The sequence below is a fragment of the Lottia gigantea genome (genome assembly GCF_000327385.1).
Source record: "Lottia gigantea unplaced genomic scaffold LOTGIsca_20, whole genome shotgun sequence".
NCBI lineage: Eukaryota > Metazoa > Mollusca > Gastropoda > Lottiidae > Lottia > Lottia gigantea.
In genome coordinates, this window is record NW_008708401.1 from 1303524 (window position 1) to 1414372 (window position 110849).

The window sequence follows — 110849 nt, forward strand, 5'->3', positions numbered from 1 at the left end:
AACTTGATTGTATTTTGGTAGGTTGGTGTATATTTGTAGCATTAATCAAAGGGTATGATATAACGTCTTCTTGAAGGATGGGTCTATATTCCATTCCTACGACTTTCTACCATGTAACCTTTCCAACTGAGAAAACAATTCGGCATTTTCTAGACAGATGATAATTTATGATCTATTCTATTTTTGAAAAAAATCATGTACTCTTTCATGAAGTTGAATTATTTCTCGAAAAACTATGTTCATATTTTACATGAAACGTAGAGTTTTTGAGATTATTCAATAATATCCGTCCATCTACAATTCCAAAACTTATGTATATCGGATTCAAAGACCCTTATTTAATTAAGATAGGAAATCTGTGGGTTCTTTGTATTTTAAAAATTTATGTGCAGGGCGAAGTATGGAAAACTGAAGAAGACGACTTAAAGATTACAATATTTGCAGAATTCGACAAGATAGTGACGTCACACTTCTTAACATTTAGTTATTATAAACCGTTAACTTATATCTACATAAACCAAAATGAACATCAATTGAAAGAAACAAGGCGAAGGTTAATCAGTAAAGTATTTCTAGGATTACCAATCTTACCAAACACATGGTTTAATTATTACCAAGCCAAAACAATTTAACATGAAATATTTCAAACACGTGGTTCAAGGTTATCTAGATGACTAAATTAGTACAGTTCTATCCAAGACGTGGACGCTTGTTAAATGTGATCATTGATGATTAAATCAGTTATGTTCTATTCGAGCCGGAAAATCAGTTTTAGGCTATGTTGTTGATTTTAAGTTTTAATAATTGCAAACCATTCAGTTATCATATGATCTCTTCGTTACACGCTACCTGATGGTAGCCTACTCGTCAGTGGTTATAACCGAGGTCGGCCAGGCTTCGTCTCCCTACCTTGCCTCTGGTCCTTTCAATAGATTTGTCTTTCTTTTAGGTAATGTCAAAATAGTTTCATCTTTTAAAGAGTCCACGTTAATTAAGTGACATTCAAATTGATCTAGGTGCTCGTATAAATTACGTACTTTCTGATCAGATGTGGTCCTGTATGTACTGTTCTAAAACAATGACCTACCATGACCCTATCGCCATTAACCACCAAATGTTTCAGATTTCTGGACACTTTTTGTCTTCTTTACCGCCACCTGATTCAATAGAGTCAAAGAAAACACCTAACATACTTTCTTTATCTCCCAACACTAAAGAATTCCATTTCCAGTTTTCTCTTCAGGCAATTACTCGAGATTCTATTGACACTTTGTACTGTGGCATTCTCACCTGTTATATATATTTTGCAAAGGTTTGCCAAACACAACTATCAAAAGTTCAATAATACAAACCTCTCGAAAAGAGGATGACTCTTTTATGTGACTCTGTGGTCATTTTCAAAGCGTTTTTATTGGCTTTTTTTTATCTTTACCTGGAAAATAGCATTCAAGTGTTCCCTTTGTCTTTGTGTTCTTTATCGCATGTCTTGTCAATAAAATTCGATTTTTGATGGGATTTTAAAGATTTTAGTTTTAGAGGAACCACAAACTTTCGACTGACAATTTGAATGATTGAAATAGATTCTATCAGTGCATCAAATGCACAAAAGTTTTGAATCCCTTTCATTCAAACTTACTTACAATACCACTGACCATATTTCTGAAACATAATCTCTTTATTCAGAAGAATCTCAACACCACTTTCTCATATTTATCATTGTGTTGACAATTCACCAATCTCATGGCGAGTTAATTGACAATTAATGTATTTATTGTTTGTTACCTGGGCATTGTTCTATAGTTTGAGGTATACTTGGTATTGCTGACTCAGTGTTTGTTGTCTAGAACACTGGTTCAAGGCAGTTAGCCTATTGGTTCGATATCCTACTAAGAAGAGCTAAAAGTTCAAAAGTTAGGCATTATCAGTTAAAGATGTGATGCACATTCTTACCATGTTAAATATGACGTCATATGGCCCACATTTTGAATATGTTCATCATTATTGTACTTGTCTATCAGTAAATGGTTCCCTCGTGCGTCTTATACCACATATAAAATACACTCTGCTGTTAATCTGGGATTATACTGTGGTTAGTCCATTAACATTCTCAAGTTTTGAAGACATAATTTTGGTAAGAGCTGTGGCAGAGTTTTTTTTACTGTATTTTACAATTAAAAGTAGCAAAGCTTTCCTTTACCGTACTTTCTGTCACTGTCAAATGAAATTAGATGTAATGGAGTTTTACATCCAACGTTTCTGTTTCTTTTTTAAAATCGGTATTACCCCATTTTTTCTTTTATGTCCAGCCGACCAAGAATGTTTTAATGATCTCGGTTTAATGTCCCGACCTGTATGACTGATGGGTTGAAAAATCCGAAGCTTGACCAATACCGGAATCGAAGACCGAACTTATGGAACAATTTATTAAAGCTGCTGTTTTCGATAGGTCTAATGCCCAGTCAAATTGTCAGTTGTAATTTACCTATTCCGCCAACAGTTGCAATTAACTTGTTCCATCTCAATAAGGATGTATCTCCAATATTAACACGCGGCCTTTCCAACCGCTTCAGGTATCTTGAATTCTAGGCCAAGATGTATTTCAAATTTGTGTAATCTTAGCCTGAAGGAATCAGGTAAATTTATTTGGTTAAAACAGTTATCGATACCAAACATCTGTTTGCCGCGATATTAGTTTCAATGACGTCATTAAAGTAATAAGATTACAGGCCCGCAGATGTAAGATCTGACGAATATTATTGGCTATTAATAGTTGAGATTTGGTGAATGTCTATAAGTTGATCAAGATAACCTCAATATATCAGTTGATGCTATAAGATGGTATTTTTTATATCAAGACGTTCAGATGGTATATTGGTTAGTACTCACTCAGTGTCTATGTAACTGCAGATGTTAAACGCGGAGACTATCAATTAATCTCACAAAATACATTTGTTGATAGGTCTTTGGTTCTGCCAATATCAGACCTACTCCTGTACCTTTTGCATTAGAAATTAGAATGTCCACATTCTTAGGTCTCTAAAGAGCATTTTGGTTATGTGAAAGGCCGCCATTTAAACTATCATTTTTGATCAAAATTTTGTGGTAATCGGACATCTGAGGGCAATGTTTTAAACTTTGATAGACCATTGCGCACTTTGAATTAGGCCTACTTGATGTACGGCATAATTTTAAAAAAATAAACAACCTTTACATACTTTACAATAATAAAAAAAAGACCTCTAGGATTTGTTTTGATTATGAACCTACTTGTTAAATTAAGTGCTGGTTCTCTACATAATAAACAAATTCAGATCCATTTTCAATATTTATACAGTTTTTTATAATTTCAATTAAGCTGGGGTACAAGTTGTTTTCTAACATTTTATAACCCCAACAGACTCTCCCGACAAACAAAAAAGACAAGATGGAAACACAAATGTAAGCTATACATTATGTAAAACGTATAAAATGGTATCTTAGTTTTTTCGGAGCAATGGAATTTTTTAATCGGAACGGAACGTTGATATGTACAGCCTTTGTCCTAGAAGGTTTTCATCGACTTTTAGACATTCAACTTTATCTAGACAACAAGGACTACATTAATAACAAAGAGTGGTAGTCTGCCAAAAGACACTCATCCTTGAAATAGTCATAGATTTATGACCTGATTTTAAATATCAATTAGAAAATGGGCTGGGTTCACGATGTGTCAGAAGAATTCTTTGAAATTTCTTTGCATCTGATAAGAGAAATGAAGAACATTTTTGTATGAACAGTGGTATTTCGTATCGTAATTTGTAGCCACTGAGTTAATCGTGCTTCAAAAATTCACATAACCAAATATTTGGTATGTGCTTTGATGAAAATTTCCGGTCTTTGTCAGTCACATTCGACATCGGTATCGGACGTATTGGTTTGAATAAAACAAATGCAGATCAGTTTCACCTATTTGGGACGAAAGTCACTGCTGAACCAGAAAAACTCTTTGTACATGTAAATACACAGATCGTAGGTAAATAGAGCAAGTGTCTAGTTCTGGTTTACTGCCATCGATCATTGGAAGCAGTAGTTTTAATGAGTAGTTTGCTATAAGATATTTGAGACTGAAATAAGTTGAAAGTTTCCACCCAATATCTGAACTGATTCATTACCAGATAATGTATGAATGGTTCTGTATACATCATAGTCTAAAAATAACTTCAGAACATAAATACCTATCATCTTATCATTATGAACATAGGTTGTAAACGAAAACTGATAACTTTTAAACTTTATTCTCCGGTTATTAGGTTGAAATGATTTTAAAAAGCTAAATTTAGATTTTTCTGTCAGCTTTATTGAATCTCCACTTGAGGTACAACAAGTATAATCACCAACGGTGCTTTCTATTTTTAAGAGGGTATATGGCCGCACATTGATTACAAGAACAGCCAGGCATTATTCCGAAGCCATTATTACCAAAGAAAAGCGTCATGACTTAATTTCTTCTGTGGGTGCCATTTTAAATATTATACATAATATATTCGTGTGTTATATAAGAATGTGTTGAATACTTACAAGACAAGTGTGTTATGTCATTAGTATTGCATGGCATTGTATATTTACAATTATAATTTATTATTATTGAATATTCAGTTAGTTAATTGTGTTATTGTATATAATGTATGTTATTGTATATTTGTTTGTCGTTGTGTAAAGTATTGTATATTTATATGTATTGCTTACTGTTAATGTACATTCACTCCTGTTAGTATTTTATTATTGTATATTGATGTATTTTTTGTATATTTTCAGGTATAGAAGAAGATTAGAAAGAGAAAGATATTATACACAGGGCATAGATCTCACTGGCATGGCGACTACAACAGCCGGAAGTAAACTCGCCCAGGAGATCAACGAAGAATTTCTGACATGCAAGATATGCCTGGAGCCTTTTAAATCGCCAAAATGTCTAGATTGTCTGCACACATTCTGCGAGTTGTGTATCGACAATCACGTGATGTCAGAATGTACCTATAAGAAGTATAGTGATTATCGTGAGTTTACCTGTCCTCTCTGCCGGAAGCGCACTCAACTACCGATAGGTGGCGTCAAGAAACTTCCGGATAATTTCCTTGTTTCCAGTCTTTCAGAGGTTGTCCTCCGACAAAAACCGTCCAAATTTCCATTCTGCGATATTTGTAAATTGGTAAATCGCAAGCATCGAGAAGCCTCATCCAAGTGTTTGGACTGTAATAAATTATTGTGTAAGCAGTGCGTCGATCTTCATAAAGAAACAAAAGTCACAAAATCCCACAGTTTGTTCGACGTTGAGATAGAGAAGGATATAGAATGTAAAGAACACGCAGAAGAAGTTGTGAGATTTTATTGTGAACCTTGTGAAATGTGTATATGTGTACTCTGCACATTTAACGAACACAAGGATCACGAAATTACCCAATTCAACGAAGCTGTTTTGAAATATAAAGAGGCCATACAGACTTTGTTATCGAATTGCAAGGATCGCATTGACCTTTACGATTCTCAACTGGCCCATCTGAAAAAATGTGAAACTCTCATCAAGGCAGCTGAGCAGAAGATCAGGGATGTAGCCATCCAATTCATCTCGGATATCCGTAACAGAGAAAAATCATTGATTGACGAGCTTCATGAGATTTATGGAGAACAGGTGATGGATTATGTTGCACGACGTGGAGATATGCAAGTTAACCTAGATAGTTTAAAAAGCACGTGCAATTTAACCGAGCTGGTATTAAAGGGTAAAGATATTGAGTTATTGCTGTTGAAGAAGCAAGTCCAAGAGAAGCTATCCTGTCTGTCTCAAATTGAGCTGGAGGAGCTACCAGACTCCGTCCATAAAGAGGTAACGTTTAGTCCAGGGTGTTTAGAGCTCGGATATATCGACGATCCAGAAGTTCCCACGAGGAAAAGTCCAAGATTCAAGCCTCGTGGAAGTAACCTCCATATTCGCACAATAGAAACACAAACGGATCCAGATAGTCGTTTTGAGAAGCCGAAGCAGTGTAATCGAGCTCTTCAAGCTAACTCTTATGATATTGAGAACGAGACTGCGAGCCAGAATGATACTCCCGTGGATGATAAGAACATTTCGACTGATATTACTATTGAATTAGATGGATTCGATCAGAATAAGGAAGAAGAATCGAACACTACCAATACTAATTCTGCTCCCGATTCGAACTCATCACCTGCACCAAGACGTCAACGCCGACGCCGTGAACGACCTAAACCAGTTGAGGTATCTGTCCGTCCTACAACTTATAGCCCTGCTGTTGCGGAATGGAAACCGCGGCCCTATCGCCCCTTTCATTCTTTCGATAACGATTCCGATACAGCTTACGGTTGATGAACTTGACTATTAGTATTTTCAGTACATTTGGTAGGTTAGCACACTATTAAAGATTAATAAATATCCAATATAGGTATGAAATATACAAATAGAATGTTGAAATGGTAATACATGTAATATATTTTAACTGAAACGTGGTTGGATCTCCAATGTAACTTATGCCAAAGTGATAGATTGGAAAGAGTGCTCAGGTGTAAATATTTATAACTAATTTATAAATCAAACCATAGACCAAACTGTTAATTTATATTATGATAGATATTCAAAGTAGTCATTCCTGAATTTAGAATTAAAGACTTTAGGGCTTTTGTCATTAGAAATTCCTTTTCAGTAACTCCCGCCGATAGCTCTTTATTTTCCTTGGACAATGCGCCTGACCTAGTAACGACTATCAGATCACGAACGTACTTCAGAGCCATGTATTAAACCAAACTACTGTTCTAAAATGGAAACACGTGACGTTCCGACCAAGTGAAACAAAATTGCGTCTCAAATTCTTTCTTACAGTTAAATCGAAAGAATGTTGATTTTGTCAGGCTTAGTAATTTCAATGTCGAATAACTATGTTTGCGTGTGGTTTTTTATAAAATGTATTTCATGTTAAAATAGTTAAAAATAGCACTAAGATTATCGTTGTGATAACTGTGTCCTGGTAGATATCACGTTCCCTTGTGTTTTTTTTTTATTTCTGTATCAGAAACGGAAATGCGCTTCACTTGTTCTTGATTTTCAACTCTGACACCACACCGCTGAATTTGCACGCTTTTGTCGAAAAGTGTTTGGACGATATCTGTAACCGTGATATTTTACCCTGACAAACTAACCTAGACTTGAGTGCAAAATATTATAATCGTAATGTATTTTGTGAAAGAACTGAACTTCTTATAGAGCATCAGCAGAGCATACAGGATCAGTGTTGGCAAAGGATAAAACTGTATCGGCAACAGCGGCTTTATGATCTGTCCATTGCACTAACGTTAGCAGCAGACGGTTCTTAACTGTCTATAATTTGTATATATGGTAACTTCGATAGGGTAAAGTGATTTGATTAATTTTTTCTGTATTTTTAGAGTCATTTCGTGTTTTATGTTGGTGGTAAACAGAACTAGGTGCGCATTATATGTTTCGGTATTGTTGGTGTACTTACTTTTTGTACCTTCCACATTCGCTCTTTAAATAACAGTATCAGTTTTAATGTAAATTTCCAATCTTTTACCTCAAACTTGTACTATTCTTGACTGATTTTAACTTTTAACCTAATTCTTGTTACCCGCAATATGTCTTTATCATGTATCTCTCAGATTTAACTGTTGTTTGAAATATGTATGCAAGCATATAACAGCTCTCGCTCGTGTTGGGCTTGCAATTTATCTCCATCGTGGATTTCAGCAGTTGTTTTTAACTGAGTATGCGTGCTTTTAACAGTCTTTTTCTCAACTAAAGCCTCCGTTGAGTTCGTTCGGCTTGCTACCTTTTAGTCTCATGGTTTTTGAATCGTTGTTCTAACCCGTTATATAATGATAAAAACAGTCTTATCATCAACTCAAGCTTTCGTTGGAATCTTTTTAAGAAAGGTGGCCAGAGAACCGTGGTTTCTTTTTCAAATTAAACATGTTGCTTAAAATGTTACATATGCTTTTTTCTGCAGCAAATTCGTTTTTGATAGCATTTATAGTCGAAAAGAATCAAAGCATGGAAACTGCAAACTATGGATCTGAAAATATGAAATATTATTTTTATAAAAGCATGAATTTAATTTGCATAAAATATATTCTTATGATTTAGGTATAGAAGAAACAAAATTATAAATTTCTAACAGCAAGGGACATTACTCTTGGTTTTTCAAAGAGGAAATTGTGCATTTTAGTTTAGTTTGCAGTTTTTAGATAAAAGCCATATAGAAAAAAACATATGGCTTATAACAATGACGTCATACAATACAATTATTATTATTTTATATAAATATCTTATGTTCTGTTTATATTGTAAGTTAACATCTTTTGCATGGTTCTATGTAGCTCTTATTTTCGCCATTTCGCAACGTACGCTAGCTCACCAGCTGCATTTAGCGCGAATTCTTGTGCACAGCCTCGTTTTGCTTTCATTCTTTCGTCTATTTTCTTCTTTTCAATTTTAATTTTCTTCTGACCTGTGGTTGCTATGGAAACTCTCAGAATTAAACTGTATGCTAATAATACTGTTAAGTGTTGGTTCAATTTTTTGGAATATTGTTACTAACGGCAACTAAATTCAAATATTATTTTCTTTCTCCTTTAGGAATGTCATTGAGATTAGGAGAACCTAGTGAGTACTCCAATATTCCTAGTCCAATAAGTTCCAAAATACATTCTTAACCATGTTCGTTGTCAACCATAGAGTTCCATAAGCGACCACAGTATGACCATCTTGCCTGTTGGCGGCTGGGATATCTGAGAATGACGTCATGCTTTGCACGTACTGATTATTCCTTAAAACTTATCTTCTTAAACACTCTCGTAGATGAACATAATACTCTTTTATAGTAGAATACAAACTATATATAGTGTCTATCTTAGACTAGATCTAAATCTAATATTGTGATATACTCTGCCTTGACACAATTTATACAGATTGCGCCTCGGTTTACAGGAAGATGACAACATTGTGCGAACTGGCCGCATACCAGTCTTCAACAGAGATAAACCGGAAGTCAAGGACATCCCAGTAGCTAAGGTTGCTCCCGAGAAACCACGGGAACTGACAGAGAAAGACAGAATGGTACTTGAGAAACAGAAAGAGTTGGAGCGAGAAAGAAGTAAACAACGTCAGAGAGAGCAGGAGATGGAACAGACTCGCTCTAGAGAGAAAGAGAGAAGAGCATCCGTCACATCAACATCTACCATTGATCGCGAGAAGAGTGCTAGAGCCCACAGAATCGAACAAAAACGTGCTGAGTTGTCCCAACAATCCGCCTCGAGGCCGGCTGCGCCCCAACAACCCACCTCGAAACCGGCTGTGTCCCAACAATCCACCGCAAAACCGGCTGGTGATAAAAAAGATTGTGTCGTGGCCTAACCTAATGTATGAAATGGTATTCACAATTCAATAATCTACTAGTTGTTGTTTTTATATTTTTATACCGCATATTATTTGAGTAGCTTTTAGATTATTTTATAGTTCTATTATTACTACTTATAGAGGAGAATATAACGGCGTATGTTATTATGAAATTATTATAAGCGTTCATAAACATCATTTTGTATTGTATGATGTCATTGGTTCAAACCATCCTCCAGTTTGATAGGAAGGTTTTCATTGGATGAAATATGTTATTTTTAAGGCATAAGTGCAATAGTTTTGAAATATTGTTGTATATTGGTTTTGATTATATTTTTTACGATTTTGTAACAAATTATGTGCAATATTTAAGAAATGTGATAGTAAATGGTAAACATATTTAACTGCTCTTATGATCATGCATTATCAACACCGCTAATGCGCTTTTCGAAGATGTCAAAGCAGAAAAATGGCCACTTCCAGTCACAAGCAATATTAAATGTTTGGTAATGTTTCTATTAGTGTCATAAGAAATGGCTTATTTTCGAAATTTCGGTCTTTTGTTTTTGTTGCTTTTCGGTAATGCCAATTACAGACTTCAATTACAAATATCATTTTCATTCGTTATCCTTAGTTTTAATCTTTATTATCCATATTTATTACTTATATATTGGTTCATTTATTTATTCTGTAGTAAGCTACTAAATTAACTATATTTACTATTTATTATAATTTTTGTCTCAGATATTATTTTCGCTTAGTCGATTCATTTATGCTATCTCTAAACTCATTTTGCTATGCCAGAAACGTCCTTACCCGAGATGAACTATATCATTCTCGATTCCTGGTTGGTTTTAACAACGACTACAGATTTCTTGACCAATATGACTAATTTTATTTTCAACTTTTTAACCAATGTTGGTGTGGTTTGGTTTTGTGATAGCAGTTGAAAGTGCCTTTGTCGATTATCTCACAATCCGTCAACTGATCGTAGTAAAGTATACATGTATGTATTCGGATGTTCGAAATATTCCTTTGCAACTTGTGGTAGTAAGATGGTCGAACCGATATCGCATAGAAAAAATCCATGAGCGGTATATGGAAAGGAAATAACAAAATAACAACGTCACTCTCCAAAATGGATATCGAGTTCGCAAATCCAACGTAATTGCATAGATGTAATCTATGAGCGGTATATAAATAAAAATAACAATCTCACTCTCCGAGAGTGCCACCATGTGTTAGGCTAAGAGTGCAGATGTAGGACTGACTAACTGTACAGAGTGGTACAGATGAATAGAGATAAGAGTTGGTAGTGTGATATAATTCTGTTTAATCAATAAATTATATATAAAGATATTATATTGTATCAGTGATGAGATCATAATCAGTAATATAATCCTTATAATATTCTAATCAACTCTGGTTTTGTTTCTTAGTGAGTTATGGCCCTTGATGGCTCATCTTGATTTCAGGTACTGAACCTTGGATAATAAAATAAATCAACCAACTGGGATCCATAGCAACTGGAAATTTTTCAGATTCACTCATTCCATCGATGTCTAACAGTCGTAAAATATCCAGTAGATTCTATCGATAGTTAGGTCGACCAAATCTCTCTTTTCAGGATCGGGGATTTGTCACACACTCGTTCTTTACAATCTAACCACCCCCTCTCCCTTCCTCCCAACACATTTAGATGTCGGTGCTACACTGTCGTGCATATCATGTAGACCTTGTTATCTACCTCCCCTTCATCCAAGATTTGGAGTGGAACAAGTTTTGTACATAAATCTCAAAAAATTATTCTAAAAATAAATTTATTCATAAATATATATAGCAACATTGTAAAAAATATAATATATTTTCAACATCTTAAATTCATAAATTATATATAACATATTTAAACAAACAACAAGAGATTCAACAACAGGACAAACATTCCCTTGGCAGACAACAAAATATTAATTGACTCACAAGCACATTAAAGCATCCTAATTTAAATAAACCTACAAATGTTCCGTTTCGTATTTTTGGTTTTTTATTACTTAGCTACTAAGTAGAACCGTACAAAAAATGTCCCCAAATACTTTATCGCAGAAATAAAGAGAAAAGATAACTTGAATCTGTATTTTCATCAGATTGCTAGGTTTACAACATGATATAATATTAACACAGCTACAGACAACAATATATCCTATACAACATCGTTTGATGGAGTTATCTCCCTTACCACAATCTTTAGGTATCCAGCTCACCATTTTAAGCATGTAAGTATTAACAATGAAATGAAAGGCAAAACTGATTGACTAACCGAAGCAGTTTAAGTGTACAATGGTAAACTATAAACAAAATAACTTGTGATGCACAGATTTACCACATTGAAAGTATATTAAAATGCTCTAATTATAAAATAATGCCCCTAATAATGGATTATAGGTATTTACCCAATATGTAACGATGATAATCTAACCTATAAAATTCTAATCTAAAGCGTAATGAGCCATTATTCCTCCATTATGATAATGATTTTCCAAAATAAAGTATATCCTATCACCAAAGCAGAGAGATGAATCCTCGTGCAACAGGAACGTCTGGGGGGTCGCGTTAGATACATTCACAGTCTTCCTTGATAAATTATAAAATTCAACGTTCAGTAAGTCTGAAATTCAAATCCAACAAACGGTATGGAATTCTATCTTTCCTCACCCATTTATCGTCTTAAAACAGAATCATTGTCAATTGCGTATATTTCCATCAACCAATCAAATCACCAGTTTGACAAAAACATGGCGGCGATTCACAAATACAAAATGGATTCTGGACGTTATGATTTTTCTCTTTTAAAGCTTCTATGACTGCTTGCTGTAGTCTGTCTATTAAAGTGTTGTGACCTGAAAATACAAAGATGGAAATTGTCATAATTTCTGTTGACAGGAGATCACCAATGGATTCAACTAGCCCACTAACATAGAAATAGACAGGAAAAGGGCAAGATTTACGACCCATATTTTCTTCGCCTTATATGGACCTACAGGACTTAAGGGATGCAATCACTTATACGCAAATAATTCGAAGTAACTAATACAAATTATTGTTCGGGGTTTTTTCATAGAATAAGTTGTGAAAACAGAGCCGTTTATACGAATAATTAGAAGATTACATCACTTTAAGATGACACTTTAATCAACTAAAGATAACATTGATATTCTTTACTTGGTACTCGATGACATTGACCTTGCGCACGTTATAGATAAAAAAAAACATGAGATAACGTGAAACTTTACACGTCTTTCACTGCATAATCATAGAAAAAACCAGTTTTACAAGGGAAACCCCATTGATATACTTGGAAATGATTGGCTGATACCATTTTGTCCTCACATTTACGTTTTAGCGCAAATAAACCCAGTGCACAGACGCAAGTGTATTCTGTCTAAAAGTTTGCAGTACAGATATTTTTTGTGCTTTTATTTTAGTTTTAGACGATCACTACTGATTTAGAAAGGCGACAATATTATACCGTTTGCAAAATCGTTTTATGCAATGTATATACGTGAACCGCACACGCGTACATGGGCATTAGAGAAGCGGAGTTTCTATGTATGGTTCTGCAGAAGGCTACCTGAAATTAAGATATATTTTCGAAGCCATATATAGTAATACATAATTGTCCCCAAACTCAAAAATTTTCGAATGCGCATAATCTATGATTATATTTTTTCAAAAGAAAACTAATTAACATACCTAAAGGTAAAGCTGAACAGTAAACTGCCATAACTACAGTTACAAATATAACAATTGCTATCTTATTCATGATTTTAATATACTTCTCAATAAACAATATATTGGAATATCTGAAAAATAAAATGGCTGGCATAAAGAATTGTTACACAGACAAAAACTCTTCAAAATTCATCAACTTTAAAGTAAAGAGTAAGAAAAAAAATTTATACGAACAAATGTTAAAACAATTGAAATTTTAATGGATTTTATCGTGTGTTTGCTCAGTTTGTTTTAAAGCACTACATTATTTTAATATAAGCTTACCTTTTTTTTATTTCACCTTCAATACTCCAAGTATCAAAATATCAATATATCAGTGGTTTAGAATATGTTTTTATCTTATAAGTTTGTTACTCTGTAAAGTTTTTAAAATTGTAAGCATTTTGCACCGGGACCCTATTTTATAGTATACGATATGACGTCAAATCTAAAGATAGCATTTTTTGATAACCAGTGGCCACATGGCCAGAATGTATTGCGTAAGACACCGTCAATATTCTCAACTATTCGAACATTTTAAAGGATTGTTCTCTGCTAACTTGACAGTAGGTTGTCAATGTAAATAAGAATCAAGTCTGGTATAAAGGCGACGTGTTTGGTCAAGATTAGGGGAGTGTCCATTGTTGACCGTATTAGATACTGGTCACTAAATGTGAGATATGTAACATCTTAACCGATTCACTAGCTTCACCTCACAATTAAATACAGGCCTTTACATATTCACGACTTTCATACAGGTACACCGGAAGTGCCTAATCGGTTTCTCGAGCAACTTATGTGTTAAAGCGGTTCATCTGTCTGAACAATCAAAGATCATGGAAAGCGTTAAAGCGGCCTCACGTTAGATCTGTCTTACCCTTAACACTTGAGATATTAAATACTAAACCAGCCACGAGAGCCACAAAGGTAGATATAGGTAACCTACATCGAAATTAACAGTAGATAGCACTTCTGCTAAGGAGGACTAGAGTGTTTATAAGGCTTTAAAGAAGCTGTGTCGACAGAAACATAATGGAAGAAATAATAAATAGGAAGTTAATTTGTACCAGCCATGACCTCAATAACTTCCGATGAATTTTACTTGATAGTTTGCATAAATCTGAAAGATGTTCGGGTTGTACATATTGAGAAATTTGCAATTGATGAGAAGGAGTGAAGGGAACCTATCATTTGTACCATTCTGATTTCCCAACCGAAGTCTGTGGTTCCTCTCATTGCATGAACTGTTAACCGTCTTGCACATTTCTATGACTATCTGCACGAAACTTCGATCTGGTGTCAATGAGTACAAGTTGCAACATTATAATTAACCTGCCACACAACGGACAGAATCAGCGCGAACCCCATTGTGACTTTAAAGTAATATATATTGCCCAATTTTCGAGCCTGTCACTATGCCTGCAACTAAACCCTGTTCAATTTGACAACCGATTCGCTAGAGGATGAATAAGCTAAAATGTACGCCCAGGTTTAATATATTAACATGAATGATGTAATAAAGTCGAAAAAGGTTTAAGAGTGGAAACTGAACATCTGTGATCAGGATTTCTGTTATTTTCGTCACAATTACATCACGAACAATAAGAGACGTGCTGTGTGCAGTGTGGTTTTATTTCTGTCCTTTATCGTTATAGTCACATGACAGTTTCTTCCCACGGTCAATTCTTATTTCATTCATAAATTCTCACTGAATGGATATAGAATTGTTTACTCTGGAGATAAGATACGGTCGTATCACATTCATTTTACTTTCGATAGCAGGTGCGGTTGTATTACAAAGCAACAAACTGGAAACAGCGCAGTTGAACCGTTACCCAGGTCCTCAATTCTAGCCCACACGAAACTGGGCATTATTTCCGAAGTCGTATTCTGTGGAAAATTGTGAAAACAATTAGATAGGGTAGATGTAAATATACACGACTTAAAATTTTCAATTTTCTAACCAGTTGACCAGATGTCTGTAGTTCTTGCAATTCCTCTAAAACTAAACCATTCCATTCCTTCATTGATCGTATCGTAACAGAGTAGCTTTGAAGGAAAAGAGAAAAAATTTCCAGATATTGCAATTCAATACGTCAATACCTACAAAATCATTTTGGAAAGATTACTTCGTTTTCCATGTTGTTGGTAGTGCTAATTTGCAGGTTTGTAAACCTTTCCCACCACTATCAACCTCTTGACTTGGCTACCAGGTTTACTGGTTGTGAAATTTTGTAATGATAAGAGTCTTAAGGAAACAATCTCTTATATTTCTTAATGAAAATAGTCGTATTAGGAGTAATAGTAAATTGTCCCTCGAAAACTGTCTGGTGGTTAATGCTGGCTTTTGATCTAGATGAAATTAATCAGATTTGATTGGTTCAGTTTGTATTCATGTCTTTCTGATGCATGTCTTATTCAGATCACAGTAAAGTATCTAACAATAGGACTATACATGTTATAGGTCTAATCCTCAATTGAATCGGGTGTATATTTGACATTTTGATTTTACTAAAAAAAAAAAAACTACCAACATTACATTTCCGAGGTTGTACGGTGCTTTTCCGTAGAACACTGTGAACGTTAATTTCAAGCGAGGTCATGACGTCACGAATTAATTGGCTGTAGCCGACACAGGACATTTGGTTCCTGGTAAATGATATATGATTGGTTTCTTTGAATTTTACGAAACAATGACTGACGGACGGAACTACTTTCGGGTCCTTTGGCGTTTGATCTATTAGAATTACCATGATGGGGAAAAAGCGCTACATGTACATGTATTACGTTATTGCAACAAGTTTCCGGAAATCATTGCATAGTACTTGATAAAGCCACGTTCAAACAAGGGAGTTTTTCATGATTGACAACGTAAATATAGAAGTGATATGCAACAGCTCGGGTGGCAATCCCGTAATTTAGCCTACCTCAAAATCGTATATTACAGACGCATGTTGAAGGGTGTGTATCACGGATTGAACAAATGTTTGTTTTTCGAAATTTTGTGAGGGGAATTGACGTTTGTATGACGTTGAATGAAGACCCAGAATTCTAAGATCTCTGACAGAATGCACGCATGGACTGGGTGTTTATTTTAAATTCTTATAGGTGTAATTGTATTTTTAATAGGCTAATATCGTATAGGGAAGACATGTTACTGGACCAAGACATTTATTCTACGTTGTTATTTAACGTAATTTTCCAAAGCTTTCCTGTAAATGAAATTAACGATTTCAATCCATTTATCCTGGTGCCGAAATTAAAAACGTGAAACAGAAACACTAGGATAGGCCAACTATAAATATTTTGTAACCTCCAAAAATTATGGTAGTTTCTTCAGATTATCCTTTGTGTCTCCTGAAGCGAGGTTCCCGGAAGTCAAGATGGCAATTGTTCTTGATGTTTATATATGTAGAATTTCATGCCAGATCTGGACGATCCCTCTCACACCGCTCCCAGTTCCTTGAGCTAATAAACACCCTCGAGTCATTTATCCAATATACAACAGTGTAAATAGACCTAATGGAAAATCCTCGCAACTCAGTTCAGTAGCTCTGGCTCATCGAACCAATATGTTTTCTATGGTCATCCACCTACACAATTTTCTCATCAGATTGATTTAATTATATTTTTCCACGAATTCGGTAGACGCATTTTAAAAAACCCAAAATAATTGAGATTTCCTTCAATTTAAAAAACGTATGGCCCCTGACCCATCATGACTTTCGAACCGAGGGTAGTCCGACCAATGGCCAAAAATGTAAAAATGTGATACTCTTTCAAGTTGCACAAAATAATATGATATTAACCTTAAATTTCAAGCCCATGCACGGCCCTCTCACCAGATGTTTCCTAGAAACGCCACGTTTATAGACAACCTTCCTTTTCAACCAAGACAAACAGACCCATAACAATATCTTTAATTAAATACTGAGCTCGTTATATAAAACCTTATCGTGAGATCAAATCTTAATCTGAAATCATTCAGACAACTGGAATGCAGCAAAACAGGTTACTTTAAGACTGATTAAGAATAGTAAATGATTCAAGGACCTTCAGTAAGGTCAAACAGGTACGGGAGAGGCTGCAAAACTTTTGACACTGCACGCATATGTATATAATTGCATTATACATAAATGCGACAGACAACACTCCTTTTTCTTGAGCCTTTGTAGTGGCAGCTGCTAAAGTCCGTCTTTCAATCCGTTGCGTCACTGTTTTATGACCAAAGATTGTAATTCAGGTTGTTGCGAGGTGCCATAATAAATTCGGATCGGAAGATTTCACACAATGGTCATTCTGCCCGATAGGCTCACCGAGTGGATCACTTGTAACAAGAAGTGTTTAAGATGGGTTCATTTATTTTCATTTATAAAAGTGAAAATGCTAATACTTATATGAATAGAAAGTAGAGGTATTCTTATGACTTTGAAAAATACCAGCTTATCTCAGGTCGATAATTTATTCATAATTAGCTAAATTAGAAGAGAATTACCAGCAGAATTCCAATGAGTGACCGATGAATAAAGGTCAAACAGTCTTTTTATGTTTATCCAGGCTGTACATACATGAGCATTTATGATTGGTTAAAACTCTTAATTATATGCAATCAGAACATAAAGATATATGATTAAGAATACCTGATGATTCATTAAAAGCACCAATTTGTCAAATAGTTTGCTTAATTGGACATTGAAAATATAAGGAAACCCATCTTGAAATCAAAATGTTCTGCAAAGCAGTGTTCAATAACCGCAGAAAGTGGTCTCCTAATTATGCCATATAAAAATTGTACCTTCTATTCAGAAATGTTTCAGTAATTTATTTAAGACTCTATGCCGATATTATCCAAATAATAAGTAATTAATTTGTTTTAATACGCTTTCCACCTGTATCGTTTAGTAGCCTACATAACGAGAAGATAATTATGTCCTCATGGGGTCAAAGTTGAATTTACATGTTTCAAAGGGTCAAGGGTTGGTAACAATGATATATGGATTAAGAACACAAAAATAGAACAATAAATATTTGAGATTGAAGAGTCTAGTGGTACGTGACGAGATACTGGCCCGGTTATTCACCCAGAATATGATCTGATGATGTGTAACTTGTAATAAAATCTAACGTTTAAGATTTACAATATACATTGCTGTACCATAAACGCTTCAGTTTCAATGTAGGCTATTATTATGCACAAGATCTACTCGCCATTTACTGTGAGTTGGTTAAAACACAAATAGACCATCAATTTAAAAACAATGTTGATAGAGATTAGGAACTGACTCATCTTATATGCGAATAGGGTTCTGGTTAAAAAATGAATTTATTTTCAAAGAGCTACTTAAGGGTTATTTCCCTTACATTACAAATGAAATGAATGGAGTTTTAAGTCCTACTTTTCTCTGCACCATGTGACCAAATGAAGACGGACAACGCCATGAAGGGTGCTATGAGGGAAATTTTACCAGGGCAGTAGCATAATCCTGCTCTTTTTTAGATTTTCAACTGTCGAGGGATCTTTAACGTGCACAGCCTGTAGCACACAGGGCCTCGGTTTATTGTCCCATACGAACCTTGGACCTTCAGGTTTAGCATGCAAGCGCCTAACTCACTGAGCCACCCCCCCTTTAATTAAATACCAAAAAAAAGAAAGAAAAAAAAAACACGTAAAGGCTTTAGTTTTCCAAGAATCTATATAGTGGATGACATGGGTGTGAGCTACATTGTCTGGCAAATATCCTTTAAAGTAGTTTTGCAAAAAAGTAAAGATAGCTTGCCAGGCAAGGTAACATACGCCCACTACCAGCTGTCAGAAATGACAACAAAGTCTGTAGTGGTTTAATATGTGAAACCAATCATCCGATTTTTTAATAATTCCAAGCTTTACTGATATCTCATACCAAGTTTCATCAAGATCGTATAAAAAGTATAGTCTCTATAAGGCCTACAAGCCTAATTAGATGCATAGATTTAATTCAAGGGCAATAACTCCAAAACCTTGATCTTGTCCATATATACATGCATTCCAAGTTTCATTGAGATCAGATAAAACTGCACCCTGTTTCATGAGTACAAGTCAAATTTGTAGGGTTTTTACTAAATCAAGGCCAATAACCCTGAAATCGTTCATCCAATTATTACTAACTTCAAACTTGACCGAAATCTCATCAATATATACATATCATATACTAAGTTTCATCAAGGTGGGATCAAAATTGTAGCCTTTATCGTGCATACAAGCCAAATTTAACGCGTTTTAACTAAGTCAAGGGCAATAACTCTGAAACCCTTCGTCCGATTATTACCAATTTTGAAATTGACCGAGATCTCATCAATATATACATGCATACTAAGTCTCATCAAGATCAGATAAAAACTGTAGCCTCTATCGTGCATACCACAAATGTGGACGAACGGACAGGGGCGACGACAATATACGTCCTCATTTTCATGTGGGCGTTTAAAAATGAAATGCAATCAAAGTTTAGGCCTACATGTCAAGGGCATTAACTGCACTGCGAGTCTTCATACACATATTTTGTCGTCCAGTATAGAATTTCGAGCTCATCATTCCTCTGTCTAGCGTTAATTGTTACAGACTGGTAGAGACAAAGATAATGTTTATCGTTAGACTTATAAGCTTATTAAGGTGTTGAGATGTACTAGTCTTATGATAATAAACTGATATATCATAAGATATTCACACGGAGGTAAGATAAACTCTCTATCAGTAGATTTACATGTAATCACCTATCAGGTGTGGGGGTGTTCATATCATGTGCTTTTTTGATTTACATTCATATAAGAAATTCCTCGTGATGGTGAATTTTAAATATTACATGTGCTAAGTACAACACTCTCGTATGATAGTACTATCCATCCATGATCTAACAAATTGTTATGCAACAGAGATTCGAGGCCATTAATGCATTTAACCAATCAAATGCGCTTTCAACTTGTAAAAACTGTTTTTGATTCGTATTCCTACAGAACTTTGCCTAATACGTTGGTATATATCGACCTCTACGATACCGTGTCTCGTCTTGCGAAAGATACTGGGAGAAGTGCAAGATAAAGGTACCATTTCGCCGATTTCAAACATCTGAAAGGATGTGCACATATTGGTAATCATGCCATAAATGATCGAAACTTGTTTTTTATGCATCCTCTTTTTGTCAAGGTACGAATGGCACATTTCAGCTCATAACAATAAAAAAAAGATGCGATAACCAGGTTAAAAACAGGGGCTACCTTTATTATTTCATCCCAGACATTTAGTTAGCGCCGATAGACGCACAACTGGCTATAAGGTATCCTTCTTACCGTAATATAACCCATGCTCTCAAAGTATTTTCCGCAAACAACGAACTTCCAACCAATGTTATGCATATCCCATAGAGCCTTAGTCAGATAATTATAGTCGACAATGCTTAAATATTCATAGTGCATCACGACCAGACTCCCTTAGCTCTTTTCGATTAACCAATGGAAAATCAAAATTATAGTTGTCTTTGCATAGAATTAAGCGTCTTGTAAAAGTTTTGGTTGACTTACAAGACATTTTGAAGTTTTTATTCTTAATACAACAATTTTTATTAACCTTTTGAATTCTTGTAATAGTACAAGACATGTTTGTATCTGTCTTCATTTACAAGCTGATTACACTCTCTTCAATTTACTATACCATCAACTCAATAAGATGAACCGTTGACAATTCAATCTATTGGTGGCCATTTTGATTTGAGATCATAATGGGCTGCTTCTGGTAACCAACTGCAGTATTCTTCATATAAATCTAACAAAATTAGAACACAGGGTGTTAAACAGCAAACGTTGCTAAATAAATGTGTTAAATTAAAACTGGAATAGAATGATGTAACAAAATTTTCCATCCACGTTTATTATGTTTTGTTTGTGTGTGTGTGGTAATATGGTGTTCTCTCTTAATGATATAAGAACCGCCTATTTTTGCTTAGTCATCTTCTATGATTACTTTCATGTACTTCCAGATATTTCATCAGCCAAATGACTCAGCAGTTTCTGTTTTTTTGTTGGCCTTGTTTCAACCATTCAAAGTGTGATCATGACCTTCTGAATGAGGTTTTAGGTAATAGAAGATGGTGATACAGGAATAAATGTCAGAAACACTGGCTATCATGAAATATATGCTGTCTAAAACAAAACATTTCTGAATAGCAGACAATAATCCATACTCTTACAGTGACACAATCGTTTTTTCGTGCAATGGAAGAAATTCCAAGTGACCAAGTATATCTTATTTATAGGCCAGATTGCTGTACAGGAAGATTAATTCTAAAACTATACTTACATGTTGGTTGAGTTGTCCAGATCTCTAATAATCTATTTCTATTAGTTGTATTTTTACCTATTAAAGCTTGTAATAATATCTCTGTTCGAGGCTGTAGTCTGAAAAGTTATTAATAATTGTTTGAAATATATTGCATAATGTTTGGTAGCATTAAAACTTAATAGAAGTCAGTTGAGCTGTTAAATGAACCATAAAGAAAAAAGAAAAACACATTTTTTATAAGGATAACATAGGTTCAAGCAAGAGGATGTTCTCTACCAGCTGATCCTTGGCCAAACCTCTTGGCATTAATCTTTCTAGGATTATCAGTATCAATTTACAGATGGGTAGACTGGAATAATGAGGAAAGATGGGGTTTCAATGTTTTTCTCTGAAAGTCCATTCCTGATACCCACGATTCAGACCTGCCTGAAACTTCATCCTGTTTTCACTATAATTTATAAACTTACTTGGCCCATGATTTGATCATGGTAGCTGGTGTTGATAATAAAATATTAACAAATTCTTTTAATTTTTTACAAACTTGACCTTCTAATAAAAACCTGGCAAACCATCTGAATTTATCAATATTATGAGGATATTCCATTGGGACTGCTTTAATTTCCCAATTACATCTACCTGTTATAGAAAATGAAAAAGGATTCAGCTATGACAGCTTAAGACATTTCAATGCAAGAAAAGGATTTAAGCACAAAATTGCTTCTTTGTCCATTTCCATATAACCATAACAAAACAATCTTTACAATCTAATGAAATTAATTTTTACACAAAACTTTTTTGCTTATGACTGGGCTAACATTAGCCTTCTCCTTTTGAATTTCAAACTTTTGAATGAGGCATGAGAAATCTAAATTACAAAAATCTTATGATACTATCGTAACCTATGCTCAGAATCCAACCCAAGGACTCCACTGTTTAAAATGAAGAATGCATTGTGAATATATTCAAATAATTGAAGTCTATAACCTACCATAAGAACTAGATCTATAACACATGACTTCACCACTTAGATTATCATAATAAGGTTGTGGATCTTCTAATGGTTGTGAGAGGTTACAATGATATTCACCAAATAATGGCAACCATTCAGCTTCGATACCTACTATACCTACAAAATACGATATGTTATATTACACACAATAGACACAAGCGATTGTATAGCAAATCTACGGCCTCTATTGCAGTTCCAAAGCCAATGGGAGACGGATTGACCAACAGAGGAAATAGCAATATACATCCATGTGAGTGTATAAAAATCTATTAGCAATTGATGATAGAATTTGAAATTTTACTATGGGGACAAATGGCCTTTTCTTTTAGCAGAATCAGATACATTAGTCTCTGTTAGAGACCAACCATATGGTTACTCTGATCACCATCCAAAATTAACAGAATTACAGAGATAATTCATGTACATATGGTTCATCATCTTATAAAAATAATCAGAATTAGGGTATTTGGGATATGACCAAAAATTCTTCTTCAATGCTGCCAAATTATTTTCACAAAACAATTTCACAATATCTTTCGGATCTTTCACTAAATACCAAGAACCTGTCTGTTTTACAATCTGATAAAGCAACATCAACAGTGAAAGGTAATCAAATAATATTTTTAATGTCTGACATTTACCAGGTTTTCAGGTGTGGGCAGACTGACTGTTGCATCAGATAACCTTTAACTAGAGTTACCTACCTTTCATATACAGTTTAGATGTTTCTGTTATATTTTGATAAACAATAAAATCACATTTCTCTTTAAATAGAACAGATGATGGATGAATAAATACTGGTTCTTCTAATTCCATACACTGTAATAAGAAATTGCTGAATTACCATTACATATCACTATTCACTTAGGTTTTGGGAGACTGCTTTCTGTACAAATTGTGGTGTTGCTTATATTCATTAACCCATAATATGTCAAAAATTAACCTATCTTATATTATTTCTTATTTGCTCCTTTAATATTTAACTACTGAATTTCTTTTCATTTTACATCTTTAAATCTAAGTGCTATGCCAAATGCATGACTGTTTTTATATCCATATTTTCCATTTCAAAACAAATGTAATTGGAAATTACTGGCAATTCACATATTATATTTTACATATATATACCTGATAAGAATGTTTCAATCTTCTGACTTCATCACTAGCACCAGGTGGAGGATCTGCATTTCTCCTGTAATATAATTCAGAACATTTTAATATTACTAGTAGTTACAGGAGAGTCTTTCAGGGGTCATTATAAGCGAAATACTTCCTACTGCTCACTAATAAATCTTCACTAACAAGATTTAGCATTTCATCTAGGATTCGCAAATCAAATTCCATTCAACCATATTAGGACATTGAAATATGAAATTAAGAATATTATATATACAAAATCTATAAAATAAAATGCAAGATGTTTTTACCTTGCTACATGATCAGCTAAACCAGCCAATACAATCTGCCGTAACATTTTACACTGTATATCACTAGGGGGAGATAACTTAGGATCTATACATAAATTAGCATCTGGTATAACCATATTTACTGAAATAGACAAGAATGGAATTGTAATAGTTAAGTAATACCTCCAGATTGAACAATTAGCACTGCTGTGCAGTGTGCAATGAAGGAAAGTCATGCACTTCAAATGAAACGATTTTCCAACATACATTATATTACACCATGTATTTGTAAAATTCCATGATTTTCATGTCTGTCTGAATTTGGTGAAAATACCATCAGGGCCTACCTGTATTTGTCAGTTGAGCTCGTAGTTTTCTAATTTCTTTCATAGCTTTAAATCTTATACCAAATTTATGACAGAAATCAGTTGTAAAGCCCTGATATTCACAGGCTCCTACTGCTTTCAGTAATACCATTAAATCTCCTAGTAATAGTGATTCACCCTACAATAAAAACATAGTCATATTGTTGTCTGTTTTATTTCATAAATTAACTAAAGTTATTTCCCTTGGGTAAATAATGTCAACATACAGGACATATATAGAGCTTTGAAACAGAGCCAGGTTTAAATTTCATTTATTAGCAGTTTTGTAACCTAATTAAAATATCTTACCCCTCCTGCCCACAGTTTTCTTATCTGTGAATTTCTGATTTGTTTATGCTTTGATTCATCCAGCTGAAAAAAAAACTCAAAAAATGACCATCAAATGTATGCCTGCATATATCAAACTCCAAAAGTAAAGATCAGATTTCTTGATGATACAATCGTTTCCTTTTGTTATTAGGTTTTGTTATTTGTTATCATTTTGGATGCAAATCATGTAAACAAGGTACCATTCTAAAATATGCAATTTTCAGAATAGTTTTGCAACAGTCATTTAATGATTTTAATGTCATGAAGAAAAAATATCTTTAGATATGAACTTTGTAAAAACTTTCTCAAATCAAGCATTTAAAAAATAGAGGGCTACCTGATCAGACTGTTGATAAGACTGTATAAATAATTCATCTACAGATAAAGCTGATACTATAGCTATAACATAAGGTAATAAATCATGTTGATGCCCAAGAGCTAGTATTCTAGCATAACGTGGTGAAACAGGAAACCTTGCCATACCTCGACCTAATGGTGTTATCTTTGTACAATCTGAAATAGGAAGACCAGTTAATGACCTGCTTTAAAATGCAATGATCTAATTCATGTGTGTTTATTTCCATCGAAAAAAATAAAAGCTTGGTAAAGCTGTCATTGCACAACGCATGGTTGTACATTCAACTTCAAATTCAATTTCTGGAAAGCCAGGCAAATGTGAAAGTTCAAAGTAAATGCTCTGAATCAAATGGAACAAGATTCATTCATATTCAGTATATTTTGTAAATCAAGATGGTGGACCTACCTTTATCTTTACTACCCTTTTTACGTTTATGAGTTTTTTGTGGAGGGTATGATAAGGCTCCAAGTGAGATTAATAACTGTTCAGCTGCCTACAAAGAAATTATACATACATTCTTATTTGTTTATCAGACATAACACAATAGTCTATTTTACTTTCTTAGAAAATGAGAACACAATATCTTCAACCAAAAAAAAATATTAAGCAAATAGAATTTTGAAAAATATTTATTGCGTGAAAAGAAATGAATTTTAAGAATACCTTTAATTGGTCTAAATCAGGTGGTGTTGGGTAGGGAAAATTCTGTACTTTATCTATGTTCATTTCCTATAAATAATTAATAAAACAATAACAACTTAATTGATCATTATGAAGTCTACAGGTTCTGCTTTTTTAATATGTATACTACATTGTATAGTCAAATTGAGTTTTATATCCTTTGGTTGTCAAACTCTCAGTGAAGAAAGATGAATGGTGAAAAGCACATGGAGTCTGGGTTTATTGTGCGATCTGCTTTCCATAACTGAATTTGAATTTTTCTTTCTTGTGCTTATCATATTGTTTACCTTCATTTGTAAGAGAAGGTCATCTACAGGTCTTCTACTAATTTCTGGTGGTGAAAATTTCTCAAAATCATCATTAAATACAGCTGATGAAAATAATCTGAAATAAACACAAGATGAGTTTATACCAACATTCTTTCATTTTAAGAAAGTTAAACCATACAAGGATCTCATCAAATACATAAGCAATCACCTTTTCATCAGAATCTGACCAAAACTAGCTAATATTCCACAGGCAAAACATCTCATCTTCATACATCAAAATTTCATAAAAATCTCATCCATATATTAACAAAATTTCATCAAAATCCCATTAGCCTGTGGAGTGGACATATAAAAACCAGTGATACTGACCTATAACAATGACCAGGTGAAATACGACCAGCTCTACCAGCACGTTGATTAGCAGCAGCTTGTGATGTCCACGTTATTTTAAATGTCGATACACCAGTAACTTTATCATAGAACTTAGTCTTCACCTATAATATATGACAAATCTTTCAGATACATACTGACGGCCATTTCTAATAACATCAATACCAAAATAATAGCATTGTGAACTCTGTACATGGAACACATAACTTATAGATTATTAAACTAAGTCTTTCATTTAACAAAGACAACTGTTAAGGATATTAAAAGTACTAAAATAACAGCAATGTGGACTCTTCTAATAGAATGAAGAGTTGACAAACCCAGTTGCAGAATGACATTAACAACTTACATACTAACATGTACATGCATCAATGTTCTAATCAACAACGGTTGTTCTTCATAATTGATTTAATTTGATAAAAATATTTACTCAACTTTCAATAAATTGTGATTGATACCCACCTTCCCTGTATCAACAACATATTTAATATTTGGTATAGTTAATGACGTTTCAGCTACATTGGTTGATATTACACATAATCTACACCCTGCTGGTACAGGCTCAAATACTCTCACTTGTTTATGACTGGGTAACAGAGAGTACAGTGGTAGAACATAGAGTGGACTTTCACTTCCAGTCTCTTCTTCTAGCTATAAAGACATTAAAGGTTACCACATAATAATAATATTCTAGATTCCCTACAAGTCAGTCACAAACCAAGAATCTGTACAAGATTACTGATGCTACAAATTTATATATATAAATGTATTCTCTATCTTAAAATCCACATTACAATAGGCTAAAAAAAATTAAAAAATCAATAGTATATTTTAAAAACTATTTCTAGGAATCAGAAAGCTACACTCTTAATGGTCAGACACTCTAGGCCAACCCAGTACCTCATATATGATATACAGATATATCACAAGCTTATATCACGTGGATTAGCGTGTGGGACCAGAGTTTTTGAGCTGGTCAGAAATGTAAGGAAAACATGAAGCATACAGACCTCTTCTTTGTTCTTTTCACCTTCAGATTCTGAATCAGACATTAGGTCAAGGTCAGAATCATCACCAAGGACATCAAGTTCACCCTCTTCATCAATTGGTTTAATAGAATAACTGTAACAAACATATAGTTGAAGTTAGACACATTTTTATTAGTTTGAACTCACTGACAGGAGAAAACAAGGATATTTGAACAATATAATTCCTAAATAGGGCAAGATAATCCAGCCCTAATACTTTAATGCTGGCTCACTGGATTGTAGGCATTGAATATCATTAAATTTATTAATAGTCCTTACTTGTTCAAATCTACTTTAGGAAGTTCAATTTTAGGTTTAGAAATTATTTTCTTTTCTTTCTTTTTTTCTTTTTTCCTTTTTCTTTCTTTCTTTCTCTCTTCCTTCTTATCAGGAATAACTGAAATAAAATATTGTATTTAAATTGCAAGGAACAGGCCATAATGTCAATCTTCTATGGAATACAACACTTTTTCTCTAACCTGAAGATCCAGGGTTTAATCCTAGCATAGTTCAAGATAATAAATTTTGATTTTTTAACCAGGTGATATAGTTTGGAGGGGCTGTCATGGAAATCATAAAAGGAAGGCTAATGCAGCTGTTCAGGCAAAAATGTCCTCACACAATGCATGGTGGCTCATCTTCATTATCATTGAAATTAGGTTCAAGATATTTCAAAACTTGTAGTTGCCCACCCACTATAATTTTTAAAATTAAAGAATAAATTACCTTTATTGGGATTAAATGGGAACATCTGACGTAATTTATGAGATAAAGTATTAACTTCTTGTTGTCCTGTTACAAATATTAATATACCACCATCTGGTAACATACGATGTATCTTACAAACCTATATAACATTATAATATAATATTTGATAAAATTACTCCTGAATAATTATAGAACTGCTAACTGAATAAGCCCACATTTGGTAACTATTCTGAACCAATACTCTTCTAAGAGACCACTAAAGGCACTGATTTGGATTACTTCCTTGAGTGGTCTTTTAATAGAGTTTCTACTGTACATGAAATATCTTTGAAACATACTAGGATATCTTAACATACCAAGTTCAAGGATAGCTAGATTGATGTCACAAATATTTGATCACATTTCAAAAAAATCGTCAGAAATGGATTATTCTGTATAGTCAGAAATGGATTATGTAGCAGGCCAAATATTTGAATGGAATTATAAACAGTTGGAATTGAAAATAACAAAATTACCTTTTTAAATGCTTCAGCTAAGTAATCATCAGTAGGTGTTCGTTTATTAAAATGTATAGTAACAGGAAACTGTCTAGAGTTAACTTTTAATACTGGTGGTGAAACTTTAAATAACTGTTTATTTTCTGTGAAATCTTCTACTCTTAATGTAGCTGACATAATTATCATCTTTAATGGTTTACCTTTCTGAAAGGAAAGAAAAATTGTATTGACAATTAATAATGATAGACTTTTCACTCTAGTTCATTCTGTCCCTTAACTTTGCTCACAAACATTCTAAATTGAAAAATTGACCATGTGTCTGCAGAGTAAGATGAGCTCTGAGATAATACAAGGTTACTTACTTTGTTTCTAAGTGGTACAATTCGAGATAATAACCCAATAAGTATATCAGTATAAACACTTCTCTCATGAGCTTCATCAATAATAATCACACTGTATTTATTCAACATAAAATCCTGAAAAAATTAACATAAAATTAAACAGAACTGTGATCACTATGTATGCTTTAGCACCAGACTCATCAACAGATATAAATAAACTGTCAAAAATAGAATTTAATCATAGGTCTACAGTCTAATGTGTTATGTATGAACAGTCATACATATTCAGGTGGATCCTTTAATCAACGACCAGGATTGCTTTAAAATATAACCAAACAGTCTGGCCCTTTATGAAGCAATTTTAAGTATTCGAATATTATACAAATTAAATACAGTTAGAACTCATTTTTGTAGTGATGTTTGTCACAAGTTTTGTTTATGCAAATGAAATTTAAGAGACATACATATTCTATAATAGATAACTTATTACCTGTTGAACTTCTTTTAGTAACACACCATCAGTCATAAACTTTATTCTGGTTTTAGGTGTAACATTTCCTTCATAACGAATTTGATAAGATACTTCCCTATAAAAAGCAAGAAATTACTAAATACAAAACACACTTGTTATTGTATTGTAAGCTTGCTTTATTCTTGTGTTTTATCATTTATAATCTTTCAACAATTAATATTGTCATCAACAGGCAAAATGAGGAAATAAAAATGTTATGGATTAAGAAAATATTGTAATATCAGAGATAATATACTTAAATGAGAAAAACTTACTCTGTAGATAAATTCATCTCCATAGCAACACGCTGTGACATACTAATAGCAGCAACTCTTCTAGGTTCAGTCACACCTATTATACCTCCACAACTGAAAACACAAAAACATCAGATGTGTAAAATAATCATTTTCCTTTTAAATTCATTTTCAAGTTTCTTTTATTTCAGAGGATCAAATAGATAACATCATCTTGAATCTCAACCCTGCGAAAACATATGAGAGATTCATGAAATGACATGACACTTCTTTGCACCTTTTTGGGCAACACCGTCAGTGTGCGGTTTAATGAAATTTTGCTACCACAGCAGCATTAGCCAACTCAAATTTTATAAAGCTGTCATTTAACCATTAATTGATTTCTTACTTACTGAGCATAACCTGCCTCATACAGAAACTGTGGTACTTGAGTAGTTTTACCAGAACCTGTTTCACCACATATAATAGACACAGGATTATCATTGATTGTTTCCATGACAACCTGCTCTTCCGAGAATATTGGTAACTTTTCTCTACTTGCCTACAAAAATAATTAAGAATCAAAAAGTATCTTAAACAATCATTTCTTTTTGCATTTTAAAGTCTTAGTCTGCTTCTATTAGGTCTCAGAAATATCAATTTAAAAAAAAAAAATTGTGCTAAAGTGCTGACTAAGCAGGAAATGAGAATTATCAATGGCTAAGCAAAGAGAAAAGGACTCAAGTGAGTGAAGTGACTATGAATATCTTCTGTTCCCTGCTATATAAAAGAACATTACCTCAACTTCAGCTGTTCTTAAAACAGGAACATTAGTCACTTCTCTATTAACAACAACCTTCGTAGGCACAGTTAATTGGTCTTCTTCATTTGGTTTAGAACATTCCTTATCTCTTTTATTAGTATTGATGGTAGATTTTTCAAGTGATTCTGTTGATTCTTCTTCATCACCATTTTCTTCTGCAACATCGCCATTTTCTTCATCTTGATCAACCTCAATTTCCTTTTCATCTTCCTTCTCTTCCTCTTCATCAGTAGAAATATCAGAAGTATCAATGGAACCATCAGACTCTGGTTCCAATTCAGGTTTCTTTCCTTTCTTTTTATTTACACCTTTCACAGTCTTTAGTTTCACTTCTCCATCATTTGTTACTTCTGCTTGAACGTTACTGAAGAATGTTAAAAAGCCATTGAATATTCTTAACTTTGTAAGAGATGTGACACTTCTATGATTCAAAACAGATCATTAAAAGGAAACTTGATAGGTCCAAGTCTTTGGAGAAGAACCATTACAATTGAACAAAACCACAGTCAATTTAGAAATAAAATTAATCTGCAATAAAAGTTCCTGTTTCAACACAAAATCTATAGTTCAGATTTGTCGTAAGTATGATATTTCTCAATGTGACACTCCACACTTTCAAAAAATTCTTTTATTTTTGAGGACATGGTTCTTGAATTGTATCTCATGGAAGATGAAAGTCTATAATTCTTTTTTAAAAATTTGCAAGAATGAATCATCAACTTACGATTTAAATCTTTGACTGTAAACTTCTGATATACTGGTTAATAACTGTAGTTCATTTTGTGATGCCTGAACTTTACTAAGTGATTCTAATATAGAGGCTCTCTATAGAAAAAAAAAATATTTATAATATGATTTCATATTTTGATAGTTCTTGTACTAACTATACCCAAAACAAACAAGATTTATCTTTCATTTATCATAGGACTGAAAAAAGCCTATATTTAGAGGATTGGTCAGCGGCAGGCTTTTCTCATGTTTAGGGTGCAGATCTCTTTTTGTGAATAGTATTTTGATAAATGCACTCCTTCATTATAACAATCACAAGGCCTGTATAACATATGATATCAAAACAAGAATATTTACATTTGTTTTCTTCTCTTTCTTTTCTATGACTTTCTCTAACTGCTTCCGTTCTTTCCTAGTCAGTTTCTTAGTCTTCTTTGGTTTTTCTTCCAACTTTGTTGTTTTTCGTTTTTTAGATGGTAAAACTAATAAATTACTATCATCCAAATCTTCTTCAGCTGTATCATTTTTTAGAGCTGATACATCAAGCTTTATCTAAAAATATAACGCAATAAGATGATATTTTTTTTAATTCTTTTTGAATTTATTTCATTCATAATATATGTATGATCTTGATCCTATTATAGCTAGGTGACTAGATGAGACAGACATGTAGTCAAATGCAAAAGGGGTGTAATTACAGAATCATAACATAACTGGTGTAATTTCATTCAGTAGGCCCTACACAACTACATTGGTTTGACTTGAGGTCCAAGCACAAAATCTAGGAATTCAGGATCAATAGAAACCAGAAAGTACTTAGGGTGGAATAAGGAGTATAACTAAATAAGCACAGACAGAGTGTCAGACTCTTGTCCAAGAGTTTAAGGTTCAACTTCCAATAGTTCCAAATTCAATTCCAAGTGTGACTGTGAAGATTGAATACAAAATATTTATTTCAAATTATCATTATGAGCACCTTTTTCTCATCTGTCCTGTCAACTTCAACAGGAATTTGTTGCCTGCCTTTCCAATTGTACCCACGCTTTAATCTTCCCATTGTTTATGTCTAAATATGTGATCAGAAGCATCAAATTCTTAAATATTGTTTTGATTTCTCTGTGCTGTAAAAACGTAAACAAACTACACGTGCGGACCTAGCAACATCTACCGGACATTAAGGTTCCAATGAAATAGGTCGTCCTAAACTAAGATCTTATTGAAATATACAGAGGTTATCAGTTCCTGAAACTTTACGTATAGTTAGAATCATTCAAATGTAATGTAATGAAACCCAAACTATATTTCTAAAAGCTTAAAAGATAAAATCAATAACAATATATTCTTGCGCCAAATTCGTCTGTATTCAAGATGGCGACTGCCGATGAAGATGAATTTGGAGATGAAGAACAATTTTCAGAATTGTTATCATTTTCACCCGAGGTTCAAGATGCCATCGATCAGGTATAAAGACTGAAATGTCTATGATTGACTCTATGCATATATGGTTGTATGAATGTGTGCTATTTAATTGCTGAGAAGGATTTTGCCTAAATATAAATTTGGTGTCTGTGATTTACAAACCAAAACTAAACTAACAAATTCTTCCTTGCTGACAATAACATTAAGATGGTTCCTTTTCTTGTAAACTAACTAGAAAATGGAATAAATTAAAATTAATGAAACCTAAAAGTAAAACTCATAGCTCAAGCAAGGTCTACCTGAGTCAGAATACTTCAGTCATTACGTGTTTATTCATTTTTGTCAAATTTCAGGTCTTACCAACCAGTGATCCATTAGATAGATCAGATTTCAATCCAGTTGATTATATTAATACATTATTTCCTACTGAACAATCATTGGCTAATATTGACGATGTGGTTGGGAAAATAAGACATAAAATCAGGTAAGATTTCTGGTCATCAAATGAAGATATCAAAAACCATTTATGATACAGAACTGTCTCAATTAGCATAATGTGATATATTACTAGTCAATACTAGTATCCCATTTGCAGTAAAGGTATTCTTTTTTCTACCATCTTTTATGTTTTAGAACTAATATCATCAACTTATTATGTTTTCAGGCGTTTAGATGATGAAGTACGGCATGTTGTTAGAGGTCAGACTAATGTGGGAGAAGAAGGAAGACAAGCCCTAGAAGAGGCTCAGAAAGCTATTCAAGATTTATTCTCTAAAATTAAAGATATAAAAGACAAAGCTGAGAAATCAGAGGCTATGGTAATAATAAATAGTTTTAAATGTTACAAACAGAATGTAGAAACAGTTATTATCATTGCCCCAAAATTCATACAGTAATGTCCACTGCTACTGGTGATAAAAAGCTCTAAGTTTAATCATTAGGGTTGAGCTAGTGCCATCTCCAAACATATCAAAGATTCATAATAAAATTTATGTGTATTTTTCAGGTCAAAGAAATAACAAGAGATATCAAACAATTAGATCATGCTAAAAGACATCTCACATCCTCTATTACAACCTTGAATCATCTACATATGTTAGTAGGCGGGGTAGACTCACTGTCTAATCTAACTAGGCGTAGACAGTATGGGGAAGTAGCTAATTTATTACAAGGTGTATTAAATGTGTTGGATCATTTTGAGAAATATATGTCTATACCACAGATCAAACAATTGGCTGACAGGTAAGATGGTTTTCATTTTATTTCATTTGTTATCAGGAGTGCTCACACAGCATCATTTGATTTGCACTCAAATATGTGATTTTAATTGACACATTGCATTAAAAATTGGCAATTCACAATTTTCTTATGTGCAATACAGAGTTGCTTTTATTTACAACTTATATATTGGATATTTGTTGCCATACCAGTTACCTCTCTAAGGTTGATAAAGCTCTGAAACAATACATTATTAAATCAAATCATCTCTTGTTGAACAAAATCTTGGAACAATCTGACAATGATTAGAATTCAATTATTCTCTTTGCTACAGGGTAAAAGAAATCCAAGGAGAATTAGGAAATCAAATTATCGCTGATTTTGAGGAAGCTTTTCAAGGTGCTGGTGCTAAATATGGACCTGGAAATCAACAACAGTTACGTGAAGCATGTTATGTGGTAGATGTTTTAGATCCTAAAGTTAAACGTGATTTATTATCATGGTTTGTTAAACTCCAGCTATCAGAATATCTTGTCTTATTCTCAGAAGATCAGGAAGTAGCTTGGTAAGTTGAATGTTGTAATTGTTAATGGAGGTAGTTCTACAAACAATTTTGAGTAAGATTGTCTTCTGTGGATCAAAAAAAATTCTCTCACTAAAATTTCCAATTTAAGGCCAAGTATTTTCATCAAAACACATAGATTGTGGAAAAATAACATTATATATTATTATAAAATTACATTTTTCTTTATTACAACATAAGGTAATTCAAAAAACGATTGCTGGATTTCTCTTTATTCAGTTAGTTGCAACTTAATAGTGATATTTTAGTACTTTATCAATGAGAAACAAATTTGATCTGATATTTTAGGTTAGATAAGATAGATAGACGATATGCTTGGATTAAAAGAACACTGGTAGATTTTGAAGAGAAGTTTGGTCATCTGTTCCCAGCAGAGTGGGAAGTCAGTGAGAGAATCTGTATAGAGTTCTGTCAGATTACTAGGAAAGCTTTACCACAGATAATGTCTAAACGAGCAGCTGAAATAGATGTTAAATTATTACTGTTTGCTATACAAAGAACCACTAATTTTGAAACATTAATTGCTAAACGGTTCACTGGGGTCACAATGCAGGATACTCAGGTAAATGCTGAAATTATTTTTTTATCCCTATAATTTGCTTGTTAGTCTTTGTAAATAGTTGTTTATATTATTTGCATGTAAACCTTATTTAGTTTAAATTATAGAAATGTAATAAATTTTCAAAAATCTTCCTCCATTCTTTGAAATCCTGGAAATCAATTTGTATGGAAATTATTTAACCATGACAAATCCTTTGAAAAGCAAACAACATTTTATTGTTGTACCTAACCATTCTGAACCTAACATGGCTGTATCTGCTTTGTAGTTAAAACCTGCTCATACCCCAGCTACTGTCCCTACCCCACCTGTTTCAACTAATCCATTTGAAGAAAATGAAGCTAGAGAAGTAAATACTAATCCTTTTGAACAAGATACACCAGCTAGTGAACATAAACCAGTAGTAGAGGAATCTAAGGTTATTTATCTTCTTTTATACTGTCAGCTTGACTAATTACTTATGACACGAGATTTGCATAGTTTCGGTTTTCTCCTTATTATTTTTATTCTTGGGAGACATTAGTTGGCTTTTAAGGTCTTAAGCTCCCATCTCCTATCCAGATACATGTACTCTACTATTTGAATGGATTTTTTTCAGCTAAAGAAAGAAGGTGCTACACCATTCAGTGGAATAATTTCTTCTTGTTTTGAAGCCTATTTGAATATTTATATAGAGTCTCAAGATAGGTTAGTTTCATGTATGAAATTTGAAAATGGCCCAGGTTACGAATGCAATGGACATTATAATTTTTCTTGGCTTCCTTGGGATTGAACAGCATCTATTTGCAGGATGCCAAACCAAATCCCCACTTGTTAGTCAATCCGATTGCTCTATTCTTTTTGTAAAAGATTGAAAATGTTAATAGCTTGATATAATAGGGCTAGAAAAAAAAAACACCCTAATCTTATAATTGAGGTCTTCCAACTTACAGGTATAGTTTCATGTTAATGGAAAGTCAAATGGATAACTTGCACACTATACCATATTCAGCCTTGATTTTGCATTTTCTTTATTTTTTCAGGAATTTAGCAGAATTAATCAACCGATTCCTAGAAGATTTACGCCAACATGGAACACCTAGAATGGAGACAGAGGAAGGGAGTAATGTTCTACCTAGTTGTGCCGACCTGTTTGTATTCTATAAGAAATGTATGGTACAATGTTCACAGTTGAGCACTGGACAGCCCATGATAGACCTTACTAGAACATTCCAGAAATATCTTAAAGAATATGCTACAAGAGTTCTTTTGAATAGTTTACCAAAGTAAGTGTGACTTCAGAGACAAAAACATTTTTTAAATTATTCTCCTTGTTTTTTCCTGTATTAATGTGCCATATGATTTTTATTACATTAACATATTCATTTTTATAAACAAAAAAACACCCCACATTTTGAGAATGAGCTCTTCTACTAGTATTGATAAAAAGTATGCATGAGTGGAAGAGTTCAATAGAAAGTTAAGGGGTGTCAAATGGGTGACTGGCACACAATATCAAGCCTTGCATATATATAGTATATTTTGTATATAGCCTTTCATTGTGTTCATCACACCACAAAGTAAAGAAGACTGTTGTGCCCTGACTTTGTACATATTTATCTGTCTTTGACTATAAAAAATCTTTCATTCCAGGTTGAGTAATCAAAACACAAATATCAGTTCTGCTACTGGTTTGATACAGAGTATACTGAAAGAAGGAGAGATAACAAAACTAACAGAAGAAGAACAGTGTCGTATCTGTAGTATATTGTGTACTGCTGAATACTGTATGGAAACTACTCAACAATTAGAAGAAAAATTAAAAGAGAAAGTTGATGAAAGTTTAGTTAAGAATATTGATTTAGGGAATCAACTTGATATCTTTCATAAGTAAGTTTGAGAATTCTCTATTCCTCTTTTGTCTTGAATGTTGATTGGTGATGATGCTTTTTTACATGTTTGATGAGATTTTCGAATTGAAAATTCTCACTGACATATGCAACAAATATAGGCTCAATATCTTTTCTGTATTTTTATGCTGGCTAAGAAAGATTATTGTATATTGTGAATGTCCCAACTCAAGATAGCTTCCTGCAATTATTCTTAACACTATCAATTTTTTTATGTATTTATTTATGTTTTATTTTAGTGTAATATCTAACTGTATACATCTATTGGTACAAGATCTAGAAACAGCATGTGAACCAGCTCTCTCAGCTATGACTAAAGTAGGTGTCAGTTTCTCATTCTATACACTTACAATACGAAACAAACCAAAAAGATGTTATTTTACACATGATTTCAAACGATTTTTTTTGAGAAAAAGTAATTGTATGATGAAAAGATGTAATAGAAAAAGTAGATTGACACCTCTCAGTATCCAAAAAACACAGACATGTGACTGAAAATTGGAATAGTTCAGAATGTGTTCCTAAAAGAAACCTGTTTACAATCCTAATATGGGAACCCACCAACCATGTATAAAAGATTTATAATAAAACTCATTCTTTATTCTATGTTCCTAGATGCCATGGTCTACTATAGAAGCTGTTGGTGATCAGAGTGGTTATATTACAGCTATAACATCACACCTAAAACAGAATATACCAATAATACGTGATAACCTAGCAGCTTCACGCAAATATTTCACTCAATTCTCTCTCAAATTTGCCAAGTAAGTATAAAACATCTGAAAGGTTTTGCATTTTGTCAAAATTTGCAAGTGTAGAAGGTGTCTTGAATTTCTATTAAACTATTGATATGCATATTTAAAGTGTAAAACATTAATTTTGCATGAAAGATTATATACATTTCCCAAATAGTTTTGACAAGTTGGATGTGAAAGATAACATTTCTGAATACTTTAACATCTGATATGATTATGATTTCAGTTCCTTTATACCGAAGTTTATTAACACCCTATATAGATGTAGAACTAATAGTACTGTAGCAGCAGAACAGGTTAGCATTTAACCTTTTACATTAAATAAAAAACAAATTGTTTAAAATACACTTGTATTTGATTTTTGTACTAAATGATTTACTATAAACATCCTATTTATTGTAGTTATTATTAGATACCCATAGTTTAAAAACAGTATTACTAGATTTACCAGCTCTAGGATCTCAAGTCAGTCGTAAAGCTCCTGCAAGGTTAGTTACTTTTCTTTATATTTCATTCATCCATACACATATGAAAAGCAAAAATTGAAGAACTAATTTGAAATATTAATTGAAAGATCTCTTTTTGACTTGATTTAAACAGTAGTTCTGTAATTGATGCATTTTGTTCTTTTTAGTTACACTAAAATTGTAGTAAAAGGCATGACAAAAGCTGAAATGGTTTTGAAGGTAATTTGATTAAATGTTTCAAGAATATGTGCAAGTTATCTAATAGCTGTGACAGATTTGCTTCTATATCTATGTATAAAATCAATACATATTTGTTATTGAGTCTGATGTTTATGTCTCTAGATATTTTCTGTTATTTCCAGGTTGTAATGTCACCACATGAACCACCACAAGGTTATGTTGATAATTATATTAGACTGCTCAATGATTCTGATGTTAATGAATTCCAGAAAGTTCTTGAAATGAAGGTTAGTAGGATGTTCTCTTAAAAATTGTCATATCAAATCAGATACATTGCATTTTGATACAGTAATTAATGTATTTGTGCATCAACATCATGATGAATCAGATGTGTTGTGTTTTATTTCTTTGTCAGGTACTAGTCTTTTTTTAAGGGTAAAAATTACACTATGTCATGCATTATGGCAAAATGGGATGATTAAATCAAAGTTAAAACATCAGCATAATATAGTAATACTGAATTTGCTAAGGGTGTCTAGCCTATGATATGTATGGTCATAAAGAATTTTTGAATCTAGAGAAATTTGAGTGAGTGTGGTGAAGTAGGCAGAAAGCAATGATACTTTCCATGGACACCTGTCTTTTGTCATTTTCATCTTCAGTGTCTCACTTTAATGTATTCACTACCATGTATGTTTTTTGTAGGGATTACGTCGTAATGATCAGAGTATATTGATGGAGATGTATAGAAATAGAATACCAATGTCAGCTCTAACAGGGGAGACAACTAGTTCATTAAATAATGTCAATTCACCTGAACCAGAATCTAGTCGTATTAGAAAACTAGAAAAACTCATTAAGAAAAGATTATAGAGGATTTTAATACATGGCTATTTATATAAAAATATATTCGGGAAAACCTGTGACAGGGCATATCAAGGCAAAGTCAATTTCTCCATCATTCCTTATCTATCAATGAATTTTTTATTTTTCAAAAGGCCTAATAGAAAATAGTTGATTAGAATTTAGCTAGCTGAACAGTGTAAATTCATATAGTTAATGAATAATACATGTAGTAGGATAATGTCTTTTAAATTAACATAATTTTTATTATTTTTTTTATGGAAAATGCAGCCAACTAAATTTCTTTTTGTGTTATTTTCAAGTTTTCTATGCAGAAGAATCAGGTTGTTAATAGTGTAGATGTAAATTGCATTGGACTATTTGAGGTGTGAAATGAACTGTACTATATATATATATATCAATATTTTACCATGTGTATAAATTGTATACCTATCTGATGTTATTAATGTATAGTTTATTAAATGTTATCTGTATGTAAATATTGTATTTTGGGCTATAATTTATATATAAATAATAAAATAAATGAAAAGTGATTTTAAGATTATTTCAGTTTTTTTGTCCTACTTTTGATTTAATCTACACCTGGTTGGTTTCTGTCAAAATCCCTGTCATGGAATACACAATCCTCATCAGGGCAGTTCTGAAAATGAGGGCTCAATGAGTCACATTGAAATGGCAAAATTAATTTTTACCTTTAAGGACTACACAAAATTGATAATTAAAAAATTCTGCTCTTACCTAATTTGAACTTCTTATAGTGTTTAGCCTTCTTCAAAGTACCCTTTTTTCTTTCATGGCAACTAGAAGTGAACCCTGGGACATTATGCTGCCTGAATGAAACCAGAGAGGTTTACACTTCTGTTGTCAACTCCTGAATTCTATTCAAACCCAGGCTAGATCCTTTCTTCACAATAGTTAGTTTTAAAACAAAAGACTGACAATAGAGTGAACACTTTTCATCCCTTGATCAAGGATTAAAGTTTTAATTGTTATCAACTAATATTGAACTGACTCAACTAGAATAATGACAACCAAGTAACAAAATTGTTTATGAATCTTGCACATACAATTTATAAAATCTTCTAGTGGGACAGAGACATTAAATAGAATTAGTCTAGTAAACACATTCTTTACTAACAGCTTTTTCTCTATCATTTTAAGTATGGTACTTAGAATGGCCTGATACTAGCTAACCTTAATTGCCCCATTTGAAGCCAACAAATTTGTGCTGAGAAGATGCACAACGAAGTGCTCTTTCATTTCATATGCGGAAATATCTTTGAACAAGGAAAACCCTTCCTTGGCTGACTCTGGTTTGCAGTTTTGAAAAAAAAGTTAACCCTAGCTTTTCGAGAGACTATTTTTCAGCTTTCTCATCTGGGAAACATGTTTCATTCAAGAACTCTGAATCTATACTTTCTGTGCCAAACCTCACTGAATCTTGACATAAATTTACATTATTACAAATAACAATAAGCTTTTAACATCAATTTATTACTCAGTGATATACATTTATATATAGATAACAAAAAAACATTCATACAAGTCTTAAAGACAATCACCTCTTCCCCATATATACTCCTTAACATTGATACATAATAGATGAAAAGATACACAAATGATACACATTTACAAAATAGTCAAATATACATTAACACATATTAATATTATAGTTTACATCGTCAAATATGATATACCGTGAGATACCATGAAAACATTTAAACTTCTGTGTACTAAATTTCATAGATCTGTCATCAGTATGTACATCAATAGATTTTATTTTCTTCCTATAAAGTACTTTTTGTGGACAAAATTTATTCACAGAAAAAAAATCACAGAAATCAGCCCCCACAAATAATATCTTTATCATTGAATGTCCCCAACAAACAGACAATATTATTCTGACAGAAAACATATCTCTCAGAGGCATTTCAATTCAGAATGTTTTAATAAGAAAAACATTTAAAACAATTACCAAACAAGTTTAAACAACATTAAGTAGCAATAGGCCTTAAACATGACATGACTTCAAAAAATAAATATTCATCTAGTTCGTTGGTTCTTACAGTTTGATGCTTCTCTAAAACCTCTCCTCACTATTTTATTCAAAAAAAATGATTAATGAAATATTTGATCATCTCTATCTTAATCTTAGACATAAAGAAGGCTATTGACTTTTAAATTCCCCCAAAATTATGGAGTAACTGATGAATATCTAATCCTTTCACTCATATATCTTAAGATCTTGAGATTGAGCTCTACTGTTCTTCCACTCGCACAATTTAATCAAAGACCATTAGCATTCAATTTGTTTATTGTATTAAATAAGCAAAGATATTTGTGTACATTCAGTGACGAAAAAAAAACATGGATAGTCTATTTTGTTTTGAGGTGAAATTAATAGTAATTGAAACTTTTTAAGACACATATCAAAATTAATTACTACTTACTCCTGATAAAACACATTGATGTGTCTGAGGTCACACAGATGTGCACTAATATCTTAGCTGGACTATTTTTGAAATGAAATTATGAAGTCAACTGATCATGAACATTCAATGTATATTTTATACTCTTTGAGTTCTATAACAAGATCAGATCATAAACTCATATCATCATCTAAATCAAATATACTATCTACTTCCATGTCATTACCATTAGATGTTATATCTTGACCTGTCAATAATGGTTGGCTGAAATAAAGAGTTACCAAAAATGTCATGTTATTGGACCAATTGGTAATGAATAGCAAGGAAAAAGAATTTGATAACTGTACATGCAATTAAAATTTAAGGCATGAAAAGGTCCTCAAGTATTAAACAATGCATAAAATAACAATGAATTCTGCATCAAGCAGTGTAAAAATAATTTCTTAATATCAAACTATCAAAATAAAGCCTCAATCAATCTTAATATTTTTAAAAATTTTTCTATTCACTTTGGTGTGACATTCTGTGAAAAACTTAACATCATGAATATGAACAAAAGGACATAATTGATAGACTAGTGGATTGATCCTGAAATCAACTTCTCTGTATCTTTAAGATGTACAGTTGAATGTAGAAATACTTACTTAATTGATGATTCATCTTGCATACTAGTCATATCTAGATCACTATCAGTTTCTAATGATTTATTTCCCTTATCTGTTTCTTCTTTTTTAACTTTATTAATAATTTCACTGACAACTCCTTCAGGTGGTTTCCATAATACAACTTCTAATGAGGGTTTATGTCTAGAAATATACAAATTATACTGTAGATACATGACTCTTTTAGACCCAGGAAGGATAATGCAATACATTATGTTCCTGTTGAATACATATTAAATACACTTGCTTATTAATTTAAGTGTTTGACGGCGTATCCCAGTGTTGAATTAGTCAAATCTCTTGACAGGCATAGAATGCTACTTAATGTCCATTCTATATGAGCTGACTTGCAGACCATTTTATGAAAATATAGCCAGGTTCCCTTTTCCACGTCCTCACATAATATTGGCACTCAAGAGTACTTGATTTATTCATTAGAAACATCAATTAATCAAATACTATGCATGATTTGACCAAGAAAAATAAGCAAAGGCCACTTAAAAGTTTTAACCCTGTTTAAAAGAACTGACAATATACCATGTTGGTTTCATCAAACAAAAACATCGCAACAGCTCAAATGGTCTTACAAAAATACCTAAATATGTAATCAACCATTTGAAGAATCTAACATCATATATATGTAAAGTAATAAATTTGAAAGGAAAAACATTGACAACTTACAATCTATTGAGAACTTTTGCAGGTAAAATAGAATCTCGTTTCAATATAGAATCTTTAAAATCTTCATTAATTCTAATCGTTGATGAATTCAACTCAGGACTAGATTCTTCTATTTCTTCATCTTTTAATCTATAAATAAATAATATCATTGACATATAGATAAACTATAGAAATCTTACCTCAGATCTTTAGAATGTATATTGTTAATATGTAGATCATTAAACCTAACCTTGCCATTATTGTGAATAATTATGAATAACAGTACTTTATATCTATTATGTTTTCATTGAATCCTGGACTAACAGAACCAAGACGGTTCAACTTTTAATATGCCAAAAAACATGACTCACTGCCATCCTTTTTTTGACAATCTGTGCCCTATCCAATAAACCAAGTACGGTACAGCACTTTTAAGAAACTAGAAATGATGATAATTTGATTTACCTCTCTTCTAAATCTAAGAATTTATCCCAGCCATCACCTACAGTATTTTGTTGATTATCAACACTACCAATACATAAATTCTGCAACCTGGCAGCCATCTTATCTGCTGATATAAACTGTTTTCTGGGTGGACACCTGCAATATCACAATAATAAATTAAAATTGTATTTACAATGGGGTAAAATCAGCTCTGATCCAAATTAATCTTAGTTCAACTACACTTTAAATCATTACCATATAAGGCCAGGGGCTACATGGAGTTCCAAAAGAGTTTAAACTAGTCACTTGTTTCTTTCTTGTCCCTAAATGATGCCACCATTGGTGTTAAGATAGTAGCAATACAATGCCTGGGTGCACTTAGTTTAAATCTCTTTCCAACCCCATAAGTTAATTACAACATATATTAATTTCTATTCTTTATGTCCAATAAACACTTGAATAGGAATGAAAAACTGAAGAATATAAAAATATAAAAAAAGATTGCTAACTTACCCATCATTTGTTGAACTAAGATGATGACGTTTTGTTCGTAGGTGGATGGGTTTAGTGATGGGCTCACCAGGTGATGACCTGAAATAATCAAAAAATAGAAATTAATGACAACCTATCTCAAATATTAATCATAATGACTTCAGCCTCAGACATCAAGCTGTATTATCTAACACAATAAGATATTTTCAAAACAACTAATAAAATTAGAAGTGATTCACATGATAATAACACAAACCAGTATATATAGAAAAGTACACTGTGAATACACCAAGGTTGAAAGAATAAAAAAAGCTAGATTTTGTACCTGGGAACTGGCTGCGATACAGATGTAGTATGTGGAGAAGTAAACTGGATAACTGTCGAAGGTTCTGACCAAGGCATCTGTTTTGGAACAGTATGTTGCCATGACACTCCTAAACCTGGTGCAATCATCCTATTAACATTAATACCACGAGCTGTATTATATTGTTGTTGTGATGACGTTATTATAGGAGACTGAGTTGGTGAACCAAACGTAAATGGACTGTTACTCTGTAAATACAGATTATTATTCAGACCCATATTGGATCCTGGAGGTACCAGCCCAGATTGAGAAGGGAAATAACTGGAATTAAATCTGCTGTTTCCAGGAAACATCATGACATCTTATAGATTTTTTGTTTGACTTAAAATTCTGCTATGCCTATCTGAAAAATATAACAGAACAGAAGTTTGATGATCAATCATTCCATTTTACTTTATACAATTAAAGTATGTACAGATATATTTAAGAAGTCTGATGTTATAAGAGACTAGTGTAGTTGTGTAGATCATATAACATTTTATCTAACTCTATTTTACACCCAGAAGGCCAATCACTGTTATATCACTTCAGCATCTTTTTAATAGGACTTGACTATATTCTTAGTCATTGGAAATCAGCTTGATAACAAAATGACCAGCATTAGCCTATGTTCTGTCGTCAGGCTGTGGATCTTTTTTTCTCTTCTTCACTTTTGGGCTTGAATTTCAAAGCAAAATTATCAGCAGGTGATCTGTTTGAACCTTTCTAATACAAGATAAGGATTTTTTATACTCACTGAGATAGGACTGTGTTGATAACTTCTTCAATCTTTTATACAGAAATGGTTTAAAACTGTAACAGCTGATCGAGAAAATTCCTGACAATTCTACTCTATTTTACTTGGTCGTAAACAAGTCTAATGTCGTAAACAAGAAAGCTGATTGGTGGTGGTGACTATTTGACCCTCCGCAAACCTCGATGCTACCAACAAGAATAGTATTTTTATCTTTCATTATGAATCTTGCAAATTAGACTTCGATATTGGCATCAAATAGTCACATTGCACTTTCTTGTTTCTGTGACTTGGCACTCTCTGATTCAGAACATGTAGGCTTGCGGCTTGGTCTGATTTTTAGTTACACCATAAAGGGAAGTAACCCTTTTTCGGGATACTCGCCTCAAGCAAACAACAATGGCTGATATTTTGGAAGATTTTAAAAAAGACGGAATTTATAAGAAAATTCTGTACCCTGGAGAAGGAGAGGTCAAACTATATGAAGATGGGTGTAAGGTATAAATCTTGCCTTTGTTTTGGAGAAAAAAAATATTAAAAGGCATCTTCTTTGGTCAATTTAGGAAATAATAATGATTGCCTTTTTTTATTTGATAACATGGATGATAATAATAATGAAAACAATAATAACGATGATGAAAATGATACAAAAGGGTAAAGGCATTATGATCAGATCCTCTGTTTCCATCAATAAGTCAGTCTACCATTTTGCCATTTTTGGCTTTGGAAAGTAATAGAAATATTGCCATAGCAGTGCATTCCAGATAATGATAATGTATGCAGGCTAGTAACATCTCATCTACCTTCCCTGCTAAACTTTCAGTCTATTAATACTATAGTGAGGTGATATTTAAGATAGGCTAAGCACCCAACTTACAAGCATACACTCACAGGAGGCTTAATAAATTTATAATTATGATTTAAAGTTTTGTTTACTCTTTAATGTTTTCATTTGATACGCTTCAGCTGTATTTTCATTATAAAACTACCAAAGCCGATGAAGAAAAGACTGTTATTGATGACAGTAGAAAAGATGGAAAACCAATGGAGTTAATTCTTGGCAAAAAGTTTAAGTTAGAGATTTGGGAAAGATGTTTAAGGACTATGTTACAAAAAGAAGTGGCTGAGTTTTTGTGTGAAAGAAAGGTAGATTTCATTGTAAAATTCCAAACACTTATACAGTGGTGTAACCTATTTTCGTGGATATAAGGATTCAACACCGAATTTCGTCAAAGTTAAAAAAACGAAAAAAAAAATTTATGTCTTAGATGTTTCCTCAGATATTCTACAAAATAATAGAAATTGGTTTATTTCGATTTTATTAATGAATCCTTCACTTTGACCCATATTTCATGAGCAACCAACTCGGGAACGGCTGCAGAATGCGTCACCTATTTTCGTGTACAATGTTTTATCTATAAATAAGTAAAAACACGTTGTATGGATACCGGGTGATATAATTAACTTCTCTTAGTATTTATCTTTAATATCAATTCATTATAACTAGTGACAATTCCTTGAAAGAACCACGATTTAAAAAAAAAAATAGTGACTGACAAAATAAGATACGTAGCATGATTTATTGCTAAAAGTCACTGAAACAACATAAGAATATGGTCCACTTTGTGTTCCATAGAAATTTTCTGCTGACACGGAATCCGCTAGTTGATCACGTGACTTCATTCGTTGGACTACATTCTAGCAGATGACATTTTGAATTCCGATTACCGCTTGGGATTATAAGGAAATTCGGCCCAAATATAATGGTGACGTTTGGTGAAAGTGAATTCCGCCATTTTGTATTTGTCAAAGTATACATTAATACATTTTACCTTGCTTGAAACTACTGGATTCATTCTACTAGCTGATATTGTAGAGAAAACCCATGTTTATCAAAACAAACTAATGCGGAGGACGCACAAGGTCGCTCATGTAAATTATTAATCCTTTCCAGAAATCCACGAATAATAGGTTTCCATGAAATAAGGTTACTCGACTGTACTAATCAATAAGGTTTGTCAGCTAATATGCCTTAAGGATGTAGCTGGGATATGGAATATGGTTAGGAAATATTTTTTTTTTTTGCTGTTGGTTTTAGTAAGGTATGTATATTTACCTTGCCGATGGCCTACATTATCCTACCTTGTTAAAACTTCTGTCATTGTGAACAGCATTATACTTGCACAGAATCAGACTAAAATACATTTGATTTTATTGTTTACAGCATACAGCTACATACCCACTTGTTTCAAAAAGTTTACGTTCAATTCGAGATCCTCATCACAATCACAAACATGAACCAGAGAAGAAACATTGTTGTGGTATGATGTCATTAGCTGATCAAGGCACTGGACATTCTGATTTAGATGAACTGATTAAAGATCCACAACCCTTGATATTTACTCTAGGTAAGTATATTTATTAGCTCAATAAGATGCAAGACCCCATTTCATTTCATTATCTAAAGACCTCCAACTCAGATATGAGTAAAACCAGGTTAAAATTCAAACCAAAGAACAAGGGGAAGTTCATTTAGCTAGACACCGGCCAGATGGTATTAGGTGTCACTAGTAAGCGTATAGGTGCAATGTCCTAATTATTTTATAAAAATTTGTATAATAGAATTAGTGAAGGTGGAGCACGCTGGTGAATATGAAAAAGAAACATGGATTATGACCGAAGAAGAAAGAATAGCTTCATTACCTCGACTAAAAGATGAAGGCAATGAATTATATAAACAGAAAAAATATACAGACGCTGCACAGAAATACTTTACAGCCTTAGGAATACTGGAAAATTTAGTATTAAAGTAAGTATACCATTAAAATTACTTGAGCCCATCTGACATTTTTTGATTCACACTCCTCATAAAGACAGCCAGCTTTGAAAATGGGAGACAACTTTCCTAAATTGAACTTGTGAATTCACTATACAGTATGAAGACCTTCAGCTCATATCTAATTTATTAGGGTGGCACTCTATTGATGAGTTATGGTTCTGTCTGTTTCAATTCTGGCCTCAAACAAACAATCAAATTCTAAATTTTCACTTGTCTTCCTTTCTCCTCCTGTTTTGTGTTATTTTAAAGTTAAAGGACTTATTGTTGAGAATTGTTCACATTAACATTTTTTACATACCTTCTATTTTCTTTTTGACTCTATTCAGTAAATCAAAATATTGAATTTGATTTTGTAGAGAAAAACCCGGAACTCAGGAATGGGAAGATTTAGAAGATCAGAAAATAGTCTATTTATTGAATTATTCTCAATGTAAATTGATAGAGGGTGACTTTTACCCAGTTATACAACATACAACTACAGTATTAGACAGACACCCAGGTTTGTCCTCTTAAATTGTATCTTATACTTCAATTAGGAAATGAAGTTGAGTTTAAGTGAGCAAAAGTCTTACTCACCATGGCCCCAAGTTTAGAGAGAAGCTTATGCAAGGGCCTTTTGTGACCAGGCCTTGGACTAATTTCACTTTAGGGAACTATTGATGTTTTGAAGGGTTTTGAGTTATTTTTCTGTCTACTTAGATTCAGCAAACTATTCTCTTGAGGCTACATCTCTCAAAAATGTTAGCTCCATAAATGAGAAAAAAATGAAACAAAATGATTCATTGGAATTCTCTTATAAACACAGTGTAGGAAAGTACTTATTTACTTCTTTCATTACAGATAATGTAAAAGCGTTATTTAGACGAGCCAAAGCTCATGTTGGTGCATGGAATCCCGAAGATGCCAGAAAAGATTTTCTCAAAGCTAAAGAATTAGACTCCTCTCTTACAAAATCTGTGACTAAAGAACTTGCAGCTTTAGATAAACTTTTAAAGATAAAAGAAGCAGAAGAAAAGTCTAAGTTAAAAGGAATGTTTGAATCCTGAAGAATTTTTAAATTGATTGTCAAGAAAACAGATCTTCTCCAATTCTCAAAGAATCTTTAAGCTAATCTGCCAATTTACGATTGTGTTTGTTATTTTTACATCCCTTTCAAACAGTCTACAGAACCTATATTGTTATACTGCTTGGTATATATATTTATCTACTTGTGAAAGTGATCATGCAATGGTTTTGCAGATGCATTTTTGTATTTCAACAAAGACATTGCTTTTATCTATAGATATTCTTTTTTGGCAATGCAATCTGTTGTTGGCGTATTTCACTTAAAAAGCTCATAGTGTAACATATTCTAATATGAAACAGGTATAATCTAAGATTCATGTGTTATTGTAAAATAAGTTATTTTGTGTCACCTCTGAGTAAATAATTTCTTCAACCAGCAAGATACAGGTACAGAACATTTGGACTCAAGATTCATATTACATGAGCTATTCCCACCACCCTTTTCAGTATTCACTTACAACTTACAAGAGCTCTATGTTGACTATTTGTATTATTATTGTATGAGTATGTGATTTTTTACATGTTGTAAATTTTATATTACTGTTAATAAGTATTGTTTCTTAATGCTCAAACTGAACTTTTTCTGTACAAATCAAAACATAATGACTCACTTTATTTACTACCCCAGTATCCTTTTTATCCAACAGAATTTATGCTTCAACAGCCTACAATTTTAATATTGAACATCATTCAATTTCCACATATTTAAAAGAGAGTAATTAGCGGACATTTCTCAAATATATTTAATATAACAGAATATACAATTAAAATAACAGGATGAAAACATACAATTCTTACAATATCATGACACATTTCTGAACACCTGCAGAGATCCAAATTATTTTTCAAAAATTGATCATTTTGTGGTTTCTTAAAAAATTTGTATCACTTTATGAGATTTTAGTCTATTCAACATTGTGTATGGCTTTTGATTGAAGTGTAATATCTTAAAAGAAATTACCATCAGAAGACTGTTACAAAAGAACAGTGGTAGGGGAAATTTTCACATTAATTAATCCTTGGTATAAAACTAAAGAGAAATTGAGAGTATCGACTGTGATTTTGTGTTGTTATATAAACTTGTTAAAATATATGATTTAAGTTACATAATGATCAATGGTCATAAATAATATAACATGATAAACAATGATCATAAAATAATACATGAACACACATAATCCCTTTCTCCACAAAACAGAAATATCACTAACATGTTTATAGTTCACACTAATACACATGTATATATTGGTATTTACATCAGATTTCTAAAGCATCATTTTCATTTTTATATTTGAACATATTGTAAAGAAAACCACTGAGCAATTCTAGAGATTTTTACCAATATATATATATTTATAATTTAATTATGTAGCTCGTAAAGCAGCCACTAGTTTTTAAAGAGCTAGATAACAAAACAAAAAAGAATTTTGAAGCTAAACACATGAGTAATATTTCACATTATAAAATTTCAATTCACTATCATACTTGTACACCAGAATATCAAAATCTTGTTAAACAGATCAGAATAAATATATTATAATGTCCTCAAGTTAAAACTATCTAGTTTCAAATAATACTTCTTGAAAGTGGATGGTGCCAATCCAAAAAACAAATTCATGCTTTCTGTTATTACAGTGTCTTAAAGTCCCCAATGAATAATAGTGATCTAAAATGTTTTCGGGTCAGTTTATTTCTTCCTCTTGTATATTTTCATAGCAAAAGCTATAAACATTTGTTTAGGTAAATTTCCACTAGATTTTTCTATTAAATTCATTAACTCTTGATAACTTTTTTCTTCATAATCTTGATAAACTTGCGATAAATTTAAATCGCGATATAGTTTTTTCACTTTTTCTATTTTTTCTTCATTATCTCGAGCATAATTTTCCTATAAGAAAGAAAAAAATATACATATATAAACAATAGGACAAGGCAAATGATGAAAGTAGAGTTTGAAAGGAAAAAACAACATTTCATTACAAGCTTTGGGTGTATGAGGATCTTTTCTACAAGCTGGTCATTGGCCAAACCTCTTAGCATTGAACTGGTCACAGATACATTGGTAAATGAGCTTGAATAGCCATTATTATCTCCTTTCACACTGTGTATGGGATGCCATTGTGCCTGATTTGTTTAAACTGTGAAGTCCCTTAACTTCTTACAAGTTAAAACCAGATCAATTTTCAAACACTTACACTAACAACTTTGCTTCGGGATAAATAACCATTTCAATTCAAGCTTAAAGAATGTCAAATATTATCTTAAAGAAAAATAATTCCTAATTTACCTCCAATATCTGCCTTTGTTCTGGAGTAACTCTATTTAAAGCTTGTATGACTAACCAACCACATTTATTATCTTGTATATCAGTACCTATTTTACCTATAACTTCTGGTGCACCATAACAATCCAGGTAGTCATCCTGAAAAACAAAAAAGATAGGAAATTAATTTAACATTATAATCTAAATTGGAAAGTGTGTAGGTGAAGTGAACCAAGTCTTTAATCTGTAAATTCTTTTTTCACATTACAAATATCCAGAATACATGTACTATACTTCTTTAAATCTTGATTTTATCTGAATTCAGTTTTATAGATTCAGGCCCCTGTATATCACGTCTGACAAGCTGCCTAGAGCCAGATTTGTTGTTCCATATCAGAAGCAGAAATGAAGGACACTAAGGTCCATTTCATTTTTGATTTTGCAAAAGTTATCCTCTTCAGAAATACAAGCAGTATGTTATATCAGTAAATTCAGAAGTACAATCAACACAATATGTTTCTAATATTAAAATTTGATTTTACCTGTACTTGAAAGAAGTGTCCCATCTGTAGTAAAATACGCTTAGCATTAGTATGTGCTTCACTATCATCTATACCAGCCTACAATAAATACATCAGTTGAATAAAACTAATAATTCAATGTCAATAGGTGTATAATGCTCAGCAATTTCTAATGAAGAACCATGAAAATGATTCTCAAAATGCTGTTGTAAAAACTATCACTGAATGGCAACACTCATAAACCAAAAATCAAACTCACCATATACATTGCTATGGCAACAGGTAAATAAAAAGAATAAAAAGCTGTTTTCCACTTGACAATAGCAGCATGTCTATCTAGAGTATAATTAGTAAAATCAACACCATCACTGGGAGTAGAGGTTATTAAATCTAAACATTGGCCTATCACAGTCTGTAAAGTTGTCTACAATAATTCATTAAAGATAGATTGTCAGGCAAGGTAACATATGCCCACTGACAGCTTTGTTTGAATAAGAACATTTGGCAGAATGGTAACCATCACGTATATTATATCTTGAATCATACACTTCTTACAAACTCTTTTAGTTAGTAATTGGGATATTCCTTAAAGAGCTTGTATAGGATTTTCTTAACTTTTTATGTAAGCTTATATTGGGAACACTGGTAGAGGTACCTTACTTTAAGGTAACATATTGCTACACTCTAGATTATTATCTTACAGATGACACCCATCTAAATTCAATGCTTTGATAAAGTTAAAGTGACTGATAATAGCAGAATCACTTACTTCATGGAAGAGTTCCATTAAATGAACATAATAAGGTTGATCACGGCAGTATTTTTTTAGTAAAACATAAATAGCTGATTCTAGGTAGAAGGAATCATTGATAGCAATAGTTCCAACTTTATTCTGTAATATAAGATCACATAGCATGATATTCTGAGTAACAACATGATTCAAGTTCTGTTAAAAAATTTCTATTTCACTCTAATATTGATGTACCGGTATTTAGAACTATTTTAACAGTGAAAATACTTTATTATTGAATTATATATTGTATTATAAATTTTGTATAACAGAACACAGTCTTTTTTTTCTTGTCATATATACAATGAAATTTATATAGAGCGTAATGACTTTGAGATACGAATACAGAGATATGGTCTGTTTTTAAATACAACAACTTTAAATCACTAAAACTACTTACAAGTTTATACCAACATGGTTGACCTCTTCTAGTGATTGATGAATCCATGATGTCATCAGCTACCAGGAAAAATGCTTGCAGCTGAAAGATAACATAGACAATCAAGTACCGGGTATACAAAATTGCTTTTGTCATGAATTCAAAATCTTAACTGTTTATATAACACCAATTGGAATAGCTCAGTCGGTACCAAGTTGGATTATCATGTGCTAGGCAAATTAGTGCTGTGGGTTTGAATCATCCTCAAGGTAAAAACAATTCTGATGCCTGTGCGAATTGTTCCGACACCACCTCCTTCATTGTCAAGAAACATTGTCCAGGACTAACATCAAGGGTAAATTAATGTATTAGTACTATGTTACTTACTAATTCCACACACCATCCCAGAACTCTGGCTCGGGTTAAATTTTCTTCTGTAGGATCTTGTACCAATTGACAGTATGATGTTACTACTGATATTCCACGATTCTTTTTACCAAATGGAACATTATATTCTAATACCTAAAATAATTCATTATCAGTAACGATAAAAAAAAAAGTAAACTTATTATACTTATTACCTAAGTGATCAACATGTCCCAACATAATAATTGTCCGGTCAATTCTGCTTTTGACCATTTTAGATTCTGTACCTATCTGCCAAAATTCAATGACAAAACTACATTCTCCATTGTATGCAGCTGATGTAAATTTGAACATATAGCAATTTCTTTTTGTACTCAAGGTTTTAGTAAACAGATCACCAAGAATAGTGTTAGCTGCCTAGGAATCCTTAGAAGTCACATATAATAGACCTACCTCTTTAAACCAAGTTATGGCATCTGAAATTTCAGAATCTTTTAAACCATTTTGGGTTAAATTTTCCACAAGAACTGGAAATATGGCATCAAATTCTTCCAACTCTGAGGTTGATTTTACTTTTTTATTTGAATTGGTTCCATTAGTACCATTGATGTGTGCCATTTTTCTATTTCTGCAAAATTATGAGATGTATGCTTAAATACAAAGTAGGTCCACAAGCTGATGCCTTTCGCTTTGGATAATAAATTGTGGTGGTCTGTGGGTCTGTGTTTAATTGGATCATTAATTCAAATTAATGACAATTTAATCACCTAATTATAATCATATTGAAATAATCCTAATCAGGCAATGCTGGCTGAATTTCAATTATAATAAGCAACAAGCTGTCAAATAATTTGCATTATCCACAATATCTACCTGCTACCACCAATCTGATTAAAATGCAAAGCTGGGTGTTTCATAGATGACCAGTGTAGAAACCCACAGAAAAAAAACATGCCAACAAACATCCTGATATGCATTTTAATCTGATTAATACAAGACCCAGTGACTTTTAAAATGGTCCTTCTTTTAGCAAGAACAACTATTATGGATATACTACTCCTTTAATTTAATTTTTGCAAAGTTTCAATTCACTTACAGGAATCTTTATCAAGCATAACAATTGGTCCTTCTTTTAGTTGTTTTTGTTTCGGATTTGGTGTATAAAATGCATTTACACTAGTCAAGCCACTCAAAAGCTCTTCTTAATCTTAATCTTAGTCTTTCTTTGTTCCTTGTCTTTGACACTTTGAACGTCTGAGATGGCAAGTTGCTTTGACATGGGGAATTTAAAAGATCTCTGATCAAAAGCATCAAAACCCATTATCTTTCAATTTCAGTTGAATTTCATTGCAAAAGAGAAATAGGCACTAACAAAGTGACTGATGATGCTGAACTCTGGGCCTACTTTCCATTTAGCATTTTACTCATTAGTATAGTGAAAGGGGGAAATATGTTATTTACGTGTTCACCTTAGATTTAGTAGAGAACTTTTCTACCTACCTTATCAGTCAACGGGAAGGATATGAATGCACCACAAGATAAATCTCAATACTGGGATTAAATAAATGAATCAATTAATGAAAGCAAAGTTTGTCACCAGCTTTTCAGAATGGCTTCTGTATCAGGTGAAAAATCTCTCCCCGTTCATTGGTCAGTTATCTCGAAAGATGTTACTTAATTTAGAAAATCAGTCACGTGGGTTCAAAATCCACAACACATTTTAACTTTTGACCCGACTACAGACCACAACTTATTCATTTAGGGTGGATGAGGTTTAGCCCATTCCCATGAGGACAAGCCCATAAATAATAATTGACTCACTACTTTGGTATTGAACCAACACTTTTCATAGGCTTAATAAAAAGCCAAAAGGGATATACTGGCTCAAGAGGAACAATGGAAAATCAGGATTTGAAATCAGGTGTTTTGAAAGGGTAAGCATGTGCATTAAGTATAGGCCTATTTGGGGGAATAGATATTTTCGCATCTTTCTATGTATCAAAAACACCTGAGTAACTTTTCATGGGGAATTTTTCTGCATATATGACCTTTGGCATGTGCATTACGATTCCCCCCACCCCAGAAATGTGACTGAGACCATTATATGTATCTTTCAAAAAGATAAATTTCCCACCCATGAAGGTAATTGATGAGATATAAGCCAGCCAAGAGGAATGTACATACTTTATTGATTATATGAGTAAGATTATTAGGCTATAAACCATAGATATTATATTATGAAGTCAAAGCTTTACATTTATTATTGCAATGATGGACACAAATTGAAAACAGAAGACTTTATTCCAGAATTTCCCTTTACCATAAGAGTTTTTTTTTTATGAGTATCAATGTCAATATGATTGTCAGATCTCCATGGTTCCTGTAAATATAGAGATACTTAAATGTATCTTAGGTTAAAAGCAGGTTGTAATTAACATCTAAGGCCTTTGTGATGGCGAGGTCATAGTATAATTAATCGAAGTGTAAGACCCACATGCCTCTGACAGAAACTGCAAAGGGTGCAGATATAGTGTAGGGGATACACATAGAAAACCTTTTAACAATCTCTTGAATTGTGATCAAAATTCAACCATGCCAAAGAATAATATGTAAGAGATATGAAGAAGAAATTTCGTAATTTTTTTAACCTTATAACATTAAACAAATCTGTAGCCCAAACAACAAAATTGTACACAATAAATAATATTATAAATATAATATGAATAATTGAGGCTGAAAATGTAACTACTCACTCTATCAACCTTAGAGGTTCATGGATTCAATGATGGAACTCAATTTCAGCTACCTATTATCATTTTTCAGAATAAAAACTGGACAATTCTACAAATCCGGCCAGATTTCAGTAGAGGAACAGATATTGACACATGTAAATAGCACATACAGAACAGTATCATTCTAACAAAGCTTTCTACATTTGATGTAAAAAAAAAATTTATGTTTTGAATGATCCCCAGAAGTGCTTTAGTATCTTTGCTTAACTTTGACTAGTCTTTTATTTTCATTCACTTCAATGGTTCAAATTGAAAACTTAAATATCATCCAGTCCATTATCTGACCAGGCTACGCTAGCCTCTTTCATACATTCCAGAGTCAAATGATGCCTTATGTTTCATCAAGCAAACAATAGAACAATAGATTAGAACTAGGTGTCAGATGATGACAACAGTATAATTATTGATGGATGGATAAATAATGTCATGATGTCTCTGTATTCTATACTCGGAACTAACTGATATTCTCTCTAGGAAATGTTTCAATGATAATAGTGAAAAGTGGTATGACATACAGCTCAAGCAAATAAAAACATTCATACTTTTTGACAAACAGTGATTATATAATTCTCATTATTATACATGTAGTCAGCTATATATAAATATTGCATTGATAGAAATAAACAGTTTAAGATAGAGTTTTTAAATAAGATTATCAGACAGAAGTACAAAAAAAACATTATAGATATAGTCAAGTTTTCTGATTTCATCAAGGGAGTCAAACACAATCTAGCTCTTGATCCACCAGGATAATTTTGACAATTTGATCATAAAAACTCTGTCAATTAACGGCAAAAAAACAGAGGCTTGTAGGCAGAAACATCTTACAGATACTTAATCCAGATTTGATCCTGTAATTATTTGTAATATTTCAATTCTAGGCAAGCAATCTCAGTCACTTTCAGAATGAAAATATGACGTTAGATTTGTCTGTGATTAGATAAACCTCCAGCCATAAACTATGTTTTATCAGACATTTTGCCTTGATTTATACCAGTTTAAGGACATCAATAGCTTAAACAATAATTTTATAAAACCCTATCATAAAACTTGTGGAGACTGACATCAGTGGTTACTTCTTCCTCTTGTATATTTTCATAGCAAAAGCTATAAACATTTGTTTAGGTAAATTTCCACTAGATTTTTCTATTAAATTCATTAATTCTTGATAACTTTTTTCTTCATAATCCTGATAAACTTGTGATAAATTTAAATCACGATATAGTTTTTTCACTTTTTCTATTTTTTCTTCATCATTTTGAGCATAATTTTCCTGAAAAAAAAAAACGAGAAAACACGAGCTTATTCATTGCCTGTTTTATCAGCCTGTGTCATTGTCTCAAAGACTGTCATTCTCTGAGTGAAATTGATCTCTTCTCAAACAAATAGTCATGGTGTTGTCATCCAGGTTTCCTTGAGAAAACAATATGGTAGTACTGATCTTAACTGCTCTCAATAAAAGGGACAGAACTTGTTAACACTGTCTACTTCATCGAAGTAGAATGGCCAAACAACACAGCCACAATACAGCTAATGACTTGCCATATATTCAAGTATGATAGGCTAAGATGTTCTTAGTCTGGATATAAGGGATATCAGTCACCTTGTTCAAATGATGCAAATCCTAATATTGCAATTCACCCCTCAACAAATTTGTTGCATTGCTGAAAATTTTATATCCAAAACACTGTATGGAAAATAATATGTCAATACCTGTAAAACTTGTCTTTGTTCTGGAGTGACTCTTTGTAATGCTTGAACGACCAGCCAGCTACATTTATTATCTTGTATATCAGTACCTATTTTACCTATAACTTCTGGTGCACCAAAACAATCCAGGTAGTCATCCTGAAAAACATAAGAAATGGAACCAACTTGTCATAATTTGTGCAATCTTTCACCTCAACTGATCTAATCTGGTTTGTGTAAATATTAACTTTACAAGCTCAATTTTTATACGCCAACATGTCCGTCCATCCACAACTGCTCGTAAACACTCTACAAGGCACAAATCTTGACTAATTTTGACGAAACTTGGAATGGTTGTTTGTAATCACCCAAGGATTGAAAATCAGAAAAATCGAGAAAAATATTTAGTATGAGTTATTGCCCTTGTTTTTAAAACACTCGTTAGAATTAAAATCTAATGTCTGTAGTAGACACACAACATATTTAAGGTAAAAAATATCATCAGTATTGTTTCATAATATATTAATAATTACCTGTACTTGAAAGAAATGGCCCATTTTTAATAAAATACTTTTGGCAGTGTTGTGTGATTCATCATCGGATATTCCAGCCTGCAGAGAAAATTATTTTATGACAATGAATAATGTTTACGCATGGCAAGGAAATTCATTTCTCAGGGGCCATGGCCTGATGCTATGCTAATGAAGGCCAATAAAACTGAGAGGGGAATTTAATTCAAGTCAAATTGATCATTATGACTAGTTGTTGGTGTCCGACTAGAAAAATAATGTATCTAGATAGATCAAAATACTCTTACCATATACATTGCCATGGCAACTGGTAAATAAAAGGAATAATAAGCTGTTTTCCATTTAACTATAGTATTATACCTATCTATGGTAAAATTAGTAAAATCTATTTTACTTTCTGGTCTGGATGTTATTAAATCTAAACATTCTCCAGTCACAGTTAATTGAGTAATCTGAAATATAATTTTATAATAAAAATCTTAACTTTCACATTTTCCGTCAATGAGTACACACAAGAGCTTGACTAAACAACACAGTTTCCATCCAAAAACATAAAAACAACAATTGTATTCAAGAAAAATAACTTTAGTTCAACAGTAGTACTAAGAGCAAAATAACCTACTCAAGTATTTTGGCAATAGTTGAACCTCATAAGATAAAGATATTCAAAGACAAACAGTATGACTAGTATTTTGAAGCTGATGTTCCATTTCTTATCAAAAAAATTAATTAAGAAATATTCTGTATAAAAATCAAAAACACTTACATCATGAAATAATTCTAATAAATGAACATAATATGGTTGATCTCGGAAGTGTTTTTTAAGAAGAAAGTACATGGCAGATTCTAGAAAGTAGGAATCATTGATAGCTAGTAGCCCTACATTCTCCTGAAAATAGAAACGAAATACATCAAGCACATCATGAATACTATTTACTATACAGACAATTTTGAAACTAAAATATAATTGAGTATAACTCTAAAATTAACAAATATTTTCAGTGAGAAATAAATCTAAATCTTTTAAATAAAACAAATCCCAAAATCCAAAATTACACATGGCTGGTGAGTACTAAAAAGGATGCAAATTAAATAAGGCAACTTGTTTTTCAGTGGGCTAATGTTGGTTATTAACATTTGTTGAATGTTATGAGCACTGTCGTATATTTTAGGATCTGAGAACAATAAGAGAAAGCTTACCCTTTTATACCAACAAGGTTTACATCGTCTAGTAATAGAAGAATCTAACATATCATCTACCATTAGGGAAAATGCCTGAAACTAAAGTTTACGACGACTTTAACTCAGCATGCCAACATATGTGAATCTGATAAAAAAATCCTCATCAGGACAGCTTTCCATGTCAGTCCTTCCGATCTGCATCACTGACATGAAAACTCTGAAGTAACAGGATTGGAACCTGGACCTTAAGGTAGAGAGAAAGTCCCACAGCTACCATTGTAAAAATATAGTTAAAACTAAAACAGAAACTTACAAACTCAATACACCAGCCTAGAATTCTAGCTCTCCTGATATCATCATCTGTAGGATTCTGAGCTAGTTGATAGAATGATAATACCACTGCCATTCCCCTATTTTTCTTACCAAATGGTACATTATACTCGATCACCTAGAATAGAAACATTATTTATAACATTTTATAAACTAAGCCTTTTATCATTGTACATAAAATGTACATAAAATTTGAAACTACAATATATTACTGAAATTAATACACAAAATCTCATTTTTTTTAGTTGTCTGTCATTAACTTAACTAGATTTAATGTCAAGGGCTGTGACAAAGCCAAAAGAAAACTAAACAACTAAACCCTTAAACTATGTCAGCCCTGCAAGCCTATCCCTGTCATAGATAGCAGACTGAGTGTCCGTTGTTACAACCCATAGTAAGGTCAGATTAGAAGAACTTGGTAAAACATTAGTCAATTACCACATACCTCTTGCATTTTATCCATAACCAAAGCAACATGAGCATCTTTCATTCCGATATTCTTAATATCTTCAACTAGACTGGGGAATAGAGCATCAAATTTTTCAAGTTCTATAACACTTCTGGATTTCTTAGTTTCTTCATTTGTTCCATTAACAGCCATCCTTCTAATTTGTATATAGACCCTATTCAAAGATTTATTGTATGAAAAAGAGAAATATATAACATAACATACATTCATTTGCTTAATAGGAATCAGTGAGCCCCTCCCCTCCACTCAACAAATAAAATTACAGCTGGTGATAGCATCAGAGTTTCTAAGACAATAACGAGTCAACAACTACATCCCTGTCCTCACTGCCAGTTGCTCAATATTATCAATAAAAACATAGCATCTTGTAACAGAAACCAATGGTAATCACCTCTCCTTCTCTTTCTCAGAATCCTCAGTTCTCTGTGATTTTCTTGCCTCTCTCAGTCTCCGTCTCTTCCTCTATTGCGTAAATTCTTTGCGTCTTAGTTTATCGTTCCCAGTATTCAGGCACCGTTATTTTGTATACGTCTGAATCAGTTACGATATTTAACCTATTGGTCTTATTTCATCAACATAACATGTCAATATTCATATTCATAGGAAGAATTGTAGACAAAAATAAATTGATTGTCATGTTTTGGTGAGTAATTATATTTGATTGTCCAGACGTACAATGATGTTGATATTTCCACGTTGGAGGAAACGCCTACAAAAGACTGGTAAAATAGAAAATCGATGAGACGATTCGACCATATTAAGAATCGTGTAGGCAAAATCGGGTAAATTAAATGGGGCGATTTGCCACAAATTACTTAGAGTGAAAACCAATTGCTTATACCGATTATAAGTGTGTGTTTCAAAGTGTTTGTGTCTTCACAACTGTCATTAAAGCTATCATGGCTTTATAAACGTAAGACACAATAATCCATTTAAAAAAAAGAGGTAATGCCACTGACTCTCTGAATTGATATCTCACAGTTTATTTGAGGTACTAGGTAAATGGATAAGTCTAAGAAGGTATATGTGAAACATTTGAACTCTAACTTGATAGATGAACAGGCATAGAGCTGCTTATTCTGTTTCAAATAATGGGGTTACCTCCGAAGGGCTAGGTGGGCAGTCCATAAATTATTTTTGTTTTTACTTTATAAACCTGTTTAGGATCTTAATAACAACAAGACAACTTTAAAATGAAAGTTCATAGCCTTTATTATATAACTCTTTGTCTAGTACAGTAATAGTTTGGGCATCAAAGACTGAGCTCACACTTAATACTATTTTAATAAGGAATAATATTCTTAAATCTTCTTCAATGCAGCAATATGTATATTTATAAGATATCCATTTAGCAATACTAGGGACTCAATCTTTACTTGGGACTGTTCTCTGATAACTTTGCTCTCTGAAGTGAATCCTGTTTTTAAAAAAAAGTAAACTTATGTGAAAAAGTAAATTTAATAGGTAAAACATAATTTACAATAATGGACGGCTCAATAAAATACAAGATAAACAGGAATGTATTGGTTAAAGCATTGAAGTACAATTTGCTGTTTTTCATCAAATATGGGTGGTAAGAAAAGAAGTAGAAATAAAATCACAATCAATATGAAGCTTCAGCTTTATAAATACACTTGTACCACCAGCCATGTTAACTATCTTGAAAAGGTAACAAAAACTTGTTGAATTGTTTGTGGAAACATTTGGTATTCTCTTAACGTTTCACAGTAACTGTTCATTGGTATAGACTACATTAGAAACTTAAAAAGTTCTGAAAAAAATGTTCAGCCCTTTTGGTGAAGATCAACAAAAGGACCTAGTGTAGCTCTATGATCAATTAAAATCTGATGTATTTTAAACAAGTTTACAATAATAAATTAACAAAGACATATTATACAATGAAAATTCTGGTCTATCTCTGATTAATAATACTCAATTCTTCTTGTTCACGTTTATCAGACAAGGCTGTTAGTAATGTTGATAAATACTTATTAAAAGATTGTCGTACACTATCAGCATCCTCCTCCAGGTTAGTCTGTACAGTCGTTATTTTTCTTAAATTATGTGCTGAAACAAAGTAATTAAATCACTAAATAACATAATTATTAGCTACGTCAGAAGAGCTTAGTTGATATATATAGTACTTGGTATCTAAGTGTTTATGTGAAGATGCCATACTTAATATAAGACTACTCTTTATTACCCTTTCAGGAATTCTTGATGATATTCACAAAACAATGAGTAAGAGATTGATGAGCAATAGAAATGTATTATAGTCTGATATCAAAACATATAAAAAAAAATCTAACAAATTTTGGGTATAAAAATGATGGTTTCCACTGGTATATTTAATAGCGCTTCTTTTTTAAATGAATTTTGTTCCAAGTTTTTGGACTTGGACTTGAGTAATCTATTGTTTACCTGGTTCCTCTTCAGCTGCATTAAAAATAAAAATATTCGTATGTTAATTGTTTGCTTTAAAACAACAATTTGTGTATGCATTGTGATTCAAATACTTACGTAACTCTATTTCTCTAGGGCTACTATTTTTCTGTGTAGAATGTGCAAAAACATAACATTGGGTATCTTTTAATCCACCTTGATCCACAAAATATGAATACCTAGATAACATAGGATTAAGTGCAAATAAACAATGACAACATAAAAGATTTCTTGAAGAAAAGACATGAATCTATTGTTCAAGAGATTGTAAAGAGGTTTTCTCAAGTTTATATGTGTTTCAAGGATACTAACAGCATTGATTTGCATCTTCTCTTCTTCAAGAAATCAGTGCTTAATTTTATTGTGCTTAGTTTAACATTTCTTTAATATATTTGCCAGGTCTTTGATATTTAACTTCATATTAAAAACAGTTCCCTTATTAGGTAATAAAGTAGAATAAACACATTTAAGCATATTTTTATTTAAATTATCATGTATTAGAGCCAGCCGTTTTGTTCATAATATCAAAAATCTACACCTGACACGGCTAATGTAGAAGGTTGAACTGTCAAAGACCCAGAGATATATGATATTTAATACATCACATACATTTAAACATACAAACAAAAAAAGAAACATAATATGGTGACACATCAAATATAAATATTATATCCTTTATGAAGTGAGATAAACAAACAACATAATAGTGCTATATACTTGTGGAACACTGAGTGAGACAACACCTAGTTTTTATCACCATACTTACTAGGTCTAGATCTAAGCCTATCAGCATTAGGTTTAGCATGGGAGAAAATCACACATTGATCTTGTCTCACACCGGCTGTAGTAAAATAATTTATCCTAAATTGGAAAGTAACAATTTTTTAAGGATTTATTTAAGCCTTTTATCCACTAATCCAAAAAATTCTTTATTTATTTAGTACTACCCAGAACAACTAGTTCTTAAAAATAAGAAATTAAGAGAGAGACCAATTTGTTTTACAAGGATAACAACTTAGGTTCATGAGGATCCTTTCTACCAACTGCTAAACCCTTTGCATGGTATTGATTATCCATAGCTATTTTAAGCTGGATTGATTGTAATAATGCTGACCAAGATCAGAACATTATCATGAAGATGTAAATTTCTGAGGACATATACTTTTCATAACATAAAGTTAGTATGGTATTAGATAAACCTTCCTAGTAGACATGATGTTCTGTAAGATAACTGAACTCTTACCAATTTTCTAATTCTTTATCATGATTTTGTTGATCTGGATTATATACAAAGACAACACCATTTGTATCTCTGGCTATTGCAGGCCAACATGCTTCAAATCTACAATTTCAAATATAAAGCCAATTAATGGGAGAGAATCGTGGATTTTGATTCAAGAGTTTTGAATCAAATTAACACTTTCTGTTCTGGGATATACAGATCTAACAATGCAAATCTTGAAAGTGATAATTTTAAGATGTTGTTATTGTTTTTGTTGAAATGGTGCAAAAATATCACTGCATCATATCAGAATCAAATATTCTTAATAACTCACTTAAGTTCAACTTCATCATAAATAAACATACAAAGGCAGAATACGGCCACCTTTTGGAACACCTCATGGCAATCTACCACTCTGGTAGTAACATTCAATTTTTGGTTTCATTGTTCAACTTGACCCCCCTATAAACAAAGTGTGAATCACTTACTTCTTGTCTCCACTAACATCCCATAATTCAACTTCCATTCCTGCTTTTGCCTTGATTTCTGATGCTGACACTTCAAATTCTAAAATACTTTTAATGTAATAAATATTTTAGACATCTTTGCTAAATCATAGGCTGTTTGCATAGCCCATTTACCACTGGGTTGTTGGAATAATGAGAAAAGATGATAATTTTGTTTCTTAATTCACCTATTCAGCATTCCAGCTCAAATTTAGCTTCCTGTATGCATTTTACCACTGATAAAAATAATTGTCAGGAAAGATCAATTCAACTGTCAACACTTTCAGATAGCAGTTTGTATTCATTCCATTGTAGACAAAATGAATGTTAGCTCTATATAAAAAATGAAAAAAACTCACCGGAGACCTTGGGTAGGTTGATAATCTCCTAATGATGTATCTGTTGAATCACTCAAAAAATTCGATAATACTGTTTTACCACTCTGAAAAATAGTTAAAATCAAGTAAGAAATGTAACAGGCTTCAATTGTTTGTTGAATCCCCTTGATGAAACTCAACAACATTATCTTTCCAAAAGTGTATGTCTACTCAAGTAATTACTATTTCTTAAATTAGTAAAATCAACTTTTTATGAGACAATAAAATAGACTTAGATTTGACAAACTAACCTGCAACAAGTGCTGGAGTTTTAAGACCTTTAAAGGCTTTATAAATTTATAACCCAGTAGTGTACCGGTACAGTCAATTTTCAGCAATTTCAAATAAAATGGATAGAAGCTACTGTCAACTAGCCTACAGTGTGGTGCTAATCTCCTAGCATCAGTGTAAGGACATGGTATGGGCCCACAGTTGTCAATAGACCTAACTACAAACCGCAACCCCACCCCCTCCCCTCCTTTTCTGAGAAAATATATCAACCCTTTATTTCAGTTTACACATGATCTTTCACAGAAATTTGTTTACCTGGCATGGCCCCAGCATTAATATCTTCGCCTTCAGCATTATTAAGTTAGACAAAGTTGAAATAGTTCACTAATTAAAAGAAATTAACAACTTGAAGTAAAAGGAGAAATTGTTTGTTTTGGAATCTTGGTACAGCGCCCCTATAATTCAATGGAAGACAACTCCTAATATTGAGTAGGACAGTTCGCCCTTAAGGCCATTCGACCATAATTCATACACGGTAGGTCAGTAACGCCCCCAAAATGGAATTTATTAAATATTTTCAAGCACGACGGGCGACGTCCATTGGCATATTTAATCATAGGACCAAAACATAATTGGAGAAAATCCATATCAGACTCTCGAATTTCAAATATCTTATTCCATTATGTGAGCTCCTCTTCATCTTGACAAATCTGTAATGCGTGGACTTTGGTAGAAACGCCAATGGGCATATTTACGCTGGATTCGTCTGAAGAAATCTAGAAGCCATTTCTAGGTAAATTGACATAAGAAAATGCATTGTTTTTGTTTTGATTTTTTTTATTAGAAAAAATGTTTTATTTCATTTCAGTTGTTTGGTAGTTATCTTCACTATTGGCCGCACTAATTCTTGATGACATCTTATCTACAATGGTGGAATTATCACATTTTTACATGGTCCGCTGAAAACGACAGTTATTTCTTCACCTCTCCTGCAAAAAAGCCATAAAAAATTCTCAATATATATGCAGACTAGCCAGTAGCCTTCATAATGAACTAGGCCTATACAATGACATGTATGGTATAAACACTATATAAAGAATTGTAGCCTAGTAGCCCCCGGAAGTAGCAGACGGTAATTGTTGCTAGCGCCACCTGGCGGGGAAAATGCGCATTTCAGGGGGAGATAACCTAGTTTCCGGAAAGGCCTATAAGGAAATGTGTAGCCAGCATAGAGTAGGACGTACTTAAAATGAAAATTATACTACTCGATAAGACATTATAACTGTTGAAAAATAATAAATTAAAAAACTTACAAACATGAAATAGATTTCAGGCTACACAAATTACCATACGTTTTTCCATCACTGCCACAAATAGGAGCATAATTCATTGGACAGATCATAGGACATGGCTCATTGGTTGCTAATGGTCCACTGAACACGGCTGAAAAATAGTTTTCAATTTGTAACATTTCTTTTGAAATTTCGGACCAATTGTAAATTAATAAATCTCATTCAGAGAAGTAGGACCAAGAGTAAATTAAATAATTTTTTTATGGAGAAACTGTCTATAGTGGTGTTTTAGCTTACAGCCGCTGGTAGATATTTTTGGAAAACAGTAAATTTACCTTAAAAAATGAACTATCTGATGCTGTTATAGGCGACAATGCAAATGCAAACTCCCTTTAAAATAATTTGAAACTGGTCTTCTCAAAGATTATGTATACAAGATTATAACAATCGTTAATACTTGTGGCTGGTGTCCAATTACAATGCACTACTGCAACTAAACACAGTACACCTTTGCCCCTCCGATCAATCAAGTCTATGGCAACGGGCTTTCGGGCCTATATGACCTTTAAGTAAAACTTAAAACTGAACCTTGAAAGGTGATTACTTACCAGAAATAGCAACAGCGACTATTAAAAAATACTTCATTTTCTCAAATATCTATATCTTTTGACTACACAGTTTCACCTTATCGCATAAATCTTGTACTGAAGTGATTTAAGATTATTATTCTTATTAAAAAAAAAACCCAGACCCAAATCTTTTTATCTTATCAGTATTGAGAAAGTTACTTCTGTGTTTTAAAGAGAACACAGCCCAGTCTCAAACAGTCAAACGTACACCTTGCAGTAAAATCACAGAGAAATTGGGTTTCCAACGAATGCTTACGGCCCAAGCAATTATGGTCTACTTTTTTCTGCCTCTAGATCTTATTTATGTTATCTATATATTGTCAACTTGAGTGGTCAGAATCAGTGGTTGGGTAAACAGTTGATATTGGTTGGTTAATTTGAATGCGACCAATCTGATGAGATGCCGTGGAGCCCAAATCAACCTGATAAGTGTAAGTGAGAATAAAGTAACACTTAGATTTATTGACGGTCCTCTTTCAAATTGACTTTACGAATACAATGTTTGTAGCCGCGGCAGCTCAGTGAGCTTGATGCTTGCTCACTAATCTGAAGATCCGGGGTTCAATCCCCGAGATGATACCGTCGGATTTTTCAACCCGGTTTGTCAGTGATGCTGGTCGGAGAAGCTGACATGGAAAAAGTGTCTAGTAGTTCGGAGGGGACAATAAACCGAGGCCCCGTGAGCTGCGTACGTTAAAGATACCTCGACAGTTGGAAATTGAAAAAAGAGCAGGCTAATCTCGCTGTCATGGCAAAATTTCAGTCATTGCACTCTTCATGGCCTTGCCAGGTGCAGAAAAGTAGGCCGTAAAATTCCATTCATTTCATTTTCATTTATGAATAAAATTTGTCCCAGGTATCACATTTACCGTATAATTGCGAATATAATGCGCACCCATCATTGCCTTCAATAAATTGGGAAAAAATCTAACCATAAAACACCCTCGATAGAATTAAATTTAAAATTGGCAGATGAACAATGACTATTAGAGCATTGGCTATGGCATTTTCTTTTTATACCCAGCAACTGTAAAAACTAAGGTAATATTTCATAATATATTTATTTTAACAGATATGAAAATAAGACATAACCTTTGTACAACCTATCTAATATATCAAAAATAACTTATTTCATTTATAAATTATATTTTACAATCTATTATGCAATTACAAATATAACCATTACTTGTTTCTACTCAAATAAAGGGGACGAAATAACAGAAAGGCTACTATTAGGGAAAAACGAAATAATTTGAAATACAATGAAAGGGCTATAAATGCTCTATCTCTGACTAGATTCTAGGATATAACGGGTGATTTACAGAGATTATAAATAAAAGGTTTTCTAATTTTTTATGTGGATTGGGGACACTGATCAATTTGCACCTTTCCAATTTCAATCAGTCGCCTGTGGTTCTTGCGATTCCACTAAAATCTAGCGTTATAAGACGTCACTATTCGTATCACATCTTCCCCTTGTGATCAATGAACAGTCATCATGTTAGACGATTAGTTTTTGTGGAATCGCAGGAACCCAGATACACATAAAAAGTTTAGAAAACCTCTTTACAATCTATTTAACATTGAGATAAATATGAATCAACATAACAATACAACACATCAGTCCTTATCAGTAATCAGAAATCATTAACCAAAAAAAATCAAAGTACATAGAAATGCTAACCAACATTTGTGAGTGTCTGAAAATTCCCCAAATTATTTTGTGTAGTGTACTGAATATATCCAGTAATTATCTTAATACTATGTCATGGAAGTTAACATAAAAAAATCCACATAAAACAACCTTACAATATCACCATTATGTTATAACAGCATTGAAAGCACATGTATATAATAACAATATGACAATTATATATAAATCAAGTTGCAAATGATTATGTATGTACATATGGAGACCAAATATTGGAAATTTAACCTATTTTCAAGCATTCATTTCTTCAGGTTAGCAAAATAAAATTAGCTCTTGTGATCAAAATAAGTATTTTTGTACTTAAAGGGCATTCCATAGATTATAAGCTTTACCTTTATATACATTTACAGCATAGGAAATATATTATGCACATTCAGTAATGTTTCAAGACATTGTTGATGTTTATTTTATTATGAGCACTATATACTTCAGGCATTATAATTTTTATTACCATTTGATAAACCAAAATGAAAATAGACTCTTGATTATGTTTGAAAACGTTACTGGATGTTCATAGATATTTCAGTCTACAGATATATACAATAACAATATCACATATCCAATTGAAGGGACTATATTTATATCACTAGATTTCCTCTATACACCCACAACACCCTATTCTATCTCTGTGAATGGTTGGTTTTTATTCCTCCCCATTCTAATAGTTTCTTATCAGCATTCTCTTCCCAATTACTATCTAAATCTAGCCTTAGCTGAAATTAATACAAAATATGAATAAAAAATAATTTCATAACATAACAAGCTATGTCTCCTGGGGTGTTTTCACCTTCTGAGGGTCTGGGACTAGGGTGTCAGGTGTGTGGCCAACTTGTGTAGGAGAATTCATTTTGAATTGAGAGAGCACCTCACACCTGTGCATGCTGAAAATGTGGACGATACAAATTTTTGCTGGTGTGGAGGGTCTAAATGGTCTAGGAGTGAGACGGCTGAGAAAGGTTGGGAACCACTGAGCTATGTAGATTCTGCAAAAGGAAGTTATCAAAAGCAGTCTCAAAGTGGCATGAGGTGATCAATTGCAAAAATGATGTAAAAATGTTCTGAACGTATGATGAGACTCCATTTTGAAATGTTCAATATTTTTAGATGCTAAAGAACATTTAAAGCTGTATAGATTCTGCAAAAGAGAGTTGACAAAACAAGCCTCAAATTTCGTATTTTCTGTCAAACATAATTTAAACATTACTCTACCTTCCTACTCTGTTGTCTTTGTGTATCTTTAGCTTCCCATTGTTTTTGTTTAACTTGAGCTTCTCTTACAGTGGCTCCACCACAGCCCCACACCTACAACATATACATGATTACTCTAAAAATAGACAAACTATCTACCAAAATCACAGATGGAATCATCCATGAATGGCAAGTGATTCAGAGATATTCCAACCTAAAGCAACATGAAAACAATGCAACTTTATTAATAAGGGGTGAAAACCAACACTGGGCTGACCCTCTTAAGTCTCTTGCTCAGTCATAAGAATGTCATATCTTTAAGATTTGAACCTACAGCACCTGATTGACTAGCAGTTGACAATCGTTAGATGGAAGTATTGATATGTACACAGTTCAAAAGTTGTTAACCCTTTTAAGGAGATATTCATATAGCCACATGCAAGGATATGTATTAATTAAGCTGACAGCTGACACCAAGTTAACTCTGGATAGCACTGGCACTGGCATCCGTGGGCTTGAGTTCACCTCTTTTGTACCAGATGTATGTCAATGACAATCCATCATACTACAGAATAGAATACCAATCCTACCTCTATTTTATGAAGAGCACAAGGGACACCATAGTGATGTATTTCATCAAATTCTTGAGGTAAAAACAGCACTTTATTCTGGTTTCCTTTACCAATTTGAATTCCTTTAGGAAGATCTCTAGAAAATTCATTCCACATTAACATTTTCTCACCAGCTGGAAAACGCAAAGAGAAGCAGTGCATTATACCAATCTCATGATAAAATTGATTTAACAGGGGGCATATTGGTTTATTGAATTCCAATTCAAGTACTGCCAAGAAAGACAAGCCAAGCTATCTCAACCTTAACTTCCTGTACAGATATCAAATCTAACTTACCTTGTATAACTCTATATACAGGTGATATCTGGATTAACATACAATTTTCACCTCCAAATAATGACGAACTTTCTCTAAAATAAAGATAAGTGTTTTTCTTACTCAGACAGAAGATTTAAATTTAAAGCTGTGTAGCTTTATTACTACTATTGACACAAAAACTACAAAAAATATATTGAAACTTACTATGTATTCTAATATAAAACTACTAATTCTCCTTTTGGACAATTTAAAACTTTGTGGTATCAATCATGAATGGTGGGGTCCTCGGTGAACGAGATTCTAGTTTTTATAGTCAATAGTCAATGATACATATTTGGAAATTGGACAGAAAACTATAGAAATCCACCAGGGATATCAATACGCAGTTTTAGATATTCTAAGAATATGCAGCTTAACTAACCTCCATCCACAATCTGCTGCTACACAATATAAATTTCTACCTTCAAATGATAAAACTGTCATGGTTGGTGCAGAGTATGATATCACATGATGCATAAACCTACAAAAAATATTCACATTATTTAGATAAATGACACAAATTAAACACATTAATAATCTTATGTATGGGTGAAACAGTCATAGTTACATCAATATCAGCTAATTTTGTAAAAATATATATGAAATTCACAAATAGACGGAATATGGTTCTACTTTTAATTTAAAATGTTTCAAGTTTCAAGCAATTAAAATTACCATTTACTCCATTTTCAATGTTTCTAATAATAAGAGCTTATTCATAAGTGAAATAAAAGTCTAAAGCACCAAGGTTAGGACTGCAACATTCGTGTAAATACTCAGGTTCTGTTCCTTCAGGAACATAATTCAGGTCATTGTCACTGCAAAACAGAGAAACTTACCTATTTAAAGACATACCATGTTGGGAAGAACTATATAATAATGTCCAACTTTGACATCTTGATAATCTAGCCTAAAACAAAAAATTTACATACAGACCTTGGCCCTGTCTCTCAATAAATCTTGTGGAATTTTATATTGTGAAAATAAGGATATTTGGATGTTGTCAGTTTCTTATAATATTGTATACTACAAACAAAAAAGTTAAATAAAAACAGTGCTTCTGATTTTGACAATAAAATAAAAAGCATGATTTGCTCTTACCAATTTCATGAGTAAATGATAAGAATTAAGTAATGGATTATTGGATGGTGTTTCTCCAGTGGGACTCTTGGTAAAACATGTCGGTATAGTAGCTGATAGTATCCATAACATTCCCATAGTCACTAAATAACGACCTTCAGCAAAACCTTCCAACTGCGGGACTGGAGCTACTTCCTGCCAAATTACATACATTGAACGTGAATATGTACAACGTGAACATGTACAAACAATATATAAAGAGAAAAGAATTTGATTTGAATCTGTCAATACTCTTAATACAATGTATAAGCATAATGTAAGCATAATGTAAAGTTATGAATTGATTTCTGCTCTTATTGTAGAAATTGAGAGAAATCTTAGAAAAGATGTCATTATGTACTAAAATATACTTACAAGTTCTGATGGTAATTGAGACCCTGTTAATATACTAAACACCCAATTATGTACACCACAGAAAAAATGAGGACAATTCCATTTCAACCAACTTTCAAATGCATCAAATCCAATCTCTGATTCTACACCAAACTGAAAGTAGAAAAAATCTCAAATAATAAACATTTTATATCAACAACATGTCAGGTTTCTATTTACAGAAATAAACATTTTCATGATAATGGGCTTAAATTCCAATGCATGTCTGTAGTTTTTTGATGAACACAGATAGATAGAAACATCCATTTTTACAAGTATAACAATATATCCTTTTCTGGACTATATTTTCATAGTTACAGCTGGGTCAACTAAAATAATGAGGAAAGATAACTTATTCAGGGCTACCAGCCAAGCCAACCAAGATTAAAACCCACGTCCACCATTTGTTCGATAAACATGAACAATATTAAGTAAAGACTCTAACTGACTGTGCTACAAAACTAAATATGTGATATGTATAGTTTTTATGACTCTACAAGGACGACATCATTGTAGGTATCCGTGGCTATATGAAGGTAATCTGGTTTCTGACTGTACTTACCATACTAGTAACAACAGATTCAAATATCTTATCATCTCTTTCATCTTTACAATATGGTATTTTAGATGCTGATAATGTTAAAGCGTAGGATATTTCTACCATTTCTAAAGCATCTGAAATTCAAAAATACATACCAGTCAGTTTATATACTCAAAATATCAAACTAACAGTATTATCTCTTTTCAAAAGTTGACAAACTCTATGGCAGAGAAATACAGATCGGTTCTTTTATCAAGATAATCTTTCTGACTGGTACATTTTTAAGTACCATATTATTGAGAATATAGTGCATAAAGTATATAATGCACACCCCTTCTCACCCTATTGGATTTCCTATCAAAAGTCTGTGGTTCTTGTAACATCTGAAAAACTTATGAAAATATCCACAGAAAGTACTTCCTATCCACATATAGAAAATCAAAATAATATAAAAGGCTATAGCGATCTATATAGTTGATAAATATCCCAAAACAAAATATTCTTCTTCCCTTTAATATCTAGAGAAAAATTTATTCCATACCTTGTTTATTAAGCAATTGATTTCCATTAGCAAACAATCTAAAATAATATTCATGTTGTTCTTTTTCATCAAATTTCTTAATAACTTCTTTCCCAGATTTAGTAACTGTTCTCGAGTTATTCTCTCTTTATTAGAATGTCCATTTACCATCATACTGTACATCAAACTACCAAATTTATGTAGAGGTCCATGGAACACATCCTGAAAGTACAAGACATTAATTATGCATTGTAAGATATAAAAGCAAATCTTGCAGGAGTTAAAAGTAGAGTATGGAATTGGAAATTGTTTTGCCAAAAGGAGATTTAATGCATGGCATGTCATTGTTCAACAGATGAAAATCAATCTTATTATTAAAGCGTATTATTGCATATAAATTGCACTTATATAATACTGTCAATATTGACTAAGGAATCTATTGTGAAAAATTCAAAAAAATTACAATTTGGCAGGCCCCTTTTTGCTATATATTCTGCCGTTTAGTCCCCCCCCCCACCTCCCCTTATTCATTTCATCTGATTATGAAACTTGTAATTGTGTTGAATCATTATGTACTGTACTTTGTTATCAAAAGAGTTTTTTATACCATAATATAATTCCCTAGTGTTTTCTGTTATAGGCCCTTTTTATGGTCATAAACTTCACATTTTACACGCAAATAACTGACAAACAAGCCTTATAACCTACATTTTTAATTAATGTATATTAACATATATTATGACATTTTAGATAAACAGAAAAAAAATAACATTAGGATATATACCACTGTTATCAATCCAGATAACTTTTTAAAAAATATAAATTTCTGTATGTATATGACAATACAACAGATAAGGTGATAGTCTACACCTTATTTTTCGCATTACATAATAAGATAACATTTTGTATCTTAGTCTTAATGAATTTGAATCAAATTTTATTCATTTTGTCATATGATTTCTCTTGCAAAATTTTCCACCAAATCAAAATAGTTTTTTTGACTCTGTCAAGAATAGCTATCAAAGGTTAGGTTAAGGTCAGTCAGTTTCAGACTAATCAAATCCTAACAGTAACATTATTCAGACTAATATATCAATATTCAATAGTAAATAACTCCTTCAGGCTACTACATCAAATATATAAATATATATCAATTCATTATGAATTACTAAACCTAACCAATATCAGACGGTAAGCAGCTGTTTGAAATACTGTTATTAATTTTGGAAAAAATATGCTAATGGTTTAAAACATTTGCTTTCTATTACCTCAAATGTATTTCTTGATAATTCCCCAGGATGTGTATTACCTCCATCAGCTGTTAGTTCTAATTTCTGAAAAATATATAAACAAATGTCTCAATATATTCACACAATTTTGTGATTATCAAACAAGGATTACTGTTGCTATCAGTGATGACATCACTGGAAAAACCTAAAATGATCACCACACACTATTACTGTACACTAGTCTTCAATTACAGGTCTTGCAGAAAGGAAAGGCGATGAAAAATGATTTGCACTCTCAATTGTACCCCCAATTTATTTTTGACAAATAAAAAAAATATGAATTTTATACGTTTTTACCTCAAAATATGTGTCAAAATGCACCAAATCAATTCAATTTTTGGAAAAATTTCTTGAGAGAACTCTCTAAGAAGTTCCATTAGAAGCCTGCGACAACACACTTCCACAGAGTTGCCACAATTAGAATTCAACCTTGACAGTTGTCCCCCTATTGAGTCAGCCTCACCCCTATTTGTACCCCAAGTCTCAGGATACGATCAGATTAATTTATACCTGACCAAATAAATCAGCAAGCTAACCCACAAAAGAACTTTAGTTAATATGCAATTTTGATTTGTATATCTGGTATAAGAAACTACAAAATAACTCTATTTTTAAATGTGCATATACAACTCCATAAATATTATCTGATTTATAACCTCGATTGATCAAAACAAACCAAATTAATTACTGAACTTATATCACTGCCACTCAAGGACAGATATCTCTAAGTGTGATTTTATCAATAAGCTTTGGTTGATTATTTAAGGTATTTAATATTTTTATATCAATAAAAAAATCTGAGATTTGGACAGTGATTATGATGTTTCTTTTATACTTGAGGTCTTAAAGTTGCACGAAGGACACAAGAGTCGAAGTTTATATTCTCAAATGACCGAAGTATTTGACCCAAGAAACAACTTTGTTTGAAAGACACAAATATTTCTCTTACTCATGAAACAAAATACACAAGGTAAAAAAGTGTCGCTTTTTCATTCATTTTTAAAAAAAATAGACCTCACAATGACCAGTGAAGAAACATTCGAACTAGTGACAAATAGATAGTGGTTTTATTACTTATTGTTTTAATTAAAAAAAATTAACCTCATGTGTCGTTTGAAGTCATAGCTAGGTTTGTTTTTATTCATGTAAACATGTAGTTATTTACAGAATTGTTGTTGAGTGTATTGTTTATAAGTAGTACTACACAATACAAAAATACTGTTAAAATTAGCCCTAATGTTGTCAACATTTTTCTTAGTTTGTATCATATTCTTAGTGACACACTTACAGTCATGTAAATATATTAAATTTTTATTATGATTGTTATATTGATGTTTTTACTTGCATGTATTTTGCACATAAAAATTCATCTCTATTGCGTCTATTAAAAAAAACAATTTCAAAGTTTTAAGAAGATTTCTATATACAGTAATGAAGTAATCATTGCATAATGTTCTTAATGTTACATATATCAAAATGGTCAAGAAAGATAGTGGTGTTTAATTATATTGTTAAGTTCCTCCTGTTGTCCAAACAATGTTTTATTTTGTTTCTTTGATATATTTCATCATCTTTATATTTAATTTAACAGATGTTAAAATAAGATCAAATGTCTGTGCATATACATGTCAGTTGCAGATAAGGCACTGTAGAGACAACAAGGTTGCAACTCACTACCAGTAACTCTTAACACCAGTATGTGAAAATTGCAATGGTGCATGCAATGGTACAATTTGATGCTTTCAGTGTCAGTATAGACATAAAACGTTTTGAAAACCTCTTTAAAATCACTTTAACATAGTGAATAGTAGTGTGCCACCTCGATTTCTTTGTTATATCCAATAAGAAATACTTGTATAACTCCAGTAGGCTTATACTATGTTTATTTAATAACAAACCAGGATACAAGACTAGCTACTACTGTTATATAAATATTGATAAATCACATCTTTAACAGTGTCTTTACATCCTGTTCAACAAATATTTCCTTTGTAAATCCTTTCTTACTTATGTATATATCAGTTACCAATGGGTCAACCATACCTTTATTGACTTTAATCAATTTGGGCTAAAGCAGATATCAAGACCAAATAAAAGTTGGTCCACTTGCATTGATCGATAAAGTATCAATTGGCATTATAAAAAAAAGGGAACAAAGCTAGGTTGGTTTCCGAAATCATTGATAGTGGCATCTTAAATTTTCTTATCCACCACTTATCATTTACAGCAACTACTCAGATCTCACATTGCTGTATTTTTCAAAAATGGATAACAACCATTGAACTTAAAGAGCTCATTGTATAACAATTAAATGATAGAAAAAAAAGTGATATCAAATTTTTTGAAAGTACAAGTAGTTAGCCTTGACATTTGTCCTGAGGACAAGGTTGATATCTGTATTTGCCAGTCATGTCTGATTGGAGATCCAAAGTGACTCCATGCAATTTTGATCTTTAGATTTTAGGGACATTTTCTCGAAATTTTCTGAACTTAAAATTCATTCTAGATGAAAATTGGTACAGTATCTAAATTTTCACGTTAAAATGTATCTGTAAATGTCAATACTTACTTCAAATAACTTAGATAGACTTGCACAGTACGCCTTGTTGGAGGCCCTTCTTGATGAACGATTCTGTATTCCCCCAATGCCACCGGCAGAGTTGGATGATGAAGGTCCATCTTCATCAGGAGTAGAAGGGGCCTGACTATTCCCCATGATTTTCTTATTCAAACGAGTATTGTCCTATTAATATATCATTATCAAACTAAAAGATTATCAGACGACTTTCTTCACTCGTGTTATGACTTTTTACTAATAAACTTTTATTTACATTTGGGTCAAATCATCCCAGGATGCATCAAACTTACAAATTCGTACCCAATCTTTAAAAAACAAATGAATTATTTCATCTGATTATTTTGAACCAATTAATATAGAGACAGGTAAACTGCTATCCATTTCATTAAAATTTTAAAAAAGAATGTCTCTTGTGGATAACTGTTTTAGATAGCCGACTATGATAATATAGAAAAAAAAGTCCGAAGAATTTGAATGTATGGTTACGTTTTAAGAAAGAGATGGCGCATAATTTCTTCCGGTTGCATATCATTTCGCGTCGGCAGCCCACACCTGTAAATTTTTACATATTGATGGTTAAAATAATAGTCTTTTTTGCTGATTAAAGATCAGATAACTGTTTAATTAACTGGCGATTTAATTAAGCAATTAGGATCGTGATTAATGCTTTATGTTAAAGGTTACGGGTGATTTATATTTGCGCATTTGTTGAAGACAAGAAGCTGTTGTTTGGCCGCAATGATTTCAACATAATGTCATTTTTGACATAAAAAGATAATATTTTCTGTGAAAATATCTCTGTGATGGTTTTATTCTACATGTGAAAATGTCTAAGTGCGAGTGTTCTACACGGATAATACCAGCAACATGTGCTTGGACGTTGCTTTTAAGTTCAACGTCTCTGTATTTTGCATTTGTGTAAGTGTCCCCCTTTCCCATTTTATTTTTTTATACACTCACATACAGCTTCCTTCATATTTATGGGCATTGTTTCCTGGCATTTGGTTAAGAGGTACAAGCATTATGTTTCTTAAGACTCAGCGTTGTGCAGAAGTACCATCCATTACCATTGCACATCTACAAAAACAAACAATGTTACTGGTACTGCTTGTCATTACTTTTTTTAATAAGCTTATTGTCTTAATTTGAGTTGACCAAGAGAAGGGGAGTACAGTTTTAGTAGGCTTCATATCTAGAACCTGACAAAAATGTTCTGTAAATGTCAAAAAAATTGTAAGGTTGAAAACCTGGGAGAGCATAGATGCATTTTGAATATGGCATTAAGTTTAACTACGGTACCGGTAATGCTGTTATTATGCCAACTGTCAAGTATTGTTAACCGAGTGTCATGATTCTTATTTTACTTTCTATTACAGATGCCGGTATCTTCTATTCGAATATTCGATAGGAATTCCAATATTTTCAGGAATAATAACAATATTTGTGTTGGCCAATTTATGCATGGCAACATTCATGGATCCAGGGATTTATCCTAAGCGTAAGAATATTATTTTTTTTTTCATTTTGTATATGTATGTACAAACCTTTCGTCTTGCAACAAAAGAGTTTTGGATTTATTTGTTAATAAATTAGATTATTATCCTTCCTCTAATCACCTCCTTACAGGAATGGCTTGGCAATCAACTGTGCTATTCTATTGTAGTGTGTTGGTGATACTTATTAAAATAAATTAACTTATGGACTATATGATTTGATTAGGTGTTTTAAAATTGCTTATAAAAAGTCTTATTTTCCATGATTAGTAACAGTAACTGTAATTTACTTCTATAAATTTCAGCACATGAAGACGAAGCTAAAGATGATGATTTTAGAGCTCCTTTGTATAAAAATGTAGAAATTAAAGGAATAACAGTTCGGATGAAATGGTGTACAACTTGTCAGTTTTATCGTCCTCCTAGATGTTCACATTGTAGTGTCTGTAATACATGTATAGAAGTAAGACTGTTATTTCTAATGTATTTTTATCAAGTTTGTCAACCTTTTCTTCATCATTAGTACACTGCATTTTAAATATGTTTCGATACGAAAGCCATAATCATTAGAAAAGTGTATTCCACATTTATTTGTGTCAAGTTTTTCTTTTCTAAATTACACTTTGCATTTCAACATATGTTTCAATACAAAATCCATAACCAGAAGTCAAGACAAAAGTGCATCTGTTGCTTTGTAAACATCTGAACTTTATTTTTTAAAAATCATTTGATAAAAGTGTCTTGATTGTGACCAGCCTGTATTTGTGTACACATTATGCAGCAAGGATAATGCCCAAGAATAACTAGTAGAAAAGATGTTTGAAAACCTAAGTTATTATCATAGCTTACAATAATAAAATTACACTGATACAAATGCAATACAAAAATTGCATGATCTTGTCGCAGGAAAGCTGAAACAGATCGATATGTTCTGATAGATGATCTTTCATGATACGAAATGGTTACAATATGCCTGTGAAATTTCTATTTTCAGACATTTGATCATCATTGTCCCTGGTTAAATAACTGTATAGGCAGAAGAAATTATAGATATTTCTTTTTATTTTTAACATCGTTATCATTACATATGTTTAACCTGTTTGCACAATGTTTAGTGTATATATTAGATCATCAAGAGAGCTTACATCAAGCTGGTACTATTGTATCGTATCCTTTTTATATACAAATGTAAAATGTGGAGACATGTTGTAGTAACTTTTGTCCATTCATCAACATTTGTTGTAGATAAATATAGACTGCAGACTTTCAGCACTCATTGTAGACAAAATTTAGCATTAGACCAACAAAGTCCCCATGTTCTCATGTATATTGTTCAAGAGATATATTGTTTGACTTCCTTAACCCTCTAACAGTATAGTGTTAATGTGTATAATAGGGTTATTGTTTGTACCAGTGATAGGGTTAACTGGTTTCCATATAGTACTAGTATCTCGAGGTAGAACTACCAATGAACAGGTAGGTTGTACTATTTTTATCTTAAACTGGCATCATTCAAGTTTTTCAGCGTCCTACTTTTCTGCACCATGTGGGCTAATGAAGATGGGCAACTCCATGCGAGGTGCAATGAGGGATATTTTGCCAGAACAGCGGCATTAGCCTGCTTTTTTTCGATTTCCAACTGTCGAGGGATCTTTTAACGCGCACAGCCTGTAGCACAAGACTGTGGCATTTTCCTAGTCTTTTAATTAAATTCCAACTGCAGGAGAGAACTAGTGATGGCATTGGTGGTATGTTGTTTTAAATATATTTTTATGTCAAATTTATTTTTCAGATGACTGGTAAATTTAAAGGTGGACACAATCCATTTGATAAAGGGTGTTTTGACAATTGTTGTTACATACTCAGTGGTCCACAATGGCCAAAGTAAGTTTGTTTCTGTTAATCAAAACTTAAATATGAGAAACATTTTGGATTGGCTTCATGGCATTGATGTTGAAAATTAAGATGTGCTTTTGAGAGTTTCTTCCCTTTTATTTTCCCATGGCTTTGTGTCAGAGATATATTGATTTGAAACAATAATATCAGAATCTAATACTGCTTCATCAATTGACCACTCTGCCATGCTATGGCGTTGAAATTGATTGTTTTCTTCTAATGTGTACTGTCATAGGAGTGTGTTGTAAATACTCTCCCCCCAAAGGAAAAGAAACATGTACTGTTCAACTAATCCAATGAATCAATTTGTTGCACCAACGTAATAAGTATTCATCTAATGTTCTACCACTATTTAAACAACAGTGAGCTTTATCAGTATAATATAATTTCTTTCTTTTAGATTGATATCCTACATTCCTAAAACACGTACAATAAACGTCCATTCTTCAAAGATAACCTACGTAGCAGCAGATAAAGATTTCAAGATGTTTTCTGATTCAGCTAATGTTAATGGTATCAAACATGATGAAAATTCAGCAAGCAACAGTGTGAGTAAATCCTAAGGTTGTATATTTCACAATCTCGGCATCCTAGCAATATGTAACTGTCAGTAATAATATAGTATTGTGCAGTTCTCAATGTAGTATTGCATGGTATAAAACAGGTAAATTATAGAGATGTATTCAGTAGGAAAATTGTCTTGTGACAAACAAAAGTCATCTGTGTGAATTTTTCACTTTACTTTAAATGTGGTCATCTGTTCTGTATAACTTCTGAGCCTCTTAGTGGGTCCAATTCTTTTACTGAATGTAAGCATGTTGACTAATGATCTATATATGATATTGCTGATATTCAAGCCCATTACTTAATAAATTTATTACAGTTATCTTGTTATATTGTCAATGAAATATGAAAGATTATACAAGTTATACTGAATACATCTCTATACTCTTTTATTATAGACAATTTTTACCGTTTCTAAATATAATAAAATTTAACTTCAAATATTGAACATACCACTATAGTACATTTTATCTAATGCATGTTAATGTTTGATGTGCTACTTCATAAACTATTTTGATATTCTACTGAAGACAACTTAACATGTGTGACCTAAGGCATTGGCATGGCAGGATTTTGAATCTTTTTAATATTTGGCTTTTAGCAATAGAGTTTATTAGAAAATTTTGAGTGCATAGACAAGACTTTATGAAAATAGAAATCTATATCAAATAACATAGCATTAGACCCTTTCTAAAATTAGAAGGAAGAATGATAACTAAGAGACTAAATTTAAGGGATTAAGCATAACCTAACATATTTTCTTCTTCTTTTTTGTATTGACCAGTTGAAAATTGCAATTAGGAAACATAATGTTATATCTTTATTTAATGTCATTAATATGTAATTTTGTTTGATTATAGCGAAGAGTTATCTACCATGATGATGTTGACGATTATAAAGGCAGCCAATCTTTAGATTGTGAACCATCACCACCTACAGCAAGAAAGAACGGCTCCTATACCAACTTGTTTAATAACACTCCAACAACATCCATAGGGGCGTCATTACAGGCTGCCCAATCTCATAGCAGTTTGGTCGGTCGTGCCTCACCTAAAATCTATCGACCTAAAAACTATTACGAACGTTCTCCACAACGTTCTCGACCATCATCACAGGATCATTTAGACGGAGGACATGGCCACAGACGCGCTCCGATTGCCACTCTGGATGACGTAATTCTTCCTAAACAAGCCTCTCTTTCTTCCCCTGACAGTATTAATAGCGCTGGAGGCTACCGAAATCATCATCGACCTCCCCATAGTAGAGGTCGTACTCCAGACAGAAGTCAAATCACAGAGCGAGGTCATCCTATCATACATACTGGTCGTGGCGGTGGACAGCCATTCACATCTGGAAATACGTATGTTCCTAAATCAGGTTCCCAACCTCTTTTAAATAATTCAAACAATACAGCATACAGAAATAACTTTTCACCGGCAAATCAATCTCATAATAAATCACGAACAGGCGGACAAAATGTACCAGTTTCAGCTGGGTATAACAGGGCTATGCCAAACTCTTATATTCCACCTCATGATAGTGATGATGATGCTGCCGGTAGGCCGTTATCATTTGTTCGTGCACTTCAAGTGAGTGAAGCTGTGGATCAAAGAAATAGACAGTTATCAGCAATGGATAGAAAACAGCAGAGAGAAGAAAAAAATCGCAGCTTATATGATACGAGTTATGAAATATCTGTGTAGATAAAAAAATTGTTTTTATTTGTAATTAAATGTTATATTGTGTACCTTGCCCAGCTATAGTGGGTAAAGACAGATGTCAGGAGAGCCAATTTATTACAGTGATTGGTGCATGCTTTTATATAGTTTGGACTGAAATTCAGCAAGAAAAGTTGTAGGAGTTGTTGATACCAAAACAGTTATTATAAAGCTGAAAATGGACAAAAGTGAGAGCATAAGAACAAGTTGTGTTCTAATTGAACATAACGTATAAAGAAAATGATAGATGATAAAACGAAAAAGAAACTATGCTACGAGTGATTTAGATTTTTTCCTCCTCTTCATGATTTGAAATATTAAATGTGTATCAAGGAATAGTCTCAGATATTTCATTGAATTCATATTTTTCTCAACTTTGACTCATTTAGAAACATTTAGAAATTTCTAGAATTTTGGTGCAATTTAACCTAATAAACTGCTATATAGGCTCTTTATCATATATACTTTATACTTAGACTTATTCTTCATACATTGGTCGATTAGATGACAAGTTAGATCCAATTCCAGCCAAAGCTGATATCACAGACTAGGGCCATGCATTCTGTCAGATGTTGAATATACAGAGAATGATATGTATTGAACAAGACTTAAAATCCAATTCTTGTATGAAATTTTGACTTCTCATAGAGCACCAAATTTTCTTCAGATTTGTTTTGATAGCCTTGTATTGCTTCTAAACTAATATTACCTAAGCTATACCAATAGGCACATTAATTAACAATAGCGCTTGATAAGGAAACTGTTAAAGTTATTTGTTTTGGAAAGAGAACCTGTTATGTAAAGGAACTATAGTTGCCTATCCTTAGTATAGGCTTCCTAACCAATACTATGTGAATAGTTAGAATAAGCCTTTCTGTCTAAATGATGTTTATAAAACTGGTATAAATGCTCAATGTATATATCTTTTATATTGTAGTGAGTTATTTTAATCATTGTAAACTGATATCTGTTTGTAACTTTATAAAGAACTGTACGGTTCAGTCATCTTTTATAAAAAAAAAAAAACTTCAGTTGCCAACAGCTCAAGCTCAAACTCCAAAAAAAATTGAGTTTCATTATCTTCAGTTTTGAGTCATATTCCATGTTTTATATTAAAGAAAACTCCAAGAAAAGCTTACAGGTCTGCCATTGCGAAACGTAAGCTTATTTCAATATACAATGATTATGTTGCAAATGTTTTATACTTATAGTAATAATATATTTTGTACATCTACTATGCCTTCTTATTCTGCTGTTTCATCTTAATTATCAGGTGCTTTATACCTCAAGAAATATATTTTGGACCACTGTAGCTCATACAATTATAGCTTGATTTGACTGGAGACTGTCATCTAGATAATTACTTTACCAGCTAATAGATCTTAATTTCAGCCATCCATATCACTTTTTAGAATTCAAATCTGACATCTGTTACAGTTAAAAGAAAATGAAATGACTTTAGATCTGAAAAGTGCTATTAAGAGCTGAAATTGACCAATTGGTTCAGCAAGTATTTAGACAACTGTACCTCTTTTATCATAGTACTTACATATGTTACATATTTTATTTTGTTATGTTATTTTCAAGGCATTAGGTTAGAATCTCAATGTAAATATCAGAAATTGCTTGCCTTAAGATCGATAGAATACGGAAAATGACTCTGAAGCTACCATGGATGTGTATTTTCGAAAATATATTAGCGCTAGGATGACACTTTTTTTAGGACAAATGTTATTTGAAAATGATTTAAAATTTGAAATTTTTTTACACACGTCTAATATGAAAATTGTTGACAGCAACAATCATTTTGCTTTCGTCAGAGTTTGAAATAGGTTTGAAAAGGGAATTTCAAGATAATCTAAGGGGAAAACATTTATAATAAAAACATATTTTAGTTGATTTGTTGTGTGGTACTTAAATCTTAAATAACAAGGCTCTGTTTTGTCTGAATTGATTTGGGTTTTATAGTATAATTTGCTGTGTTGAATGGAGTGATAGATATATACCTATTTTCATTTAAGTTCTTGCCTATAAAAACCTTTTCTCAACTGAGCAAGGAATTGATTTATTCTAAGGTTATTTGAACATTATTTGCTCATTTTTCCATTGCCATAAAACAAATTCTTTTGAAATTTAAGGTTCTTAAAGGCATTCATTCCTCTAATTATTAACTTCATGATAGAAGGTCATACCAATTGCCTCTTTAGCATTAAGGGACATAGGAGAATCACAGGGCCTCGATGTATTGGTAAAACTTCCATTCACATGCATTGGTGCATTTAAAAATAATATCACATATTTTGAAAAGGAGATTTAGTGCTTTTATTAATCATTTATTATAGAGAGAAACAGGGTTTTTAATATTATTTCAGCCAAATATTCTTTAATATCATTTGTTATAAATATGCTGATCTTTATTTTAGTAAATTTCATTTCAAGTTCTTTAATATATCATTGCAAAAGTATATTTTTGATTATCTTATTCTTTATATATAGAGAGTGTATACATTGTACAGAATAAATTAGCATGAAATACATAAATATTATGTAAATTATCCACCATGAATATGTAAATCTGATCATTTATATTTATTTATGTAAAAGAAATATGTATAGTGCAAAATATAATGTGACAAAACATGCAACCTGGTGTTTTGATATATAACAACCTGTACAATAACTATGTCTTAAAACGCTTAGTTTGAGTGTAATTGCAAAAAACGCAGACGTTTGATTGGACTGGTGCAAATTGATGCTGTAAGACACGATACCCATTAGAAGAAAACCCCTTTACAATCCTTTGAAGATACATGCCTTACTTTGGCATTTTTAGCTTCCTGACAATAATTTTAGTAAGGGTATTAAAACATAGAAAAATGGACTAGACCCTTTTTTTGAGAATAAATGGATTTAAGATTCATATGAAAAAGCTTATTCATCTTGCAAAATATTTAGCAAAAAATGTGATAAACTAAATATTGATGCTCCAATATTTGACCGTTTGAAACAGAAACATCGTGTGTTCTAAATTTACCTCAGATTGGAGGTTCACCGTAATGCCTTCCATTAGTTTGTGTTGCCAAGAATGTTGAGTCTGGATATGCATCTTCTAATGTGATCATCACTGAAAAGAATTGTCTGAAATGGCATTAATGTTTTAGGTTATGGATAGAAAAAGTCTCGCCTTTTGCTCTTGTTCTTAAAAGAGGTGAAAATTCTTAAAATTGTAAATAATTTATCACGAAAAGGTCAATTTCAGATTCATTGAAGAAAATGTCTAGTCTCCAAATGCATACCCCGTTTAATTCTCAACCGAAACCGGGAAGGGCAGAATCAGACCGTTAATAAAAGAGAACTTACTTTGCACCAGCAAAATGAGCAATAACTTATCTGGTTCTGTTTATTTAGAACTTTATAAGCTTCAGGGTTGCAACCTCATACGCTTAGTTGAATGTATTTGCTAGTAATCAATTTCTAAAAATATCTTCGATTCAAATTTTTATCATGATATTATGATTGGCGCCTCACATTTATATAGCAATAAAAAACCTTCAATGATTAAAACAAATGTCACTGTTCTGAGTTCACCACCATATCACCTCATTGATAAACCTTATATTATTATTGGACAGCCACCACATGGTTTTTTCTTGACTTCTTCATCTTTAACAATACCATACAACACGTGAACAGAATTATAACTGAGTTGCTAAATATTTCACTCGGTTAACGACCATTAAGAGTTGTTGTTATCTGGACCAAGTCACGTTCAGTTTCAGATGACGTTCGATGTCGTCGTACGGGGGGAATAAGTCGTAAGTGCTCTCCATATCATATAACATAGAGAAAGTTTTGGGGATTTATCGGATTATATAAGGATCCTGTTATGTTATTTATGACACCAGGTATATCTACTGAAGAATATATGCTCTTATTGGCCAAGTTTAAAATTCTTAAATTTTATGTTCATTATACGTAGTATTCCTTTAAATGTGTAGCCTACATTAAATGGTGTAGTCCGTTTTCATTATTACAAAAAAATTAAAAAGTTGTCCGGCTATTCTCTCTTAAACTCCCGTCATTCACCTCTAAGCTCTTCAGAACCACTACCAATAATTCGCTCAATCGGCGTCAGAAACAATGTGATAAGACAATAAATAAAGAATTCGCCTAGCGGTAAATATAGAATATATTATACCAGGTATAAATAGATAAGTTACTGCAAGCCGATTATCTTTCCGCATCTTTCCTATTAATTATCGGCAAATCAATGTCGCTTTCCCACCTGCTCTACTAATGACAATTTATTAGATTACCCCCCTTGAAGATCAAAGAGAACGTGACAGTTGTTTACCTGTACTTGATAATCAAGACATCCATGTTTACTACTCGTAAAGTAACAGGACTGGAAGATCGAGTCTGTAAGATTGTCCAGTCCCAGTAAAACTCCCTATGAATGATGAGACAGGTAATTCGAGACGAAAATGCTGTCATCACGACGTTATTATGTGGCGTGCTGTAGCAATTATGTGATTATGACTTGTCAGCAGAGTCTACCGCAGTTCAACGCGTACGTCACATTGCCTTCAGGTAAACATCGGACAAGGCCAATCATCCTTGTCAGGATCAACAACTTGGCTTAAATATGTCGGATAGTTTGACTTGTGAATGGAATAAATTTCGCATTAAATCGGGAATTTAATTCATGACAGCAATATTGACGGTAAGATCAAAGAAATATTATTTATTAATGTTAGACGAGAGCACGCGGCTGGTACAGGTAAGCGTGTTACATTTTACATCATCTAACATTTAACGAAATTAAATGAAATTTTCTGTTAAATTTCTTCATTTTTTGACAGTGTGAGTAAATATCAAAGGGTACAAATTAAAATATTTGATGGGTAGTCTAATGACAGAAATGTACCTTATACAGGTAAATGTCATTATATCAACTGTAACAGTAAATATAAACCAACATATTCGTAGGCTAGTTAAATTATCGATCGTCCTCTACCTTTCAACGCTTTCGATTTTTTCCCACTTTGTTTTTACGTTTTAATCTCTCTATTGTTTGAGGCTGTTTTGTTTTGCCTCGGATCAAATCAAATGGTTTTTCATCACCGTTGAAACACATATGATGAAACAAGACGACTTTTGTGAACGTAACGGATGAAATATACAAATTCATAATATTATGAATAGATAATGTAAAGAAAAGAAATAGTTTTTCACCAATTCAAAAAGTATGAAAGAAATTTATCCCGTCTCAGATTTTTTTTTAAAGATATTAAAAACATTTCAATTAAATTTAAACTTTTCAACAAAGTTTCGGCTCTTTTCTTCTTGCACAAAATCTTATTTTTGTTTTATCACTTTCTTAACCGAACTTTAATAGACAGCGTTAAATCTTGGCTTGTTTTACGATCAATGGGATTGACAAAAAAACTAAAATCTCCGATGGAGACTTTAGTAATTTGAGAGTTTTATAAAGGAAACAAAATCGGATAGATCCTTCGCCCTGCGGAGCAATTCCGAGGTAGCTCTTGATCCACTCACGGTCGTCAGCAACCGGAACGTTTATTAAATGAAGTTGTAAATCAAATGAAACTTCATTAATATAATATAAGCTCATAAATCATACCAATGTTTTTTTAATATCATAACATTATATTGAACAGAGACCTTATTTTATATAACAATTTTCTCTATACATTCATAAATCATCTTTTGTCATAAATTTTGTCTATAAAAGTTCTAATAAAGACAAAACATAGGCTTTATAGTTTCATGTGCGAAGATAAATAAATGCTTATCCTCATTCTATTAAGCCCAGTTACAAGTTAGAAACGGGTTCCGGATACATAGTACTCTCAGAGCAATATATTTTTGATATGGGGGGTTAAATATATCTCAGACTCATGTTTGAGACATGTGAATAAAGTAGGCCAAGCCAACTCACAGGAGAGAAATTTGCATAATTTTCTGGACCCAAAAGGGAAATAGTAAAGGTATTCGATTATGACTTCCCGGATGCGACTGATGGATAAGAAAAAAATTGACGTTAAGGTGTTGTTGGGTAGTATATTTTTGCACCAATTCATACGACATTTCTCAGTAGTTTTAGTAGAGCTGGATCTTTCAAGGTAGATCACAAGCATCCAACTATGTCTATCTTAACATCTCGTCAAAATAACAAGACCAACTTACATCATTATTTAATGCCTAGGCTACAGGTATTATACAGGTATAAGCTAAATGTCATCCTCACCTAGGTGTGAAATAACTATATTATAATATTATGTCGAGTTGACGGGAACTATTCATATCACTATTGATTAACAATCAGCTCTGTAAACTCAACACTCGCCTTATTTATGTCTTATTATACAGCCTCCAGAAATATATAATGATTAACTCAATGATAAGTTCAATTCAGGTTGGGATAACCTTACTTATATTTACGTCATATTGTGGTAACTTAATTGACATCTAGACCAGTTGTAATGACTTTGTGGCAACCTAACTGACATCTAAATCAGTTGCAGCCACATTTTTGTCACCTAACTAACATTTACTTCAGTTTTAATCAGATTGTGGTAACCCAATTCACATCTGGATCAGTGGTAATCAGATTGCGGTCCCCAACTAAAATCTAGATCAGCTGTACGCTAATCAGATTACATCCAAATCAGTTACAATCAGATTCTGGTAACCTAAATGCCACCTAAATCAGTTTTGATTAGATCGTGGTGACATAACTGATATCTAGATCAGTTGTATTCATATTCTGGTAACCTAACTGACAAAAATCAGTTGTAACCAAATTGTGGTAATCTAAGTGACGTGTAAATCAGTTTTAATATTTTTATTTTATAGATATTGAATGTGTATACTATCACATGCATGGAGTCGCGAATTGGGGACGACTGCAGTGTCTGAGCACTTATCTAATGACAATTTTGTGAACAGGAAATGTATTGTCAAAATAAAGCGTAATTTGTCAGCCTTATCGCCTACTGTGTTATTTTGTATTATTGACCTTGTAAAATAAATATTTATATTATGTTATATAAACTGATGTTATAATAACTATTTCATTATATTATAATTATTACATATAATTACTCCTATAAATTTTTTATATCTTTATGATGTTGTATCATGATTAATAATATTTATTTTACGTCATACATTTAGGTGGCTGGGGGTCTTTTTCAGTCTTTTCCCTTGAGATGTATTGCTGTTTTATATTTTGTGAAGTTATAGATCTGTAATAAATAAGAATTATCCGATCGTTTGAATGATAGAGCAGGAAAAAAAAGCGCATGCCATACAGGGCTTATTCGATTAAAAGTGATATATTAAATGTCGAAATAAATATTTTTGTACCCGTAACACTTACCAAAATCAATATTCGATCTTTGGTTTGTCAAAAACGACGCAAGAAACGACAGATGTAGACCTATAGTATGTTGCCAATACGATAAGTGAGGAAAAGCCAGAAGCTTCTACAGTAGCAATATAATTTTATATAAGAACATACATGCCCTGATGTCATTAAAATTTCGTTGTGAAAAATTATACAGGTAAGAATTACATCAGCTGGTAGAGCGAATATTTATAGAAATAAAACCCCATTGAGAAACAAATCATATTGATTTTCGTTCAACTATTTCAATTTCTATTTCAGAGAAAGATCAAAGAAATACAGTTTCACCTTGATCAATTATTTAAACAGCGCAGATTAGATTGATGCGGATTGTACTTGCAATTATACGAAATACTCTTAAATAATAACGTTAAAATGTAAAAATGACAACTTGACGTTTAGTAAACATTATTATTTCAATATAAACTACCCGTTATATAAATAATGTGAAGAAAGTTATATATAAACAGTCTGAGTGTACATAGTGTAAAAACATAAATATTACCGTTATTTTAACTTGTTAAATTATTTTTAAACACTGTCTTAGCTGGAAACCTCTCATACCACGACTTACTTTTAATATCTTTTGACACGTTTCGTTGACAAAAAACAAGATTAGCTACATATTGTTAAAATCAAAAAGAAATTGGATATAACCCCTCTGTATCGTGGAGGATTTAGCGAGAGAAAAAATAGTTCAGTCATTCTTTCCACGTGTTCAGGACAGTACAAAAATCGATCAAGAGTCTGCAAACCTAAAAATAGATATTTGGTCAGCTTTGAAGTGTCCTGTGGCCTGATGAGATTAGACTAGATTTATGTATAATACGTTGTCATAGTAATAGGTATATAAATAATATTCGGATTATCGGGATTAAGACTGGTTAGCCACACTGACGTAAAAGTAAACAATCAGAATTTCATTACCAAATCAGCCATATGTTTTTACTTGATGAAATTTCCTAATTGGATTATTATTGCTTAGGAACACCAACACTAAACTTCAAACCCGAATTTAATCGTATTAAGGTACTCTCAATTCTAACGAGATCAAAAGTGGATTATTGCCTCAACTTGTGAATGTGATTCGGACTGTGTGAATCAGTGGAACAATTTCTTCCAATGGTATATATCTTATCCGATATATTATGGATAAAATGTGTACCTAAATGTTTCATAAGATACGAGTTCACTTAAAAAAAACTATTGAATATTCATTATAATGTGAAGTGTAATAATCAAACGTAACTAGTATTCGAAAAAGTGAAGAATTTGTGCAATTTTAAATATAGTTTAGGAAACAAAATATTTTTATTGTGGATTACAAAATGAGCATTTTGATGGACGAACATCTCCAGCATCAAGTCGAGATGTATAACATGGATGAGGACGAGGATGGGATAGGAGGAGATGCTGATGCGTATTCTGAGGAACAAGAAGAACCCGATCTCTATACCCAATTAGAGCAAAAGGATAGAGATCTACTTCTGGCAGCAGAATTAGGTAAAGCTCTGTTGGAGAAAAATCAGGATTTAGAGAAGAAATGTGAGCAGGCTGCTGATGAATTTTCCCATAGACTTGAGGTAAGAATTTATTTTTATATTTCTTTCTAAACGTTTTAATCATCATCATCATCATCATCATTGCTCTCGTCCTTGTCGCCACTGCCTCATCACATTAACACCCTCCTTATCATCCTTATCATCACCATCCCTCTTATAGTCCTCTTCTTCTCTAAATCATCACCCGCTTTCTTATCGCCCTCCTTCTCATAGTCCTCATTATCTTCCTTATTGTCTTTTTCATGGTCATCATCATCCCTTTTACGTTCTCCTTGTCATCATCATCATCTATCTTCTTCATCTTGTCGTCCTCCTCCACTTCATCATCATCTTCATCACCATCTTCATCATCTTCATTCCTTAGTACAGGAGCGATTCATCTACATAACACAAATTGCATTGAATTCTGAATTTCAAATATTGCATGAATGTCATTCCTGTCGGACGTACTAAATGTTTCATGAAATATTTTATGGTACATTTATTGTGTTCAAGCTATGTATTATGAACGAATATCCACATGCAAATATATCATAAATACACTTGAAAAATAGTATTATAATACGATGTTTGATTTGGCCAAACTCTGAGTAATCAGACGAAAGACACAGTATGAGATACATAATTCCAAAGACATGTTTCAGATTATGTTTTTTATATCTAATTCCATAAAATGTTCTACTAACAAACGTAAAGGTCATCTAAAAGTGTTGATTTAAAACAAAAAACACCATGCATTTTCTATCTGATTAAATATGTAAAATACAGTCACTATCAGAAATGTAACATCAAGTCGACATATTGTTTTAACTAATCTTTAGTTCAATAGTATAAATAACATGATAAAACCAGTTGGAGTTCGATGCGTGGGGTCAAAGCTATGTTTTGACTTGAGGTTTTTTCTCAGCAATCTTTCACTGAAAGGTTTGTAGAAAAACAAAATGATAATCATGATCATATTTCATGTCTGGGAAATTTTTCACATCATTAATCCAAGAACATAACCTCAACATGATATATATGTATAAAAACTTTTTATTTGAAAGGGATCAATCGCCAGTGACTATTGCATTCCAATACTGAGAACCAACATCAAGGGATCCCTTCTTCAAGTGTTAATGCAGAGGTTTGATTGATTGTATCCCCTAGTGTACAGTCCAATCAAATCATTTACAATCTTGAGTGATGCAAGACCCAATGATGTCAAGGCATTAAACGTGATACCTTGACATTGTTAACATGCAATACACTCTTTTTGTATCCTGTCCTACAACTACTCGAAGTTTGACATAAACTCATTTGTTAACGAAATTCAATATGTTATGTCTTGAGATTGTCGCTATCGCTTAATGTGTCCATCTTAGCTTAGAGTAATCAGATATTGACATGTCTCAACAGCAAATTGATAACCTTCGACTAGTTAGTAGATAGTTTACAACCAGACCGGAAATTTGATCTCGACAATGAGATAAGTGTATGTCATGCTATACACGTTTTAAAGTGTTATACCTGAGGCTATTTTCTGTCCTCTTCACACCTACACTGTGAATTACTAGCTAAATTGACCTCGATATCTTGACTTTCTTGATATCAGGTTAGATGGGACCCTCCCTCGCAGCCTCAAAGGCATGTTTTTCGGTCAAATATATCATAACTTGGTTAGAAATTCGGGCAACCTCAGGTATTTCGCCCCCCCCCCCCTCTCGGACGTAAACCTGGCTCCACAGCTGAACACAAGTCGTGAAATGTTGTAATTGAATAGGTTCACGACAAGGATCACTATTAAATACTCGTTGATTCATGTTATGAGATAATGAATTTAAGTACACAATCAACGCCCAGATGTTACATATCATATTGATTATTTGAATGTTTTAGTTTGATCGATGATTATTGATCATAATTGCATAAGAATGAAATATAAAATACAAGCACTACACTATAGGTGTGGGCGTTCTGGGATTCAAAGAGTTAAGTTGTGATGGAGATTGATTATATATCAGGTTGTAAAGGAAATTGTTTAAGACAATCGTAATTTAGGGGTAGAAAAGAAAACCACACAAATTCTGAGCTGTTGTGCATATAAGCGTATTGTCGGTATATAGCCAGGAATACGGGTAGGGACTTTCAGTATAATCTCATTGAAATGCAGATCTGGTTGTTCCGTGTTTTGTTTTTTTGTGGGTGTCTCCACTTGCCAATTATTTACAAAAGAATCTCATCAGATCATGGATTACAAGTGTATAGTAATCTACAGAAAAGAACATCCTGATTTCTACTAGTATAAGTCTTATTGCGTTTAATGTAAAAGATAAGATACAGGAGATTTATCTTTAGAGTGTCAGCTGTTATAATTCAATAAGATTAAAAAAAAATGACTGACCTGGGTCATTTCAAAATAAGTAATTCATCAATAGTCATATCTGATTAAAATTTTAATCTTTATAAAGAGACAATAGCTACGTGTCTGACTACCTAATAACATGTGTTCTTCTACTGTTCAAATTAAAATAGAGTAACGATCTTTTCACAAAGTTATAATGTAACTTGTGTTCAGAAACAAATCTATGTATGGTCTCTGGTCATGGTCTATTTTTTAATGATTTTTTTTATATTTGAACTACTGTAATTGTAGCAAGAAAATTTCAATCACAATATTTAACATAATTATAAATGCAATTCCAGATGTAAAAAATGAAATCATTTTAATAATACATAGTGTATGTGAACAATTTGCAACTCAAACATCAGTTCATCATCAGAATCATCATTATCATCATCTTTATTATCATCACCATCAACATCATTATTATCATCACCATCAACATCATTATTATCATCACCATCAACATCATTATTATCATCACCATCAACATCATTATTATTATTATTATCATCATCATTATTATCATTATTATCATCATCGTTATTAGCATCAACATCATCATTATCATCATCATCATCATCATCATCACCACCAGCTTCATCATTATGAAACCTCGACCTTTCTAGCAGCATGAGTGTCATCCTCCTCAGTATTAGGAAGGTGGATAAACATAATTCTCGTGAAAAGATTAGAGTTAATACATTGCTCTCTATCTTGAATGTGCCAATTTCCTCAACCATGTCTGGATGTCAAGTTTTATATCGCACATTCTGACCACAGTAAGCTGTCATTGTACAGCATGGACATGATAGTTTTGTTGATTAATGCCTGGCGTGATTGTTATTTCAGGATTTAGAACAAGAGAAGTATGGATTACACATGAGATTAGAGAAGATGGAGATGGAGTATGAGAATACAGTGAAAGAACTACAGTATGATATAAACCACCTTCACCAACAACTGGAGGATAATCAACATAACTCATTGTTAGGTGACAAAGAGCGCTCACATACCATCCGAGATCTGGTACAGCAGAATGAACGCCTTGCGGAACAGATTAGACAGGTAAGCTCACTTCTCAAAGAACAATCAGACAACCCTTCTATCGGGCTCTTCCAGCCCTTCATCGTCATCTTCAAAATATCAAACTATCATGGACTGCAGCGGATTGAATACAGCCAATCAGAACCCTCGACAGAAAGGCTGTAAACTTTGTGAACTAAGTAGGCTTTGTGTTCACAGATTTTCTGTAGAGGCCTCTGATTTGCTGTATTCGCTAGCGAACAATCCAATCAAATCGCTTCATTTACAAACTTCCATGGTACAAGAAAGGTGACTAATACAGTTAAGGTTCGTAATACTGGGCCTCTAGTACCTAAGACCCTATTTACTCTGACCTCGGAAAACTGCCATTGTGTCAAGCAAAATTCTACAACAACTTCCATGTTCAAGGAAATAAGTTTTGAAACAAGACAAAGGGTTGACCAAGTGTGGAAGGAATCAATATAATATTATGAATAATAGGGAGATAAAGAGAAGGTAATAACGTCCATTAGCTTTATCTCTCATTAACAATTCTTAATAGGAAATCATGTGCAATTAAACACTATAGAAATTCCTTTAATAACTCAATACACTAAGTGTTCTAAATAGACTTAAATTGCAGATCGAACGGAATCAGTCAATGCATAATGACCGTTAGAAAGTCTGCAATTGGCTGATATAATGCAGCAGATCTTTATAAAATGTAAATTCAAAATAAGCATAATTAACTCTTTGAAGTCATATCTGTTGACAAAGCCTATCAGGTGTGCATTTTTACAAAAATGAAATTCCTAATTAGCATAATTGGCTTTGACAACTCTTTGAAACTTGTCATGTCTGTTGACAAACCCACGATTCACAGAGTGGGATCAGGGGTTTTGCAACGATTTAGAGATACATTTATCAAACACGATGATTATAAGCTGATGATAATGCAAAGTTATTTATTGGAGGAGGGGGTTTATTAATTTTCAAAAGGTCCAAAACAGTGTCATTTTTAATTTTGAGCAAGAATCGTTTGGAATAGCTCCTCTCTCTTAATTTACTGAAAATTAGTCTACAAGCTGCATCAAAGTCTACTTTTTGAGTGCAAATTCTAAAAAAACGCAAAATTTGTGATTTGATTATTCCCGTAAAAGTATGTTTTGGGTGAAAAGAGTTTTTATATAAAAGTTGGTGAGTATCCGTTGGTTTAAAAAATACTTTGATGTCTAATTTGTTTGTTTGAGAGAAACTTGATCCTTTGAATACCGTAGCATCCAAAAAATCCATACTTTGTTCAGAAATATTCGCAGTTAGTTTTACAGAAGGGTGGTGATTATTTAAAATTTCAAAATATTGCCAAAAATTTGTTAAAGACTCCGTCCAAATAATAAAAATATCGTCAAGAAACCTTCCATAGAAGAAAGGTTCAAAAGGGGAAATGGAAGAAATTTCCAGTTCCCACTCAGCCATAAAGATATATGCATAACTCGGCGCAAATCTTTTGCCCATCGCGGTGCCTGAAGTTTGGAGATAAATTTTTTCATTAAAGGCAAAGTCATTTCGCGTTAGACATAATTCCAAAAGTTCTAATATTTCTTTGTCGGGTCTATCTACGCAGGGATTTCGAAGAAAGGCCTTTCGGACAGCGTCTAAACCGGTTTTATTATCAATATTGGTATACATACTCGTAACATCTAATGAGATAAATCTTGCGTTTGGAGGAACATTCAAGCTTTTAATTTTTTCAACAAAATCGGTGGTATCCTTAAGATATGACGGATGCTTACACGCTAATGGAAGTAAAAAATGGTCAATGTATTCAGAAACTCGGTAGGATTCGCTCGCGCAATCTGAGATAATAGGCCTGCCTTTAGGAATCCTATTGGCTAAAGACCATTCAGTTTCCGGGTTTTCGTGAATCTTCTGTAAAGTATAAATGTGACGTTGACGGACTTCGGGTTTCGCTGAAAGATAGTCATATTGGGAAACAGAAATAAATTGTTTGTGTACTAAAGTTTTTAAAATATTGTTTATCTTTTGCGCAGTTTCCATGAAAATAGGTTGATCAAGTACACGGTAATGATTAGCATTGTTCAATTGTTTCTCTAATTCAAAAATGTAGTCTTCGCGATTCTGAATGACACAGCAACTGCCTTTGTCACTCTTTCGTATTATAATGTTCTGATCGTTTTTTTAGGCTATTCAAAGCTTTCCTTTCAAACTTGGTGAGGTTGTGTTTTTCATTCACCAAAGGTAAATGAGATATTTCTTCATGTAATTTATCGCAAGTAGCCAAAATATCTGAGTCAATCGCGCTGTCTGGTGGAGTCCAACCAGACTTTTCAATGAACGGTATTCGCCGGCCTCTGCCGAGTCTATTCCGAAAAAAGCAATTTAACTTAAAAGTCCTATTGACGTGTTCAACCGACGATAAAATTGGTTCATGGGAAACAGTTTTAGATGTCGGAATAAATGTTAGACCTCTATCTAAAACTCTTTCTTCAAGGGGAGAAAGTTTTCGCGAACTGAGGTTAACCACAGTTTCTCCTAATTTTAGAGCATTTCCCCCCGCGTTCAGTTTAAATGGGAGACCCATGAAAAATAAATACTTTTTGCATTGGGGGACATCCAGTGGATGTTATCCGAAATGACACTGACCACTCCATTGAAGCGAGGAATAGTATGGGCATTGGTAGACGGTTTATGATATAATAGACTGTTGAACTTCTGGAGGTTATTGACTAAATGAGGTTCAACTAATTGTAGCTCCTTTGAATAAGGAATCTGTGTGGCGTAAAGGGTAGCAGACGGAAATTTCGACTTGGAAGTTTGAGGAGTTCCAGCATTCTTCTGTGTATGGATTCTCCTGATTCCTATTTAGGCCAACATGAAATAACACCTTTTTCGGAATGGTTGTTGGAGAGATCTTGGAGAGTAATGTATTGATATGCTGAATTCGGGCACCAGGGTAAGATTCGGCTTGGGTATCTGGATGTAGGAACGGGATGTTGCTGATGTTGGAAGATCCAATGATAACTGTTGGTTTGGTGAGTGTGGGAATAGACCATTTGGATTTATCCTTCTCATTATTAAGACGTCGTGATTTACAGGCAGGAGATGAGGGTGAGGTGGTTAAACTTAATCGGCGGCGAGTATTGGTACGTTGAGGTTTCGGTGTTTCAGGGTTCGATCTTGGCGTCGTCATTGGTGTGGATGGAGTTGCAGTAAAAGTTGGTAATGGTAAAGTACGTCTATCAGTGTGAGGTTTCTTGCGAGGTACTAAGGCCAGAAGGTGATGGAGTTCTTTTGCGTTTCGGCGTAGGTCTTACATCTGCGATTAATGGTAACTGGTGTCTGTTTGGTGTAGAAACTGGTTGAGATTCAGCTTCCATGTCTTCCACCACACCTACGTCTTTAAAAGAGTCTATGATTTTATCAAATTGATCAAGGGTATCTTTTTGGAGTCGGCGATATGACTTCTTAGCCCAATTTATTGCTTCGAAAGTGAATTGTTTAAAATTTGATTCCGAAATATTGCGTGCTTTGATCAAGGAAATTTTTTCAGCCAGCTGTGAATCATAATGATTCTTAAGTGCTATCGCCACGTTTTTAGCCCAAACATTATTTACTGTCTCGATAGCCGAGGAAATAGCAGAATTTTTTAAAGCTGGTTTAACAAACCGATTGAGATCCGAAATTTTAGAGATAAAACCACGTGTGGGAGAACCACTGACTTGCTTTGAAATGACGGAAGCATGGTGAAGACATTGTAAGATTTGAAATAATATCTTCACTGCTGGATTGGTCTCCTGTCTTTGGTGGTTATCAGGGTTGTATGGACGACGGTAGTTGTTCTGGCGGTTGGGATTAGTGTTTCCTCTCTGATGCTGGTTTTATCGATAGTTTGGTTGATTATGCCGATAGTTTGGTTGATTGTGCCGATAGTTGGGTTGATTATGACGATAGTTGGGTTGATTATGACGAAAGTTGGGTTGATTATAGAGATACGAATGCTGGGGAAAGTAATTTTGCCTGGGATATTGCCAATGAGATCTAAAGCGATGGTCCATGGTAGCTCAAAAAATAAATAAATATGATGAAAGTACTTAAAAAGCACAAAAAATACTTAAAGGGTAAAAAGTACCTAAAACGGTAAATTTTTATTTGAGAAGACAAAAAAGTGGAAAAAAAATATATAACAACTTACAACAAATATCTTACAAAAATTAACAAAAAATGGGGGGCTCCTCGAAATATACGATCCGGATTTCGCTATATTAGCTTCTTCAGGTATAATGTGGTCAAATTCTGATATATAGAAATGGCATTTTAAAGTAGATTTTTGTTTTTTCAAAGATTTACCGAGATGGTAAAGAAGTCGGTAAATGGAAAAACTCGAACTTGAATATCGACGTGTAGAAAATTTATTCTGTATGGAATCGTGCCAATTTAAATATATTCATCTAGTTTGTATACCTATTTTAAATCCTAAAGCTAATAAATGACCAGTTCTTATCGATCATTTTACCTTATTCTACTCAGGTGTGCAAGTAGACGTAGTCTCGATTATTGGCACTGTTTTATTGTTGGTATACTGTTTATAGCCTCGAATAGTAAGCCATTGTATATTAACCGATTGATAAAATTAATTAATCTGAACTCTTTGAATGAGTTGAAGTCGATGATTACGAAACCTGCACATCCTCTGCCTTTTATGCGACACTCGATTAATTAGTCTGTAGGTACAAAGTCTCGATTAGTTGATACTGTAGGTCCACATTCTCGATTAATGAGACCCTAGGTAATTGCAGTTGTATTAGATGTAAAATCGATAGTATGTTGATTTCCTGTGGATAAAAATGAAATCAGCAGAGACCGGAATTATGACAGAATCAACTACACGACAATCGATATTTCATTACTATAAAATACATGAACTAAAAACACTAGCAATATTGTTAATTATTAGTGCTGAATAGAGACATTGTTCAATTAATAAAATATCTTTCATTGCGTACTATAAACTAATATAATCTATAACGTTTCGACAATTGAGAATATCAAAACCATTCGTGAGAGAACATTAAATTTGGTGTTAAGGTGACATGAGAATATAAATCATATAGGCACGGGCCGAGGTCCAAAGCAAAAAATATTCCTTCAAAGTGCTGTTAAGCCTAATAAATTGTGAAAATATGATAAAATCCTGTATTTAGCTATTGTAAACAACGTTTCGAGGCTCAAAATAAGATCATACGGAAAAGTGGGCGTGTCACTTTAACTTGCTGCATGTGAGGTTACTCAGGTAACATGTTTGATAGCTGTACAAAATATGAACGTGTTCATGAATACCACCTAATCAAGGACCCAATGTAACAATAGACGATGATTGATCGAAAAACCAATAACATGATTTCTTTATTTAGAAAAGAACAATAATACAAAACACGTAAATCAATTGACCTCCTTTTTATTAGTAATTAAAAACATATCAATATTTACATACCTGACTGACCTAATACTAACCTGCAATCAGCACACAGTATTCTCTAGGATGGCATATTTCATATGTTTACTAACGTGGCAAATTTCATAATTTTACTTGCTAATCTTGGCTACTTTGACATATTTCACATGCATGCTAAGTGTTTGCTATTATTGCATATTACATATTAAGTTAGTGCTAGTGTTGTATTTGTATTGATTTCATATGTTTGCTGTTTGTGCCATAATTTATGATTGTGCTTGGACATATATATATTCTTATTTTTACTGAAGTGACATATTTCATATATACTTGTTGCAGTGACATATTTCATATATACTTGTATATATATTTCGTTAACATATTTGCTTTTCCTTTGATGTTCTTGCATATTCATTTCCACTTTTATGGTAGTATTTGATATTTCATTTGTACGTAATGATCTATTAGCAATATCAAGATAATCTTCACGTGTTTAGATGCCATATGTCTAGACATGTCAGGCAGCCTCCTACCATTATATTGCAATTTCAGAGATACAGACTGATAAATATTCAAATGTTATATATGTCTAAAAATATTCATATTGTACCTGGTGACACTAATTTACATATTGTTTCATGGTGTAAAATTGTATATATTATTATCAGTTGTTTAGATCTATCGACTGTGAAATTCATTTTATATTTATGATATATTTATTATGTTTTGATTAGATAATGTTTTTCTTCACATTTTGTCTGCTTTCATGAAGTTCAAAATGCATATTTTACATCTGGAAAGGTTTGTTTTCAGACTCGTATGGAAGATAGGAAGTATAGAAAAAAACCAGGACCGCCTTCCTATATTAAAGAAATGTACAATATTTTTGTGGTATAAGTTATAATTTAAATGCCAAATTAGAATAACAATGAGACCTACATGTATTGTCATTGTCTCTACGATATGATTACGGATTTGGAAGACTGGAGATACTTTTCCTCGAAATTGCCTTCAAATTACGTTATCTCGCAATAAGTGACATCATAAATTATACTAGGACATCCTAGTAGCAATTGTTTTAAAAAAAAATTAGATTAGGATTGGTGTTGACTTAAAAATTAAATGAAATATGCTTAATAGTAATAAGTAGGAAAGGCATGACAGATGTTAATGTATATGATGATGATAGTGGACTGACATGTCAACTAGTACATACTTATTGATTATGCTAAACTAATATAACTATCTTTAGATTCACTTCATTACACTTCCACGTCTTTGATGTTATATTTCTAATTAATTATTACCAGTATAAGACTTGACACATGTACAAACCGCACACACTCACCATTTTGATTGGATTATAATCTCGTATCTACTGGTTAAGAGACGTGGCAGGTATCCAGGTCGTGAACTGGCTTTAACTAGGGTGGAGCGAGTTTAGAGCACTGCATTGTAAAAAGAGGGGCAAGATGATAGGGAGGTAGGGGAAGACTCTCTGCACAGGCATTTCAGAACTCAACGATGAGATATTTGAGACTTTACTGACCAATTGTGGGACCCCCATAGAAACGCCATTGCTCCCACGGATATGCCTTTTGTATCGAAGTTTCCGTCTTTCAATAAGTCTAAATGAATTAGGATTCTATGACATAACAATATGCTTTTGTCAATGTAATGAACGGGTCTAATTTTACACTAGTATAACTTCAAACAGTAGTGAAAGAGCTGATAAAGTCGGTTGACTGCCCACTGTAATGAGCTAGATATTGATGTAACCCATACATACAGTTTTTACTCTCTATCAAAGCATTCACACGCACTTTGTTCTCCATCTATTCAAAAGGGGTTTCTCCACACGAGATCAATTGATGATATTCCCACAGAACATTCAATATCCTGATTACAGATAAAACACTATACGATACAGGGACAATCGATTTTTTTTCTAGAATATCAATGATATCTCCAAGGGATGCGGAGTTTTTTTTTAACCATTGAATGGATATCATGAACACTCATATCTTTTATATAATTCCATTTCCCGTTCAACGGCTGTGGTTCTTAAACACTTAAGCATCATGTGCCGTCTCTATGGTACCATAGAGTGATCAGGCGAGAAAGCTCCCCACCCTAAAAACAAAATACCGCATTTATTACTTTTTATTTGAGTTCTTCCTGTTGTGACTACATATTTAAAACTACCAACAAACCATATTCTTTTTCAAAAACAAATTCCATAAAACCATATGACGTTTGATATCATATAGGCAACGCTGAAAACGAGAAACGGTCATAGCTACAACTTCAATGTCCTATTTCTCTGCTTCTTGATGCTTTTGATGTAACAAAACAATCTGAAAGATGTTGGTCCCTTTCTGTTCTCTTTGTGGAATAACAAATCCATACCACTATCACTGAACCATTTAAGAAACGCAGTCCTGTTCATTGGTAACGTTTCTCTTCTGTTTTACAGGGAAGCATGAGAGAAGAAGAACTGTCAGAAGAAATCCAGAAATTAAAAGATAAAATAGCTATAAGACATACTAATAGTTCAGAACATAACAGCCAACTTGAACTGATGAGGCAAGAGATCGATATCCTCACTGATAGAAAACAAGATCTGGAAAGACGAGTTCATGGTTTAACTCAAGATAAACTCTCCAATACCTGTTCCTTAGAAGAAACACAAGAACGTATTTTAATGTTAGAAAGACAATCTATAGAAAAAGATGTTTTGGTAAGGCATAGCTTTGACTTGTTTCTATCAGATATTTCTTGGGAAGAGGAGCACAGTGATCCTTCAACATTATATGAGATGATCAATGATGTTCATTGAGAATGAGGCGTGGTAGGGATTTAGGGGTGGGGAGCTACGTAATGCTGAAGAATTTGGGACCCGAGGATAACGCATGACATTAAATTGGAATTTTTTCCCGTGTCAAAGGAAAAGCTCTTTTTATGGGACAATTGGAATCTAATTTGCCTCTCCTGAAAGCATTATACTTTATGGCAAAGTATCCTGAGAGACCAAATGAAATGATGCCCGATTAATACTAATACTAAAACCATCAACACAAGTTTTTGTGCAAGGAAATTCGTTCTATGTATAACTTGAGATCTGATTTCATCTTTTCAGATAAACAAACAGACTCGGGAGTTGACAGAACTCCAAGAAACAAATCTCCATCTTCAGGCCACAATAGATCACGTGACAAGAGACAAGGCGAATGAAACTAATAAAAGTGACACATCTCAAACTCTGTTCAGTGAATTATCTCAGTTATCAAGTAGAGAAAAAGTCAGAACACCGTCCACATCAAATGGTTCAGATCAGGTAACATCTTGAAGCTTTACTGTGTAAATTGCATTATTGTGGATCTCAATTCAGAGGTTTGTCTCCGTTGTTCCAACGACATTTGGGCATTTATTTGCTGACTTGCCGCGTACAAAAAACAACCCCAAAGTACTGAAGATTCAAACCTAGAAAACGAAACACAAGAGTAAAAGGGGTTGCATTGGTTACTTGTAGCCGATAATTTAACGTTTTGATTTAATAGACGAGAGTTTGAGATATCATTGACCATGCCACTATGTCCACAATTGATCTGTAACAGATTCTGCCTATAATTCTAAGCTTTATACTGCAGTTCCCCAATTGAAGTCTTTTGATCTTCAACCTGATTTGAGTGTCTTATGAACCTCCAAATGAACAACGAACATGATCTCTTTTTTTCGTATTTCAGTTATCTCTCAATGATAGTTGGCACAGATCAATGTCAGCTGAGATGTTAGATGATATGGATGATTTTGAATGTGATGATGATATAGAATTACCAGGACTACTAGCTCATTCTACCATGTCACCAGATCTAGACTTCTTACCTGAATTTCCGCGTCCAAATGCTCCAGGTCCTGATATGGAAGATGATATCGTAAGGATTCCAATTATTATTTGTGGGTTTATTTTATATGATTTGAGTCGGTCTTGACTTGTCTATCCAAAGTTTTTTCATTGAGCTGTATCACAGAAAAGGGGCCTTTATATCAATATCCCGCTTATAATATCCATCCAAACGGACCATCTACTATCTACATGCTTTAAAAATAATAATTCTACTATTCAATGACTATTTAGTTATATAAAGCTATTCTATAAACCATATCCAAGACATATTAATCGTCAGTAAATTATTTTTGTTAACGAACATGATACATTTTCTTCCAGATGAGAAAGGTTGTGATAGATGTATATAGACAGTTGAAAAGGATGATTGCTGAAATTCGAGGTGAAGATGTTTCTGGTTCGTCATCAAAATCTTCTGATGACGAGAGTTCATCAAGGGGAGATAAGGCTGCTCAACTAGTTGGATTGTTGGGGGAATTGAAAGACTTGATGGACGACATGCAGATGTTCCCTCATAGAAGAGTAAGTAGGCCTATCGGATAATTTGATGCTCTTCAAGACTTCAGGGTTTCAGAATGTTGAATGTTCCAAGAAGCCTAAGAATCGTGGAAGCCGATAGAAGTTATTTTGAATGGCTTTCGCTCTATCTGCCCCAACGTCCAATAAAATTTGTTTTCAGAGCTCTGATAACTGACAGTGGTTCTCTGTTTTCAGTAATATAGACTGCTCAGTGCTCATCACCATTTGCAAAAGATAAAACTCTCGGAATTTGGCATTTATGATAATCTTTTGTTTCAGAACGATATGATGGGACTTGATTCCAGAGCTGTGGCTGGTATGGAAGAACATATTGGTGAATTACAACGTGAACTAGATATGACACATCGTCATCTGGAACAAAACCAACTCGACCTTCAGTTACGAGATGAACAACTGGAACAGAAGAACAGAGAATTCTCCAATATGGCGCATAAAGTATGTATGAAGTTTACAGTTCACAGACTTTTTTTTTAAAGATTTACCATAACTTCATGATGATAGATCAAGTCTCAGGTTTATGCTGCCCTATATAGTTTGCTCTTAGCAATTATACAGACTGTTTCTGCTCTGCTGGAGTAGCCAATAATTTCTTCCTGTATCTTAATCAAGATAATAGCGACTTTCCAGTCCCATTAAGTCATATCAATAGCAACAAAAACGTCTTCCGGTCAAAAGCGACCAAAAGCCATTTCCCATTAAAATGAAAGGAATGAAGTTTTAGGCCCTTCTTTTCAGCACCTAATTGGGCTTGTGAAAACGAGCAACGCCATGCAGCGTGCAATGAGGGAAATTTTGCCAAGGAAGTGGCATTAGCCTGCTCTTTTTGATTTCTAACGTGCACAGCGTGTATAGCACACGGGGCCTCGGTTTATTGTCCCATCCGAAGGACTAGACCCTTTTTATAAAGAGTTAAAGAGTCATTTGTATACCATTGTAAACTTTATTGACTGTAGTTAAATGTCGCATGACATTGAATATATAGCAAGTCAAAATTGATGTTTTGTTTTTTTTCTGCTTTTTGCCAGTATTTAATAAATAAGGTGAGATGTCTCCAAAACTCAGAAACCTTTTCAAAAAATAGAGAAATCATCATTTATTTTTCCATAATTTTTACTCTTTTTTTCGATTATTCGCCCACGCTTTTTCTCCATACTGAAATTAGCATAGTCCAGTACAGATTTCGTCTGCCTTTGAAGCCCTGATTGGTTATTCAGATTTTTGATGGAGCCAATCAGATTACTCGGTTGACGAAAGTTATAAATAGTTTGAAATTTCCAAATAAGATTATCTGTTAAATGACAAAAACTTATAATCAGTAAAAGGTGGATTGAAGTTTTACGCTCAAAATCTCGAAGAATTGGTTTGATAATGAATTGCTTATGGAAGTCTTGCAGCTTGTCTGTCGCTTTCAAAAACTTTATTAAAGTGATGGCACGTCATTTTCATTATTTGATACGATCACTTGGCTTTAGTTATATACATTTGTTCAAGGATATCATTCTGTTTGTAGTTTTTGCTACACAATTGCATGCAAATATGAACTATAATTCTCCAGGCTTTTTTTCAAAGTTCTGTGAAGTATTTCCCTCTTTTAGACTCGACTTAAAATTGCTATATTTTTATACATGTAGTTTAGTTTTGCCAAACGATTTCTGTTGTTCTGTCACCACTGAAGGTTCCTACATACGTCTTATTTATTCTGATTAACAATAGACAAGTCATTGTCTCTGTAAACAGTAGATCTGTCTTTGTCTCTTTTAACAGTAGATCAGTCTTTGTCTCTGTTAACAGTAGGTCAGTCATTGTCTCTGTTAAAAGAAGTAAATCGGTCTTATCTCTGTTAACGGTAGATCTCTGTTAACAGTAGATCAGTCTTTATCTATGTTAACAGTTGATAAGTTTTTATCTCTGTTGACAGTAGATCAGTCTTTATCTCTGTTAACAGTAGTTCAGTCTTTATCTCTGTTAACAGTATTTGTCTCTTGTTTAAAGTAGTAAAGAAGTTGCATTTGTTCTCAATTGAACTGAACTGAACAATAGGTTATCATAACTAGTATTGTCTGGTAGCCAAACTTGATTGGTTCACATCCTTATTTCACAACAGAAATCGAATGACAAAAGAAAATGTTTTTTTGCATGCTTTCAATCACGTAGAGTTTAAATTGTTATTTTTTTAACATTGCCTTATAAATCAAACCTAGAATTTAGAAAAGATATTTCTGAATTCAGCAACGATGTATAATTTATTCAGAATGGACTTTTGGTATTTTAGTTACAGGCTCAACATAATCAGCTATCGTTAATTCGAGCTGAACGAGATAAACTACAGAATAATCTCGTAGAAAACTTGACAACAGATGATGTTGTACAACAGACTAGGCGAGAAAGAGACGAAACTTCTCAAAGGTAATGTTCATTCATGACTGGATCTCTTGTACTGTCCACTTACCATGACACTTATTAGCATAAGCATTGATATAGCACCCAGAAGGGACGTGTAGTGGTTGAGTTTTGAGGAGGGTGGGGGCATATTTCTGCCAGATTACAGAAGACCTTTGTTTAGATTATAATCCACAGCAATGCTTACATTTTCTTCAAATACGTTGTAATTGATAGATCCAAGAAAATATAATAAAAATGCAATTATAATTTATATTTTTAGGAATATTGAACTAGAAACTGAATTAGCTCAATGTAAATTAGAAATGATGAATTTAAACAACCAATTATTAGGAGCTATTAGACAGAAAGTTCTTTTATCACAAGAACTCGACCAATGGCAGGTAAGTGGTGAACAGATGACCTATACTTTAATAAGAATCACGTCTTTACGTTCTTACCCTTTCCACTACAGAGAGAAGCAAAAGATGAAGACTCGCAATACAGGCTATAGAATATTTGCGTTATCTATATTTTCCATTATATGATCACATTTTGGATTTCCTAGAAGCAGAAATTTTGATTTAGTTACATAATTCATTTTCAAATTATTTAATGCTAAGGTGTTAGAAAGTATACAGCCATGTAGAATTTTAGTTGCAATACGTTCCTTTCATGGTTATTTTGGTGATTTTAGGTGGATAGGTAGCGTTTATCCATGATTCCAGATCGAAGGTGAACCATTCTTTCATTGTGTATGCTTTTTTAGTCTTCGGGGATCTTTCATCTTATTTGAGAATTTTGGTGTTTGTGGAATTTTTGAAAGGGTTCATCAGAAATTGACAAAAACACATATCAGGATTTCTGGTTTTTAACAATTAGATTAAAAACGTCTAAAGAAATCATTTAAAACTTTGGTGCTCTATCGCTTGTAGATTGTGACTTGTGACTCAATGGTCAGAATGCTTATACTACATATTCGAGTAAAATAAAGAATTGCATATAACAGACTTAAATAATCCGTACAAATGGACAGGGATTCCATTCAATCCGCGTTATTGAAATGTTCTGTAGGATCTAGGAATAGTATCACAAAAGCGTATCTGTAAACTTGCATGTGGGTTTCATCCTGTAGGTCATCTATGGAATCATGGATTTATTTTTTAGTGTTTTAAATTTGGTTTGCCTCAACTTACCATTGTTTTATTCTTGGTTGCAATATCATTCTTTTGTCGTTACATTTTAATGTATATTTCCGAAGAAAAAACGCATGCTAGTATAAGACGCATCCTAATGTGAGACTCAAAAATACAATTATATATACAACAATCCGAGTTTGATGATTTTGTTGAAAATTCTCAATACAATCTTTTTAATATTTGAAAACCCTTAACCACTTTATAAATATATGACCCAAAAGTCACTTTGATTGTAACCGTACACAGGTAATCAGTCTTTCATATGCAGAGTTTAAACAAACAATTATGCTTTTATTTGCAGGCCGATATGGAAGAATTATTGGATGTTCAACTTCATAAAAGAATTCAAGAAGAATCAGACAAAGAAGAAGTAGAAGTAAAATTAGAACAAATGTCAAAATCTAAAACTCCGGGCAATTTTTTTACTAGAAATATCAAAAAACAGGGTAATTCGTAGTATAGGGTACAACTCAGAAACCATTATAATATACACCTTAAAGGGATGCAGGCTTCTAATTATTTTCTTTCTTTTCATCATATACTTATGCTGTTGAAAGAACTATGTTGTAGCTATTCATAGCATCTTTTTAGAATGGAAATTTTATTTGGTCGTTTATTGACATATTATAGAGGTCTTGCAAATATAGAAAAATGATTTGACTTGAATTTGGCTTCTTTCACTGCTAAAGTTATAGAGAATAATTTGAAGACTGCATCCCTTATTCATTCAATAATTTAATTCAGATCATGATCATTCCAATTTATTCAGTATATTCAGATCATTTTCAAGAACGATGTAAAGTAAAATCATAATTCATAAAAGAAATGTCAATTTTTGCTATCTGGTCAATGCTTAGCCACAAGATCACCGTACACCATGCTACATGTATAGCACTTACCAAATTTATAATGAAATTCTTTGAACTGATAAATCCTTAAACTTTGAGTACTTGTTATTTTGTAAATCTAGTTAATTTGTCTCTTAATATCTAGTCATTTACCAACATTCAAGTTTAGTTAGTTAATAACTCGACTTGATTTAATGATAACAATTTGTAATTTGTAACGAAATTGTATCTTGTTACAAACAGTCGAGAATGCATCATAACAAAATACAGTAACTACTAAAATAAAGTCAATACATATATGATTAGATATAGATATCAATTTTTAGATATAGATTTTCTGATATCTGTATTAAGTCACATATTATTTAGATATAGATTTTTCATAAAATTCAATTAAGAAATCAGATACCATTGTTCAGATATTCAAAAATTCAGATATTGAACATTCAAATATTGAAAAAACATAAAAAGATATGTTTATTCAGATATCAATATTCCAGATTCAGATCATTCCATCCAATATCATCAAATACCATCCCAGCCTGTATCAGGATTCAAAGTGATCTGTATGATCATATCGTGGTTATTGAACTATATTTCTAGTCATATCAATTGTTATGTTACGTGTAGAATTGACCATTGTCTTGCTTTGCTTTGATGTTTTAAACTTAAATCTTTGAGTGACCACATAATATACCTTTGCAAATGTCTTTAAAAGAATGTGGAAAAATTATGTGATACTTTATTATGTACTGATATGAATGCTTTATAGCTTCTATCCGTTACAGTACGGCTCTGAAATCTGAAAAAAGCCTTTACAAACAGCTTTTCACTAAAAATTTACACTATAATTTTTAATATAAACTTTATTTTCATTTTATTGTAAGCAGCCACATTCGGTCGATTGTATTGTCTCAGTAAACGATCTTCATCTGAGATGCATGTCAATAATGATATAAATAAACTGCTCAGATATGCTTATTCCATATTATATTCTATTGTTAATGTATCATTGTAAATTTTGTTATAAGAATCTATTATAATCACGCATCACATGTGCTATAGATGTAAAATATACTATATTATAAATATTGTGATATTGTAATATACTTCGTGATATACTGAATGTATAATAGTACAAAAATTATAACATGCCAAGTAAAATTGTACTGAGCAATCCTGGGAAATTATAGTATAATATTGTTGCTAAGCAATCCCTTCTCTGTAAGAAAACCTCCGTTTATGCGTAAAATTTCAAGTACATGTATCTGTAGATAGAAACATCTGACTAATTTTTGTTTTATTCATGCTTATAAGAGCTTTTTTGAAATAATGTACATTACTGTAATAAAACTGTTTTCTTATAAAA

General features: G+C 32.7%; 12 protein-coding genes across 12 annotated transcripts; 5 read left to right on the forward strand and 7 right to left on the reverse strand.

Annotated features, from left to right (window-relative positions):
• Positions 1-4852: 4852 nt before the first annotated feature.
• LOTGIDRAFT_114760 (hypothetical protein) lies at positions 4853-5584 on the forward strand (the record flags this gene model as incomplete). The annotated part of the gene is made up of 1 exon (XM_009053692.1): positions 4853-5584. A coding segment is annotated over one exon (732 nt), but the record flags the coding sequence as incomplete, so codon positions are not given.
• Positions 5585-20441: 14857 nt separating this feature from the next.
• LOTGIDRAFT_214179 (hypothetical protein) lies at positions 20442-31664 on the reverse strand. Its single transcript, XM_009053693.1, has 26 exons — positions 31518-31664; positions 31179-31256; positions 30447-30830; positions 30022-30170; positions 29651-29743; positions 29355-29451; positions 28886-28999; positions 28542-28727; positions 28045-28165; positions 27598-27715; positions 27301-27412; positions 26753-26941; positions 26270-26394; positions 25919-26015; positions 25614-25679; positions 25356-25443; positions 24930-25105; positions 24572-24634; positions 24245-24401; positions 23919-24039; positions 23620-23683; positions 23196-23310; positions 22467-22608; positions 21950-22114; positions 21501-21598; positions 20442-20966 (listed from the first exon to the last, which is right to left on the reverse strand). The coding sequence occupies exons 4-26, from the start codon at positions 30123-30125 to the stop codon at positions 20887-20889; spliced, it is 2691 nt and encodes an 896-aa protein (XP_009051941.1). The 5' UTR covers positions 30126-30170; positions 30447-30830; positions 31179-31256; positions 31518-31664; the 3' UTR covers positions 20442-20886.
• An 864-nt stretch (positions 31665-32528) lies between these two features.
• LOTGIDRAFT_214182 (hypothetical protein) lies at positions 32529-39633 on the forward strand (the record flags this gene model as incomplete). The annotated part of the gene is made up of 17 exons (XM_009053694.1): positions 32529-32621; positions 32933-33063; positions 33244-33397; positions 33586-33821; positions 34132-34362; positions 34669-34942; positions 35208-35339; positions 35544-35626; positions 35962-36204; positions 36578-36808; positions 37068-37146; positions 37444-37592; positions 37810-37879; positions 37986-38071; positions 38218-38269; positions 38413-38517; positions 38936-39633. The coding sequence occupies 17 exons, from the start codon at positions 32529-32531 to the stop codon at positions 39101-39103; spliced, it is 2517 nt and encodes an 838-aa protein (XP_009051942.1). The 3' UTR covers positions 39104-39633.
• A 1970-nt stretch (positions 39634-41603) lies between these two features.
• LOTGIDRAFT_231539 (hypothetical protein) lies at positions 41604-44973 on the reverse strand. Its single transcript, XM_009053695.1, has 7 exons — positions 44882-44973; positions 44107-44488; positions 43803-43880; positions 43311-43445; positions 42867-42995; positions 42168-42329; positions 41604-41787 (listed from the first exon to the last, which is right to left on the reverse strand). Exons 2-7 carry the CDS (start codon positions 44439-44441, stop codon positions 41694-41696), a joined length of 933 nt encoding a protein of 310 aa, XP_009051943.1. The 5' UTR covers positions 44442-44488; positions 44882-44973; the 3' UTR covers positions 41604-41693.
• Positions 44974-45277: 304 nt separating this feature from the next.
• LOTGIDRAFT_206265 (hypothetical protein) lies at positions 45278-49376 on the forward strand (the record flags this gene model as incomplete). The annotated part of the gene is made up of 6 exons (XM_009053696.1): positions 45278-45376; positions 45845-46024; positions 47103-47286; positions 47501-47687; positions 48074-48216; positions 48558-49376. 6 exons carry the CDS (start codon positions 45278-45280, stop codon positions 48761-48763), a joined length of 999 nt encoding a protein of 332 aa, XP_009051944.1. The 3' UTR covers positions 48764-49376.
• Positions 49377-49598: 222 nt separating this feature from the next.
• LOTGIDRAFT_231541 (hypothetical protein) lies at positions 49599-53719 on the reverse strand (the record flags this gene model as incomplete). Its single annotated transcript, XM_009053697.1, has 8 exons — positions 49599-50670; positions 51070-51204; positions 51588-51665; positions 51826-51990; positions 52336-52458; positions 52757-52837; positions 53123-53257; positions 53555-53719. The coding sequence occupies 8 exons, from the start codon at positions 53717-53719 to the stop codon at positions 50470-50472; spliced, it is 1083 nt and encodes a 360-aa protein (XP_009051945.1). The 3' UTR covers positions 49599-50469.
• Positions 53720-56965: 3246 nt separating this feature from the next.
• Positions 56966-60664, reverse strand: LOTGIDRAFT_214193 (hypothetical protein; the record flags this gene model as incomplete). The annotated part of the gene is made up of 9 exons (XM_009053698.1): positions 60485-60664; positions 60070-60247; positions 59608-59742; positions 59313-59393; positions 58879-59001; positions 58400-58564; positions 58116-58193; positions 57607-57741; positions 56966-57166 (listed from the first exon to the last, which is right to left on the reverse strand). Exons 2-9 carry the CDS (start codon positions 60223-60225, stop codon positions 56966-56968), a joined length of 1074 nt encoding a protein of 357 aa, XP_009051946.1. The 5' UTR covers positions 60226-60247; positions 60485-60664.
• Positions 60665-61536: 872 nt separating this feature from the next.
• LOTGIDRAFT_231543 (hypothetical protein) lies at positions 61537-65306 on the reverse strand. Its single transcript, XM_009053699.1, has 6 exons — positions 65187-65306; positions 64623-64705; positions 64246-64332; positions 63779-63877; positions 63302-63396; positions 61537-62160 (listed from the first exon to the last, which is right to left on the reverse strand). The coding sequence occupies exons 1-6, from the start codon at positions 65223-65225 to the stop codon at positions 62006-62008; spliced, it is 558 nt and encodes a 185-aa protein (XP_009051947.1). The 5' UTR covers positions 65226-65306; the 3' UTR covers positions 61537-62005.
• A 3817-nt stretch (positions 65307-69123) lies between these two features.
• LOTGIDRAFT_231545 (hypothetical protein) lies at positions 69124-77286 on the reverse strand (the record flags this gene model as incomplete). Its single annotated transcript, XM_009053700.1, has 13 exons — positions 77052-77286; positions 74462-74527; positions 73215-73415; positions 73005-73056; positions 72695-72807; positions 72115-72246; positions 71722-71895; positions 71460-71530; positions 71003-71101; positions 70600-70673; positions 70282-70436; positions 69713-69805; positions 69124-69216 (listed from the first exon to the last, which is right to left on the reverse strand). Exons 1-13 carry the CDS (start codon positions 77196-77198, stop codon positions 69124-69126), a joined length of 1470 nt encoding a protein of 489 aa, XP_009051948.1. The 5' UTR covers positions 77199-77286.
• Positions 77287-78866: 1580 nt separating this feature from the next.
• LOTGIDRAFT_115052 (hypothetical protein) lies at positions 78867-80441 on the forward strand (the record flags this gene model as incomplete). The annotated part of the gene is made up of 4 exons (XM_009053701.1): positions 78867-79016; positions 79548-79720; positions 79927-80029; positions 80346-80441. Coding segments are annotated over 4 exons (522 nt in total), but the record flags the coding sequence as incomplete, so codon positions are not given.
• A 13984-nt stretch (positions 80442-94425) lies between these two features.
• LOTGIDRAFT_159379 (hypothetical protein) lies at positions 94426-94851 on the reverse strand (the record flags this gene model as incomplete). The annotated part of the gene is made up of 1 exon (XM_009053702.1): positions 94426-94851. One exon carries the CDS (start codon positions 94849-94851, stop codon positions 94426-94428), a length of 426 nt encoding a protein of 141 aa, XP_009051950.1.
• Positions 94852-98145: 3294 nt separating this feature from the next.
• Positions 98146-109089, forward strand: LOTGIDRAFT_159380 (hypothetical protein; the record flags this gene model as incomplete). Its single annotated transcript, XM_009053703.1, has 9 exons — positions 98146-98298; positions 103084-103347; positions 103747-103944; positions 104354-104542; positions 104836-105036; positions 105313-105489; positions 107327-107460; positions 107717-107837; positions 108934-109089. The coding sequence occupies 9 exons, from the start codon at positions 98146-98148 to the stop codon at positions 109087-109089; spliced, it is 1593 nt and encodes a 530-aa protein (XP_009051951.1).
• Between the last annotated feature and the right edge of the window lie 1760 nt (positions 109090-110849).

Bases quoted from the DNA above. Each gene is read 5' to 3' on its own strand.
- LOTGIDRAFT_214179 (XM_009053693.1), bottom strand. From the start codon at position 30,125: ATGGAAACAATCAATGATAATCCTGTGTCTATTATATGTGGTGAAACA. The intron at 28,728-28,885 runs GTAAGTAACCTT...CTTTCCTTTCAG, and splicing joins TTGTACCACTTAGAAACAAA to AAAGGTAAACCATTAAAGAT. The intron at 24,635-24,929 runs GTAGCCCTCTAT...TTTTTTTTTCAG, and splicing joins CTTATCAACAGTCTGATCAG to CTGGATGAATCAAAGCATAA.
- LOTGIDRAFT_231539 (XM_009053695.1), bottom strand. From the start codon at position 44,441: ATGATGTTTCCTGGAAACAGCAGATTTAATTCCAGTTATTTCCCTTCT. The intron at 43,446-43,802 runs GTAAGTTAGCAA...GTGATATTGCAG, and splicing joins CTTAGTTCAACAAATGATGG to GTGTCCACCCAGAAAACAGT. The intron at 42,996-43,310 runs GTAAATCAAATT...ATTTATTTATAG, and splicing joins TTCTTAGATTTAGAAGAGAG to ATTAAAAGATGAAGAAATAG.
- LOTGIDRAFT_231543 (XM_009053699.1), bottom strand. From the start codon at position 65,225: ATGCTGAAGGCGAAGATATTAATGCTGGGGCCATGCCAG. The intron at 64,333-64,622 runs GTGAGTTTTTTT...TTACATTAAAAG, and splicing joins CAACCTACCCAAGGTCTCCG to TATTTTAGAATTTGAAGTGT. The intron at 62,161-63,301 runs GTAAGTATGGTG...ACTTTGTTTCAG, and splicing joins TAGGCTTAGATCTAGACCTA to CACATAATTTAAGAAAAATA.